Source organism: Mesoplodon mirus (genome assembly GCF_964341445.2).
Source record: "Mesoplodon mirus genome assembly, chromosome: 12".
NCBI lineage: Eukaryota > Metazoa > Chordata > Mammalia > Artiodactyla > Ziphiidae > Mesoplodon > Mesoplodon mirus.
This window is the reverse complement of record NC_138988.1, coordinates 38,755,546-38,897,662: the sequence shown is the minus strand read 5'-3', so window position 1 is coordinate 38,897,662 and position 142,117 is coordinate 38,755,546. Positions and strand designations below refer to the sequence as shown.

The window sequence follows — 142,117 nt, the reverse complement described above, 5'->3', positions numbered from 1 at the left end:
GATGAAGTTGTTTCACTGAATTTCCTGATAACTAGTAGTATTTGATTTTTTTGTCACTATTAAAAACAATTGAAGCAAAATTTACATGTAGCAAAATGCGTAAATCATAAATGTACAGCTTGACAGTTTTAGATATTGTATATATCACTCAGATCAAGACACAGAACATTTCCAGTAGGTTCTATTGTGCCTTTACCCAATCAGCATCTCCCTAAAGGTAACCACTTTTCTGACCTCTGTTCTTGAGCTTAGTTTTGCTACTCTTGACCTTTATGTAAGTGGATGATAGAGAGTATGATATGTACTTTCATGTGCCTGTCTTTTCTTGCTGAATGTTAGGTCTGTGACATCTTTTTGGTTCTGTACAGCAGTTTGTTCTCTTTTGTTGTATAGTATTTCACATATGAATATACCAGAATTTACTGCTTTTCCTCTTGGTGGACATTTGAGTTGTTTTTAATTTTTGACTATCATGAATAATACTGATATGAGCCATTCTTGTCCATGGCTTCTGAGGATATATCTAAGAGTGAATTGCTGGATATACTTGATGTTTTAATTACTGGGAATTTTGTTTGTATGCCTCTTTTGTATTTTATTTTATTTTATTTTATTTATTTATTTTTTTTGCCGTACGCGGGCCTCTCACTGTTGTGGCCTCTCCCGTTGCGGAGCACAGGCTCCGGACGCACAGGCTCAGTGGCCATGGCTCATGGGCCCAGCCGCTCCGTGGCATGTGGGATCCTCCCGGACCGGGGCATGAACATGTGTCCCCTGCATTGGCAGGCGGACTCTTAACCACTGCGCCACCAGGGAAGCCTCTGTATTTTATTTTTAATCTTCTCGTTGTGGAGAATTTCAAGTACACTCAAAGACAGAATAATACAACGAATCCCATGTACTTATCACCAGCCCCAGCATCCATCACCTACTGGCCAGTCTTGCCCATTCACACTCCCAACTATTGTCCCTACCCCACCCCTCCGTTATCTTGAAGCAAATCTCAGACATCCTGTCATTTCATCCATCAATAGTTTAGTGTGTATCTATAGAAGGTAATGTAACCACAGCAGCTGCTGAAGGGCTTCATGCTCCTATCTGGTCCTGGCGTTCTTCACTAGGGGTTTGTATCATGGTCCTCATGGTAGGATGTGGTTCCCAGTTCCTGTTACTCCTCATCTTGCTGGAGTTGCCCTATGTCGCTGGTTTTTCCAGGAAGTTTTTGAACCAGGAACCAGCATGGTATAGAGTTGGAGGGTCATCTTAGGACTTTGGGATGTCAGTCACTGTTGTGGGCACCACTTTCTGTTGGGTTCATCGTTCATGTGTACAAGTTAGGCTGATCTGAGTGAAAGATGAGAGTGGACTGGTGAGTACCTTTGTGCTCAGACACACAACTGCCTGTCCCAGATGGCTGCACTGGCCTGGGGCAGATGGTTCTTTCCCCAGTGCCCCTAAGAGTCTGGAGGGTGTGACCTCCAGGATAGCTGGGCTCCAGTGTTCCTCTCAGACCCTGCCCCTCAGTTGAAAAACAAAAGGTCTCAAACTTAGATTTGGCAATATGATTTAGGAAAGGGTAATGTTTTTCAGAACAGTGAAGCTACAGTATGAAGATTAGACTTGGGAGCCCCAAAATACTCTCTAGCTTCCCTCTCCTGTTCTCCTTGGGCTCAGCACTTGTTTTTGTGTTCCCACTGCCCTGAGCCCAGAGTTGTTTAGGGTGGGCCCAGAATGTACCCTGGTCCACAGGGCTGGTCCACAATAGGAGCAAAGAGCACCACAGATAACTTATTATTTGTAGTAATTATCCCATAAATTTTCCATAGCAATTTTCCTCTGAGGCAGTCAAGTTTGACTAGAAAAATATAGTGCCATGTTTTGATTCATTAGTCATCTGGATGCTCACCCTCCCATATTTTCATGCTGGCTAACTATGAAGTACCATTACTCCCAGCTTGAATTTATGATACCTGCTGCCCACTATGCCCATTAATCCAACAATATGAGAGGGACAAACTGTCTCATGCTCTTTCAACCTGTCCCATACTCCTTTCTCTTCCATCTCATGTTATTAATGAAGGAGTTTAACAATAACAGTCACTCAATTTTAGTGAAAGTAAGAGAAAAGTCACTCATATCTTTAGGTCGGAATGTAAATTGATGGGTATTTTGCCAATATCTAGCAATTCTAATATACGTAACCTTTGACCCAGCAATTCCACATCTAGGATTTTATCCTCAGATTTCTTACCAGAAGAATGCAAGGCTGAGAGGGAGAGAGTACCCCTTCAGAGCAAAATATGCAGGATATTTAGACAGGTATGTGCCACAAGCAGCAGGGGGTAGGGTCCACCTACTGGGGCTGAGGTCTTCCAGTTCTAGTAAACTTTAAAAAGTAACAGTTATAAAGTATGTGATACCATTTAAACTTTGAGTGAAATAAAAAGAGATGTACTAGTTTATGTGTTTAGAGATACATTAAATGTGTCATTTGTGGAGAACTACTGAAGAAACCCAGCCTGCTTACCTGAAGGCCTGGGAGGGAAACCACCTTTTCACTTATGGCCTAGTGTATTATTGAAATTTGTTTTACCTCCATGTGAATTATTTTTATTGCATTAAGTTCAAAGGAGCAGACAGCTGATGGCATCATTGTGAGGCTTACTGTGTATCTTCTGAATCGTGCCCGGGGATTGTTAATGGGGAATCTGATACTGGAAAACACTGATTTCAGCCTGCCCATATTTTGTGTTTAGCTCTGGGACCTCTGAACTTGGTGATGGTCTGGTTGGGGTTTTTTTCCTCCAGGAGGGAAGGCTCCTGGGAAGGAAAGATGAAACTATTTTTAATCTTGAGCAAACATAGCCCAATGTAGTAATTTCAGGCCCCAGTGTGACATTTTCTTCCATTATAATCCGAGTCACTTTTAAAGCAAAGTCCTTTTTTGTACATTTTGTGCTTGTAGTGTTTCTAGAGGGAAAAGCTTTTAAGATACTCGCTCCTTATAAAGGAGGGCTTGGGGACCTGGTGGGCTGTGTTTTGAATCATGAAGTCAGGGGCCTTTTGTGCCTGGAATCTGGAACAGTAGTGGACAGAGTGTGAGGGTGTGAGGTAAGTGGTAGGATTAGAGTTACTTAGGCCATCACCGTTTTACAGAACTCATCTGCTGACTTTGCCTCACAGCTGTTGATGAATATTGCTGCTTCGTCAGGAAAGAACTCAGGTTCTGAGGCGAGAGGCTGACCATACCCCACGTTCCTTTTTCTTAACACTTCTTTTCATTTCACACAGTTTAGATTTTTGTAACTTAAAACTTTGTTATAACTTCAAACTTGCAGAAAAATTGCAAAAGTAGTACAAGAAACTCCTAAATACACTTTACCTTGAATTACCATTTGTTTACATTTTGCCTTGTTTTTGCTTTGTCATTCTGTTTCTTTTCACTCTGTACATTTTTTCCCTGAACCATCTCTGAGTGATTGGCAAACATCATGCCCCTTTACTCCTAAATACCTAATTGTGTATTTCCTAAGAATAAGAATATTCTCTTACATAATGACAATACATCTGTCAGTATGAGGGAAATTTATTATTGGTTTAATATCTAATCTACATTCCATGCTCAGATTCCTCAGTTGTCCTAATAACATCTTTGATAGCCCCATGTGAGTAGGCACAAGTTGCTGGTTTGTCTTGATGATCAGTCCTGGTTGAGGAGGTACCTGACAGTTTTTTCCTCCTTAAAGTTGCTGTTTTTCCCTTCGCAATTAATAACTAATTTATGGTAGGACACTATATAAATATCCTGTTCCTTGTCAAACTTTGACCCTCTACTTTCAGCATGCAGTGATGCTTCTAAGACCATCATTCCTTCTGAATTAGTTGTCATCTTACTCAAAGAAGAGGTTTCTCACCTCCTTCACTTGTTTATTCAGTTTTGTTTATATTAGTTCACATTGATAACTTATTCAGTGAGATATAGCCCATTCTTGTCATTATTCATTTTGATGCCCAGATTGTCTCAGGTTTGGCCAGTGGGAGCCCCTTTAGGCTGGCTCCTGTGTTCTTTTGACATGTCTCCATCATTGTTTGAGCACTTCCTGACTTTCTAGTGCAAAAAGATGTTCCAGGTTCCTTTCCCCAGCCTGGCATCAGCCCTTTCCACAAGGAGCCTTGGTTTCTTTTAGTTGAAGTGGCATTTAGAAACCAGGATATGGATGCATGGTACATATTTTTATTTACTAAAGTCTTTTAAAATAAATCTAATTTTGTATTCAGTTACTTAATCATGTTGCAGTTGAATAAAGGAGTTTCATGACTTGAATAAAGGAGATCCAGTTCTTGACTTTTGTTATAAGTAGAACAAGTGAACACACGATATTAGCAGACTAAGATGGACTTTAGCAACAAAATAAAAGAAGGTCTTGCCTGCTCAAAAAGAATTTATTTCTGCTTAACTGTTACAGAAATTACCAAAACCACTGAGCTAATTTCTGAAGAGGAAGGATATGCCTGAATATTGATGCCAGGGACCCTTATTCCAGGCTGTGGACTGCCTGAAGTCCAACTCCATGAGGCAGTGCCCTTGACTCTGTTTTCAGAGCTTTGGAGTAATGGCAGTGTCTTTTGAGGCAATGAAGCAGAGCTGCTCTGGTGTTTCAGGTGGTCTTTGACATAGTTCTTCCCTAGGTGGGTTCCAGTGTCATGGGAAGACCTGGGTCTGACCTGTGTTCTCCCTGTGCCATCGTTAGACTATGTGAGCAAATCAGATATGGCCCCTGCTCTCACTATTCTGAGAATTTAATGAAGAAGGAAAGGTATGGTGGGGGGTTAATTGGATAATGGAGGACTGAGTTGGGCGGGTTTCCCAAGGAAGCAGCATTTAGCAGGCTGGGAGCTGAAGGGCGAGAGGGAGTTGGAAAAAACTCTACTTAAATGCTTATGAGTACTTTTTTTGTGTGTGCCAGGCAGAGAGGGTGGACCTGATTCATGGGCAGCTGTCATGAGCTGCCTAGAACACAAGAGCCATGTGATGGCAGTTGTGGCTCAGGCAAGTTAATCTAGTGAACCAGGCTTCAAGTCCTGGCTCTGCCCCTTACTTGGTATGGACTTCAGTTTTTGCATGTCGTAAAGGGGACATTAGCTATTCAGCAGGGTTGCTGTGACGTAGGATCACTTACCATCCTTAAGGTGTTGCAGCATCCAGAACACGATTACTCCTTGTTATGGCAGTTGAGTGTAGGGTAAACCATAATAACTGAAGGGCAGTCTTTGTGGAATGCTTAGTCTGTGCATACATTGGGCTGAGTGGCTGATGCATCACTGTTCATCCTGACAGTAGCCCTTTGAGATCAGTGACACATGATCCCCATTTCATTGATGAGAAAACAAGCTTAGGCAGCACCTGGAGGCCACCTTGAGCTCATGTCACAGAATCAGAGTAGAGCCAGCGACTGCCACAGCCACTACGACTCTGAGAAGGACTGGGGCTTGGAAGGCAGGAGGGAGAACAACTCCAGTATCACTCCTGGGTATTCCATGTGGTGCCAGTGCTGCTGAGTAGCATTGATGTGTTTTGTGAGGGGGCCAGGACATGTGGGAGAAACTTTCTAGAGGATCCAGAATTGTGGGTCTGGGGCTCTGATGAGAATTTCAATACAGGAGTCCTTGCCCTGGTGAGGACTGATGAGATATACTGGGTTGAGGGTAAATTTCTGCATTTCCAAGCCCTTTTTCTCAGCTGTGCACCAGTTTTTAATTCCTTCAGCACCTGCTGTCCGTGTGGTCTGGGCCCCAAACTATACTGTCTACCTCCTGTTCTGTTTCAGAGCTGCTGTATCTTTAGAGCAGGGTTTACTGTTGGTTGAAATCTGCACCCCAGTCAATGACATCAGAATTTTGGGGGTGGGACTCAGGCATCAGCTCCATTCCCTGCCCAGGTGATTCCAGTGTGCAGCCAGGGTCTAGAGCCACCGCTCCAGAGCTTAGGAGAGCTTGTATCCTTGGTTGAAGTAAGAAACTTAGCCTGCTCACGAAGGCAGAACTGGGTATTCAAAAGGTGCTGATGTCAAAAAGAGTCATGTATCACAATGTTCATTGTAGCTCTGTTTACAATAGCCAGGACACGGAAGCAACCTAAGTGTCCATTGACAGATGAATGGCACATATATACAATGGAATATTACTCAGCCATAAAAAGAAACGAAATTGAGTTATTTATAGTGAGGTGGATGGACCTAGAGACTGTCATACAGAGTGAAGTAAGTCAGAAAGAGAAAAATACCATATGCTAACACATATATATGGAATCTAAAAAAAAATGGTTCTGAAGAACCTAGGGGCAGGACAGGAATAAAGATGCAGACCTACTAGAGAATAGACTTGAGGACACGGGGAGGGGGAAGGGTAAGCTGGGACGAAGTGAGAGAGTGGCATGGACATCTATACACTACCAAATGTAAAATAGATAACTAGTGGGAAGCAGCCACATAGCACAGGGAAATCAGCTCGCTGCTTTGTGACCACCTAGAGGGGTGGGGTAGGGAGGGTGGGAGGGAGACGCAAGAGGGAGGAGATATGGGGATATATGTATATGTATAGCTGATTCACTTTATTATGAAGCAGAAACTAACACACCATTGTAAAGCAATTATACTCCAATAAAGATGTTAAAAAAAAACAACAAAAGGTGCTGATGAACCTGCCCATTAGATCAAAGCCCATCTGAGGAAGATGGTCACACAGGAAACAAGCTTTAGGTGGCCTTGATGGCCGGTGCATCAGAAAGGGGGTGCCTTCTGTATCCCTCTTCCTGGGAATTCTCATGCCTGATGCTGTAAATGTCTAGCTGTTTTTGAAGTGGAAAGGAATGGACCTTGGTATAGTGCCATATTGCGGAAAAACAGTGATTTGTGTTTAACTCTCCAACTAAATGTTTGTTGAGCACCTGTTCCATTGAGGGGCTGGGCCGGATGTGGGAGTAAGCATTCCAAGTTAAGTGGAGCATGATCGCGCTGTAGGAACACCTGCGGCTCTGTGTTGAGGAGAACGTGCTGTGCGCATAACTCGTTAAATGAGTGGCAGGGATTAGGCATGCTTGGATAGAAGGGAAAGCACTCTTGGAGTGGTAAAGGAAGGGCAGTCTCTCAGGAGAGGAGGACTTGGAGCTTAGTTCTGAAGATAAGCAGAGAACCTGAGGGTTCAGTAGACATCTCTGCTCTGGGCAGTGATGCAATGTCCTAGCTTATGGAGTAGTAGAGCCCTCCTATCCCTTCCTATCTCAGTGGTCTTGGATGAACAGACCGGTCTGGAAAGTAGAGGTCACACTCTGAGGACTCAGCTTTCCCTGATGGTGCTTCACTCTTCTCCACCCTGGCCAGGCCCTGCTGTCTAGCCCCCACTGCATCAGCCTGAGCTCAGGACCTAGGTGAATTAGACCCTATTCCAGCTCTCAGGGGACACCCAGTCTAGTGGGGAAAATTTTTATTGAGAAACAAGAGAAGCTCCTATTATTATTATTTTTGGCTATGCTGTGAGGCATGTGGGATCTTAGTTCCCTGACCAGGGATTGAACCTGGGCCACAGCAGTGAAAGCACCAATTCCTAACCACTGGACTGCCAGGGAATTCCCACATATCATTTTTCTTGAGACTAGTCCTCTTAAATAAGAGGAAGCATTTTCATTTTTATGGTGTTCTTCATTTGTGAAGAGATTGAAACACAAATGGAATGGAGTTGGAGTTAAAGAGCAGATGGTGGAAGGTAGGATGATATGTGATATTGAGTAGATGGCCAAAAAGATTTTTTTAATTTTTATTTATTTATTTTTGGCTGCGTTGGGTCTTCGTTGTCGCGCGCGGGCTTTCTCTAGCTGCGGCGAGCGGGGGCTACTCTTTGTTGTGGTGCGCAGGCTTCTCATTGCAGTGGCTTCTCTTGTGGAGCACGGGCTCTAGGCGCATGGGCTTCAGTAGTTGTGGCTCTTGGGCTGTAGAGCGCAGGCTCAGTAGTTGTGGTGCACAGGCTTAGTTGCTCCGCGGCATGTGGGATCTTCCTGGCCCAGGGCTCGAACCCGTGTCCCCTGCATTGGCAGGCAGATTCTTAACCACTGCGCCACCAGGGAAGCCCTAGATGGTCAAAATTTGTTGAATACAAATCATCAAGGAAATATAATTCCTATTGTATGTTTCTTTGTTAGAGCAAGGTGCTTATGGAAAAAGAAAAGGAATAATTGCAGAAGTATTATTTAATTTGCCATTTGCCTAAGTTATCTCTGTCCATGCTGTTGATTATAATTGTAGCTGGTGTTATTTCATTCCATATTTGCCTAGAAAACAAGGTTTCTAAGAACAGACATAGATTTATAAAATTATTTTTTAAAAATCCTGTCGGCCAAAAAATTGCTGTTGGTCCATTGCAGCCGGTGTTGCTCTGCTCTCTCGAGTGCTGTGACCTCTGATAGTCACTGACCTCTTTCCTGTTCCATCCCCAGAGGACAGCCACACCTGAAGTTCTGTTGGGCAGGACCACTCCTTTCCTATTGAGGTGTAGATAAAGTTAGAACATGTTCATTCTCCTGGAGAATGATTTGGACGTGGGACTTCCCTGGTGGTCCAATGGTTAAGACTCTGCACTCCCAATGCAGGGGCCTGTGGTTCTATCCCTGGTCAGGGAACTAGATCCTACATGGTGCAACTAAGAGCCTGCATGCTGCAACTGAAAGAGCCAGCGTGCCACAACTAAAGGTCCTGAATGCTGCAGTGAAGATCCCATGTGCCACAACTAAGACCCAGCACAGCCAAATAAATAAATAAATATTTTTTTAAAAAAGAGAGAATGTTTTGGACACGATTCCTTTAAAGCCTGTTGTGTCACGGCCCATAATAAGTGCTGTGCACTAACCATGTACAGGCCTTGGTGCCTAGGTGCTACACTCGTTGCTGTGGGTCATCCAGCAGGATATGAGCTACAAAGAAGTAACCAGTACCAGACAGGTGCACACCGGTCCTGTTTGAGGTGCTCACTGAAGCTTAGATTCCTGTTGAGGTTGAGGCCTTGTCACTTTCTTGCTCCGTGGTCAGTGTCAAATTCAAGTACTTAATAGTTAGTCTGTAAAAGCAAAAGATAGCTGAGATCCCTGGATGCATTGCACGTAATCCAAAAAACATATGCAAGCTTTAAATTAGTCTTCTTTGAACTAACTGCAGTTGTTTACAGGGTGGACTCTCTCAGAAACTGCTGCTCAAGTTTGCAGCTGCACTAATGCTTGGGGTACAAGAGGTGGAAACTCTGGTGTCAAGAGCCTGCTGGGTGACTTCCTGCTTCTTAGCCTTTCTGCAAGTGGAGAGCTGGAGTGACTTTTTGAGGCATCTGTAGATCATGAGTTTATAAAGAGAGCTTGACTTGAAAACAAAACAAAAAACTCCAGCTCTCTAGATAAATGCTACTGGTAATTTACTTATTTTTAGTTCTTTGTCACAGAGAATTCTGGTTTTTCTTCTAATCATTTGCTGAATATAGCAGGTAATGATCTAAGGCTGGCAAAGGACTGGAGGGCTGCTCTCTCCCTTGGGATGAGAAGCATCTGCGAGGAGCTCATGTCTCCATTTGCTCCCCCTCCAGTTCTGAGTCAGGTTGATGGGTGAGACATCTACTTGGGTAGTAATAGTCAGCGAAATCCCGAAAAGGATCTGACTGCTGTTTTTGTGGCCATTTCCTTAATCCAGTAAGAAATATCTCTAGCCTAGCATGTCTTGCTGCCTTAGGATGAACAGCTTGGCAAGAGTGTGGAGGGCACTCTCTCCAGTCCCTGTTGGTTGTTGCCCTGACTGTGTTGTCTCTGCGTCTCCCACTCCCCCATACAGAAATCTGTGTAGGGACAAATGTAGGGACAGAGACCAAATCCTGTTTTATCAGTCAGGCTTTACAGGGCAGCTTGGTCTGAGGAGATAGAATCAGAGCTCCATCTAGTTTACTCACACTTTCTCTTTTGCCTGTGACCTTTCTGCCTTCCTGTCCCTTTACTGACCAAGGAAGCTCTGAGAGGTAAACAGCGCTATCGCTATGGTTCTGTGAGGGGCCAGCCTGTTAGGAGGACTGTTGCCATGAATCCCTCACAGTGTCATCTTTATCTCTGTGTGAGATAAATGCAGAGGTTCCTGACTCTTGATTAGATCTGTTCTTAAGACCACAGAACTTAACAAGATTCATTGGATTGGTATACAGTGAGAAGACATAACATAAACTTGTCATTTACAAGAGAGGTCTTTTAAGTAGTTAGCTCCCAGCACAAATGATTTACCTAGAGCCTGGGAAGCGCAGGGTGCCTCTGTGCTCGCATTAGAAGCCAGTTGAAGATTCCTGTGAAAAGAAGATAGAGTATCTGAAGAATTAAGCTGTGGGCTGGTGGGAATCTTTGTTCATTTGGGCTATGGGAGTCTATTTGTGCCTGACAGTGGCCCAGCTTGGAAATTCAGATGATCTTGGCTCTGTTAGGAAGAAGAAAACAATACCTTTGTGCATCAGGAGATGCTGGCCACTACTGAAAAGTACTTGGTAGCTGCTACTTTCTCCCCAGTACTTGGGAGTATGTAAATTGTAGCTGTACCCATTTGATAAGACAGACGATCCTCTGCATTTGTCCTTCCCTTATCTGTATTTGCTTTTAATTTTTAATCCTTGGGTTCTAAAAGTCAGGAACTAATTTCCAAATAATTACTACTGAGTGGAAACACACTTTTTCCTTTGTGCTAAGGGAGTGATCAAAGCCTGCAGGAAGAGGAGGTAGAAGCAGTGGGAGGTGAGGACAAGGGCATCTTCAAGGATTTCTTCAGTTGTGTTATACCTGGGTGTAAATCTGTTGTGGCAGACAGTGACTGGGGATCTCCTGGAGCTTTGAGGAGGGGGAAAGCACTTGGGAGTAATACATTTCCTTCATCTTACTTGGTGTAGAGGTACCTGAACTGGATATATTGTATTTCTCTGAATCAGTGCTGTGATCCTTGAAGAGCAGCCCCATATCCTCTACGGGGGGAATGCCAGCAATGCAGAAGTTGCTGGGATTGGCCCAGGAGCTTTGCCTTCACCAGTTCACTGGGAGCTGGTACTTTCAGGTGCCACTCTAGGCCTGATTCTGAGGTCACGCATGGCATGACCTTCTTCTGCTCAGCATTGGCCTTGTTCACTGCTTCACTGCCTGGTCACAGAGTGGCTGTGGCTTTGCAGAGCAGGGGTTCCAAGAGTCTGCAAAGGCCATCTTTTGGCACTTTTGCTCCAGCCTTTGGAAACACAACCCTAAAACCTACCAGAGAAGTTTACGATTATTTAGATTTTGCAGCTGTAGCAAGGCTGAGGTAGGTAGAAGGGCAAATCAGAGCCATATGTGGGAGGGAAGGAATTCTGCTAGCAAGAAAGTCTGAGCAAAGGGAGTGGGTGCTAGTTGTGTCTTGTCCTTCTATAAACAAGGTTTGTTGATCTGGCAATTTCTGGCATGGTTGAAATATTCTTGATGGTCGAGCCTTAAGAATGTGGCCCCAAAAAAGAATGTGGCCAAAAGCAGCTCACAGCTTTAAACACTGAAGGCTAGTATTTGCCTAGATAAACACTCAGAACAGTGGCACCTTACAGTGAAAGTGCAAGAGCTCCCAGTCACCATGGGCCAGGATACCCCTGTCTGGCTCCTGAGGCCTGTATTGTGAGGTTGCTGGCAGGATCAAGGGCTGCAGTAATGGGGCACCTGAGTAGGGAGCTGGGAGTGGCTGTGGCCACCCCAGTATTTCATCTCATTCCTCTGTTCTGGAGTCTGATTAGCCAGTTAGGTCAGGAAGGGCAGCAGTCAACAATCTTTTTCTAACCTTAATTCATTCAAGTCAGATTAGCATATTAGTTTTGAGCTGTGGTACTTAGTTTTAGTCTTTTGTAGTATAATGGAAAAAATATCAGAAAGCTCAGCTTTTAACTTCAAACTGTGAAATCAGATGATTATTTGCTTTGTGCTTGGTGAATCATTTTGGGGATTTAGGGGAAACTCTGTTGCTATTCCCTGATATCTGAGTGCCTGCTTGGTGGTAGGCATCAGTTGGGGAAGAGGGCAGCAGAGCATATGTGGCGTCAGACCCCTGCAGTGGACCTCTTCTCTCTCCTTTCCTCTCTGGGCAACCCTTGGCGTTCAGCCTTGACCCGACAGATAATTGACCATTCTGCCCTCACAGTGTAGTCCCAACTCTACCTTTGTACTGAGATGAGGAAGGGGTTGGATAGCCAGAGGAAGTTTGGGGAGTCAGAATGCAACTTTTATTTTGTAGTAAGCACCTACTTGGAAAACACTTATATAAGTATTTAGTTTATTACCTCTTGTGTTTTATGATTTACTAATGTATGTAAATCTTAATTGACTATTTTTGTATGAAATTTGGGAAGACTACATGCATAACAAATGAAGCTTCACACCTTGTACAGGGTAGGTAGTCAGTAAATATATACCGAAGTGTTAACTATTGTTGGGCTCTCTTGAGATAATTGTAATTTACTTTAATTGGGTTCTTGGATGCCACAAGGGTATGCAAATGTAGTAACTCATTCCCACTTGTATTCTGCTGAGTCTGGCCACCCACCTCTCACACTTACTCCCCTACTTCCACCCCACCTCCAAGTCCAGCTGCTGCAGCCAAATGGACAGTTAGGCCTGGTCCTTGTCTTTGGGCTCAGTTTATCCTTTTCCAGCCTCAGTGCCCTACCTGGGCATCGATGATTAGAAGACTGGACCTAAGCCTTATAAGTTTTTTCCAAAGTCTAATTGGTGTGACACTTGAGTAATGTGGGTTTTAAAAAAAATATTTATAATTGTAGTAAAATATACATAACGTAAAATATGCCTCCTTAACCATTACATTTTTAAATAATTGTGGTAAACAAAACAACATAAAGCGTAACCATCTTAACTGTTTTAAGTGTGCAGTTGAGTACTAAGTAATGTTTAACAGCAGCATATGGAATTCAGTGGAGTGTAGAAGGAACTGTTTTTCAGTGAGCTTTATCACATAAGATGTTAAAAATCTACTCAGGCTAAAAACCACAGTCCAGTGGAGAATGGCCTTTCAGCCCTGGCTTCTGAACCTTGTCTTTCTTCCCTTCCTCTAGGATGTGTTTGCACCTGAGTGAGTTTGTACCCAGGTAGAAAGCCTTTACTTCCTTTCTGCCTTTGTTGAGAAAACCAAACCACCATCAGCAGAAATCACTGTTCTTCTGGGACCTCTGCTTTTTGTATATGTGATAACTGATAGTTTCCAAGAGTTTTCCAAGTGAGAAAAGCATTCAAATAGCTTTTGTGTTTGATAGACTGTTGAGTAGTGCTTGTTTCTCACAGGTGGTAATTTTTTTCTTCCACATATTTTTACTTTTAAATCTCTTGCTGTGTTATGTGGCCCTGGACTCTTGGTGGGTTCCCAAGCTCCCTGATGGTGTCTTCGCCAGGCTGCCCCACACCTCTGATGATACTCCCACGGGACACAGGCCAGAGAGGAACTTGCTTTGTGTCAGGGAAACCTCATCTGCCTCCTGAGCAGTGAACGATTTTAGGGTGACACCTTGCATCTTCACCAGTGACTTGGCTCAACACCTTCCTCATCTGACCCCAAGGTGTGAAAAAGTCCTGTTTTAAACTCAAAGCAGAGCAATCTGCCTGTCTTTTTGGTGTTTGAAGCCCACGTAAACAATGACTTCACACTATTGTTTTCCATTGTGTTGAGTACATCCTGTTGGCCGTCAGATTGAGCAGTTTTAAACTGGTTAACCGTCTAGAATTTTTAGATTAATATTAGACTGACATTTAACATTTACTTTTAACTTCTGAGTGTCTGGACAAAAGCCTTTTTGCTAGATGGAACCTAAAGTGGTTGTTTCAGTTAAGATTATTCCTTTTGACCATTTAAAAACAAGGTCATGGAATTTTATTATTTTAGTTTTGTTTTAAGAGGAAAATCCCATTTTCCTTAAGTGTTTTAATTACATCGTGAATGGTAGCAATTTGACAGTTTAAGTACTATTTTTAGGTAATATAGCTATTAGAGATTTAGGGGTTCCTGCGAGTGGTGGGCTGGGCTGCCTCTGCTTCGTTTTGTATGGTTAATAATGGGTTGAATCCCACAACTTTTCCTCCATTCTTAGAAAATAAAAACTAGTAGGGAGCCATTCTTTCAGAGTCTTTAGTTAAGATACTTTAAAGTTTCAGTCTGTAGGTTTTTCTGCACGTGAGGAAGTGTTAAGTTTACTATAAATTGAGTTAGTGTCATGTATGCATTTGTTCCACGCGTTTTTTTGTTTTTTGTTTTTTGTTTTTGCGGTACGCGGGCCTCTCACTCTTGTGGCCTCTCCCGTTGCGGAGCACAGGCTCCAGACGCGCAGGCTCAGCGGCCATGGCTCACGGGCCTAGCCACTCCTCGGCATGTGGGATCTTCCTGGACCGGGGCACGAACCCGTGTCCCCTGCATCGGCAGGCAGACTCTCAACCAGTGCGCCACCAGGGAAGCCCTCCACACGTTTTTTGAGTGGAAAGTTTTTACTGACTGAGCCTCCTCCATGCATGCGGCACTCATTAGCTCTGGGAGGTAGCCAGTGCTGGAACAGAGCTACTTCTCTCCTGGGGCTGGAATTCCAGAGGGAATCTTCTAGTTCCCAGGGATCTAAGTCTGTCTGGACAGGGTAGAGTCACAAGGTGCTCGCACGCGCTTGATCTCCTCTCCCCCCCACAACCCCAAACGTGCTTCATTTGCATATAGATAGGGATTAGTGACAGGAAGGAGCCTGGAAGGATTCTTTCCTCAGATATCTGGGGTCCTCGCCTACCACTGTATAATGCTTTTGAGTCTCTGGTTGCGTCCCTGCCGATTGATCTGGTAAACTTTATTTATTTATTTTTTATAAACTTATTTATTTTGTTTATTTTTGGCTGCGTTGGGTCTTCGTTCAAGCGGGCGCTACTCTTTGTTGCAGTGCGCGGGCTTCCCATTGTGGGCTTCTCTTGTTGCAGAGCACGGACTGCAGGGGCTTGGGCTTCAGTAGTTGTGGCTCGTGGGCTCTGGAACGCAGGCTCAGTAGTTGTGGCGCATGGGCTTAGGTGCTCTGCGGCATGTGGGATCTTCCCGGACCAGGGCTTGAACCCAAGTCCCTTGCATTGGCAGGTGGCTTCTCAACCACTGCGCCACCAGGGAAGCCCTGATCTGGTAAACTTTAAATACACCTGCCTCCAGGGCAGATTTTATGTATTTTGTTTTACAAAGAACACCACCTTTTAGGCACTGCTGAAAACTTGGCTTTTTATTTCTGCCCATCACTGGAGAGTCCCCAGTATCACAGTTGGAGAAAGGAAGTATGCCCATTTTTCACATTGTATGCCATGGCTTGTTGAGCAGGTGTTCAGAATGCCAGGGGCTTCACCACGGCTCTGGGAAGGTCCCTCTTTACAGAGTTGGATTTTGCTGGGGTCTGGAGCAGTGCCGAGCTCCGACTTAGTGGTGGACATTGCACTGGGGACTGGCACAGAGGAATGAGTTACCCATTCCCACTACCCATTTCTCAGCAGGAGAGCTTCAGCAGTGTCAATCAGCCAAACAGTGGTGAGTTCAGCTGAGACATATTCTTGGGCTACCCTTAGCACTTGCAGGTATTCCAGAGGGTCTAATGTGAGTGTGCATGTGCAGTGTTGAAATGAATGGCTGTGTCAGGAAGACTGGGTGACTCATATAGTCTTTTCTCTGGTTCCTCAGCACCTTCTCCTCCCACCATCTTCTGGCCACAGGCTCTGTGTGACCATGGTTGAGTGTTACCTCTCTTTAGGCCTTGGTTCTGAAAACTGAGGAGGAGGATCTCTGTAGTGCCTCCATCGCTGGATGACCAAGTGTGTGAGTATGAGACTATGTGGAAAGCCTTCCAGAGGGATGTCCTAATAGTGGTGTTTGGATGCAGCCTGACAAAGTTCCTAGCACAGGGAGATGTGACCATTGTTTATAGGAAGCCAGTATCAGAAAGACACAAGGCTGCTTTTTGCCAGTTTTCAAAAAGATCTTTTCTTCCCAGAGCATGGAAAACCAACACATAGCAGCAGTTGGAGTTGTGCCCTGGACAGTGCCTGCTTGCTAAGTGCAGAGCACTTAGTCATGCCCATGAAACAGATACCCCGTGTCGTCATATGTCCACAGATAGCATACTGAGCTTACGTTCCTGGTAGGACAGGGTGTGTCTCATACTGTTGCTGTTTTCAAATAAGCTGAGAATTTTTAAATGGAGAATCAGATTAGAAAAGCAAAAGATCAACTGGATCTAATAAGTAGAAAAGTAAGTACACAAAAGAGTAAGGGCATCAGAAGAAGATTTAAAAAAAAAGATGTCCTGTATCCTCTCCATTCATTTATTACGTGTGTGCTTGGCATACATCAGTGATTGCAACAGGTGCGTTCCTGCCCTTCCCTTCTACAATTTACAGTCTTGTGGAGTGTTGGTTGAGCTGAGCTATTTACTAAATAATAGTTAATATGTATAAGAAAGGAAAAGTTATAGAAAGCACTATGCAACAGTAAAGAAAACACTAAAGTTACAATTTAGGATAGTATAAAACAAAAGACCTAGAATATTTAAAAAATTAAGTTATAAACTATAAAAGGGGTACAAAAGCACAGACAATTAAAAAATTGGGAGATATTTAAAAAAAAACAAAACAGAAAAGAGCTTGAAGAAAAGCCTTAAATTTGGGGGCAGTTTATAAGGATCTGAGGAGAAGACCTCCACCCAGGATATGGAGAACACCAGGTGTTGAAAAGCTGGGTGTTTCCTCCCTTGCCTTTCCTGGTAGAGGACCTCACGAAGGTCACTGGGAGTTAAGTGGTTCTTGGAACTGGTACCTGCAGGACCTCAGCTTCTAAGTCCGTGATCATTTGGTGTCCCGCTCGAGAAGTGTGGCACTTAACACTGCTGGCAAGTCTGGTGGGCAAAAGTGTTTTTAATGTTGCTTTAATTTTCTTTCCTTGATTACTAGTGAGGTTGAGCATCTTTTTGTATGTTTATATTGCCTTCAGGTTTTCTTTTCTGTGAATTACTTGTTTGTTATCTCTTCAACCCATTTTTATTGTTTTAGGGCACTTGATATATTTTGATAGGGATCCTTTAGCTATCATATGCACTGAAAAAGCTCTCTGCCAGGCTGTGGTTGGTCCTTTTTATTTTCTTTATGGTATCCTTTATTGTACAGAAATTTAAAATTCTAATTCAAATTTATCTTTTTTTTTTTTTTAGGTTAAAACATTTTTTTGGAAATAATTGTGGATTCACATGCAGTTGTTAAAAATAATACTGAGAGATCCTGTATGCCCTTTACCCAGTTTCCCCCCATGATAACATCTTAAATAATAGTACAATATCACAACCAGGATATTGACATTGATGCTATCAAAATACAGAACATTTTCATCACCACAAGGATCTGTCACGTTGCCCTTTCATAGCCACATCTTCCCCTCATGTCCTAACACCCTCTTTAATTCCCCCTCATGTCCTAACTCCCTCTTTAATTCCTGGCAACCACTAATCTGTTCTCTGTTTCTATAATTTTGTCACTTCAAGAGTGTTATATAAATGGGGACTTCCCTGGTGTTCCAGTGGTTAAGGATCTGAGCTTCCACTGCAGGGGACACGAGTTCAGTCCCTGGTCAGGGAAGTAAGATCCTGCATGCTGCACAGTGTGGCCAAAAAATTTTTTTATTTTAATAAATTTATTTATTTATTTATTTATGGCTGTGTTGCATCTTTGTTGCTGTGCATGGGCTTTCTCTAGTTGAGGCGAGTGAGGGCTACTCTTCGTTGCGGTGCGCGGGCTTCTCATTGCGGTGGCTTCTCTTGTTGCAGAGCACGGGCTCCAGGCGTGTGGGCTTCAGTAGTTGTGGTGCGTGGGCTCAGCAGTTTTGGCTTGCAGGCTCTAGAGTGCAGGCTCAGTAGTTGCGGCACACAGGCTTAGTTGCTCCATGGCATGTGGGATCTTCCTGGACCAGGGCTCGAACCCGAGACCCCTGCATTGGCAGGCGGATTCTTAACCACTGTGCCAGCAGGGAAGCCCTGCGGCCAAAATTTTTAATTAATTAATTAATTAATTAAAAAATTAATGTTATATCAGTGAAATCATATACTGTGTAACCATTTGGGATTAACATTTTTCACACCACATAATTCCCTTGAGGTTCGTCCAAATTGTTGAGTGTGTCAATTCAAAAGTTCATTCCTTTTTATTGCTCACTAGTATTCCATGGTATGGATGTACCACAGTTTAACCATTCATCTGTTGAAGGGACATCTGGGTTGTACCATTTGTTCAAAATGGTTGAACCATTTGTTGTACCGTTTGTTTCTCCCCCATTTAATTGCTTTGTACCTTTGTCAAAAATCAGTTGAGCAAGGCTTCCCTGGTGGCGCAGTGGTTGAGAGTCCGCCTGCCAATGCAGGGGACACAGGTTTGTGCCCCGGTCCGGGAAGATCCCACATGCCGCGGAGCGGCTGGACCTGTGATCCATGGCCGCTGGGCCTGCGCGTCTGGGGCCTTTGTTCCGCAATGGGAGAGGCCACAGCAGCGAGAGGCCCACGTACCACAAAAAAAAAAAAATCAGTTGAGCATTCTTGTTGAGGTCTATTTCTTTTTTTTTTTTTTTTTTTTTTTTTTTCCTTTTCTTTTTGCGGTATGCGGGCCTCTCACTGTTGTGGCCTCTCCCGTTGCGGAGCACAGGCTCCGGACGCGCAGGCCCAGCGGCCATGGCTCACGGGCCCAGCCGCTCCGCGGCATATGGGATCCTCCCAGACCGGGGCACGAACCCGTATCCCCTGCATCGGCAGGCGGACTCTCAACCACTGCGCCACCAGGGAGGCCCTTGTGGTATGCGGGCCTCTCACTGTTGTGGCCTCTCCCATTGCGGAGCAGAGGCTTCGGACACGCAGGGTCAGCGGCCATGGCTCACGGGCCCAGCCGCTCCGTGGCATGTGGGATCCTCCCGGACTGGGGCATGAACCCGTGTCCCCTACATCGGCAGGCGGACTCTCAACCACTGCGCCACCAGGGAAGCCCGAGGTCTATTTCTGGATTCCGTATTCTGTGCCATTGATTTATGTGTTTGTCCCTCCACCAATACAGTTTCTTTTAAAAATATATTTATTTATTTTCCTTTTTTTTGGCTGCGTCGGGTCTTAGTTGCAGCACACGGGGTCTTTGTTGAGGCATGCAGGATCTTTTTGTTACAGCACGTGGTCTGTTCAGGTTTCTCTAGTTGCGGCACTTGGGCTTCTCTCTAGTTGTGGCATGGGGGCTCCAGGGCACATGGGCTCCAGAGCACGTGGGCTTTGTAGTTTGCGGCATGTGGGCTCTCCCGTTGAGGCGCGAGTGCTCAATAGTTGTGGCACGTGGGCTTAGTTGCCCCACGGCATGTGGGATCTTAGTTCCCAAACCAGGGATTGAACAAATATCCCCCGCATTGGAAGGTGGATTCTTTAGCACTGGACCACCAGGGAAGTCCCCACCAATACAGTCTTGATTACTTAGCTCTCTAAGTTGATATTAGATAGAGTAATTCCTCTTTATTCTTCTTTTATTTTTTAAAATGTATTTATTTGGTTGTGCCAGGTCTTAGTTGTGGCAGGCGGGCTCCTTAGTTGTGGTTCGTGGGCTCCTTAGTTGCGGCTTGCCAGCTCCTTAGTTGTGGCATGCAAACTCTTAGTTGGGGCATGCACGTGGGATCTAGTTCCCTGACCAGGGCTCGAACCCAGGCCCCCTGCACTGGGAGCATGGAGTCTTAACCACCGTGCCACCAGGGAAGTCCCTAATTCCTCTTTATTCTTCTTGTTCAAAATTGTTATTGTGTTGAGAAGCTGGAGCTGGTGTATTAAATTTAAGAATATGCAGATTATGACCTGCCGAATGAGGGGGCACAAGCCATCCACATGAGGTCAGCAGGTAGCTCCCTCAACATCTGAGCTCCCAGTTCGGGGAAGTGAAAACCATAGGGTCATTTTGATTGAAGGTGCAGCTCCAATCCACCCACACAAAGGAAGTAAAGTCACAAGGTCTAATACTTACAGATCCCAGAAATAGGGGAGTGGACAGTGAGCCAGGGGAAGGGCAGTCATCTGTCTCAGGTCACAAGCGAGCAGGAGATAGAGAGCACCTATTACTTACATGGTGGTCGGGGCAGAGGTCCCTTATTTTTCAGGGGCTCAACTCTAAGTGGATATTTTAAAAGATGCCCCAGGAAAAGCAAAGTGGGAATTTATGGTGGGAATCTTAAGCTCAGATCCTTACTGCAATGTCCAGACTCTGGGAAATGCCTAGGCAGTAAATCAAAATAGCTGTTTTCTCATCGCAGCTATTTTATTTTATTTTATTTTTAACATCTTTATTGGAGCATAATTGCTTCACCATGCTGCGTTAGCCTCTGCAGCACAACAAAGTGAATCAGCTACATGCATACACACATCCCCATATCCCCTCCCTCTTGCGCCTCCCTCCTACCCTCCCTATCCCACCCCTCTACGTGGTCACAAAGTACTGAGCTGATCTCCCTGTGCTATGCAGCTGCTTCCCACTAGCTAGCTATTTTATATTTGGTAGTCATCACAGCTATTTTAGTTCCTTTGCCTTTCCATATAAATTTTTCTAAATTAATTAGTTAATTATTTTGGTTACATTAGGTCTTCATTGCTGCACGCGGGCTTTCTTTAGTTGCGGCGAGTGGGGGCTACTCTTTGTTGTGGTGTGAGGGCTTCTCATTGTGGTGGCTTCTTTTGTTGCAGAGCACGGGCTCTAGGCGTGTGGGCTTCAGTAGTTGTGGCATGCAGGCTCAGTAGTTGTGGCTCATGGGCTTAGTTCCGCGGCATGTGGGATCTTCCCGGACCAGGGCTTGAACCCGTGTCCTCTGCATTGTCAGGAGGATTCTTAACCACTGCGCCACCAGGGAAGTCCTACGACTGATTTTTGTATGTTTGTTTTATATCCTGTGGCCTTGCCAAACTTACTTATTAGTTCTAGGAGTTTGTTTTGTGGATTCCTTGGGATTTTCTACATAGACAATTATGTTATCTGCAAGTAGGGAGAGTTTTATTTTTAAACTCTATTTATTTTTGGCTGTGTTGGGTCTTCGTTGCTGTGTGCGGGCTTTTTCTAGTTGCGGAGAGCAGGGGCTACTCTTTGTTGCGGTACAGGGGCTTCTCATTGCGGTGGCTTCTCTTGTCGCAGAGCATGGGCTGTAGACCCGTGGGCTTTAGTAGTTGCAGCACACAGGCTCAGTAGTTGTGTCATGAGGGCCCCAGAGCACATGGGCTTCAGTAGTTGCGGCATGTGGGCCCAGTAGTTGCGGTTCGCGGGCTCTGGAGCGTGGGCCCAGTAGTTGTGACACACAGTTTTATTTTTAAGTCCCTACAGTTTTATTTTTTCCTTTACCATCTACATGCCTTTTGTTTCCTTTTCTTGCCTTATTACACTGGCTAGAACTTCCAGCACGATGTCAAATAAGAGTGGTAGGGGACTTCCCTGGTGGTGCACTGGTTGAGAGTCCACCTGCCAATGCAGGGGACACGGGTTAGATCCCTGGTCCAGGAAGATCCCACATGCTGTGGAGCAGCTAAGCCTGTGTCAAAACTACTGAGCCCACTCTCTAGAGCCCGCAAGCCACAACTGTGCTGCAGTTACTGAGCTTGCATGCTGCAATTACTGAAGCCTATAGCCAGCTCTCCACAGCAAGAGAAGCCACCGCAGTGAGAAGCCTGTGCACTGCAACAAAGAGTAGCCCCCCCTCACCGCAACTAGAGAAAGCCCATGGACAGCAACGAAGACACAACGCAGCCAAAAAAAAAAACCAGTGGTGAGAGCAGACATCCTTGCCTTGTTTCTGATCTTAAGGAGAAAGCATTCAGTCTGTCACCATTAGATGCTCTTTATCAAACTGAGAAAGTTGTCCTCTGTTCCTGTGTTTCTGAGAGTGTTTATCATGACTGGGTGTTGAATTTTGTTAGGTACTTTTTCTGCATTAATTAATATGATCATGTGATTTTTGTTCTTTAGTCTGTTAATGTGGATTATGTTGATTGATTTTCAAATATTGAACTGGCCTTGCACCCTGAAATAAGTGCTACGTGGTTGTGGTATATAATTCTTTTTATAATTGCTAAATTCTGTTTCTTAATGTTTTGTTAAAAATTTTGTGTCTGTTCATCTGCATTTTCTTTTCTGTTTTTTTTTTTTTTTGGTATTGTCTTTGATGTTGGTGTCAGGGTAATGTTAGCTTCATAAAATGAATTAGGCAAGTGTTTCTTCCTTCTACTTTCTGGAAAAGACTGTGTAGAATTGGTGTTAATTCTTTAAATATTTGGTAGAATTTATTAGTGAAGCCATCTGGGCCTAGAGATTTCTTTTTGTGGGAGTTTTTAAATTAAATTTTTTAAATTACAAATTTTGAGGAATTGGTCTGTTTCATTTGAATTATCAAAATCTGTGAGTTATTTGGTAGTATTTCCTTATTATCCTTTTTGACGTCTGCAGGATCTGTAGTGATATCCCCTGTCTCAGTCCTGATATTGGTAATTTGTTTATAGAGATTTGTCAATTTTATTAATCTTTTCAAAGAACCAGTTTTTTGTTTTATTGATTTTTTCTGTTGTTTTCAATTTTATTGATTTCTGTGCTTTACTCTTTCCTTCCTTCTGCTTGCTTTTGGTTTATTTTGTTCTTTTTTTTTTTTTTTGAGATTCTTGATGTGGGAGCATAGATTATTGGTTTGAGACTTTTCTTTCTTTTTCTAGTGGTTTCAGTGCTATAAATTCACCCCTAAGAGCTGCTTTAGTTGTGTTCCACAAATTTTACTATAACCCCACAAATGTATATTTAGTTCAGTGTAACATTTTATTTCCCTTGAGACTTCCTAACACAGGAATTATTTAGAAGTACATTGTATAGTTTTCAAGCATTTGGAGATTTTCTTACTATCTTTGTGTTACTGATTTCTAATTTGATTCCATTGGGGTTGGAGAACATTTCAGTATTATTTCAGTTCCTTTAAATTTGTTTAGATTTTTTTCATGGCCCTAGATGTGATCTCTCAGGGTGTATGTTCTGTGGACATTTGAAAAGAATATATGTTCTGTTGTCAGGTGGAGTGCTCCATAAATGTTGATTAAAATCATATTGATTGATAGCATGTTTTAGTTCTTTCGTACCCTTGGTGATTTTCTTTCTAGTTGTTCTATCATTTGTTGAGAGAGTGATGTTGACATTTCCAACTAGAATTGTTGATTTGTTTATTTTTCCTTTCAGTTCTATCAGTTTTTGCTCCTCATGGTTCTGCAACTCTGTTGTTTGGTGCATATACATTTAGGATTAGTATTCTTCTTGATGGATTGACCCTTTTATCATTATATAATGTACCTCTCTGTCTTCGATAATTTTCTTTGTTCTGAAATCTACTTTATCTGATACAAATACAGCTCCTCTTGCTTTCTTTTAATTATTGTTTGCATGATATATCTTTTCCCATCCTTTTACTTTCTGCCTATCTTTTTCATCTTGTTGTCATCTGTTGATTGTCTTTTTTTCATTCAGTTTGGGATCTTCTTGGTTCTTGGCATGATGAGTGATTTTTCAGCTTTTTTTTGGGGGGGGTTCTGCTGTACCACATGGCTTGCAGGATCTTAATTCCCTGACCCAGGGATTGAACCCGGGCCTATGGCAGTGAAAGCACCAAGTCCTAACCACTGGACTGCCAGGGAATTCCCATGATGAGTGATTTTTGATTGAAACTTGAACAATTTTGTATTTTGTTCTGAAACTCTAGATTCTGTTTTAGCTGGCTTTTGTTTGACACTTGTCTGGCAGAGGAAGGGTAGAGGAGGCACTGCCTGATTACTGAGAAGTTTAGGTAGAAGCCCAGTTTCCCCTCTCAGCCTTTGTTGACACCTGAAGGCAGGTGAAGTCCTTGTTACTGCTGGTTGAGGGTGGGAGTTCTAGTTCCCTAGGCCTCGCGACTCCTGAGCAATGGTTAAGGTTCTGATTCTCCACCAGTCTTCCTCTGACACCATCCCAGCAGGGATGGGGAGAGGCTCCTTCTTATTGCTTGGGTGGGAATATAGAAATCCAGGTTCCCCATGTGGTTTCCACTGACACCAAGGGGCTGGAGGTAGAGGGTGGTACATTGTTACTAGCCAGTGAGGATGAAAGTCCCAGCTCCCTCCCCAGTGGAGATATTAGGGTGCCTTGTTACAGCCTCATGAGGGTGGAAGTCTTGGCTCCCTACTTGGCCTTTGTCGGCATGGGTGGGAGTGGGGCCACAGTTTTTTCTGTGGTGTTTTGCTAGAATAGAGCTGTTACTGTCTAAATATTTTATGTCTTGCTAGGTTACCCGCTTCTTGCTCCTTTGGATAAAGAGAGCATACTTTTGTTAGGACGTTTTTTGTTTCATCTGTTGGCATTTCTGGGTTGCCACCTTCTTCAGCTCCCAATTCTGGTATACATGAGGCAAAAGAAAACCCAAGGAACTCACTGCTGTGTCATTCCTTGAATCCTGGTGTCCCTAGCTGCTCTGCCTTCTTCTCTTGACTGTTTAAGAGTCTCATGTTTATTTTATATATATAATATCTAGGATTTTCCCTTGTATTTAGTGGGAAACTAAGGAGAAGTACATCTATTTCATCTTCCTAGAAGTGAAAGTCCAATGGTCTTTTTCTTTTATGTTTTGTGTTTTTTGATATCTTTTAAAAATGAAATCCTTCCTGGGCTTCCCTGGTGGCGCAGTGGTTGAGAGTCCGCCTGCCGATGCAGGGGACACGGGTTCGTGCCCTGGTCCAGGAAGATCCCACATGCCGCAGAGCGGCTATGACCCGTGAGCCATGGCCACTGAGCCTGCGCGTCCGGAGCCTGTGCTCTGCAACGGGAGAGGCCACAACAGTGAGAGGCCCGCGTACCGCAAAAAAAAAAAAAAGAAAGAAAAAAAAAAGAAATCCTTCCTTATTCTGACATTCTTCTGCTATATTCTAAACATTTTAAAATTCTGCTTTTTACATTTATGTATCTAATCCACCTGGGATTTATCTTGTTTTTGATGGAGAAGTGACAGAAGAACCTAATTGTGTTTTTTTTCTACATAGATAGCCACTTGTCCTGGTGCCTTTGAACAGCTTCTTTGCAAGCAGGTTTTGGGCTCTCCCTCTGGTTCCACAGTCCAGTGTCTACTCTGCCCCATGTGACACTGCCTTAAATACAGTAGCTTTGTGATAAGTCTTGGTTTGGTAGGATAGGACTCCCAGGCCTCAAAATTGTTTTACTTTCTTGGGTTTTGTCTCTGTCTCATGACTTTTAGTTCAAAAACAAAATAAGAACAGGAATAACGAAGTCAATAGCAAAAAAAACCTTTTGGCATTGGCTTGGATTTGCATTGACTTTAGAGTACGCTGCCTGTTTCAGTGGCCTTGTTTTCTTCAGCAATTTTATTTACTTTGCATTACCCAGGTCAAAAAATATCACGTGGCTCCTCAACAGCTTGGCTCAGGGCAGGGCTTCATCGTTTTCCAGAATGGGAAATTGCTTGCGATGGCTGTGGCCACCTGTGGGCACCCAGAAAGTCCCACAGTGCATCTGTGTGGCTGCCAGCCTTAGAGCAGGGTCATGAGCTGCTTGAAGCTGGTGTGGGGGAAAGGGGAAAATGTGCAGGGTTTTAGTCACTGTTGGGGGTGGGGGGCAAGAGAGTTCAAATAAGTTTCGTTCACTAGCCCTGAGTTTGCAAATATATGCAATATGTGGGGGTGTGAGAAGTGGGTGGTTGCCACACTTCTCTGTGCAAATACTTGGCTTTTCAATTTTTTTTCAAAAGTATTTTTTAAGACTTAATAATTGTAATACTTGGCACATTGTTTTATCTCTATATATGCATGCATACGTTTTTTTTTTCCCCCTTGGACCATTTCAAAGTGAGTTGCAGAGATTTTTGATACTTCATCCCTAAATACTTCAGAATTGAGGACAGTCTATTATCGAGCCATACCACCATCATCTCACCTAAGAAAATTAACAATAAATCTAATCTCCAGCCCACATGCACAATTCCTCAGTTATCCCTTTGGGAGCTGGTCTTGTGTGTTTTTTGTTTTTTTTAGAAGTAAATCCAGGGCTTCCCTGGTGGCGCAGTGGTTGAGAGTCCGCCTGCCGATGCAGGGGACATCGGTTCGTGCCCCGGTCCGGGAAGATCCCACATGCCACGGAGCAGCTAGGCCTGTGAACCATGGCCGCTGAGCCTGTGCGTCCGGAGCCTGTGCTCCACAACGGGAGAGGCCACAACAGTGAGAGGCCCGCGTACCACAAAAAAAAAAAAAAAAAAAGTAAATCCAACACAAATGAACCTATATATGAAACAGAAATAGAATCAGGGACATAGAGAATAGACTGGTGGTTACCAAGGGGAGGTTGGGGGTAAGAGAGGGTTGGATTAGGAGTTTGGAATTAGCAGATGCAAACTGGTATATATAGAATGGATAAACAAGGCCCTATTGTATAGCACCGATAAATATGTTCAATATCCTGTGATAAACCATAATGGAAAAGAATATGAAAAAGAATGTACATATACGTATAACTGAGTCACTTTGCTGTACAACAGTAATTAGCACAACATTGTAATTCACCTGTACTTTAATAAAAAATAAATTAAAAAAAAAAGTAAATCCAGGGTCCAGTCAAGATGTACACACTGCATCTGGTTGCAGTCTTTAAATCTAGAATAGTCCCCTTGTATTTAGAGGCGTCAGATTTGGAAAGACCAGACCAGTTATCTTGTAGAAGGTCCCACATTCTAGATTTGTCTGATTGTGTCTTCATGGCCCTGTGCTTCCTAAGAACTGGAAGTTAGTTCTAGAGCAGCACTACCCAACAGAAATATAATGTGATCCACATATGTCATTTAATATTTTCCGGTAGTCACATGAAAAAAAAATAAGCAGGTGGAATTAATTTTAATAATATATTTAATATTTTTATTATGTACTATTTATTAATATTTATTTACTTAACTATACTTAATATTTTCATATCCAAAATATTATTTCAATATGTAATCAATATTTTTAAAGTATTAATAAGAGATTTTACATTCTTTTCTTTTTTTAAAAAATTTATTTATTGAGGCTGTGCCAGGTCTTAGTTGCAGCATACAGACTTCTTAGTTGCGGCATGAGGACTTTTAGTTATGGCATGCATGCAGGATCTAGTTCCCCGACCAGGGATCGAACCCTGGCCCCCTGCATTGGGAGCGCAGAGTCTTACCCACTGGACCACTAGGGAAGTCCCCAACATTCCTTTTTTATACTTAGTTTTCAGAATCCACGGTGTGCTTTATACTTAATGGACCAGCCACATTTCCAGTGTTCAGTAGCCACATGTAGCTGGTGGCTCTGTACTGGACAGTGCAGAGTGAGACTTGATCCAACTCAGAGTAGATATTTTTGGCAGGAACACTTAGGGGGTAGTAACTGCCTGTGCTCAACTTTGAAACCATGGAAGTTGCTGAAGTCTGAGTCTACTCTTCTTCTTTTTCAGGCTTTGGGTGCTCTGGGATGGAGCAGGTGTGGAGAGGCTGAGGACCCAGTTCTGGGACCACGTCACTTGCTTCCTTTCTTAGACTATCTGCTTGAGCAGACTTGAGCCCGGGATGAGGATGTCTGTGGCCCTCTCGCTGCTGCTCCCCCTCTGGGGGAGGACCTTTCTCCTTCTGCTATCTGTGGCTGTGACTCAGTCCCGCTGGCCCAGTGAGCCTTCGGAGGCCGTCAGGGACTGGGAGAACCAGCTCGAGGCGTCCATGCACTCAGTACTCTCAGACCTCCATGAGGCTGTTCCCACGGTGGTTGGCATTCCTGATGGCACCGCTGTCGTCGGACGCTCATTTCGAGTGACCATTCCTACAGATTTAATTGCCTCCAATGGAGAAGTCATCAAGGTGAGACTGGATATAAACTGTAAATGAGGAATAATTCTCATCTTCCATTTTAGTTTTGATTTTAGTGTTAATTTTAGGTTATTTTAGTTTTTTAGTTTAGGTTTAGTTTTTCAGTTTTCCAGGAATTCTGAGCTCAGTTCTTCCAGGACCTGCTAAGTGTTCCTTAAGAGAGGGACAGCCGCTGATGTTCACTAGAGGGTCCCCATATATCTCAGAATAGCATCCTAAACCTTTATGCTTGCTCCCATTTTGAGGGTGTCACCATTAAAAAGCTTTTACATATGTACTCTGGAAGATCTTTTGGTCATCAAGTTAGGGATTTGATGGAAGGGCCTGTGTATAGGAAATGGTCTGCTTTCATTAACCATGGGATTAAACCCAAGAAATATGGAACTTTTAAATGCTTTGAACCTATTTTTTAAAAATAAGGTATAAGTAAATTTTGGAGTTTTGCTTTGCTTTGGTGTTCTGTGTTTACTAATGTATTTGGTCACTTAAGAACCAAAATTAGTACTTAAATTTCAGCCTCGCCTCATCTCCTTTTGGGGAGGCAACCCAGAAAACAAGGGGATCTGAGATCTTTGTAACTGAAGAGTGTCTTGTCCAACCCAGGGTGGAAATTAGTTGAAACAGGAAGCTTTTGTGTGAAGAAGTACCATCCCTTTGTCTGGGGTTGTGGGACCTTGGAATTTCCCCTACTTCCTGATTGAGTTTGCATGGGAGCCATGTGGGTGGGTGGGGTGTACTCCTCAAGCTATGAACATCTCCTAGAGCAGATGTCAGCACACTTTTTCTTTAAAAAAGCCAGATAGTAAGTATTTTTTTGGCTTTGCTGGCCATATGGTTTCTGTTGCAACTCCTCAACTTTGCCAGTGTAGTATGAAAGTAGCCATAGACAATATGCAAGCGAATGGACATGGCTCTGTTCCAATAAAACTTTTTTTTTTAATAAATTTATTTATTTTATTTATTTTTGGCTGCATTGGGTCTTTGTTTCTGCACACGGGCTTTTCTCTGTTTGCGGTGAGGGGGGCTACTCTTCGTTGTGGTGCATGGGCTTATTGCTGTGGCTTCTCTTATTGCGGAGCATGAGCTCTAGGCACATGGGCTTCAGTAGTTGTGGCACGCGGGCTCAGTAGTTGTGGCTTGGGGGCTCTAGAGCGCAGTAGCACGGGCTTAGTTGTTCCATAGCATGTCGGATCTTCCCGGGCCAGGGCTGGAACCTGTGTCTCCTGCATTGGTAGGTGGATTCTTAACTACTGTGCCACCAGGGAAGCCCCCAATAAAACTTTACTTTTAAAAACTTTACTGAAACTGAAATTTTAATTTCATGTGATTTTCACGTGTCAAGAAATACTATATCTTCTTTTGATTTTTTTCCCCTCATTTAAAAATTGCAAAAAACATGTTTATCTCATGGGCTGTACAAAGACAGGTGGCAGCCCAGATCGAACCCGCGTCCCCTGCATTGGAAGACAGATTCTTTACCACTGGACCACTGGGGAAGTCCCATGGCCACAGTTTTCTTTTTTTTTAAATAAATTTATTTATTTTATTTTATTTATTTATTTTTGGCTGCATTGGGTCTTCGTTGCTGAGCGCAGGCTTTCTCTAGTTGCAGTGAGCGGGGGCTACTCGTTGTTGTGGTGCGCGGGCTTCTTGTTGCAGAGCACGGGCTCTAGGTGCTCAGGCTTCAGTAGTTGTGGCTTGTGGGCTGTAGAGCACAGGCTCAGTAGTTGTGGTACACGGGCTTAGTTGCTCTACAGCATGTGGGATCTTCCCGGACCAGGGCTCGAACCCGTGTCCCCTGCATTGGCAGGCAGATTCTTAACCACTGTGCCACCAGGGAAGTCCTCATGGCCATAGTTTTCTAACCCTTGGCCTACAGCATTCTTTCCCCAGAGGTGTGGCTTGAATATGAATTAAAAATATTCCAAGGTATATACTTTGTTATGGTAGTTTTTTGGGTTTTTTTTTTTTTTTTTTTTTTTTTTTGTGGTACGCGGGCCTCTCACTGCTGTGGCCTCTCCCGTTGTGGAGCACAGGCTCCAGACACGCAGGCTCAGCGTCCATGGCTCACGGGCCTAGCCGCTCCGCGGCATGTGGGATCCTCCCGGACCGGGGCACGAACCCATGTCCCCTGTATTGGCAGGCGGACTCTCAACCACTGTGCCACCAGGGAAGCCCTGTTATGGTAGTTTTTAATATCTGTTTTGCACTTAGATTTCTACATACACATAGTGTTCTGGCTATTTATTGGTATGTTTAAAGCATAAGAACATAGTGGTTTGAAACAGCCAATTTGTTTTGCTCACAATTTTGTGGCCAAGAATTCAGAGATTTAGAGCTCATCTGGGAATCTCATCTCTGCTGCACATGGCACTAGCTAGAGTGGCTCACCTGGGCCTGGAGGATCTACTTGCAAGATGGCTCATTCATGGCTAGCAAGATGGTTCTGCCTGTTGACAGGGAGCTCACCTGAGGCTGCTGATCAAGGTCCTTAGTTTCTCTCCATGTAGACCTTTCCACAGATACCTGGATTTCCTCACAGTACAATAGCTGGGTTCCAAGACTGAGTATTCCAAGATACAGGAAGGGGAAGCTGCCAGTCTCTTAAGGCCTGGGCTTGGAAACTTGCACAGTGACACTTCCTTTGTACTCCATTGGTCAAAGCACACCCAGGCTCTAATGAGTCTTTACCAACTTGCCTCTCTCTGACCCACAAGCCCCAGGCATCTAGATTAGAAATGGTCACAAATTCCATGCCACTCTTCTCATTGAGAGGTGTGTCTATGCCCCTTTCCCTTGAATCTGGGCAGACCCACTCCTCACCTGACCCTCCTTGTGTTCTCTTCCTTTTCCTTTTTGATCCCCTCTCTTTAGCTCATGGCTTGTTCTTAGGGTGGCCTTGTGTTCTCAGAGGTGGTCATACTTCCGAAGATCCTGGCTCAGTTCCATGGAGCTCTCTCTAGTTTGTGGAGTCTTTGAGAAAGATTTCCATGTAATCTTCATAACACCCCAGTAAGCCAGTTTCTAGTTTATTAGATGAAAAATGGTGTTTTTGGAGGTATATTTCTTACCCAGCATCAAATTTCATCTTCTGAATATCCAAACCCTGTAGTGATTACCCTTGTTCCAGTGGCCACTGGAATGTTGTACATGGATTAGTCTTGACCAAAGGTGCCTTGAGTCGATACAGTGAGCTGAGTATTTGCTGTATCTGGCAGAGGGACATTTAACAGGCTTATACACTGGGGGAGCAAAGAGATTTTACTAGGAAAACAGGATTTTATCTGAGCATATCTGTCTGTGGAAAGCACACCATTTAGTAGATGATTAACCTGTAGAAAAACAGGTGAAAATGTGTGACTCTTCATCCCGAACAGTCTTGACATCAGGGTTGTGTGGGGTGGGAATCAGATCAGAAAGCCTGACTTCCTTCCTGGAGCTTTGGTTTCCCTATGTGTAAAACAGGATTGAAAAGTCTTTACATTAAAGGAGTTGGTTCCCCCCCCATTATAATAATGATGTATAAATGTACATTGTAGAAAAAGGGAGAAAGAAAATCTCCTGTGGTTCCTACCACTAGCATACTCCTCCATCATTTTCTGCGTTCATCAAGAGGTGTCCGTGTCACATACACACACAGACATTTTAGACAGACCTGAAATCATGCTGAATCTATTTTTTAACCTTTTTTTCATTCACTGTAGTTTGAGTTTTTTTCCTTGGTTATTAAGTATTATTTGGGAATGTAACTTTTAATGGCTGCCCAGTATTCTTGTGTATGTGAGGAATATTTCAGATCTTGGTCCCAAGGAGCCTTGTTGGGGTGACCTCCAAATCATATCCATCACTATTACTGTCATCCAAACTACCACTCACTCACCTCTTCCCAGGCGCCCTGCCTCTGTTCTTAACCCCTTAGTCTGTTCTCCATACTGAGGCAAGAGACATCTTTATCTTTGTAAAGCTTACATCTGCTAAAAACAGGCCTCCCCTAGCCCCCTTCCCTTAGGATTAAGCTCTGTTTGATCTGGCCTCTGGCCTCTTCTCTCTCCCCTTTCCCTTTGCATACCTTGTCCCAGCCACACCAGCCTCTTTCTGCCCCACAGATATGCCAAGCTCAGGGCCCACCCCAGGCTGCTGGCTCTTTTTTTCTTCTGTCAGCATGGGTACAGCCACCTCTTTCAGGCTTAATTTCAGCATTGGAGCCCTTTCCCTCCACCCTGATAAAGGCAGATTTCTCACAAAACCCTGTGTTATCTTCTTAGCAAATCTTTGCACTTGAAATTCTTGTTAGTCTGCATGTTTAATTCCAGTCCCATAGTAGGCCTTCAAATGTTTTGGGGCTGGCAGAGGGAAGGAGAACCCCCTCAGTACCTGCAAACCTGCTTTGGATTGTCAAAGCCTACCTGCCAGGGACTTCCCTGGTGGTGCAGTGCTTAAGAAACCACCTGCCAATGCAGGGGACACGGGTTTGATCCCTGGTTCGGGAAGATCCCACATGCCGTGGAGCAACTAAGTCCATGTGCCGCAACTACTGAGCCTGTGCTCTAGAGCCCACGAGCCACAACTACTGAGCCCTCATGCCATAACTACTGAAGCCTGTGCACCTAGAGCCTGTGCTCTGCAACAAGAGAAGCCACCTCGATGAGAAGCCCGTGCACCGCAAAGAAGAGTAGCCCCCACTCCCCACAACTACAGAAAGCCCACGCACAGCAATGAAGACCCAACACAGCCAAAAATAAATAAATAAAATAAATGTATTTTTAAAAAAAAAGCCTACCTGCCTGTTTGTAGGAAGAAATGCCAGCCTATGTCAGGGCAGTAAGAGACTAAGCTTGCCTAAGCCTCACGTGGGGTTCCCAGGTAAGGATTGGCCTTCCAATCAATTAGCCGAATTGCCTAATGAGGACTCATAGGCAGAGCATGGTCTGTCCTGAGACCTGATGAGATTAGATGGTGTGGTTGTCATACTTGCTGACTGGTCAGGAGATGTGCATGGGGGTTGGTGATAGAATAATTCAGTGTTTGTAACAGACCATGTAACAGTCTATAGAAGGGGTAGAAAATTAAGTCTCATGCTAAGTGAGCTGCACTGGCTACCTGCCAAGCCTTGTTGGACCTGTGTGGGCTGATGGTTGTGGTATTTCAGGAGATTGTGGCAACTTTGGGAATCACAGTGACAGAGGAAGTGCTGCTTGGCATCAGCCAGGTATACCCATCAGGTAATATCAACTCCTAAAACAAGCACTTCCCTATATTTTATACACCAGGCTTCAAGGAAGCAGGTCAGGAGAAAGACGAAGGGGACATGCCTGCCTGGAGGATTAACCCTGAGGTCCTGGATCCTTTGCTCTGCCCCACATCTGAGACTCTTTCATGTCCAAACAGCCCTTGCCCAGTCTCATCCCAGCCAGCACCTATTACTTCCGTGCTGTTCTCTAGCTCTACCTCAAGAATCAATTTGCTATTACTGACCCCATTTTAACTCCCAAATGGATTCCATTGATCTGATGATGTAAGAAGGGGCTACGGGCTACCTCCAGACCTTGTGGCCAGCATGACCTTCCTGAAAGACCTGTGCCTTGGGTCTCTCTTCTTTTCTCCTGTGGCCTCAGGACACCCTAAAGGAGATGGTCCTGGTGTGTGCTCCCTTGGACCAGACTAGATGTCTGTATGCAAAGCTCATCCCAGGTCTCCACTGTTCTTTGCTCTCACAGCAGTCTTAGGTCTTAGAACACCCTCTCTCTTCATCAGGGTCTGTGGGTATAGGTCCCACAGGAGCCAGCTTTGCCTTTGCTGGGCAGATCCTAAGCTGTCCCAAATTGGCCATAGTATAAGTTACCCCCCTGGCTTCCCTCAGGATTGGCACCGACTCCCTAAGGGTGCCTCTCCTCTGACTTGAGTTGAGTGTAGGACTGGCTGAGGAAGGTGATTATATGGCTGGAGATGTTCTAACTCCTCCTCTCTGGGGTGGTCAGGAGAGAAGTCTTTGCATCTCATGAAATGATTGGGCTGCCCCTCTAGAGCCCCCTCAGATGTCTCATTTTGGTAGTGCCCATGAGGATGGCTTTTCATCCCTGCTTCCCTTTAGCCTCCTTGTCTGGAGACAATGTGGAATTTCTTTCAGCCCAAGATGTCGGCAGACTGGGAGCAGCCCTTCCTGGGACTGTGCTCTCATCTGCTGGCATAGGCCCCCAATTGTTCCCATGAGAACAATGGGTACTCTTTTTGGCCAGGAAGGGGAGCTCATGAAAGGAGTATTTCTTTGGATGCTTGCGAGCTTTGTGGCAACCCCGCCTGCGTGAGATGAACTGCAGTTTCTTCCTGCCTCAAGTGGGTGTTCCCTGGCTCTGAATTGATCCCTTGTGAACAGAGCACACTGGGAAATGTGGGTTGGCAAAGGAAGGCATCCTCGGGGGTGGGTTGTCAGAATGGCATTTGCCCAGACATATCAGCTCAAATACTTATTATTGAATATATAGGCTTCTATGTTTTAGAAAAAAAATTACTGACAAGGACTGAAAACATGACAAAGTAAAAATAGTTGATGTCAGGGCTTTGGATTGAGGGACTGATTCTGAGAATTTTATTAATGGCTATAACTATGCTAAGCTGTCCCTTACTTTAGGGGGAAAATGATTAATTTTTGTTTTCAGATGAGAACAGTTAACATCAGATAAAATGCTTCATAATTCAGACCAGAGGGGCACTGATTGGGCTGGACAAGTTGTGTTCAACATGTGATCCTGTGGCCTTGGCCTTTGTGGCAACAGCCATATTCTGGTTTGAGGTTTGAATGTCAAGCAGCAGAACCAATGATTGTCTCTCATGGGTGTGGCTCTGCTCTACTTGGTAAAGCAAAGTATGTCTATCCTGGTTCTACCCTGGTTCCTCACCTTCTGTGGGGGCAAAGTCTTGGCCTTTGACCTCAAGCCAGAGGCTCTTCCTGTTGACATGTGCCATCTCCCCACAGCCCAGCCATGTGACTGCTCATGTGCATCATTTGCAGAAGGTGAGCTTGGCCACAGAGCAGATTAGTCTCATTGTCATAGTCCATGGCACAGACACAGGATCACCCTGAATGTGAGTCAGCACCATGGGGGCATCTGAAACGTGACTGGAAGCTGACTCCATCAGAGGGACTATTTCCTGCCCCCCTGAGCAAAGGAGCCCACCACACAGTCAGCCTACCCCAAGGAGGCCTTGATCACCTCATGTGTGAGTGCCTCCAGGGTGTTGCCTATGGTACCCAGCCATAGACGGCTGCGGGTTGGCTCAGCTCAGCAGCTTGGGTGAGGGGTGAGGGGCTGAAGGGTCCAGGAGCCAGTGACCAGGTCTGAGGGAAGGCAGGGACTTTGCCAGGGCAGACTGCTAAGAGGCCCAAGCAGTGGGGTGTCACAGGGCAGCAGTTTGTGCCACTGTGAAATGGACCAGTGAGAAGACCCTCTGGCACATCTGTTGGGGATTCAGGGAAGGGCCCAGCCTGAACCCCTGGGGCTGTCCTGTCTTGAGGTGTTGGTTGGAAGGTGCCACCACTGAGGCTCAAAGGACCCTCCAAAAGGTTTTTAGTGTGGGGGAATTCTCACCAAATACATTTTTTTTTTTTCGGTACGCGGGCCTCTCACTGTTGTGGCCTCTCCCGCCGCGGAGCACAGGCTCCGGACGTGCAGGCTCAGTGTCCATGGCTCACGGGCCCAGCTGCTCCGCGGCATGTGGGATCCCCCTGGACTGGGGCACGAATCCATGTCCCCTGCATCAGCAGGCGGACTCCCAACCACTGTACCACCAGGGAAGCCCCAAATGCAGTTTCTTGATTATACTTTATTCCTAAGATCCCTCTTTGTTGGCCAGCATCAGCTCACCCAAGTGACAAGGATATGAAAGTGCTCATCCATCTTTCTGGAACTTTTGCTTGCCATTTCTAAGTCCCATAACTCCTGCATGGGTAAGATACCACCTTGTGGTTTCTGAGTGATAAAGCTTAGGTTTTCTTGGTTTTAGAAACCAGTGGTCATATAGTTAATTAAGCCCTAGTGAGAGTCCAGCTCCTCAGTTTTGATGGGCAGAAATCTGTTCTTTGATGAGGGACTAAGTAATATAAGCTCCTCTGCCGATTTGTTCTTTCTCCAGGTATGTTATGTTGATTTGGGGTGAGGGACTCTACTTGCGTGGCATGGTGTTTAGCACAGGTGCTGTATCTTTATCAGACCAAGTGTTTGACAGTCTACTGTGCAAGAGAAGGCTCCAGCGGAGAAGTTGAAGAGAATGTCTGAGAACTGAATAGGAAGTCAGTTACTAGTCATCTGCTAGTATAGACTGAGGAGTGACCAAAACCTTCACGTTTGGCAGTTCCCCAATCATTGGTCATGGTGATTATTTGTGGTCATCGCTGGGCAGTTATGTGTCTGCCCAGGTTTTGTGGTTTTGATTCTTAATGTTTTTGGATGTACTTTATGGATCAATATTTCTAAAATTGGGTGTGTGGCTGTTCAAGATCTTGTTTTCCTCAGTGCTGGGCTTGCCTTCCATCTCAGAAGCATGTTCTCTCTGAGGGTTGCTGAAACTGGAAAGATTTCTGGCTCTTTGTGAGTGGCCTGTGATCTAGAGCCCATGATCTCAAATCAGGCTTCCTCCTGCAGTTTCTGCCTCCTGCAGGAGGAAGCCTGATTCCTCCTGTGGCCTCTCCCGCCGCGGAGCACAGGCTCCGGACGCGCAGGCTCAGCGGCCATGGCTCACGGGCCCAGCCTCTCCGTGGCATGTGGGATCACACCTCCAGACAGGACAGCCCCAGGGGTTCAGGCTGGGCCCTTTCCTGAATCCCCAACAGATGTGCCAGAGGGTCTTCTCACTGGTCCATTTCACAGGGGGGGAACACCCTCCTGTTCCCATTGCCTGAAGTCTCCTTTCCAAGATGGCTGCTTTATAAGGTCAGCAAGGGAGTGTTGGTATTTAATGATGGAGGGTGACTTGAAAACCTGGGGGTGACTTGAAACCCTGGGGGAGTTCCATGGCCAGGGACAGCCTGTCACCCCAATTACATGTGCTGGTGTTATGAGCACTTTACAGAGAGCTCTGATGCCTGCTTTTTGTCTGCCATTCCTAGCCTGGCAGCCCTTAGAGAGTCAGTTGTGGGTGGTTACAGTACAGCTAGGACAGAAATTTCTATATGAGTAAACTAAGGATTCCAAGGATAGTCGGAATCTCATGTACAAATGTGCCAGGATCAAGCACATCTCTTTTAGACTTAGAGGATGTGAGTGCTGACTTTGGGCTGTCACCTGCAGCAAGTTCTCCCTGCCCTCTATGCCCCTCAACGTTTTCATCCACTCTTAGCAAACAGGTCTTAACGGGTAAGCAAGTCCCTGAGAGTCCCCAGCCTTGGCCATGTTCCCCTATAGGGTCCTGGCTTCCTCTTCCTGTGGCCTCTCCACTTCCCTTTGATGCTTTGAGTTTCTGCTTTGGGGTATGAACAGGGAGACAAAGCCTCAGTGTGTGCTGGGTCCAGGGCCATTTGGGAAAGAGGATGAGGGAGTGGAGCCTGGACACGCCCTGGATCCATTCCTGCAGCAGCCTCACAATGTGTACTGTGTCCTCTCTCAGCCCATAGGGGCGGGTGAGGAACCAGCACTGACAGAGTCCAGCGTGTGCCTGGCCCTGTGATCATACAAGGCTGGCATCTTTTCCCCCTTCTTACATGTGAGAAAACTGAGGCTGAGGTTGGATGAAGCCTCAGACTGCCTGGAGATGGGGCTTTCCTTCAGGTACGGTGTTTTTATAGAGATGAGTCCTGGCTTGTCAAGGGGGCTGTGTCTCTGAGAAGGAACTTTCATATCCCACTTCACCCTTAGGCCCTGAGAGGAAAAGTGGTCTAGATCCTGGAAGTTTTGCAAGCTGGGGAGGATGTCCAGAGTTCCCATGGACTGAGGGGCTCCTGCTTTGTCACGGTAGAGCAGGTGTTGCATCCCAGAGTGTTCCCTCAACTGAGTGCCCTTGAGAGGGAGGAGGGCTGCTAGTGGAATCCTTTGGGGACTGTGGACACTGCCAGACCTTCAGGCATGTTCAGACTTCCCAGTTCAGGGGCTTTCCCTAAATGGCCTTGAAAATGCAGAGATGTCAGCTTCCCTGTGACTTGGATAGGTTCCTTGTGGAACTCAGATTTGTTTTGCTTCCTGTGGCCTTTCTATTAAAATGAATCATTGCCAACCAACGTGCTGCCTGGATCTGATGTTTGCAGTACCAAGATGTTCAGAGATGCATGGATTTTAGAACGTTCAGGTTAGAATCTCTCCTTGTCTGAGGAGTACCCAAGACACCGGGGACTGTTTGCTTCCGGATGTTGATCCAGGTTTAATACCTATCCTGTGGCCAGGGCTCTAGTACCTTGAGGAGCCAGAATTTGCAGAAGGGAGGGCAGGTGCAGGGTGGAGTGGCTTGGCTCTGTTTTTCTGACATGGCTTATCCCAAATGTTGTCTCTAAAGCTGTGGGTAGACCATAGTGAAAGAATTTGTTTCAGTAACCAAAATGAAGCTACACAGTTCTGCTCTTCCATCACCCAGTTTGAGATTGAGCATTATAACTTGCTTTGGTGAAACCTGGGGTTTTCTTTTTTCTTTTTTTTTTTTTTTTTGCGGTATGCGGGCCTCTCACTGTTGTGGCCTCTCCCGTTGCGGAGCACAGGCTCCGGACGCGCAGGCTCAGCGGCCATGGCTCATAGGCCCAGCCGCTCCGCGGCATGTGGAATCCTCCCGGACCGGGGCACGAACCCGTATCCCCTGCATCGGCAGGCGGACTCTCAACCACTGCGCCACCAGGGAGGCCCTGGGGTTTTCTTTAATGTTTGTTATTTATGTTACACATTATTAACATGTTAAAATGTTACTTGGCATAGTTCAAATAAGTGTATATTTTCTAAGTCTGGCTGTGTGGGAGCCTTGACCAACCTGGGTTTATGCCTTAGGGCATGTCTGACAACAGAACTGTGGCTGTTGGGGGTCAGCAGAATGGGAAGCCAAGCCAGCCAGGGAAGCTTGAGGAGGCGAGGGCCCTTCTCTGTTCTCTCTGTTATAAAGTGCCCTTACGTAATTGAGACAGACTTGAAAAAGCACTGGCGCTGCTTACTCATCTGTGCTGATGGAACACACGGTGCTGGGCACAGGCCTAACTGCCTGGCCACTGAGGCATATCCCATGGGCCTGGCCAGCCACTTGGCACCCATCTGGAGCCTCTCCTGGTCTCTCTTGGCCCTGTTCAGTCTTCTCAACAAGTGGCTTCTCCATGGCTGGCTTCATCCAGAGCTCCATTCTTGGCCCTCCCTTTCTCCTTTCTCTGCCCCATCTCTTGCAGGTGTGCTTTCATTCCAGTGGTAGTCATTGGGATGGAGTGGGCTTAGGAGAAATACCCTTGGGTGGCCAGAAACCTGGGTCCACGCCCTGGCTCACCTACTCTCTTCCTCTCAGGAAGTTCTTACCCCACCCCTGTAAAACATCTCATGGTTCCCTTGACTACTACATTTGGCCTTAACATCTTTGCTTCACATTTTTTGCAAAACTAGATCATTCAACCTTTGCTTTATATGTTTGTATGTGGATGTGGCAGTTTTTGTATTTAAGATAATTGAACTGAAAAAATTTAAAGCATAGGTTTTTCAGTCAAAGAAGTTGTAATAAATATTTTTGTAGCTAAAAAAGATTGTAGGGCCTCCCTGGTGGCGCAGTGGTTGAGAGTCCGCCTGCCGATGCAGGGGATACGGGTTCGTGCCCCGGTCTGGGAGGATCCCATATGCCGCGGAGCGGCTGGGCCCGTGAGCCATGGCCGCTGGGCCTGCGCATCCGGAGCCTGTGCTCCGCAACGGGGGAGGCCACAACAGTGAGAGGCCCGCATACCGCAAAAAACAAAAAACAAAACAAAACAAAACAAAACAAAACAAAAAAAAGATTGTAAAGGAAGAATATATTTAGTGTTTTTCATGGATTTGAAGACACCCATGTTTACAGTTATTTTACCATTTCTGATGTTGGCTCTGTTTGCAGTGGATGGTGAGTGATGGGATGGGAGATTCTTAGTGGTTCATTAATTAGATGATTGTGCACCCTAGAGTTGATGGAATGTGGTGTCACAAAAGAAACTCTGTGAACTCAGTGGTTCAGAGAGCAGTCAGTAAAGGACAACCCCTAATAATGTCATATGTCTTCTCATGGCTTTTTGCTGGAGGTAGGAAATCTCTTTATAGGCAGGGTAAATATCTGGTCTCTGATAAGGTTGATGGAATGGCATGCACATGGACACCCGGGTCCTGGCTGGGAAGAGCAAGTATGAGTTCAGGGTCTCTTCCCCAATCACTCAGGCACCCGGCTCTTGGAAGGAGGAAGCCTGACGAACCAGAGCCCCTGGGGGGCCCAGCAGCCATAGCTGTGGCCTTCCTGCCACAGGGAGGGAAGCGTTTTAGTTTCCCTCTCCTGACAAGCAGTGACCATGAAGGGCAATCCCTGGGCCGAGGCTGGCAGTAAGACATGCCATCTGTTGGTCATTGTGTTTCTGGACTTGATGGACAGGGCAGTGGAGCTGACTGAGAGTGCCTTTAGGCAGACCAGAGAGTGGGTCCCACCTTTCTTGCATTGGGGGCAGGAGTAGGTGTTTCCCGAAGGTGAGAGAAGTCATAGATGGAGCCTGGGCAAGAGGCGAGTCTTGTTTCCCTCTTGTCAGCTGATGGTGGAAGTTTTTATGGTGGCATTCCCTTGGGGGCTTTACGTATTACCAGTCATGTTGCTGTGGAGAAGGACTTCCACCCTGAAATAGGTCTGGGAGGTGCTGTTGGGTGGAAAAGGGGATGAGCTCCTGAGGCCTGCTCTGTGCTTCGGCTTTCCAAGGACAGAGGTGAGCTCTGTCCATTTCCCAAACTTAGTTGACTACAGAATTCTCTTTTAGAGAGACTGGAGGTCCTTGGAATGCCTTTGATAAACACTCTTCTTAGAATAATTGTTTACATTCCCCTACCCTGGGCATTGCCGTTCTTCTTGAGATTTGAAAAGCAGTGTTAAGACATTACATACAGCTAACCAGATGTGCCCCACTACACTTGAATGTAACATGGTGGTTGTAAAATGAGGCATTTGGGGGTATTGAGTTGTCCCTGCACCCAGACCTGTGTGCATTTCCACTTCTGGGCAGGAGAGGCACTCTAGGCCAGGCATATACCTTGAGCAAAGTTGTGGTGTCTGTGGAGGGTAGGGTAGAAGTCTGAGGCAAGGCTGGAAAGTAGTGCTGAGGGATGAGACACCCGGGCTTGATTCTGCAGGCAGAGTGGACGAGTAGGTGGCAGGGCACTTCACTGGTATAAAAACCTGCAACATTCTTGAGCTCCATGGCATCAGTTCTCTGGGATGAGACATGTGTTTTGAGTGCCAGAACTGCTATCTCCCCACCGTGTGGCCTTGGGCGAATCATTTGCCTTCCATACTAGCCCATCTGGCAGCCCCAGTCTTTCGTGACAGGTAAATGAGCTCGAGGAGGGAGGCGTTGGTTCCTCCACCAGGAATTCTGAATTGTACCTCAGGCCTGTCACACAGGCTAGGCCAGTGGTTAATTGTTGTGATCATTTTTGGGTTATGCAGTGATGGTGGCAATTAACTCATGCTGACATCTCTTCTAGGTATCAGCAGCAGGGAAGGAGGCCTTACCGTCCTGGCTGCAGTGGGACCCACAGAGCCACACCCTGGAGGGTCTCCCCCTTGACACTGATAAGGGCGTGCATTACATTTCAGTGAGCGCTGCACGTCTGGGGGCCAATGGAAGCCACGTCCCACAGACTTCCAGTGTGTTCTCTATCGAGGTCTACCCTGAAGACCACAGTGAGCTACAGTCTGTGCGGGCGGTGTCACCAGACCCTGGTGAGGTGGTATCATCTATCTGTGCTGCTGATGAGCCTGTGACTGTCCTGACGGTAATTCTGGATGCTGACCTCACCAAGATGACCCCAAAGCAAAGGATTGACCTTCTGCACAGGATGCGGAGCTTCTCAGAAGTGGAGCTTCACAACATGAAGTTGGTGCCAGTGGTGAATAACAGACTGTTTGACATGTCGGCTTTCATGGCTGGCCCAGGAAATGCAAAAAAGGTGGTAGAGAATGGGGCCCTGCTCTCCTGGAAGCTGGGCTGCTCCCTGAACCAGAACAGTGTGCCTGACATTCGTGGTGTGGAGGTCCCCGCCAGGGAAGGTGCTATGTCTGCCCAGCTTGGCTACCCTGTGGTGGGTTGGCACATTGCCAACAAGAAACCCCCTCTCCCCAAACGCATCCGGAGGCAGATCCATGCCACACCCACACCTGTCACTGCCATTGGGCCCCCAACCACGGCCATCCAGGAGCCACCATCCAGAATTGTGCCCACCCCCACATCTCCAGCCATTGCTCCTCCAACCGAGACCATGACTCCTCCAGTCAGGGATCCTGTTCCTGGGAAGCCCACAGTCACCATTCGGACTCGAGGTGCCATTATTCAGACCCCAACCCTCGGCCCCATCCAACCCACTCGGGTGTCAGAAGCTGGCACCACAGTTCCTGGCCAGATCCGCCCAACAATGACCATTCCTGGCTATGTGGAGCCCACGGCAGTTGCTACCCCTCCCACAATTACCACCAAGAAGCCACGAGTATCCACGCCAAAACCAGCCACACCTTCTACTGATTCCTCAACCACCACAACTAGAAGGCCGACCAAGAAGCCACGGACACCCCGACCGGTGCCCCGGGTCACCACCAAAGCTCCTGTCACTAGATTGGAAACCGCCTCCCCGCCTACTCGCATCCGCACCACCACCAGTGGGATGCCCCGCGGAGGAGAACCCAACCAGCGCCCAGAGCTCAAGAACCATATCGACAGGGTGGATGCCTGGGTTGGCACCTATTTTGAGGTGAAGATCCCGTCAGACACCTTCTATGACAACGAGGACACCACCACTGATAAGCTTAAGCTGACCCTGAAGCTTCGGGAGCAGCAGTTGGTAGGCGAGAAGTCTTGGGTGCAGTTCAACAGCAACAGCCAGCTCATGTATGGCCTGCCTGACAGCAGCCACGTGGGCAAGCACGAATATTTCATGCACGCCACAGACAAAGGGGGCCTATCAGCTGTGGATGCCTTCGAGATCCATGTCCACAGGCGCCCTCAAGGGGATAGGGCTCCTGCTAGGTTCAAGGCCAAGTTTGTGGGTGACCCAGCAACTGTGGTGAATGACATTCACAAGAAGATTGCCCTGGTGAAGAAGCTGGCCTTCGCCTTTGGGGACCGCAACTGCAGCACCATCACTCTGCAGAATATCACCCGGGGCTCCATTGTGGTGGAATGGACCAACAATACACTGCCCCTGGAGCCCTGCCCCAAGGAGCAGATCACGGGGCTGAGCCGGAGGATCGCTGAGGATGATGGCAGACCTCGAGCTGCCTTCGTCAACGCCTTGGAGCCCGACTTCAAGGCCATGAGCATTTCTGTGACAGGCTCTGGCAGCTGTCGGCATCTACAGTTTGTCCCAGTGGCGCCACCCAGGAGGGTGCCCTCAGAGGCACCACCTACGGAGGTGCCAGATAGGGACCCTGAGAAGAGCAGTGAGGATGATGTCTACCTGCACACGGTCATTCCGGCTGTGGTGGTTGCAGCGATCCTGCTTATCGCTGGCATCATTGCCATGATCTGCTATCGCAAGAAGAGGAAGGGCAAGCTCACCCTCGAGGACCAGGCCACCTTCATCAAGAAGGGGGTGCCTATCATCTTTGCAGACGAACTGGACGACTCCAAGCCCCCACCCTCCTCCAGCATGCCGCTTATCCTGCAGGAGGAAAAAGCCCCCCTCCCCCCTCCTGAGTACCCCAACCAGAATGTGCCCGAAACCACTCCTCTGAACCAGGACACCGTGGGAGAGTACACACCCCTGCGGGATGAGGATCCCAATGCGCCTCCCTACCAGCCCCCGCCGCCCTTCACAGCCCCCATGGAAGGCAAGGGCTCCCGTCCCAAGAACATGACCCCATACCGGTCGCCCCCTCCCTATGTCCCCCCTTAACCCACAAGCGCCTGGGTGGAGGCAGGGGTAGGGCAGGGCCCTGGAGACAACACGTTGTTGTCTGTGGAGACCAGTGGCCTGCAGACCATCACCCACTGGGAGCCGACACCTGACCTAGCACACGCTGACACACACGGGGCCTGGACAAGCCCGCCCACTTGGTCCTCCTAAACCCCAAAGCAGCTGGAGAGACTTTGGGGACATTTTTACTTTTACTTTTTGCCTAACAGCTTTTTGTTTGTTCATAGAAAATTCTTCGCTGCGTTTTTGAAGGCTGGCTCTGAAAGCACCGTTTGGAGTAGAGGTAGATGGAGGGAGCGAGGAACCGTGAATGAACTCGCAGGCAGTGCTGGGCGCCCTCCCGGCTCTCTGCGTTTTGCCTTTAACACTAACTGTACTGTTTTTTCTATTCACGTGTGTCTAGCTGCAGGATGTAACATGGAAAACAGTAGCTAAAGATTAAATTCAAAGGACTTTCAGAAGTTAAGGTTAAGTTTTTACATTTAATCTGCTGTTTACCTAAACTTGTATGTGTAATTTTTGGGTGGGTATGGGAAATTGCTTTGCTAAAAATAAGCTCCCAGGGTGTTTCAAAGTTAGAGAAGACCAAGGGACAGTATTTTTTATCAAAGGAATCCTATTTTTTCACACTACGTAAACTTCGTTGCTCTGATACCCCAGAGAGCCTGACTGGGGGCCTCCTGGCCCTGGCTCAGGGGCCAGGGCCCTGGTGCTGGGTTTGCTGTCCCACTGTTGCCAGGGGCTGGAAGCTGGAGGGGCCTCTTAGGCCATGGACATCCACACCCCCACCCCATGCACGCTAGCGGCCCACAACCAAGGGGTCTTCGTTTCCATGGAAAGGGGACTCCAAGAGGCAGTGGTGGCCGTGGCCCCCAACCTAGGTGCTCCAGGTGGGCCAGCTGCTCGTGGGGATGCCTGGGGAGGTCGAGAGACTCGACCACATCAACCTGTTTTCTTTTACCCTTTTTCTGTGTGTTTTTTTTTCCCCTCCTAAAAGGAATATCATGGATTTTTGAAACACTCAGTGGGGGACATTTTGGTGAAGATGCAATATTTTTATGTCATGTGATGCTCTTTCCTCACTTGACCTTGGCCACTTTGTCCCAACAGTCCACAGCCCAACCCTGACCCACCCCACCCCTTTTCTCTGGCGCTCCAGTCCCAGGCCTTGGGCTTGAACAGCTGGGAAAGGTCTGGTGGCTGGGGAGGAGTGCCAGCAATAGTTCATAGTAAAAATTTGGGGGCTCTCAAAGCTAATTTTTTACTAAAGTTTTTATACAGCCTCAAATTGTTTTATTAAAAAAATAATTAAAAATGGTGATGCTTACAGCAGTTTGTACAAGCTCTTAGTGTTGATTCCATGGGACTGACGGCTTTGCTCATTTTGATTTTTTTTCCCCCCTTCTTTTCCTAATGGTTTAAATTCTGGAATTACACTGGGGCTTCTTTTGCCTTTTTTAGCAGAACATCCGTCCATCCATCTGCATCTCTGTCCCGTGACTCAGGGGCACCCACTCAGCTTTGATTCTCCTCCTTTGGAAGAAACCATTTTGAGCATGATTTCTTGATGTCTGAGAGTTATTTTGGGTACCTTTTAGGGAGGAATGCCTTTTGCAATAATGTATTCCTTCCGTGATCGAGGGCGGGTGGGTGGACCCAGGCTCCCTTTGCACACCAAGCAGCCACTTCTAAGCCATATTGACCATTTTGCAGAGGATTCATGTGTGCTGCCTCAGGAGGGGAGGGACGGTCAGAGTGGAGGGGTCTCCACCCTGCCCTTCTCTGGAGGGTATTCCTGGTTGCGCCTTCTCCCACAGGGCCTAGCCTCTCTCTCCTGCCTGGTCCCCGGGTGGGGTGAGCAGTGCCACTGTGGGGGAAGCCTGTAGATGAGGGCTCAGTGGACCTGTGATGACTGGGCCTTGTGCCTCCAAGCCCTGATCCAAGCCGGAGTTTCCCCAGTGCCCCAGAGTCAGGAGCGCAAGCTGAGTCTGACCTGGTGAGATTATTTTTGATGACCTTGCCAAAAGATAAACAATTTTCAGTGTTTCAGGTGAGGGCTTTGAAAGGCCTTCCAAATAGCTCCGTTGCCCCTAGCAACCCCACCATCGGGCATTGCCACGCAGAGACGTGGCTGGCCCAGAGTGGCCTGTTACCATAGCAACAGGAGGCGATGGGGCAGTGAACAGAATAACAACAGCAACAATGCCCTTGCAGGCCGCCTCCTCCCCTGAGTGCCCGGCTGGCAGTGGTCTTTGGACTCTGTGAGACAGAGAGCCAATCTCACATTCAAGTGTTCACCAACCACTGACGTGTTTTTATTTCCTTCTATATGATTTTAAGATGTGTTTTCTGCATTCTGTATAGAAACATATCGAACTAAATAAAACTGTCTTTATTACAATGCCATTGCCTCCAAGCATCTCTTTCCCTGGCCCCTACACAACATGAGTATAGGGTGGAACTGGAGTCCATGCGACAGAGGGAAGAGGGGACCCAGCTAGGCCCACTCGGAGGTGGCCTTTGAGCAGCTGACCAAATAGCCTTCACATCCTTACCATTTCTGTGCCTCTGGGAGGGGTGGGTGTATGCACCAGAAGCTCTGCCAACCAATGAGCCCTCCTTAGCACCTCTTCTGCCTGAGCCAGCTGAGATAAATCTCCTTGAGCCTCAGTTTCCTCATCTGTAGTGCGGGGTGGGGAGAGGAACGGGCAAAAAACCCAATGAGACTGGGCGGGAGGGGAGGATGGTGGGAGAGGTCTTGCTACAGGCGGTCTGCCCCAGAGTGGGTCAGCTTCTGCAGGTCCCAGACAGGGGTCCCTCAGGCTGGGCCCCCTGCCCACTACCTTGTGGGGTTGAGGCTGGCCAGTCTCCCAGGTAGTCTCAAGGCAGGTTTGGCCTTGGCATTGGCCTTGGAGTGGAGAGAAGGGGAGAATGGTTTCTGGCCAGGCTGTTCTGCCCTCATTGGGCCTATAGTTTCTGGGAGCCTGCCCCTAAGTGCCCTGCCTGGGATGGACAGGCCAGCTGGGTAGCCTTAGCATGACTTAGTGCCCAGGAAGGGGCAGGTTGTCCTGGGACACTGCCAGGGCGTGGGAGGCAGGGGATGCAGCAGCTGTGTCTTCAGAGGCAGGATCATGGCCATTGGTCACAGAACAACTGGTGCCTCTTTTGGGCTCACTCCCACCACCACAGGGTCCTCACCGTCTCCACCTACAGCCCCCAGGCTGCTTCTCTGCTCACAACTTTCAAGACCCAGAGCTGAGACTGGTCCTGTATTGCAGATAGAACTGAGTCCCAGAGTGGGGAGTTGGGGGTCAATTACTTGTAGGATACCGCACTGATAAATACCAGGAAAAGCTGTCCCCAGTGCAGAGTTCAGGGACACATACCTCACCCCAAGACCTAGCAGCAGGAGCTCAGGAAATGACCCTGCCCTTGCTCTCTTGGCCTCAGGAAGTTCTGCTTAATATCTAACCTGAAGCCACTGATGGAGGTGACCCTAGAGTCTCAGCTGGGGTGGGGCTAAGTTGGTCTGTTTGTGTCCCTGTGAAGGCTCCGTGTGTCCAGGAGGTGCCCCTGGGTGGTTTCCGGGCGGTAGCAGGGGCAGCTCTCAACCTTGGTAGTAGTTCAGGGGCGCCCCATGTCAGCCCGGTGCAGAGCCAATTGCCAGGGGCTCTGGGCCAAAGCGGGAGGACAGTGTCCATGGGCTCCCAGGAGGTGGCGCCACAGGCTGGAGTAAGCCTGACAGCAATGGGCAAGTCAGGCTCTGGGCGGGGTTAAGTAACAGCGGAGGCTGGCTGTGGGAGGGTGGAACCCGGCCTAGAGCAGAGCTGAGACGGCCGGGCACTGGACCAAGCCTGGGGGGGGGCGGGGCCGAGCGGGGCTGTAGGCAGGGCTAAGGCGGTAGGGCCTGCTGCCGAGAGCCGCTCTGAGTTAGGCCGCGGACTGGCGCTTTAACTGGGCGGGTCTTTTCTCGCTCAGACACCGAGGCACAGACCCTGAGGGCGTTAGGGTGCGAGTTGCTGGGGTTTGGAGCCTGCCTTTCGCCGCGGCCGTTCTCCTTCAGAAAGGGAAGCTAGCAGAGAATAAATGGGAGGGGCGAGTCTGGGGCCCAGGCTTCCAGATGGCTTCTGTTACTGGGGCCCTGCTGGCAAACCTTGAATTCTGATGTACTTAGGCAGGAAGGAATAAAGACCTTTCCTTTGCACCTTAGCTTTTGTAAACCTCCAGGATTCCTGCGGTGGAGGCCAGCATGGGGCCTGCACACAGTAGGGCTCAGCGCTTGTTGGATGCTCCCTGAGTCTCCTCTTCCTCCAGCCTGAGAGCTCCTGAGGACACGGCCTGAAGTGCTGCGGATCTGGGAGGGTCCTGAAAGGAAGCCAGGCGGCTGCAGTTGCTGTGCCCCTAGGGGAAGACACTTCGCAGTAGAAACAGACAGGGATGGGGTAGCAGATGACACTTTCTCTGAGTTGACCCTGGAGTGGGGGCACCCTGAAGCCCCAGGGAACACCCTGCCCAAAGCTGTCTCCACAGCCCTGGGCACTCACTAGGACAGCAGGGAACATCCATTTGGCAGCTGGCTAGAGTTCCCAAAGGCAGGGCTGAATGTACTCTTGCCTTGTGTCCTCGTGGTGTTGCAGCCTCAGGCTGCAGAGGGCAAAGCCCAGGTTTGGGACTTGCTAAAATGGCTGGGAGTTCAGGTTAGGCCAGCTCCTTTTCCAGGGGTCATGCCCCATTTCCCTCAGCATCTCTGTTGCAAAAGGTCTTGGGAGAGAAAGGTGAAGAAAGGGGCTAGCTTCAGCCCACGATGGCAGGGGATGGGGAGGTCCTGATGGGAGGTGGCAGCGGCTTGCCTCTGGGTGTGCCTGTGGGAGAGGACCAGCTTTGTCCTGGATGAACTCACCCTCAGGGAACATGTGCCTAGTTGGGCTGGACAAGGAGCGGGGCTTGGGGGATGCTGAAGGGGATGGAGTCCTCCTCTTGTTTGAGGAGCACATGGTGCATATGTGTGTAGGGGGGAGGCCAGCGTTCCTGTGTCCAGTACAGTGATTAGAGGACAAATGAGAGGCTAAGGAGGCATCCAGTGTGACTCCAATGGCTCTGACTCAGCAGCCACTGTGCCTCCCAAGGCTCACCCTGGATCCCAGGCAGTACAATCAGCTTACTCCTCTCCTCAGAGAGGCCCTAGGCCAGGCAGGGCTAGGAGAGGGACACAGCCACCCTCTGAGCCCCAAGAAGATCCCTGGAGCAGATCCTGGGATGAGGGAGGGCTTGGTTGAAATGAGCAAAGACTGGGGGAGGGAGGGCTCAGGGGAACACATGACCTTTCTGTTCTCTGAAGGCAAGAGGAAGATGTACTTGGTTCAGCCTTACTAGGAATTCCTCAGTCTGTACTGTTAGCTTATGGTCAGAAAGGCCACCTTCTCGGAAAGCTGATGCCCATGCCAGGCGTGCCAGCGGGGGGAGTTATTAATACATAACTAGCAGTGCTAACCCAGATGCTGCTGTGCAACTGATACCTGCTGCTACCCACCCCAGAACCCCGGGGAAACCTGAGTGTGACTTCAGCCCTTACAGCCTGGTCTGGCCTGGTGGTGCTTTGGCCACACCCATGGCTGCAGGGGATGGTAGTGGTCCTGCATGGAGGGCTAGCAGTCAAGCCCTACAGATTCAGGGCCCGGTTTGAGCAGCAGGCAGACAAAGGCCAGACTTGGAGATTGCAAGTTCAGCGAGGGTGGAGTAAGCTCAACAGTCTTGATTTCTGCTGCATCCTTGAGGCCTAGCATGATGCTGTCTTTATTCTAGGGCTCAAAAGTGCCAAATTGAACTGAAATTTAAGTTTAACTAAATTGAATTTAACTGAATTGAAATCATCCATCCTAGAAGAGGCCTAAGGGACTGTGGACCTTTCTACTTGCCATAAGGGTTTTGTTTCACCAACCTGTCCTATTCTGTCCATCTTTCCTGGAAAGCAGGAATTCTTCCAGTGGCTCCTGGAAGCTCCCTGGACAAACAAACCTTATTATAATCCACTCTGAACAGGACAAAGATAAAGCTCAGTGCAGAGAGTAGCTATGTCCCATGGCCTGAAATCCCTGGTGGTAAAGGTTAATTCTCAGTAATGGGCTTGGGTTTGCAGCAGTGGAGCCACAGAGGGTCAGGAGGTAGGGTTCCCTTTAATAGACTTCCCTGAAGACATGTGGAACTGAGTCTGATGAAGGGGTTGAACTAGCTTTCCCTTCCCGTGAAGTGTCCAAGTCATGTCTGATCCTCTGTTGCCTGGAGTAGGATACATGGGCTGGTTAGGAGAGGGCATAGGGGCATGACCTGCCACCTGACCTGTTCCCCGTGCTCCCCATCCAGAGCTAGGTGGAAGCAACTCCATGGAAACTGGGATCCTAGTGGGAAGGACTGCAATAGTAACTGAGGTAGCATATTCTTTTTTTTTTTTTCCCCATTATTTATTTATTTTATTTTTGGCTGTGTTGGGTCTTCGTTGCAGCACGTGGGATTTTTGTTGTGGTGTGCAGGCTTTTCATTGCGGCAGGCAGGTTTTCTCTCTCTATTTGTGGTGCGTGGGCTCAGTAGTTGTGGCGCAGGCTTAGTTGCCCCGCGGCATGTGGGATCTTAGTTCCCTGACCAGGGATCCAACCTGCGTCCCCTCCATTGGAGGGCAGATTCTTTACCACTGGACCACCAGGGAAGTCCCGAGGTAGCATTTTCTATAGTTTACAGGAAACCATTTATGTGCTTGTCTCTCCCCTTCTGCAAACTGAACTCACTGAGGGAAGTTCCCACAGTCTTCACTGCGCCTGGCACCGAGTAAGAGTTAGGTATGCACTGGCTGAAGGAGGATGAGTGTGCGTGCACGCATGAATGAGATCTGCAAAGCCAGCCTGGAGGCCTGTTTGGGAGAAGGCAGAGGGGCAAGGAAAGCAGCATGTTTTGACTTGGACACTTACAACTTGGAGGAACCATGTCTTCATTATGTCACAACAAGCCTTTGGAAGCACATAACTCTAATAGCAATGGGCCTTAATTAGCTTTCTTGGGAGCAATGCATGGGCGGTGGGACTAGGCTGGTGATAAACATTTCCGATGATTTTTTTACTGGCTTTTTTCACATAATTCAAGTAAAGATTTGCACATTGCAACAGTAAAGGAAGTATGCAGACAAGGCATCAAGCAAATTCTATACCTTTCAGTTTTGCTCCCTTTTCCTACTCTCCAAAGGGCATGGGTCATCTGAAGACCCTAGTACACAAGCAAAATTGTCCTAGCCAGCCCAGATGGGCTGCTGAGCAGGACAAAGATCGATCAGGTTTCTTGTTTGTAGCCTCATACCAGCCTTAGGCTTGCTTGAGAGCTGCCTTATTCCCCATGTTAGTGGGTAGTGCTGATAAACCTCAGCCAGGAGGGAAACCTTCTGTTTCTTTGGGCTTCCTTCCTTCCTCTTCAGTCCTGTTTTTCCATCCCAGAGGAGGAATGCACACCGGGATCCAATTTCCCAAGTTGCTTCTCACTGGGAGGTGAGATAAGCCTCAGCATCACTACAACAAAAAGAAGAGTGCAGAGGTCAGGGGGCCCTGTAGATGGAAGCCAGCTCTCCCAGCCTCTCTGGAATAGTCCAAAGCCCGTAGCAACACGTCATCCAGAACTGTCCTCAGTCATCCTTTGTCATTCTCTCTCATCTCCACACTCTCTACCTCCTCTTCTTGCCTGCAGAGTTAGTCATTCCTCTTCACCACCGTCGGCATCTTCATCTTTGGCTCTTGAACCTCCCTGTGGAGGTCACCATGCTGAAAGTAGCAGCCCAGGGTAAACTGGATTGTGTGGGGAAGCAAGACAGCCTCAGAGTCTGCACTCTGACCCCCTGTGCATGGGCTTGCATGCCTGTTGCCTTGCCCATGGCCCAGCTGGCATCCAAGTGCAGCTCCTGAGGCCCTGCATCTCTTCATTCTTCCAAGATTTGCCTTCCAGTGACTAATCATTTCTACAAATCCCAGCAGCAAGCTGGCTCTGACTAGGCCTTTTCCTACCTGGATAGATTTTTTCCCCCTGATTTCATTTTCCCTCTGGTCTTCTATAAGTGTTTGAGAGCACAGACTGGAGAAGTAAGTGGACATGTGTCCATCCATCAGTTCTGTTTTGGCATGTGGACTGATTCTCCTCCCATCTGGTCTTTCTCCAAAATGACTGCTATGTGTCACGTGTCACACTGAAGTGGGAAGAAAATGCGTTTGGCAAGTGAAGTTTAGGGGGCTGGGAAGCTTCTGTAGGGTCTCCAGGTCCACCCCATCCCTGGCCAGGTAGCAGCTGGATGAAGGAGGGAGTGGTACCAGACATACCACACAGCTGATTTGCACAAACCGACAGATTTGTGCATTCACTTGTCATGAAGTCAAGCCTAGTGAATTCTCCTAGGTCAGTATAGGCAGCTTGTCTATGACCCCTCCACCAGGAGACACTCTGGACACAATCTCAGTGCCCTCCTTTTACTCATTAAGTCAACAACCCAAATGCAGTGTTGCAGGAGCTACAGCCAAAGGTTCCTCTGGTGTGCTTTTAGCCTGGTGGTTGGTGAAGCCCTTGGAAGTGCAAGTGAGGGAAATGCTCAGAGCTGCAAAGAGAACTCAGCCCAATCATTAGCCCCTGAGGTCCTGCTGAAAGCCAGCCCAGGGGATAGGAAAAGCCAGACAATGTCCTGCTCTTGAGGAATGCCCACTGTAGGTCAAGAGGAAGGAAACAACCCCTGGAACAATGAGTAAAAACTGGAGACTGAATCAGAGCCCCAGACAACCAGAGGCCAGCACCATCCCATGGTTGGCAGGAGTCCCTGGGCTGAATGCCAGGGGTGGATGTGGACAGGGCAGGCATGTTCCTGGCGATGTTTCTCAGAGGAAGTGGGACTGAGAGTTTGAAAGGAAGGTAGGGGAACCACTAACCCACACTTCCAGGTCTCTACTGTACTGTGTCCTTTGTCACCAAGGCAGCAAAGACCGTGGAGTTCTGCTAACAGCCAGCAATCCACTCTGAGGCAGGCAACTCCCCAGGCCTGCTGCCTGGGTAGGGCTAATTACCCCCATTGGTACCAGGGACATGTTGATTTAAATCTGTGGAAAGCCACAGCTCCTATGGCTTCTACAAAAACAGAAAACAAACATCCTTCTCTCCCCCGCTATCAAGTGGCCCAGCCCACACTGACTGGTGTCTGTGAAACCAGAAGGGCCTGGGTCGGGCCAAGGTCAGGTCATTGGCCTGCCCATAGTGCCTTTGTACACGTTCTTCCGCAGGAGAACAGGTGTGGCACAAAACCCCCAAATCCCAGACCACCCACCAGAGGGACAACTAATAATAAAGTTGGTCATGTGTATGCTGGGCACTTGTTGTTTTATTTGTATCAGCCACTCCACTCTTATAATCCCCCATGTTAGAAGGGCCAGTATTATTATAACTTTGCAGGCTAGGAAATGGAGGCTTGGTGAGCCTAAGTCAGTTGCCAAGGCCCCATTTGGAAAGTGGCAGGAGTGAGGTGTGGATCCTTGTGGAGCCTAGATGTGCACACGTAGTCACCAGACACAAAGATGATTGAAACATAGTGAAGACCATCATAACATAGGCAGAGAGGCTCTCATCATCCCATGCAGTCAGAGTCAGGTAGTCAAGTCAGCGATCCAGGCTTCATGGAAACTCCATCCCAGAGGTTGGGGGGGAGCAGATCAGAGTGTATGGGAAGGCCCAGCCAAGATCTGTCCATCAGCCTGGTTATCAGTGTTCATTGGGATCCCTGGATTAGTCCAGGTCAGGTTAGAACTGCTGACATCCCTTTTGATATATTCATCATCAGGAGAATTAAATGGGTTTGTAAAATGGGTCCAAATTTACTCAAGTTCTTCTACACAGCCATGATTTATGAATCCAGGAATAGTTTGGAATATAGTCTGGATCTTCTAAGAAATATTGTCCCTCAGGAAAGCACAGGTTTGTGTGAGAAGCCAGGAGGCAGAGTAGTATGCAAACACTTAAGTCTGTGAAAGTGAGGTAATGGTTAATGCAGAGGCAGCCTGCAGCCCCTCATCTGGGAACAGTCCCTGGGAACCGCAGCTCAAAGCCTCTAAGAAATATCAATTCCTCTTCCCAATCTCCAAGGTCACTGTCCCAGGGCCTGCTGAGGCATCCTTCCATCTGGCTTCAGGGCAGCCCTGACACACCCTCTACCTTTCCCAGGGACACTTCCTGAGACTCCTGTCCCGCGGGACCAGGCCTCAGAGTGAATCCCAGATGGTTCCCATTGCACCATCTGGATAAAGTCTTCACCCCACAGCTAGCCTTTGAGACCCTCATAACCAGCCCCATCACCCAGCATCCTTTATCTCCGTCCTTCCATGACATTGTGCCTCTTAACACTCTTGTTTATTTGCGTTTCCAACTCCTAAACATCCTTTAATGACACACTCGGTGTCCCCTCTCTGAGGCCTGTTCCCACAAAGTCTGCCAGGTGGGACACTGAAGTTACCCAAATGAGGGCTCCCACTCCCAAGTTCTCCGAGTCAGAAAGCGCCACTGACTCCAGGGCAGGGCACGGCGCGACGCCCCCACGGCCCCTTCTCGTGATCTGTGTCCCTCCAATCCTGGTTGGGTGGGAAGCTGCCACCAACCGCCCTTAGGCTCCTGGTAGCACTCGCTGTTCGCGTCGGCCTCAGACGGCGCATGCGCTGGCGCCGGCGGCTGTTTCCCTGCGACCCCGCTTCTGGCTCGTGTACTAGAGGCCTCACGGGCTGGCGGGAGCGCGCGCACGCGTGGGGGGCGTCGTGCGCAGGGAAGGGGCACCCGGGCCGCGCATGCGCAGCGGCAGGCGGCGGCGCGAGCAGAGCTGGGAGATGATGGCGGCGGCGGCGGCGGCGGCGGCGGCGGCGGCGGGGGCACGGAGTGTGTGAGCAGCAGCCCGGGAACCGCCGGCCCGGGCCCAGTGCGACCCCGACCCCGCCCGCCCGCCATGGGCAACGAGGCCAGCCTGGAGGGCGGCGCTGGCGACGGGCCGCTGCCGCCCGGGGGCTCCGGCCCCGGCCCCGGCGCAGGGAAGCCGCCTTCAGCACCGGCTGGTGGAGGACAGCTCCCGGCGTCAGGCGGGGCGCGGGCAACCGCCGGACCACCCGGTCCAAGCCCCGGGCCCGGTGCCGGCCCGGGCACGTAAGTGCGGGACACGGCGGCGCCCGGGGGGCGGGGATCTGTAGCCTGAGGCCGAGGCCGGGGCCGGGGCCCACGACCCTGCGGTCTAGTCTGGACAGCGAGGTCGGACGTCCGGCCACACTTAGAACCCAGCTGGTTTGGCATGAGCGGGTGGTCGCGGGAAGCGACCCTCCCTTTACAGCCGCCCTGCCTTAATAAAGCAGAATGGTGAACGGAGGGTCAGTCCGGGCCTGCAGACCGTGACTCCATCACGAACCCCAAATTCGCTTCCTCCCCAATGCCGGGCTAAGGAGGGGCTTATGTAACCTCTGCCAGGTCCCTCTGCACTGGGGAGCAATGGGACGGAAAGCGTCCTCCCTGTCTGCTGGAGTCTGCATGTGTCCATTGTGTTGGGCCAAGGAAAGAGCACAATGGGAGTGGCTGTCAGGGAAGATAAGTGTCACTGCGAGGAACAGAAAGATGTGGAAATAGTTGAACCATGAACTTGGTCATGCACTTTCCTCAGGCATTTAGTGGCTAAAATCATCTTTGGAGGAAGGGAAAATGCCGCTGGACACCAAAAGGTACTTATTTAGGCTCATAAATACTAACAGGGTCATGTGCTTTCACAATGGTTTAGTGAAACACTTTGGGGTGAAGCAAAAATGCAGTTGAATCATCTAGAACCAAATATGTTCTCTCGTCTTATGATTTAGATTACCACCTCAAATCAGTGGAATGTTTTAAACAGAACATATCTGATCAAATACTGTGAAACCAGCTTGTTTAAAATGCATCCCGAGGTCCTATAAACAATCAAGTGGCAGTAAATGCAGTGGAAGGAAATGCCAATATATAATAAATCAGTAGACTGAAAACTCAGGAAAGCTACCAAGAGACAACAAGGTAAAATGAAAGGCATTATCTTTACACCAAATAGACCTGGGGAGTAGCAAAACTGGGGAGTGCTTCTGGATCCATGTGAGTCTGCTGATACTGTTGCCTTGGCTTCTCTGTGTGGGAGCACATAAACTGTGAGGGAGCATAATTTTTGATTCTTTAGCTGCCCAACTGTGCCTCTCATGTGCTTATTTTCTCAGAAGTTGTTTCTTAGACAATTAACAATAATGAAAGGCTCTTAGTAGCCTGAAACCTGCCACAGACAGGCCAGCCTGTGACCATCCCTTTTAGAGGAGGGATTTGCCCATTTTACATTAGCTATTATGGTAATGCAGTTGGATAGCACACAGTTCTTAGCACTGCAAATACTGTCCATTTTGCTGCGTGTTGAGCTGCTGTTTGAGTTTTAGCTTGGCGGAAGGCTCACTCAGGCTTTAGAGCTCTCCTTCCAAAGGAAAGCATCTACGGCTGAGTGGAAAAACACATTGTTGTTAGGAGTTCTCTATATGGAAAATTTGACATTTCTCTTCTGATAACCAAACAGGCTACTCTGCTTGTAGTTTATCTAATGTTGCAGAGCCAAGCATATGAAAATTTGGAAGGACTTGGGTAGCTTAAAGACACAGGAAGAGGCTAGTGTCTATTCATATTCCTTTTCAGTATTTCATTTCTACCCTGTCTATGTGTTCTGCTACAGGGCAGACCCATGAACTACTGTGGGTTAGGGAACCATGGGCTCCTGCTGGATTTAGCAGTCACATATCTCACTCCTGGCTGTGGGCAAGGCACACATATGGACCTGTGGAGCTAAGGTCCTACAGCTGTCAGGCTCAGGGGGTGAGCTGGCTATTTGTCACCAAAGCTCTGAATTGGGGCCCCTTAGGAGATGGCATTTACTCTTCCAGCTGATATTTGCTTGTCAGAGCATCTCAGCTGAGCTGCATCTCCATGATACGTCTCTCCTTCAGCATCAGAATGGCTTCTACTTCCTCTTACCAGAGCGTCTCAGGTACCTGATGCCAAATTTAGCATGTTCTGTTCTGAGATGCTGCTGAACAGATTGGCCCATTGATGGAGAAAAAGCACTGTGGCATGTGCTTCTGGGCATTCAGGAAAGGCATTGGCATAGTTTCAAGCCAGCTTGTGAATTTGGGGGAATTATATTGTGAATAGAGGTAGGTGGAGGGTCAGGTAAGGGGGAGATCATTTTACTAATCCCAAAAGGGAATGGAACTGAGGTCCTGGGGGAGTTGATTCCTGTCTCTTTCCTGTTGCTGTATTACCCCTTGTCACCCCAGGTTGAATTAGTCTTTCCATCCTCATACTGAGCTGACTTGGGTTCTGCGAGGGGGCGGCTCCAGCATCTGTGGCTGAAGAGCTTGACTAGAATCCTGTGAGTAGCAGTGCCACCACACCCATAGTGCTGCTTCTTAACCTGTTTGGATGATATGGCACTTTGGGCATCAGAGAGTCTCTCAAGGCAGGGCTCTCTGCTTCTGGTCTCAGGGTCACATGTGCAGTTATATACGTTGTGCCGTTCCCAAGGAGTGCCAGGTCAGGGAAGGCTGAACTCTATCTCAGGCTCCAAGCTATATGCTGTGGTATGGGCTACATCTTCCTACAGGAAGGGGCACCTTTCACTTATTCATTCATTCACTTATTTTTATGGTGGAATGCCTGATGTACAGTGAAGGTCCCAAGTTGATGGGATTTTACTTGTACACACATCACCAGTTCAAGAGAAATTTTATGAGTACTCCAGAAAGCACCTTTTAAAAAAATTGCACAAAGAAGCCACGTAGACCAGTGGTGGCCTGTTTAATCTACACCAGCTCTGTGGACTTGCAGAACTTTGACATTTGCAAATTGATCTTTAGTCAATCAACCAAGGTATATTTACTGGTATCAAGAGCAAGCACTGTGCTGGACTTTGTGGAGGTCTGGAAGAATATATGATGCTCCCCTGTCCTATAGCACCTCACAGTCTGGTTGGTCAAATAGCTCTTGAAGAGCTCTCAGAGAACAAAGTCACGGAAGGTTCCTAGGAGTGACACTGTAGGCAGCTCAGTGTCTGAGAAGTGTCAAATAGGTAGTGCTTATAGAAGGGTTGTCAAGTGAGAAGAGTGGAGAGACAGAGCCAGGCTTCAAAAGAAGGAGAATCCCAAGGCTCCTTGGGAGAATGATGGGGATCTGAGAGGTGGAGAGAGAGAGAAATGACATGAGGAGCGTGGTTTACACAGGCAGGGACAGTGAGCAGAGATTGGGGCCGAGTGCAGGGGTGTGGAAAGCTGGGGCAAACCAGGTAAGGCGCCTCCCGCTCGTTACCCCATTGAAATTGGTGATCAGTGCTGAGCTCTCACTCACTTCCAGTCCAGGGAGACATCTTGAGCCAAAGGCAGCTGGGCACAGAGAGCCTGGGCATTTGCTGGAAGGTGGTTGAAGCTGCTCTGAGAACCATACCCAGAGTTCCTTTCTCAAGATGGGTTTGCCATAATTATATCTCAAAAATGAATGAATGGGGCTTCCCTGGTGGCGCAGTGGTTGGGAGTCCGCCTGCCGATGCAGGGGACGCGGGTTCGTGCCCCGGTCTGGGACGATCCCACATGTCGCGGAGCGGCTGGGCCCGTGAGCCATGGCCACTGAGCCTGCGCGTCTGGAGCCTGTGCTCCACGGCGGGAGAGGCCACAACAGTGAGAGGCCCATGTACCACAAAAAACAAAAAAATGAATGAATGAATGGATTTGTCAGGCATAGTATCGCTGGTTTGGGATTAGCCAGACTTGTTATACTATGTCATCTATCAGTCAGGCTCTAGAAAAATCTGGGATTAATTTGTAAGGCTAAAATGAAAGGATACAATTGTTAGGTTTGGAAATAATGATCCTTTATTATTTAGAGATCATGTGAGGCCATTGGATTCTCATGGAGGGCATGTCATGGAGTTTGCGCTTAAGTGACCTAACATCTGAATGGTGATGATGTCAAAAGCTCACCCAAAGGGGGCAACCATTTTTGCATTTCTTGCCAGGGAGAGAGGGACAGTTTTGATAATATAGCTGTTCCTAGCATTAGTAAGACTGATAAGATGCTGCAGATACAAAAAAAAAAGTTATGGGTGCATTAAGGGGAGGAAGTCTATTTTATTTAAAAAAAACTTTTTATTATGGAAAATTTCAAACATACATACATAAAAGTAGAGAGAATAAGTTAATGAGCTCCCATGTTCCCATTGCCCAGCCACCACCATCATCAGCTCATGGCTGGTTAAGTTTATCTGTCTCCCTCACTTCCACCCCCATCTTCGAGATATCCCAACGTTTCATCATCAATATTTTAGTGTCTATTTCTAAGAAATAAGGGATTTGTAAAAACATTACCACAGCACCATGATCACATCTAAACAGCTAACATTCTCTTCTTAATCTCAGCAAATATCCTGTCAGGGTTCAATTTTTTTGATTATCTTATTAATTTATTTTTACAATTGGTTTGTTTGAACTGTGAACTAAACAGGGTCTACATATTGCATTTGTCTGATACATCTCTTCAGTTTCTTTAAATCTATATGTTCCTTCTCCTTTTTTCCCCGTTGCAATTTACGATTGGCTGTGTTATTTGTCCTGTGGTTTCTCATATTCTGGATTATGCTGATTGTATCCTTGTGGTGTCATTTAAGATGTTCTTCTCTCCCTTTTTTTTCCTGAAAACTGGGAATTACATCTAGAAGCCATTCAGAATCACATTTCTCTTTTTGGCCAAGAAATTCTAGCTTTTTAAGAAAGAGTTCGTTGAGGGCTTCAGATGTGAAGGGACCGAGAGTTTGTTGAAAGTAGATCTAGACTTTGGACTAGTTTGGGAACCAAAGAACAACACAGTGGGCCACTTTTCTGTTCTTTTTCTAAAGTTCTCCTTCCACTGAGTAGGTTTGGCTCTGAGTTTAAGAAGTCAAAGCTTTCAGAGTCCTGGATCACACCTTTTCACTCCAGCATAACAGGGGGAGCCTTCCCTGTATATGTAAGTAGCAGGCTGCTAGGAGAGAGGATTTGGGGCTTCAGTAAATCCTCCCCCTTTTCATAGGTCCTGCACATTTGAATGGGGCCCCTTCCCCTAGTCTGTGATGGATGTGGGGAGGGACAGACCTTGCTATGTGTGGGCTACTTGGGGAGAATCTGTACCTGGAGCCTGTGGACCATACGCAATCAGTTGGTGCTGACTGTGGAGACAGGTTGGCAAAGCTGTCGTAATAGTTATCACTACCATTGCTGGGTGCCTGTTCCACCATAGTCATTCCTCTAGGTGTTTTACACACATTTATTCCTCACTCCACCTGCCTGGCCATACAGCTCCTGCAGGCCCCATCTGTCCTGGCCTTATTCATCCTTCCTTCCCAGGGACTCACTTTTTAAAATGGTGAAATGGTGGCTGAGACCTACCTGCCAGCAGCAAGGGCCAAGTGTCACTTTAGGACTTGAGGCCCTCCTAGTAAGCTGGGACTTGGTGGACAATCCAGCTGTGGGGACTCCTATCTCAGTTGGTGCCAGGGGCATGTTATGCTGGTCTTGGTACTGCATTCGTAGGACTTGCGCAGGTTCCTTTCCTGTAGGGCCTTCTGCCATCTCCATTCACCAGTGTAGTGGTGGAAGCTGATTGTAGCTGGGGAATGAATTAGGACCCAGGCCTATGGTAAGGGAGATGAATTCTGGTGTCCCACCCCCACCGTGGATTGGACCTCTGGTGGGGACCTGTGCCTTTCTGGCATTCTCTCAGTGCATGTGTCTTATACTTCAGGTTCTGGTCAGCTGTGCCTGTAGGATGGAGAAGCGAGCATGCTCCCTGATTGATCTGTGCTAAACCTTGGGTGCCCAGGCTGGTCTCAGGGCTGCTTTGATCTCTCCTTCCTGTACTTTGCTCTTCGGGGCATCTAGGGTTAAGAGAGCCTTGCTCTAGCAGAGACCTCTTACGTGGTATCTCCACTTCTTTCTAACAGGAGAGTCACATGGAGGCATATTGGGAGCCTCCAGAGAACTTTAGGTCACCCTTGAGATCAAATCCAGATTTCTTTGGAGAGGCCTGGCTGCTTCTGAAGTGGTGGGACTGCTGTCAGGGCTAAAGGTGAGGAAGAGATTTTCCCTAAGGAGTAGTGGAAGGACTTGGTCCCAACCACTGAGGAGATCAAAGAGCCTCAGCAGCTTGTCTAGGAGCTCACACAAGGATCACCCAACCTGGTCCCATCTGGGACTGCCCCTGTACCCAGAGGAGCCCAAGCTCTCCAGTGCCCCAGGCCCAGGGAGGGGGATGAGCCTGCCCCCCCGCCAGGGATGCTGGAAGAACCAGTAAGACACTTGGGTGCTTAGGAGGAAAGGAGAGGTAAGGAAATTTCCTGGTAGTCGCATCCATACATTGGATACGTTCGTGTGTGCTGGTAGGTAATAAGGATCGTCTGCACTTTTTGTATATGGGAGCAGTTATGAGGGATTTCTACAGTTAAATTCTACTTAGAAGTGGGAGGACTTTAAAGTGATGTTCAGCCACGTATTCAGGAAACCCTTTGCTGAGCAGCTACTGGATGCCTGTCCCCGGGTGAAATGTGAGGAACAAAGGAAGGCGCAGGATATGGGCTCTGCCCTCAAAAGGGCTCACAGCGTGATAGGAGAGAAAGAGAGACTTTAGTTCAGATCTTTACCCTCAACTTCCTTAAATTAGAGTTTGCTCCTACCTTCTCTTTGTCTCACAGAGGTAAGAGAAATGAGCACACGATTAAAAGGGTTTGTATTATTTCATCTTCTAAAATAGTAGAGCACATATTTGTATGGTGTTCAACAGCTTACAAAACACATTCACAGCACTAACTTACTCTGTTGGGAGCTCCAAAGGTCTAACATGAGAGATTCAGAAGAACAGCCAGCTAGCTGACTTTAGCAAACCCAAATGCCATACACTGAGCACAGCTGGAGCACCACGTCACTTCCCTGCCTCCTGCTCTCAGAAGATGGAAAATTTAGCAAGAGGATGGGAGGGCCTTGAGGACAGGAAAAGGATCTGGAAGTAGGACATTTGAGCAAAGGACAGGGTAGGGTGGGGTGGGGGATGAAGAATGGTAGAAGCATCCTGGGTGGGGGTCAGAAACTCAGGTTTTAATCAGTCCCGATGTTGCCTGAAACTGGCTGTACGTGTTGGGTAGGTCCTCAGTTTTTTTCCATCTGTAAAATGAGAAATTTAACTAAATAATCTCCAAAGTCCCCTCCACCTCTGACAGCTTATTTCTGTGAGATGATTGAAAAGGAAGGGGGATGCTTCCCACTGTTCAGCTTCACAGAGGAGAGAAAACAAGTACAACGTGCAGCCTTTAGGTTAATTAGAAGAGCTTTAAATGAAGAGGATTGCTCTTCCATTGTGCCCCAGAGATCTTCCGGAGTGGACAAAATGACCTCACAATCAAGCCTGGAGCCAGGAGAGGGACTGGCTGCTGCCTTGCCAATTGGTTGCTCCTGGTAAACACGGGCTCTTGAAAAGATCTTGGCATCCTTCTACTGGGTTGGCTGGCCAGCCAGCAAGGCTCCCACCTGGACCTGCAGAGCCTGCTGCAGGATCCGTTTTCCCAGCCGTGCTCGACTGCTTATCTCCTGAGTGTTGTCCCATCCGTATCCCACAGGTGCTCTGGCAGCAGCCAGTGTGCTCACGATTTCTAGGGGAGCCAGAGTTGGCAAACACTTCGTGGTGGGGGAGGTGGGGCATGGAAAGGGCTGGCCTGAAAGAGACTTGAGTTCTGCCCCCTCCAGTTGGCAGTTGTACAGCTTCCTTCACTTGTAGAGTGAGGAGATGGATGTGGTACTCGCTGCAGTTTCTCCTGTAGCTCCGTGGGTTCTGTGGGCTCAGGCCAGGTCTCCTCCAATGTCAAGGTCTGGCACGTGAGGCCATGTCCTTCAGGAGCGTGGTTTAGCTTCAGCACGTGATATGTTTGCTCTGTCCTCCTTTTATTTTGAGCATCTAATCCAACACCAAATGGATATCGGAATGGCTGCTTCCATATTCCTTGAAGGCAGGAGCTCTGCCTTGGTGTGAATACCCCAGTGGTCCGTGGCCTCTGGTCCCTCCCAGGCAGATGATTCCACTGTTGGAAAGTTCTTCTTTCCCTTTGTGTGTCTCCTTATACCTCCTGTCTCTGGGTCCTGGCTCTGCCCTCTGGGCCGGCTGACTTATCCGCTCACAGGTTTGGCAGGAGCTCACTGTGCTCTCACCTCCTCAACCCCGGTCTTCTCTCTAGGCTTCTCCAGCTCCTGTGGCTGGAATGTGACTCTGGGACCCTTGCTGACCTGGGCTGTCCTGCCCAAGACTGTCAGATCCTGAGGACAGGAAGGCTCAGAGAACAGGGCTCAGGGCTCAGCATGTCACATGGACTGTGAGTGACACAGTCTGAAGGATGAGGGGCCTTGGCTCATGTAGCCTGAGAACACCATCCTACACCTTTCTGAGCACTGTCTGGCACTGCACCCCACAGTTGTCCAGCCTCATGCTGGGCATCTCAGCATGAAGGCTGGGTTCCCTCCATCCTGGGCTTGTGTGACCTGAGTGTGAATCTTTGGGGGTTCTGCATGGGTCCCTGCCATGACATCTCTGATTGTACTTAGAGATCCCTTCCAACCTAGTGAGACCCTTTTGGATCCTGACTCTGTCCATTGAACTGGGGTAATAACTAAGGCAGTGTGATTGTTTCAGTAATCATGCTATGTGAACTTGTCCCTTTCCTATGGCCCTGTGAGCCCACTTTCCAAACCCCTTTATCTGATCTTGAGTGGCCAGTGTTGGGTTTTAGAGGCCACAGCCTTGCTAGCTTGGGTTTGGAGTGGTGCCAGCTGAGGACAGTGGCAGAGACAGGGCTGGATTGGAGAGTCAGCCACTGCTTGCATCTTAGCCGTGGCAGCCCCTGTGCAGGCTTGTCCTTCCCTGGTTGGCCAGGTCATGCTGGCCTCTCTGGGGTGCGCTGGCCTTTGGCTCTGTAGGTTAGATGTCCCTAGGGGCAGCAAGTGCTCTGCAGATGAAAGTTTCAAACACACATAAAAGGAGAGAAGATGGTATGGTGAACTCCCTCCTGTGACCCCATCACCCAGCTTCAACAACGATCAGTGTTTTGCCAACTTGTTTCATCTATACTCCTCCAATTTTTTTTTTTTGGCTGGATTATTTTCAGTCAAAATCCTAACATATCATTTCACTCATAAATACTTTAGGATGTACCTCTCATAGTTAAAAGATATTTTAACTTTAATCCAATGACATTATCACAGCCAACAAAGTTAACTGTAATTTTTTTTCAACTTTATTTATTTATGTATTTATGTATTTATTTATTTATTTATGGCTGTGTTGGATCTTTGTTGCTGCGTGCGGGCTTTCTCTAGTTGCGGCGAGCGGGGCCTACTCGTTGTTGCAGTGTGTGGGCTTCTCATTGCAGTGGCTTCTCTTGTGGAGCACAGGCTCCGGGTGCATGGGCTTCAGTAGTTGTGACTCGCGGGCTCTAGAGCGCAGGCTCAGTAGTTGTGGCGCACGGGCTTAGTTGCTCCACGGCATGTGGGATCTTCCCTGTAATTTCTTAATATAACCTAATACCTAGTCCATGTTCAATTTTCCTTGATTATCTCAAAAATGACTTCTTATTTAAAATTTTTTTTAATTAAAAAAATTCTTTTAGCAAGAGAAAACACAGATTTTTATTTATGTATGTATGGAGGAGTTCAGAGAAAAATGTGATTTCCAAAAATGACTTTTGAGAGTTCAAATCAGAATCCATACAAACCTTGCATATATATAGACTATTATATATATGTAATGTATATACGTGTACTTATTTCAAAATAATGATAGCTATTTTTACTACTAATACTAATGAATGTAGTTTAAAATTTGCTTGTAGTTTCTTTTGTCCTTAGTTTATATATTTTCAGGAATGTGTAGTCAAAGTTCTGTGTTTTATTTATTTATTTTAAAATATTTATTTGGCTGCATCAGGTCTTAGTTGCAGCACGCGGGATCTTCGTTTCTGAGTGTGGTATCTTTTAGTTGCAGCATGCGGGATCTAGTTCCCTGACCAGGGATCGAACCCGGACTCCCTGCATTGGGAGCGTGGAGTCTCAACCACTGGACCACCAGGGAAGTCCCAAAGTTCTGTGTTTTAGAGTTATTAGAAATGATTCTTCTCTGTGTGGTTATGCTACTAAGAGGCTGTACAATTAAGGTTTGTTTTTTTTTCCAGTTTGTGTTCAGTTTGTAAGGATTACTTTTTGATCACTTACCTGTTGCCACTGTCATACTGCACAGTAAGTCAACCAAAACTCAGTGGCTTCAAACAGCAATTTTTAATTCTCACTCATGCATCTGCATGCTGGCTAGAATTCATTGATCTAGGCTGGGCTTCAAGCTGCAGGTGAGTCCAGGTCTGCTCCACGTGTCTCTCATCCTCCTCAGACAGCAGGCTAGCCAGGGCATGTTCTTCCCATGGTGGTGACAGATGCACAAGAGGGCATACCTAACCACACACAATTTCAAGCCTCTGCTTGAAATGACACATCTTCTAACATTTCTTTAGTCAAAGCAATTTTTAGTTAAGCCCAAAATCAAGGTGTGGTACTGTAGTTACTATGGCTACAAATTACCCCAAAACTCAGTGGTATAAAACATCCATTACTTTGCTTATTAGATTCTGTAGGTCAGGAATTCAGGCAGGGCACAGTGGGATGGCTTATTTTTGCTTCACAATGTCTGGAGCTTCAGCTGGAAGACTTGAAGGCTGGGGACTGGAATCATTTGACATGTCGTCGTCATTTACATGTCTTACAGCTGATGCTGGCTATTAGCTGGGAGGGCCTCAGTGCTTCTCCATGTGGACTAGATTGAGCTTCCTCACAACATGGTTACTGGGTTCCAAGGGTGTCCTGAGAAAGGAAGTCAGGTGGAGACTGTGCTGCCTTTATTACCTAATCTCAAAAGATGTGAATTGTTACTTCCGCCACACTCCATTCATTGGGGCAGTCACAAAGTCCTGCCCAGGTTTGAGAGGAGGAGGCAGACTCCATCTCTTGATTGGGAGTGTCCAGGTTCTATAAGAGCATATGAGGGCTTCCGTGGTGGCACGGTGGTTAAGAATCCGCCTGCCAATGCAGGGGACGTGGGTTTGAGCCCTGGTCCGGGAAGATTCCACATGCTGTGGAGCAACTAAGCCCGTGCGCCCCAACTACTGAGCCTGCGCTCTGCAGCCTACAAGCCACAACTACTGAGTCTACATGCCGCAACTACTGAAGCCCATGTGCCTAGAGCCCGTGCTCCACAACAAGAGAAGCCACTGCAATGAGAAGTCTGCACACTGCAACGAAGAGTAGCCCCCCCTTGCCTCAACTAGAGGAAGCCTGTGCGCAGCAACGAAGACCCAACACAGCCAAAATATAAAAATAAATGAATTTTTTAAAAAAGATCATACGAGGGAATTAGCTGGTGGTCCAGTGGTTAGAACTGCAGGGGGCGTGGGTTTGATCCCTGGTTGGGGAACTAAGATCCCGCGTGCTGTGTAGCTTGGCCAAAAAAAAAAGAGCATATGAGACTGGAAATTTCGCTGAGATTATTTTCAAAAATAGAGTCTACTGCAGCTGGGAAAATATACTGCACCTCTAGTGGGAGGAATTGCAAAGTCACATGGTAAAGGGCAGAAATCCACGGAAGGTAAAGAATGGAGAACAATGCCATCTACCATATTTTTTCTTTACCATTTAATTTTCTTAAAATTATGTAAAACTTTCATGTGATTCCAAATAAAACAAGGTGTATTGAGAGAAGGCTAGTTCCATCTTGTTGCCTTCCACTTTGTTCTCTGCCTTCCCTGATAAGAAACCATTTTTATCAGATTTTTCCATTGTTTCTTTTTGAAAATATGAGGAAAAATATACATTTATTTACCTTTCTTTTTATATAAAAGGTAACAGATTCTAAACACTATTCTATACTTTGCCTTTTTTTCACTTAATATATCCTGAAGATCTCCTCATAGCAGAATATAGAAATTCTCCTGATTCCTTTTTGCATCTGGGCACTGCTCTATCATGTGCACATGCTATGGTTTTCCCTTGGACATCAACCTGTGTCCAGTCTTTTGCTCTTACAAATAGCACCACAGTGAGGAACCTAGTATCTGTGTCATTTTGTATTTTTACCAGTGTATCTATGGGATATTTTGTGTTTTTTCCACTGTATCTGTAGGATAGTTTCCTGTTGGATGCGGAAACAAAATGGTGAATGCACATTTTGCTATGTGTTGCCAAGCCTGAGGGGCAAGGGCAGAAGCTGGGAGCTAGTGAGGGGCTTGAACAGTATTCAGGTGTGAGAGGATGGTCACTGGACGAGAATGAGGAGGGGGTGATGGGGAGTGGGGAGGGGTGAGAGTGCTGAAAAGTGCTCAACTTCTGAATATATTCTGGATGTAGAGTCAGCAGGATGGCTGAAGGGTTGGCTGTGAAAGGTTAGAAAAAGAAAGGAGTCAGGAGGACTCCTGAGTTTTGACCTGAGCATCTGGTGCACACTGGGGGCAACAAGGATGGGGTCTAAGATCAGGAGTTTTTTCCTGGACAACTTGTGTTTTAGAGGCATCCAAGTGAGATGTTAGGTTGGCAACTGGGTATTCTAGTCCCGGCTAAAAACATAAAGTAGCACTTCACCTGCAAATGCTTTAATTTTTTTTTTTTTTTTTCTTTTTGCGGTATGCGGGCCTCTCACTGTTGTGGCCTCTCCCGTTGCGGAGCACAGGCTCCGGATGCGCAGGCCCAGCGGCCATGGCTCACGGGCCCAGCCGCTCCGCGGCACATGGGATCCTCCCAGACCGGGGCATGAACCCGTATCCCCTGCATCGGCAGGCGGACTCTCAACCACTGCGCCACCAGGGAGGCCCGCAAATGCTTTAATATTGATGCCACCTGGTTCCTACAAGCACTCTGAGAAAGAAATAAGGAAGAGGAATAACTTGAGGCCATACTGGAGTTCTAAGAGGGCAAGTCAAGTATGTTCAACTCAACAAGCATTTATTTTATCAAATGAAGTGCCAGAAATGAAAGCATTCACAAGAGGCCTGGCATTAAATGCCAACTGGTGCCTGGTTCCTGCCCAGGGCTGAGGATATAAAGGTGAACAGGTAGATTAGCATCCCTGTTTCCTACTACAGAGAATCTTTGAGTTAAACTTGATTGAAGGTATGGTCTCTGCCCGCTGGGAGCTCTGACTCACTCATTGGGAGATGCTCAGAAAGCCCACTGTGGTCCATCCTTCTCATCTTCACACACAACTGCTAAAATAGATACAGAATTTGAGCCTCAGACCAGAGAGTTTACTTGAAAGTTCCGGCCCATCCCACAGGCTCTCAGAATTCATTGCTGGTTGGGTCTGAAGCCCAAACCACCAGAGCCACAGAGAACACCCTCTCACTGTACGAAGAGTATCACTGTTTCTTCTTAACCCTGACTTATGTTCATGAAACTCCAGGAAGGCTGGACTGTGGTGTGGGAGAGGGTTCCCTTGGCAGATTTTGGGGATTGGGAAGAGGGCAGGAGGGAGGGAGCTCCAGGTCTGTGGTTGCTGCTCTGGGGTAGTGATCTGCTCATAGGCATCTGGGGTAGAGATAACATAATTTGACTCTGTGATGTACATTTCTCTGGGCCCTGGGGCCCGGGTGCAGGCTGTGGTACACGGAGCTGGCTCCAAAGCCAGTGGACTGGAGTAGGTCTTTCCCAGTGGCCAAGCATTCTTCTCTGCTCCCCTCCTGTACTGAAGCACTTTTGCAAATGATAGTGCTTAGTGCTAACTGCCAGGATGAGAGGGGCTTCCTGCCAGGGTGCTTTCAGGGAGCTGTGGTGCAGGCTGAACCTGTGGAAGAAAGGAAGGAAGGGAAGAGACAGAACAGGGCAGCTTGCTCTAGATTCTCCCAACAGACCAGGTCTGCCCCCACCCTACCCTTTACTCCCCAGCCTTGTCAGGGTGTATGGTGGAGCCCCTCCAAGGATCCCTGCTCTCATTGGTACTTGGCATCTCCCTGGCCAGCATGGTGTACCCCTTAGATTGCCTGAGCTGAAACACAGACTGAGGGGCAGCAGGTACATGGCCTCTGTGCTGTCCCTGCCCAGGTTCCCAGTCAGGTATGAGGAACCCTGGGGAACACATCCAGGGCTCCAGGGACAGTTGTCACACTAGCAGCTCCTTTTATTTTTTAAAAATATTTTAAAAATATATTCTTTTTCATATTCTTTTCCATTATGGTTTGTCACAGAATATTGAATATAGTTCCCTGGGCTATACAGTAGGACCTTGTTGTTTATCCATCCTATATCTAATAATTTGCCTCTGCTAATCCCAAACTCCCAATCCTTCCCTCCCTTACCCTCCCTCCCCCTTGACCAGGTCCTTTTCTAAATGGTAAGAACCTCCACACCCCTGAGTGTGGTGTAAGAAAGAAAAATGTCCTCCCTGTCCTCAATTCATAGAGCCCGGTGGGGACCCTTGGGGGCAACACTGCCCCTTTCAGTTGCCAAGACCTTGACTGCTGCTCAAGGAATACCACTCCCGGTGGTACTGAAAACCTGTTTTAAGTGGCATGAAAAAAAGAGGAAACTAGAAGCTTTGCCTTTTTGGAAACCAGCCTGTGTTCCCTGTACTCACGTATGAGCCCTTATTCTGGGACTCTCAGGCTGGTGTGATGCAGGGGCAGTGACCCCAGGAGTAATTAAGGCTGAGTCTCCTGGCAAGGTTTTCAGGGAACATGGGCCTTGGTCAGGCTCCCTCAGCTTCCTTTTCCTTAGTCCCTACTGGTGGCTCAGGAGAAACAAGACATTCAGATAAAGATGGACATAGCTTTTGAAAAGATAGTAACAATACTTAGTAATAATTGAGTGATTTTGCTTATACAGTATTTTTTCCTCTGTGTAGCTCTGGCCAATAGAGGGTCAGAATCACTGTTGATGGATGGAAAGACTGAAGCCAGAGAGGTAATGGGCGTTTCCAAGAACCCCATAGCAAGGTGGGGCAGGACCAGGAGGAGGAGCCTGGACTGCCCACCCTGGCCTCTGTTCAGTGAATCTCCCTCGCTGCTTTAGGATGAGGAAACTTCCATGTGTCCAGTAAAGGGATCAGACATCCGGTGTGCAGGACTGGCCTGCTTGGTACACTCTCTGCCCCTGGGTAGAGTGGGCTAGGGGTGGGGAGCAGATGACAATCTCAGGGTGGCCTTGGGGGTATAAGGCTCCAGGGCCAGAAGAGAAGAGCCCAGTCCGCACTAGATGGAGTTTAGGGGCAAGGCCTCTGCTGCAGTCTCTTCCAAACAACTCACTCTTGTAGAGCACCCACTCTGTGTCAGGCCCCAGAGGCCTCAGGGTTCAGTTGGGAACAAGGACAGAAATCATTCAGTCCTTTTTTATGTGCTGGCATGGATGCAGGGAGTACCTTCTGAACAAGCCCACAAGCTCCAGGACCTTGTGGAGTGTACAGCCTTCAGGAATAAGACCCATGGCCACTTTATCAGAATCGGTATAAGTGATTCTGATAAAGGGTGCTGGTGGTTATTCCATGACCTGCCTTGGGGGGTGGGTTTAGACACCTAGGATCTATACAGCACCACCGACACCCTCCCCCGAAAAATTAATTTCTCCAGAGGCCCTGCTTTATCCCCAGGAAAGGCTTTGCTCTCAAACGGTTCTCATTCTGAGAATGCTGTTTCTTTGTCCAACATTTTTGTTCATTATTTATTTTTGTTCAGTGTTTGTTCATTCAACAAGCATTTATTAATCCTGCTGTGTATCTGGGTCTGTGCAGGCTCTGAGTTCACAGAGGAAGTGCAATAGTCAGCCTACTTGGATCCCACAGTCTGGGTCAGCATGAGGGACTCAGCCAAAGCCACACAGTTCAGAGAAAGGAGCAGCAAAACTTCTTAGGTGCCCCCATGTGGGTCTCAGTGTGCTGGTGTCCTGCCAGACTTTTTGTAGTTGGACAGGCCTGAGCCTCAGATGATGGCTGCTCGTACACACGCACACACACACACTCTGTCTCTCTCTCTCTCTCTGTCTGTCTCTCTCTCTCTCTCTCTGACCCTGTTACCTCCCGGTGCTCCAGGGACAGCCTAATGGCCAGGTTCTTGTCCTTACCTGCTTAGACCTCACTGTGGGCTCAGACCTTCCTGACCATGCTTCCTTCTTGGTTATGTAACATGTCCTTGTTTACTTGTCGGTCTCCTTTGTGGCACTGCTTGCCCTGTCTGATGAGGTCCCCAGGACTCAGCCCTCAGCCAAATCTCTTCTTCTCACTAGGCCTGCCCAAGGCTTCTATGCAAAAGGTGCTGCGTGCTGACGGCTCCCCAAACTCTCCAGCTCTGGTCCTCCCACTCCCAGCAGACATCTCCATATGGGCCATCACTTGCCCTCTCACCTCTCCCCTTTGGCTGAAATAGTGTTTAATGTTGGGTTAGCAGGACCCCTTTTCTTGGGAAAACTTGAGTCTGTACCACAATGGACTTAATGACATAAGACTTTTTTGAGGACAGGAATGTCGATGATTTTGTTTGGTATCCATAAGAGATCTTAAACAGTCTTTTTAAAAATATATATTTATTTATTTGGCTGTGCCGGGTCTTAGTTGTGGCATGCGGGATCTTTAGTTGTGGCATGTGGGATCTTTTTTTAGTTGCAGCATGGGAACTCTTAGTTGTGGCTTGTGAGATCTAGTTCCCTGACCAGGGATCAAACCCGGGGCCCCTGCATTGTGAGCGTGGAGTCTTAGCCACTGGACCACCAGGGAAGTCCCTTAAACAGTCTTTTGTTTGGGGATGGAACCTCTTCTCAGGCCCAGGCCTGGGCTCCCCAGGTCAGTAGGAGCAAGTGAGCAGAGTGCGGATGGTCAAAGAACACTTCTGGTGAGAAATATCATAATCCAACTTGAACAGCCTTAAGTCAGAATGAGGGGGCCATATTATAAGATCAGAGCTGTGTCTTTCAGAACTCAAACGTAGTTTACAGTCAGCTCTCAGATAGGGATGAGGACCAGGGAGACCATCTTCTCCTCCCAAATCTGCTTCTCTTCTTCTCCTCCCTGCTGCTTCTTTCTGCAGCCTGGTGAGTCTGGCTTCTCACCAGACAGGCTGGTGGGAATCTTGGCACCTCACAGCTCACCCATCCCTCTCCCTGTTTTCCTTTCCCTCCCCTATTTCAGTTCTCCAGGGGAGAGACTCAGAGAGGCTCAGTGTGGGCCAGGGGCCAGCATCAGCTCTGATCCACAGTGCAGGTGGAGCCACATTGTACAATCTGCACAGGACTCTTCTGTAGGGTCATTCCACCAGATTCCTCCACTAAGTGGAAAGCTTATGGTCCACCCACAGGGTCATCTGTAGGATCCCTGCTGCTGGCCAGTGTGTCAGAGTGCCCCTTTAAAACCTCTTCCATGTGCAGCCCTTTTGACTCTATCTTACACCCTGGAGAACCTGGTATCCAGGTGAGACAGAAGGCTAGGTGGACCAGAGTGATTGCCAGGGCATGCGCCCCAAAGAATGGTGGATGGCTCCTGGACCTGATTCTTTGCTTGTCCAGGAAGAGGAGAACATATTCCAGCAGCCTTGGGCTGACTCCACCCCATCCCTGCAGACTCCAATGGGCAGCTGCCTTTCACAGCAGCAGGCTTTCCTCCCAGAAGCCTGCTTCTGGGGTCCCCTTTTTTGCTTTGGGACCATAAATGTGCTTCCTCTTTTCTACCCAACTGCTTCTGCTCTCCAGCTGGGTCCTGGCCTCTGGTCCCATTCTCTCTTCCATGAGCGTACCATCACCATGGCACTGGAGCCTTTCCTGTGACTGTTGCCTTAGTCTAAAGGCTTGGTACTGGGGGTCGGAGCAGAAAGGGGCTTGCTCCCTCCTTTTCTCATGGTATAACAGTGCTGAGCAGCTGTGAACAGCTACTGGGGCTCACCCACCAGGCTTCCCAAGGACAGGAACTCTGTCTAACCCTTTGAGAAACATTAGGGAGGGATGGGGCTCAGGGTCAGCCATGGTGAATTGCGGCCTCCCTGTGGAGAAGCCTTGCTTCTGGGTGGGCCCAGGTCGGTGGGCCCAGGTGTTTCTCCTGGAGTTGGAAGTTTGGTCTATCCTATTGGGATCTCCTGTAAGGATGCAGCCAATTTCCCTTTTCTAAGCAGGTGTACAGCAAGGGCACCCTGGAACAAGACCAGTAGCTCTCGTCAGCATATCAGCTTGTGACAGGGCTCATAGGGAGTTCTTCCTTGCAACTTTGGCTTCAAGGTGAACCTCTTAAAACCCTAGCAGCACAAGCCACACCTTTGGAAGCCAAGGCCAGGCCTCCAGACAGATGTAACAGAGACCTGCTTCCCCCTCGCCCCCCACCCCTCCCCAGGACTGACCCCATTGTCCCGCTGATCTGGCTACATTCCCTAAGGGAGGAGAGACGTAGAGAGGAGTGGGCGGGGGCAGGAAAGCCTGCATGGGGTGGCTTCCCTCCGGTGACCGTGATACCACTGATCAAGGTGCTAACTGTGTGGTTGCTTAGCATGACTGGGACAGGGGGAGCAAGTTTACTATATTTTCATCCCTGAATAGTGCACAGGTGGGCCCTGGGCTTGTGAGTACTCAGTAGGGTGGGGCATAGTGGGGGCTCCAAGAATAGGATGGACACTCAGCAGGGATTTCAGGAAGGGATCTTGCTGAGAGGTAGCTCTCAGCCCTCTTGGGGTCCTGCTACCCCCATGCTTCTCAGAGATCTTGCCTGAGCAGCAGTCTTGTTGCCAGTGAGGCTTGTTCTTTGTATTTGTTCCCATGCTCTTTTCTTGGCTTCCCTTTTTTATGTTACTCTCCCGACTCCTGATATATCCAGGTAATTTGAGTTTTAACTTTGCTGATGAGACTGTTCTGGAATTAATAAAAATTATATAAGTAAGACATGAATATATTCTTGATGTAAATATTCAAACAATTCAATCATATATTGAGTAAAACTTCTATTTTCCTTTCCTTTTCTAGCATTATTACTTTTCTGTGTATATTTCTAAGATCTTTCTCCAAGCATTTATATTCATGAATCTGTTGTGTACATATACACACACTTTTTAAAAATAGATCATTTTCTGTAGTAGCAAACATTTAATCACCAAACAAAACTTGTGGACCTTGAGCACCCAAGGGCCATCACAGGCAAAATGTTAGGCTGCAATAATAAAGTAGCACCTACTCCAGAAATCAATGCCCTAGGGAAGGATGCACTGCCTAGGAGGGGCACAGAGTTAGACTTAGCCCCCTTTTCCCTGCTAAGGGTTAACAAGAAATGGGGCACAAAGCTCTGCAGGGTCTGCACCACCAGAGAAAGCTGGTCGAGACAGGAGGGGATGGAAATTTGGAGTTGGCCAGGGTCTTCACCCATTCACATTGAGCTACTTCTGAACTGTCCCTGAGAGTTCAGCATTTGGGATCAGGAATTGGTGGGCGATCTCCACCTCCATAGGTGACAGCAAAGGCAAGGGAAGGTGAACTGGAGCAGTGGGTTCCCTGGACCTCTAGCCACCAGGCCCTGGTGCATGGGGTGCCCGCTGTGTATGGGGAATGCCACCGGCTGTGGCATCTTCCTCTCCTGTGATGCCAGGGCCTTAGGATTGCCTCGGCTGCCCAGGGCCACCTGAGCCACCAGGGCTTCCAGGACTACCTGGCCTGCCTTGGCTGTCGGTGCTATACCTGCTGCACCCACTGCACTGGCCACGGCTTCCGCACCTTCCTCCACTGTGCCTGTGGTTCCTTCACCACCTGACATCTTGAATCCGCCCACCCTCTCCACTGGCTGCTAAAAGATCAACACACACACTCTCTTAAAGAAATGGGATCACACTGAATATGTTGCTTTGCAGCCAGCTTTTTTTCACAGAACAGTATGGGGAGACATTTCTCCCTATCCCCCTCACTTCTCAAAGAATCAGCAGTTTGGGCCCTAGATAACTTTTTGTCACCTTGTCCCTTCCTGAATTGGAGCAATGCTTGTGCCAATTGGAGTCTCTTGGCCACTCCCGTGTCCCAGGCATATCTCCAAGCAAGCTACCAGACCTTTGTGTAGCTGGACACCTACTTGCTCAGCCTTTGAGGGTAACATGAGCTTGAGCAGCTCTGTGCAGGGGTAGGACAGTGCCCTTGTTCCTGAGGCTCTGCCTGTGAACTTCAGAGGGTTTCCAAGTTCTAATTTGTTTTTCCAGCTAGGGCTGTCTCCTGGATGCAGGGGTCCCTGCAAAATTCCTTTTTCTTCCCTGACATGTGGTGTGAATTCCCTTTCTCTGTTCATACCTTCTGCAGGTTGCATTGCTCAGATTCACAATCATCTGAGTAGAAGACTGCTCGCAGGGCAGGGCCACTTACAGCATAAGGAATCATCTGTGCCGGCATCTTGCCTTTCTTTTTGGTCCCCATGGTGACCTGTATTAGTACACACTGCCTATGCCCTTTCAGAGACCCAACCCTGAATCTGAAGGAGGGTGGACCCCAATTCTCTAACCTCTTCCCACTAAAGGTTTCGGTGTTTGAAATTTGAAGATTTTTTTTAGTGCAGCCTAGCTCCATGTTGGATCAGGCCTCTACTCCAGGGAAGAATAGTGCTTGGGATCATTTATTCATTTAATAAATATTTATTGAGCACATACTACATGCTAAGCACTGTTCTAGGCCGTCCTTACTGTTGCCTATTAATCATGTCCTCCTGCCAAATTTCTTTGTTTTGCTGGTTTCCTCGCTGCTTGTGGGAGGCTTTTGCCTCAGGAACATGAATTTCAAGTTTCCAACCAAATAAATCACAAGAATTTTTCCCTGAGTTTTACTCAAATTCTATCCTACCAGGAGCATTTTATTCTCCTATGAAATGCCGAAGGAACAGGAGGCGTGTTTCCTTGAAACTGGCCTTGGTGTGTTTCTTACGAGGCACTTAGTTTTAAGGAGTTGGGAGTGTTAGAGTAGGGTCGGGGGGACCTAAGTTCCCAGGCCAGGCCCCAGTCTCGCTGCCTGTTTTTCTGGTGCCCTTAAGCTGCTTAGTTTCTTTAATCTTTAGTCTTCTCATTGGAAAAAAATGGAAATGATAAGAGTACCCACCCTGCGTGGTTGTTAGGAGGCTGATTATGTAAAGAGTGAGTCTGGCGCATGGAGTGAGCTGGGAGCCTGATGGTGCTAGGGGTGATGGTGTTAGTGGTCTGACTCCCACGAACGAAAGACATTGAAACCATTATGTATTTCATCAGTCAAGATTTTTTTTTAAATATCACTTTTTATTTTCTAACTTTGTGAATGCTTAATACATTAGCACCATAGCACATGCTTACAGTTTAGAAATGAATATTGCATATTTGGGAGTATAGGCTCAGGTAGCATTTTTTTTTAATTGATTTATTTATTTTGGCTGTGCCTGGTCTTAGATGCGATGCGGCATGCGGGCTCTTAATTGCAGTATGCATGTGGGAGGGCTCCCTGACCAGGGATTGAATGCGGGCTGCCTGCATTAGAAGCGTGGAGTCTTACCCACTGGACCACCAGGGAAGTCCCTCAGGTAGTATTTTGAAATTCTTTTTTGAGATATAATTCACATAACATAAAATTCACCCAATTTTAAGTGTACCATTCAATGTTTTTTAGAACAGAATTGTACAACAAAAACTACAATCTAAATTTAAAACATTTTCATCAACCCCAAAAGAAACCTTATATCCATTAACAGTCATTTCTTATTCTTCCCCACCCCTAGGCTTAGGCAGCCACTGATCTACTATCTGTCTCTATAGATTTGCCTATTCTGGACATTTCATGATTAAATAGAATCATGCAGTATGTGGTTTTTTGTGTCTGACTTCTTTCACTTAGCATGCGTTCAAGGCTCATCCGTGATGTGGCATGTGTCAGTACTTCATTCCTTTTTATTGCTCAATAATATTCCACTGTATGGATATACCAAATTTTATTCCCTCGTAGGCTCATGAACATTTGGGTTGTTTCCACTTTTTGGCTTTGACTATTATGAGTAATTCTGTTATGAACACTTAAGTACAAGTTTTTCTGTAGACATATGTTTTAAATTCTTTTGGATGTATTCCTAGGAGTAAAATTGCTGGGTCATTTGGTATCTCTACATTTAACATTTGGAGAACTATTGGACTTTTTTCTAAAGTGACTATACCATTTTACATTCCAAACAGCAGTGAGTGATGGTTCCTTTTTTTTCCACATCCTTGTGAACATTTGTCATTATCTTTCTTTTTGATTTTAGCCATTCTAATGGGTGTGAAGTGGTATACATTGTGGTTTTGATTTACATTCGCCTAATGACTAATGATTTGAACATATTTCATGTTACTGTTGTCTATATCTTCTTTAGAGAAATATCTATTCAAATCCTTTGCCTATTTTTAAATTGGGTTGTCTCTTTATTGTTGAGTTGTAGAAGTTATTTGTATGTTCTGGATAATAGACTCTTGTCAGAGATTTGATTTGCAAGTATTTTCTCCCATTTTGTGATTTGTCTTTTTACTCTCTCTTTTTTTTTTTTTGCGGTATGTGGGCCTCCCACCGTTGTGGCCCCTCCCACCGCGGAGCACAGGCCCCAGACGAGCAGGCCCAGCGGCCACGGCTCACAGGCCCAGCCACTCCGCGGCACGTGGGATCCTCCTGGACCAGGGCACGAACCCGCGTCCCCTGCATTGGCAGGCGGACTCCCAACCACTGCGCCACCAGGGAAGCCCTCTTTTTACTCTCTTAACGATACATTTACAGTAAAAAAAAAAGTTTTTAATTTTGATATAGTCCTATTTACCTATTTTTTGGTCACTTGTGCTTTTGGTTTTGTATCTAAGAAACTATTGCCCAACCTAAGGTCATGAAGATTTTCTCCTATGTTTTCTTCTGAGTTTCACTTACATTTAGGTCTATGATCCATCAGCGTTAATTTCTATGTATGGTGTGAGGTACGAGTCCAGCTCCATTCTTTTGCATGTGGCTATCCCAGCACCATTTGTTGAAAAAACTGTTTTTTCTCTATTGTACTTTCTTGGCATCCTTATCAAAGATCAATTGACCATACATGTATAAGTTTATTTCTGGACTCTCAGTTCTATTCCATTAATCTATATGCTTATCCTTATGCCACTACCACACTGTCTTGATTACTGTTGTGTTGTAGTAAGTTTTGAAATTGGGAAGTGTGAGTCCTCCAACTTTGTTTTTTCTCAAGACTCTTTTGACTATTCTGGACCCCTTACATTTCCATATGAATTTTGGAAATTCCATATGAATTTTGGAAAGGAGAGGCTTGTCAATTTCTGCAAAGGAGCCAGCTAGGATTTTGACACATTGTGTTGAATCTGTAGATCAATTGGGGAATATCGTCATGTTTACAATATTAAGTTTGGTGCATAAACATGGATGTCTTTCTATTTATTTAGATCTTTAATCAATTTCAACATTTTGCAGTTTTCAGTGTATAAGTCACATTTTTTTGTTTGTGTAGCTTATTCCTAAGTATTTTATTCTTTTTGATGGTATTGTAAATGGAATTGTTTTCTTAATTTCAGTTTTGTATTGTTCATTGCTAGTCTATGAAAATAAAATTGACTTTTGTATGTTGATCCTGAATCCTGCAACCTTGCTAAACTAATTTATTGGTTTGAATAGTTTTTTAGTGGATTCCTTAGGACTTTACTATATTCAAGATCATGTCATATGCAAATAGAGATAGTTTACTTCTTTCTTTTTTTTTTTTTTTGGCCGTGCTGTGCAGCATGCGGGATCTTAGTTCCCTGACCAGGGATCGAACCTGTGCCCCCTGCATTGGGAGCACGGAATCTTAACCACTAGACGGCTAGGGAAGTCCCTACTTCTTTCTTTATAATATGACTGCCTTTTATTTATTTTCCTTGCCTAATTGCTCTGGTTAAGACTTCCAGTACTATGTTAAATAAAAGTGGTGAGGGGCTTCCCTGGGGGTGCAGTGGTTGAGAGTCCGCCTGCCGATGCAGGGGACATGGGTTCATGCCCCGGTCCGGGAAGATCCCACATGCTGCAGAGCGGCTGGGCCCGTGAGCCATGGCCGCTGAGCCTGCGCGTCCGGAGCCTGTGCTCCACAACGGGAGAGGCCACAACAGTGAGAGGCCCGTGTACTGTAAAAAAAAAAAAAAAAAAAAAAAAAAAGAGAAAAGATCAAATGACTAAAACCAGAAATGAAAGAGGGACACCACTACTGATCTTAAATAAATAAACAGAATTACAAGAGAATACTATGAACATAATATGCCCTTGGTAATTTATTTTATTACTTAAAATTTTTTTTAATTAATTAATTTTTTAAATTAGTTAATTTATTTTTGGCTGTGTTGTGACTTCATTGCTGCATGCAGGCTCTCTCTAGTTGTAGCTAGCGGGGGCTACTTTCACTGCAGTGTGCGGGCTTCTCATCGCGATGGCTTCTTTACCAAAAGAATGGTTTTTTTGGTTTTGTTGATCTTTTCAAAGAAAGAGAATTTTATTTCCTTGATTTTCTCTATTGTTTTTCTATTTTCTGTTAATTTACTTATCTTCTAATTTGTATTGTTTCTTTCATTGTACTTGTGTTTACTTTGCTCTTTTTCTACCTATTAAGGTGGAAGTTTAGGTTACTGATTTGAGGTCTTCTTCTTTTGAATATAGGTGTTTACAGCTATAAATTTCTCTCTGACCATTGCTTTTGCTGCATCCTATATATTTTGACATGCTGTGTTTTCATTTTCATTTCTCTCAAAGTATTTTCTAATTTCCCTTGTGATTTCTTCTTTGACCCATTGGCTATTTAGGAGTGTGTTGTTTAATTTACACTTACTTGTGAATTCCCTAAATGTCTTTCTGTTATTGATTTCTCTGTTTTTTTGGCTGTGTTGGGTCTTTGTTGCTGCACGTGGGCTTTCTCTGGTTGCGGTGAGTGGGGGCTACTCTTCGTTGAGGTGCACTGGCTTCTCATTGCAGTGGCTTCTCTTGTTGAGGAGCCAAAAAAAAAAAAAAAAAAAGGTATTGAAGTCTCCAGTTATTGTTGTTGAATTTTCTGTTTCTCCGTTTAATTCTGTTAGTTTTTGCTTCATGTATTTTGGCACTCTGTTTCTAGGTATATTTATGTTTATGTATATATGTTTATAACTGTATATAATTAGATATTGTGTATTGATTGTATATAATTATAATAATTGTATATAATTTAAATCTTTCTAATGAATTGAGTTTTAGAAATCTATCTTTATCTTCAGTAACATTTTTCTGTTCTACAGTCTCTCTTGTCTAATATCAGTATAGCCACTCCAGCTCTCTTATGGTTGCTGTTTGTGTAATAATATTTTCCCATTAAAAAAATTTAAGCTATTTATGTCTTTGACTCTAAAATGTGTCTCTTATAGATAGCATATAGTTGGATTTTAAAAATCAAGTCTAATAGTCTGTCTTTGATTCGATTGTTTAATTGATTTTTATTTAAATGATGTTATTGGTATAGTTTGATTTACATCTGCCAATTTGCTTTTTGTTTTCTATATGTCTCACTGCTTTTTTATTCCTCTTTTCCTCCTTTACTGCCTTCTTTTGTATTAAGTGGACACTTTGGGTTTAACATTTTAGTTCCTCCGATGGTTTTTAAATTATATAGGTTTAGATTATTTGTCTAGTAGTTGCTGTAAGACTTAAACAGTATACATCTTTGTGAGAATCTGCTTCAGATTTATGCTTACTTAATTCCATTGAAATACAGAAACGTTACTCCTATATAGTCCTAGTACTTTCCCCCTGTTTGTGCTATTAGTGTTATACATACTATATCTATATACATTACAAACCTAACAGTACGTCATTATAATTATTACTTTCTATAACACTATGTAATATTATATACAATCTTATGTAGACCTTTTAAAGAAGCTGAGAGAAAAAGGGGAGAAAGTATATATTTGTGGAATCTGTTATATTAACTTTCTTATTTACTACTTCTTATTCTCCTCATTCTTTCCTGTGGATTCTAGTTACTAGGTGATGTCATTTCCCTACTTCAATACAGCTTTGTTCCCACCCACCTCTTTTGTGCTCTTTTTGTCAGACGTATTACATTTCTATACATTATAAGCTCAACAACACATACAGTTTTATGCAATTGCCTTTTTATCAGTTAAGAGAAGAAATATGCAATTATACTTTCTTTTATGCTTACTTACGTAATTACCTTCACCAGCACTCTGCTTTTTTGTGTGTGTGAATTTGAATTACTGTGTGGTATCACTTGTTATCTGCCTGAGGAATTTATTTTTTCTTTATCCCCTTAGTTTTACTGAGGTATAATTGACCTTTATTATTTCTTGTAAGGTAATTTGCTATCAACAGTTTTTTTCTGCTTTTGTTTATCTGAGAATGCTTTATTTTGCCTTCATTTTAAAAATATCTATTTTTCCAGAGATTTTTAAGCTCACTTTATATTTGTTATTAAAGATTGTTGACTCTGATAAGGTTGAGAACCAAAGGCACAGAGTAATATTATGAAATGATGAAATATCAACATATTTCTTATTCACAGTTTTTAAAAACTGTGAAAAATGTTTAAAAATTTTTTTAAATAGCAAGCCAGTGGAGTAGGGTAATTTGAGACATATTTTTTTTAATTGAAATTATTGTAGATTCACATGTGGTTTTAAGAAACAATACAGAGACATTCCTCTTGCATTTTGCCCAGTTTCTCCCAGTGGTGAAACTGTAGTGTATCACAACCAAGATATTGACATTCATACAATCCACCAATCTTATTCAGATTTCCCCAGTTTTACTTGTACTCACTTTATGTGTGCTTATTAATTAAGGTATACAGTTTTATCACCTGAACAAATTTGTGTACCCACTACCACAGTCAAGATTCTGATCAGTTCCAACCACAAGGATCTCTTGTGTTGTCCTTTTATAACTACATCCAGCCTCCCTCCCGCCCCTTCCCTCTATTCCATCCCTAATCCCTGGCAACACCAATCTGTCCTCCATTTTAAATGTTTTGTCATTTCAAAAATGTTGCACAAGTAGAATCATACATAACCTTTTGGGGTTGGCTTTTTTCACTTTTTTTCACCTATAATTCCATAGAGATTTGTCCAAGTTGATGTGTCAACCAGTAACTCATTCCTTTTCATTGCTGCATAGTACTTCATGCTATGTATGTACCACAGTGTGTTCAGCCATTCATTGTTGAAGGACATCTGAGCTGACTCCAGTTTTGGTCTATTAAAATAAAGCTTTTATGAACATTCATGCACAGTTTTTTTAAAAAAATTAATTATTTGTTTATTTTTGGCTGTGTTGGGTCTTCGTTGCTGTGAACGGGCTTTCTACAGTTGTGGCGAGCGGGGGCTCCTTTTCGTTGCGGTACGCAGGCTTCTCATTGCAGTGACTTCTCTTGTTGCAGAGCATGAGCTCTAGGCACGTGGGCTTCAATAGTTGTGGCTCATGGGCTCCAGAGTGCAGGCCCAGTAGTTGTGGTGCACGGACTTAGTTGCTCTGCTGCATGTGGGATCCTCCCGGACCAGGGATCAAACCCGTGTCCCGTGTATTGGCAGGTGGATTCTTAACCACTGCGCCACCAGGGGAGCCCCCATGCACAGGTTTTTATGTGAACATAAGTTTTCATTTCTCAGGGATATAATGCCAGGAATGCAGTGGCTGGGTCCTTTGACAGTTGCATGCTTACTTTTTAAAGAAACTGCCAAACTGTTTTCCAGAGTGGCCGTACCATTTACATTTCTACCAGCAGTATGTGAGTGATCCAGTTTCTTTGCATCTTTTCCAGCCTATGGTATTGTCATCATTTGTTCGTTTAGTTATTCTGATCGTCATTGTGGTTTCAATTTGCATTTCCCTAATGGCTAATGATGTTGAACATCTTTTCATATGCTTATTTGCCATTTGGTCTGTTTGTGTCTTTTGCCCACTTTCTAATTAATTTTTTTTCTATTGAGTTTTGAGGGTTCTTTATATGTTCTGGATACTAGTCCTTTATTGGATATGTATTTTCAAATACTTTCTCTTACTCTGAAGCTTTTCTTTTCATTCTCTTTACATAGGCTTTTACAAAGCAAAACTTTTAAAATTTGATGAAGTCCAGTTTATCAATTTTTCTGTAATGGATCATACTTAAAGTATCAAATTTAAGAACTCTTTGCCTAGCTAGATCTTGAAAATTTTCCTGACATTTAAGTTTATTGTCCATTGTGAATTAGTTTTATATGAAGTCTGAGGCTTAGGCCAAGGTGGTGGTGGTGGTGTTGTTTTCCTGTCTTTGGATGTCTAACTGCTTCAATACCATTTGTTGAAAAGGCTATCCTTCCTCAATTGGTTGGTTTTGCACCTTTGTAAAAAGTCAGTTGAGCATATTTGTGTGGATCTATTTCTGAATCCTTTATTCTTTCCATTAATTTATGTGTCCATCCTTCTACTAATACCACAGTCTTAATTAATATAGTTATATAGTAAGCCTTAATATTGGATAGAGTAATTCCTCCCACTTTACTCTCCTTTGACAAGATTATTTTCGTGTTCTAGGTCCCATGCTTTTCCATATAAATTTTAGAGTAAGTTTGTCTATGTCTATAAAAACTATTGGAATTTTGATAGGAATTGCATTAAACCTATAGATCAATTTGGGGAGAATTGACATCTTTTCTATGTTGAGTATTCTAGTTCATGAGCATAGTATGCTCTTCCGTTTATTTAGGTCTTCTTTGATTTCCTTCCTCAGCATTGTGATATTTTCAGCTACAGATTCTATAAATGTTTTTAAGTGTATACCTAAGTGTGTTATTTTCTTTGGAGTGATTGTACGTGGTATTGTGTTTTTACTTTTGATTTCTTCATGTTTATTGTTAGTATATAGAAATGGAATTGATTTTTATATATTTATTTAGTGTCTTTCACCCTTGCTGAACTTATTTAATAGTTCTATGATTTTTTTGTAGATTCCTTGGGATTTTTAATGTAGATAATCATGTCATCTGCAAACACATACAGTTTTATTTCCTCTTTTCCAATCTGTATGTTTTTTATTCCTTTTACTTGCCTTATTACAGCGGCTAGAACTTGCAGTACTATGTTAACTAAGAGTGATGAGGGAGTGGCTGGAAGGGAGGGCTGGACTGAGGGACGTCCAGACATCAGGTTGAGTGGGGTGGTGAGACCAGAGGTCAGAGGGCTTGGAATGGCAGGCAGGATTTGGACTTGAGTTTGTTAGGAAAATTCTTCTGGCTACTGTATGTGGCATTCGTGGAGGAGGGGAGCCTGGAGCCCAGGAATGAGTGGAGGCTATAGTCACTGCCCAGAGCCCCATCTTGGAGCCAGTGACAGAGATTGATGAACATGGGTTTGAGACAGAATAATGGCCCACGGGGAGTGAGGAAAGAGTAGGTGAGGAGCCATCTTTAAGTCTAGGTCAAGGCAGGACAAGAAGCCCCAGTTCATTTTCCTCACCTCTATGATGTAGTCAGTGACCAATGGCAGAAACCAACTCTGTATCAGAAAAGCTCCTCTGGGAGAGCAGAGAGGAGAGTAAGTTCTCCAAGAGGAAGGAAAGTAGGGAGGTTCCTGGGCTCCAAAAAAAGGAAGCCATGGTTGGGGGGTAGCCTGGAAGTATGGCCAGGAAAATTGGAGGGACCGAGGAAGTGGTCTGCAGTGCAGGTGGCAACCATCCGAGCCGCCTGAACATCACACATGAGACCTTCTCCCTGAAGGTTCTGCAGAAGTTAAGGAGGTCCTTACTTGTACTCCTGGGCATGGCAGTGTCCAATGGGCTCAGTTCTGCTTTCCTTTCTGAGGCCTCGTGAGATATGTGAGTGACCAGAAACCTAGAAAGATCTTAGTAAGAGCATGGTTTCTTGGAGGTTGGTCTTCTGAGTGTAACACCTGTTCCAGTGCTATCTTGTGGCTCTGTGTCTTGGCCAAAAAATTTGAGGGTGAAGCTAAGTCCAGAGCTGCAAACAGAGGCCAAGACTCTGATGGTAGTCCCTGGGGCAGAGTCTCCTGGATGCCATTTTCCTCACTGAAGTTGCTCCATGATGTCTCAGAGTGAAGGCTGAGTCTCAGTCTAGCCTGGTTTATATCCAGTCTCAGAAAGATACCAGACAGTTTTCCAATTTTTTGTGTATATCAATCACTAGCATTGTTTGTTTCTGAAGAATTTATACTTTTATTTCTCAATAGGAGGTAATTATTAGATTTCTGAAAAATGTGGGATTTGTTTAAATGAGTCACAGCATTTGGCTGAAATAGAGAGGACTCCATCTGTTGCTTTTGCGTGGTCTCCAGTTCTGTTCTCTGTGACTAAGCTATAAGGGAAGCAGGAGAACTTGGTGTTCTGTGAGCTAACCATGACTGACTGTCAGACATAAGCCTCACCAAGTAAAGATATGGGAAAGAGGACCCTGTTTCCTGAGAGCTTCTCAACTTGAGATCTCTGCAATTAGTCACTGTGTTTGGGTGAGATGGGGTTGGGGGCAGGAGCCAAGGGCTCTTTGTCCACTGACCTCTGGCTCTTTCATTAGTGCAGATCTTTCTCATGTGCAGAGTGAAAGAAGAGGTATGCTGTGAGTCAGGGGCACAGCACATGAGATTCTCACACCCCTGCAGCTCCTGTGAAGGGTAGCTGCTCTGTGGGTGGGGCGAGTTGCTCCCAGAGCTTTGTGCTCAATCAGCAGATTGGCCTGCCCTGCTTAGCTGCTCACATACGTGCCTCTCACTGGGCAGCTGGGGCCTGGCCTTCCGCACCCACTGCAGGGGCTGGGCCCATACAGTCGTGCCCCGCCTCTGCTGGCTCCTCCAGAACCAGCAGCCTGGGAACTCTTGAGCAGCACAGGTGCTACTCCACTGCTCTCTTCTTCTGCTCTAGCCCTGGAGACCTTGTTCTGAGCTGTCACAGGAAGTACCCTTTCCTCTGTGACTCAGCCTCATCTCTGCCTCTAGGTGGTGTGCTGCCTGGCTAGTGTGTAACCTCAGTGGATTCCTCCTCCTGTGGGGCCAGTTGTAGTGGCTGTGTGGTCCTGTAAGCAGATGCCACCAGCTTTGCCTGATTCCTTCTTCCCAACTACACAGGGTGTATCACAGGAGTTGCCTGTCTGTCTGTTTGTTTGTTTGTTTGTTTATTGGCTGGATTGGGTCTTAGTTGCGGCACGTGGGATGTTTCGCTGTGGCATGCGGGCTCTTCGTCACGGTGTGCAGGCTCTTCATTGCGGTATGCAGGCTTCTCTTTATTTGCGGCACGCGGGCTCAGTAGTTGCGGTGCACGGGCTCTCTTGTTGTGGTACGTGGGCTCCAGAACATGTGGGCTCTGTAGTTGTGGCGCGCAGGCTTAATTGCCCCGCGGCATGTGGGATCTTAGTTCCCTGACCAGGGATCGGACCAGCATCCCCTGCATTGCACAACGGATTCCTCACCACTGGACCACCAGGGAAGTCCCAGGAGTTACCTGTCTAGATTGGCACCCTAGGCAACACAGGCCTGCCAGGATGCATCGTGATTACCGAATTAGCAAGTGACCAGAGCCTTTTCCAGGAGTGAGCCTTGTGTGAGGAGTGCTGAGTGGACCCGGCTCCACTGCTGGAGACAGCCCAGAAGCCATTCCCTACAGTGATACCAGTAGCTCTGAAGGCCCAGGGAGATAGATTTCTGTTGGCCATTCTTCTAGCAGGTTTTTGGTGAGCCATGCTGTCACTCTGTGCTGAAACTCAAGATCTGACTCAGCCCAAAAAAGTGCTCAGCTGACCTTGCCAGCTCCCAGCGAGTGCAGAGGCCCCTACCCCAAAAACCCCTTCATTTTGGGTTAGGTGTTTCCCTTTCCTGGTACATCCATGAAGCAGCTTCTCCTTCCCAGCAACGAGCACCAGTTTGCTTTGACCCTGTGAGGGGTCTGTGCAACACCCTGTGGCTGGTGTTCAGACCACTAGCCTCTGACTGGGCCTACACCGGCCTCCCTGGTTTGCTCTAGCTTCCTTAACTGTAGCACAATAAGATATCCTAGGCTTAACAATTCTGCCCCTGACTTTGTGCCCCTGACAGTGATCCTGAGGATCATCCTACAGCAGTCCTCAGAGACTTTCCTCATCCCTTTTCACAGCTGTGGATAATTCCATTATGTTGTTGGACCACAGTGTTATTCAGCCAACTCCTACTTAGGACTTTGGGTTGTTTCCTGAGCTTTGCTGTCACAAATCGTCCCAAGATGAATTTCCAAGTGCATGTGTCTATTTTATTTATGTGTGTAACCATCACCTCCATCTAGTTCTAAAACATTCTCTTCACCCCAAAAGAAAACGCCATACCCATGAAGCAGTTGCTCCCCATTTCTTCCTCCCCCAGCCTCTAGCAACTAGTAGTCTGCTTTCCCTCTCTATTGATTTACTTATTCTAGATATTTCATGCAAATGAAATCATAAAATATGTAGCCTTTTGTGTCTGGCTTCTTTTTTTTCTTTTATAAATTTATTTATTTATTTTTGGCTGCGTTGGATCTTTGCTGCTGCGCGCAGGCTTTCTCTAGTTGTGGTGAGCGGGGGCTACTCTTCCTTGCGGTGTGCGGGCTTCTCATTGCGGTGGCTTCTCTTATTGCGGAACACGGGCTCTAGGCACGTGGGCTTCAGTAGCTGTGGCATGCGGGCTCAGTAGTTGTGGCTCACAGGCTCTAGAGCACAGGCTCAGTAGCTGTGGCACACAGGCTTAGTTGCTCCGTGGCACGTGGGATCTTCCTGGACCAGGGCTCAAACCTGTGTCCCCTGCATTGGCAGGCGGATTCTTAGCCACCGAGCCACCAGGGAAGTCCCTCCATTCCTTTTTAAGTCTGAATAACATTTCATTTTATGTATATTCCACATTTTATGTATCCATTTACCCATCCATGGGCTTTTGAGTTGTTTCCACCTTTTGGCTGTTATGAACGCAGGGATCCTTGAGTCTCAGCAGCCTGGTGGACAGGTAGAGCAAAGACATGTAGACAGGCACTGGGATGAGGTGTGGAGGCTCGGGAAGGAGTCCAGAAGCAGGGTCTGCTCCCATGCCCCAGGGTGTTTGCGTGGCTTTGTTCAGGTGTCCCCTCTTCTGAGGGTCGTCCCCCTCCTTCCTCATTTGTATTGTTCTGAATGAGTCAGGCTTATCCATTTGTCTTCTTGGTCTTTGCCTGTCTCTGCACCATAAGGCAAGTTCCATGAGACAAGTGGCTTTGTTTGCCTTGCTCACTGCTAGGTAACCAACATCTGCAGTGCAGCCCAGTGCCAGGCACCCTGGAGCTCTTGATAAAAAGGATCTAATGTTCGGTGAAGCCTCACACTTGTGCTGCCATGGCTGCCATTGTGGCCTTAACCCCTTTCGTTTCCCCAGCTTGCATTTGGATCTGCACTCACCACGTCCTCTGTCCAAGTCATCCCAAACTATCCTGGGTCCCCAGCACCTTCTCAGACATCCCCCCCACCTTCTGCCAGGTGAGAGCCTGGCTATGCCTGAGGTTGCAGCATTCCCCTCAGCCCCTCGGCAGGGCTCTGCAGACTCACACTCACTCGCATGTCCCTCCTGGCCAGGGGGCCTTTGGGGCTGCATGAGCCTGGCCCTCAGACCCTGGTCCTTCCTCTCTTGTCAGCCACAGGCCATATGGTTCTACCACTTTCTCTCCCTCGGCCTTGCTGGCTGTACCTCTCATTACTTCCCACTTCCCTGAAGATTTTGGCATCAGAATCCTAGGCTTCCTGCCCACTCCCCTTGCTGTAAGCCAGGGAAGGAAGGAAGGGAGGAAGGAAAGAGCTAATGTTTTTCTCAGTGCCTACTGTGCACCTGGCATTGCTCTTCCTCAGACAGGGGTGATCCTCGCCGCTCTGTTGGCTTAGGCTGGCTTGGGCACTCCTGGTGGGGACGCAGGGCTGGGCTAGTCCCTCAGGGCATTTGCCCTTCCCCTTGGGAGCAGACCTCCTGGACAGGGTCTTACTCATTACTCAGGGCTGTAATTCCATGCGCCATGAAAAGTGTGGTCATACATGTGCTGATGTGCTCACACACCTGTGCGTGCAATGCACTGCACACACAGGAGCACACACTAGTGCTCACACACATAACCTCGCACACACGTGTGAGCACACGCACGTGCCCCACACTCACACATGCGCACGTACAGTCACACAGCATCTCATCAGGCTTTTTTCTCGGGTCTTAATCACCACCCTCAGACTCACATTCTCCTTTTGAGTACATCTGTCTTAATGGATTTTAAGCACAGATAGCTGAGTTTAACACTCTGGACATGTGAACACGTTTCAGGTAGGAACATGGGCATCCCTGAGCCTCTGCTGGTCAGATGCTGAGCCCTGGGAAGGGGAAGAGAGTAGGGAACGGAGCTCCTGGTGGTCAGCCCGAGGGAGGACCTCTCCTGGTTAAGGGTCCCGCCTGAAAGGGACTTTTGCTCCTTGGATGGAAGGTTCTGGCCTTAGGCCAGGCCCAGGGGGCCTTGCAAGAAAGTTAGCTCCCCCATGGCAGTCTGGGCACTGGGGTGTGTGAGGGTCAGCTCCTCAAGTAGGAGGAAAGAATAGGCACATGGGGTGAGGAGGGGTGGGGTGAGGGAGCATTTCCTGCAGGAGGCCTCCCTAGCCTTTCATGTTATTGGGAAATCTCTACCAGTGGCAGACAAAGCTCCCTGAGGGACTCATAGGTGAAACTTCAACAGGAGGGATCTAGAAAGGAACCCACAGCACATTCATGGCCCTCACAGTCTAAGGGCGAGGGAGGCTCAGGAACCAAAGTGCCACAGGTGGATATTAGTTTCTCGTTCTGAGTTAGATCCCTCAGAAGTGAAGGGCAAGAGAACCACAGAGGAAACACTGCGGAGTTGGCAAAAAAGGAAAAAGAGCCTCCATCCATGTACATTTTAGGCTGACAGGGAAGGTGGAACAGTGGGCACAGTGCTGTTGAAGGCTGGAAGGGTGGTGGGTGGCTTTCCTTTTACAGTTTCCTTTAATGAAGAGGGCATGTTTTTCCTGCTGGAATCTTGAGTCTCATTGACAATCTTGAGATGTTATTTTTTGTCATTCTGATTTTTTTCACAAGCCCTGTAAAGAATTGCATTCACTAGATCAACACTTCCTTAGCACCGACCCCATTTGGGCCTGGGTGTTTAGTCCTGTGCTGCATGCAGGTAGGGCAGGGAGAGAGGCCAAAGAGCTGCCCTCAGGCACTTCTGGGAGCTGCCCTGTGTGAGGCCGTGGGAGTCTGCAGGAAGGTCTACAGCAGATTTCTGGGGACTGGGGACTCTGGGGAAGGTCCCATAGAGGGCAGGATGCTTGAGCTGGGTTTTGAAGTTGACTTGGAGTTTAAGGAAAGGGCCTTCTAGAAAGAGAGCAGAGCATAAGCTGGGAGGAGTGAGGGTCAGCTGAGGAGCCTCAGGACTCCCTGCCTGAAGGCAGTGCAAGAAGAGGAGACTGGGGGTGGGAGGACCCCATTGTAGAGTGCTTTGAAGGCAGAGGCCAAGTGCATCCAGGGTGGGGTGGCAACATGGGTGGGGCTGGTGGCATTTCCCTTCCACCTGTTTCGGAGGTGGGAAGAGTGAGCACTTGGCGCAGTGTGGCTTGTGCGATTGTGGCAGCTGCCTCATGGGCTTTCTTTTTTCTTTTTTTTTTGGCTGCACCGCAGGCGGCATCCTAGTTCCTGGGATTGAACCCGTGCACCCTGCAGTGGAAACACGGAGTCTTAACACTGGGACCACCAAGGAAGTCCCCAAATGGGCTTTCTGAGGAAACTCCTGAACAGGGCCTACCCTGGTATCTCTGTCCTGGACTTCAGAGTCCTTTCTGCCCCCAGACTGTCTCTCATCAGCCTCAGAAGTCTTGTGGCCCCAGGATTGTTGCAACACATTTACTATCTTCCAAGCCTGGTGTGTCCGTCACCACCACACAGGACCGCTGATTGCCTAATCATTCACCCCAGGCCATCGGCCATTCAGTCCACAATTACTGAGTCCCCCTGTATGCCAGGCCCTGTGCCAGGCTCTGAGGACCGAGTGGTGACTCAGTGTGGAGGAAAAGCAGACTGCCCCCACTGCTCTCTGGAAGCCTGTCCCCTTCCCCCCATCTTCCTCCAGATTTTTCTCTACCTGTGCCAGCCCGCATCCATTTCTCCTTCTGGGAGCCCCCGAATCCCCCACCCCTCCCCACCGCACAAACGTGTCTGCACATTTAAGTTCTAATTATTTTGTGTATGGTAAAGTTTTGTGTGTGAGAACACTTGCTTTGAGTTCTCTTGATTATAATAAATTTGAAATTGCAAGGCAGAGGTATTGTTCAGCAGCTTTCCTCCTCATTTCATTACCTGTTATTTCTGGTGCTGCAGGCCCTTTGTCCAAAGGCAGGATTCTTTAGCGGTTGGAATAGCCCTGCGCAAGAACCAGCACTGTGCCGTGGGCTGTGGGAGCAAGTGACAGAAGGGCAAGCACCGACAGGGTGACTTTGGGAGATGAGTAGAGATGGAACCTCTTCTATTTTTTCACTCAGAGCTGAAACCAAGGACCATGGATGATCCTCAGTCACAATTTTCTTTTACCATTTTTGGGTCACAGATAAGTTTTTCCTTATTGTATAGAAACATAAAAAGCAAACAAGCTCTTACTAGTTAAAAAAAGTTTAAAAAATTTTAAATTAAAAAAAAGAGCAGGGCTGATTTCTGGACAGAGAGGTTTTTAACATGGAGTGGGCAGACGTTACTTTCGTGTTTCTTTCTCCCCCCAAATACACAATAGACATAGTTTTTGGATCCCCCTGGCTTTCCATGAAAAGAGAGTTAAGGGGCCCTCAGGCTAGGTGGGGTTGGGGTTTCCCTGCAAGTCTGGAAGGGCAAGCTCTGGGAAGCCTCATACACTTGAGGTGTTTCCAGGTCCAGCCCAGTACCCTGCGCACGGCAGGTGTTCAGCCAGTTCACATATTAATGATGCAGGCACTGCCTTATCTTACTAACTGCATTGTTGGCCCCCGTCTTCCTTCCAGTGCTTGGATTGGGGCGGGCATGGAGCAGGTCCTCAGCCATCTTTGTGGCTGAGGGTGTGTCCCGGCAGTCCCCGAGGACAGGCTGACGGCTGAATCCACTGCGCTGGGTCTGAAGACAGGGCAGAAGCTTGTCAGGCTTTCTGAGCCAGAGTCCTGGCTTCTGCCGTGTTGGGGTTGGAGCGGGGAGAGCGGGGCCTGCTGCCTCCAGTGTTACAAAGACTTGCATGTTTCTCGTATCTCCTGGTTTCAGCAGAATTTGGAAGAGAGCTGACAAGCATAGTGCTGTCCCCTTGGTAAAAGGCTGTAGTAGTAGAATTTGCTGGAGCGAGAAGCAGGGGAAAAGCTGGCTCAGCTTTATGTAATGACTCCTGACTCCTGATTAGAGCTTCCTAGCTTTCAGAGTCCTCTTCCCTGAGCCAGAAAACTGGGACGCTTTGCAGCTCAAAGTTGTCCCTATGTGGGGTCCCCATGCAGATGTCTGCAAGCCTGGGGCTGGGTGGGGGCAGGAACCTCAGTGGCTTGGGCTGAATTCCTGGGCCACACCTGGGGACCATGGCACTCCTGGAAGACAGGGTTGGTAAATGAGAATCAAGGGCCGGCCTGGGGCCAAAGGTCTTGAGAAGGCTGTAGAGAGGGGGCTAAGAATTTGCCTGTCTGCCATGTGTGCCCTCAGAAAGCTGAGCCTGGGAGGGGAGTTCATGGGGGTATGTGGCTGGCCTGGAGGTGCCATTGAAGGGTACCCTGGTCACCACAGGCTGGAAAAGCCAGGGAGTGCCTTAAAATTCAAATGCTGTACATGCTGTAGGTCTTAGTACAGGGATGTGTTGGGATTTGCCCAGACGAATGTCAGCATCCTGGGTTCAGTCCTTATGGAGCCCAAAGGGAAGAAGAGTCCCTAAGGTTGGGGCCTTGTTTCCTCTGGTGTCCCAGGTCAGGCCACCTGGAAAGCCTAGGAGGTGATGGGGAGAGCCTTTGAGGAGCTGCTGACCTGGGTCTCATCTCTGGGTGGTGACTCTGGTCTTGCCACCTGCCTGCCTCTTCCCTCCTTTGGCCCTCTTGGCTCCCAGCATGGGCCCTCACCTCTCCTGGCTCCCTCAGGAATCTCCTACTGTTGAGCTTTACCCAAGTCTGATGAATAAGTGGGAAAAAGGCATTAGGGCACTAAAAGCGGTAATGCTCCTCTCCTACTAAGTTCTAGGTAAAGAAGCCAGCTCCTCTATGCACTATAGTAAAATCCAGTCTTTGGATCCTTTCCCCTTGGAATTTGTGGTAATTGGCTGAACCAGACCTTTGTAAAAGATGATTGATATAGATATGACTGTTTAATTCACCTAAAATAAGAAGTTGCTTTCAAGCCCTACCAGAGTCATTTCCTATAAATCTTGCCTAATTACAAATTATCTTTCGTCAGTTGATTATAACAACCTGTGTGAACTTCTGCTTCCTTTGACTGGCAAACAGGGATTGCACCCACATTAGATTCTGGGAATCCCTGCCCTTATGGCGTGCTCAGTCTGACCTAAGGGACACTATAAACAGATAGTGCCTTGCAGGGGCAGCACTGGGACCAGGCCGGTGGGGGATGCATAGGGAGGGAGACCCCAGGAGCCTCCACACCAGAAGTCAGGTTGGAATGGTGCTGTGGAAGTGTTCAGCCAGCCCTCTGGAGAGCCTGTGGGCATGGATGCAGGAAAGCCCCTGGCCTGTTGGGGAGCTCCCAGGCCTCAGGCAGGGCTTGTGTTAGGGGACGTGTGGGTGATGCTTGAGAGACAGGCTGGTGTGGTAGGCCCAGACCAGCCATTGAGGAGTTTGGACTCCATGGGCTTCAGGAGGTCCAGTGCCTTCTGAGAGCAAACAAAAATGTTTATGAATGTGTACTTTTCTTCTTCTTAAGGATAAGATCTAAAGTTTTAAATCAGATTTATAAAGGAACCATGCTTTAGAAAACTTAGAACTTGCACAGGTGAAAAGCCAGAAAATGGCATTTGTTTTGTGTTGTAAAATGTCTTTCTGGTTAAATACGATAAATTAAAAGCATCTCTTTGCTCAGTCTCCTTACTGAACTAACCAAAAATTGCAAGAAGAATAAGAAACAGAAAACTCTTTTCAACAAAACTAAGAAACACCTATATGTAGGAATGCAGTGAACAAAGAATGGTTTCCAAGCACAGGGATAATTAGTTCTGATGAGGGAGGGCTCCAGAAGGGGAAATTTGCCTCTGCGGAGCTAGGGCAGGGAGGTCAGAGTCCAGAGGGACAAACCCAAGAACCACCTTCTTGGACTGGTTAGCAAAGCCACCATATGTGGGGACGTTTAGGAGTGTCCCTGAACCCTGTGTGGTGCCAAGAAGTTACTAGGGAGGTGGAGTTGCTCAAGGAGTTGAGCAGATTGGGGGTGGGGAGTGGAGTGGGGGGGAACCATAGGCTGCCAGCAGCCTGAACAATGGAAAGACAAAGGAAAGTTAAAGTAGGTGTAATTGGTATCTCTGGAGAGGAGAGCAAAACAAATGGAACAGAGAAACAGTCAAAGGTATAATTAATAGAAAACGTTCCCCCCCTGCAGTAAAGGAACACATAAATCTTTAGTTTGAAAGGACATACTGAATTTCAGGAAAAATAGATATGGAATATTAAGTTACTAAACTTCAAAGAGAAAAAAAAAAGAGTTCTAGAGCACCTAGAGGAAAATGTTAGTATAACTATAAGGGGAACTGATTGGGCTGGCCCAGAGCTCTCCACAGTAATAGTTAGAAAATAGGGGAATTTTCCCTCAGGGGAAGGAACTGTCAACTGAGAATTTTACATCCAGCCAAGCTGTTGTTCAGATTTAATGACCACAAAGGTATGTTCGGACTTTCAAGAACTAGGGAACATGGTTTCTATGAGCTCTTTTAACATGAATGAATGAATAAAAATTTCTAGAGATACACTCCATAAGACATGAATGGGCAAGCTATGACTAGAGGACTAGTAACCCCTCAACAGAGTCCTAAGGGGGATGGCATCTACCACTCGCTTGCCCTCAGGTGAGCCATGGTTCACACAAGCACCACAGTGCAAGAGACATTCAGCCTTCAGAGTTACACCGAGCTTATGGCATTTGATGGTTCAGCTGACTGATGCCCACACACAGCTCTTGTGACTCTGGGAAGACTACAGATTGGAGGTGAAAATGGGACCAACGGAAAGGTCAGAAGTAAACACTACATGCATCCTCTGGTCTCTTTCGGGGGATGAATTTGACCCGAGGTGGGTCTGGCCCAGTTCTGAGTGAGACACTCCCGGAAGCTGGGTATCACTTGAGGCAGATCTGAGGGTCTGGTTTGGTTCTGCATCATGGATGACAAGTTCATGGCCTTTGTGCTTAGGTGCCCTACTCCTGGGTTCATGACAGACCTATCTAATTGGTGGCAACAATCTTTCCCACTGATCTTTCTCAAACCCAGCCCTCCGGGCAGTCTCTACCAATTAATGGGGTTAGAGGAAAGTTACCTTTATTTCCCATCCTTGTTCTGGATTCTGGAGACTGACTGGGCCTAAAGGGAACCAAGGCCAAATCAGATTGTCCTGAGAAATGCTCTCAACCTAGTGGACCCAGATAGGCCTCAAGGCTGGGGAATGAGGTACCCAGGGCTTGCTTTCCTTGCAGTTACGGCCTGGGTCCCATCTTGCTCTCAGCCTCCTGCTGATGTCTCCCCTTATGCTTCCAGCTTCCCTGGGGCTGTGTCTGATGGCAGCAACTCTTATCCCTACCAGGAACCCATGATCAAAAAGGCAGGAGGCCACTGGCCTGAAAGCTGGGCAGGTCAAGAAATGTTTTCTTGTGTGAAAACTGGCATTTTTTTAAAACTCAAACTTTCTGAATTCTCCCATCCATTCCTGAGAGAGTTGCTCCAGGACCCAGGACCTAGATCCTGGTGCCCACCATTCTGCAGCCCCTGCTTCTCTGCCTGGATACACCAGGGCCGCTGGGCTGGCCTAGAGGTCCTTCCTGGCCTGGACCTTAAAGGAGAAATCCTCCCATAGCATCTTCCTGGCCATAATTGCCTGTTATAGAAAGGTCAGCCAAGAATTTATCAAAACCTTGTTTGAAGCTGTGGGAACTCTTCCGGCTGCTCTTAGAAAAACAGTTTCTTTAAATTCACTCCCCTCCTGGTGAGCAAAGGCAGCCATTTATTTGTGTGAAATATTTCTTTTTCAAATATTCAACTGGAGGTGGCGGGGGCATGCTCTAGAATGCTGCCATGTGGACCCCGGCCTAGTTTTCCCTTGGGAGCTTGCATGGTCTCTTCCTGCTTTTCCTGCCAGTCTGCCCAGCCCTCCCTGACTACAGCCGCCAGAGGGCCTCCAGGCTCCTTCCCACATGGGCTAGGGCAGCCACGGCTCTCCCTGGTGGCCCTGCCCTTATGGACATACCTGGTGTCTGAGCATCTTTGGTCACTGGAGCTTGTCGGCCTCATGCCTCTCTTGGGAGTTTCTGAGAGAGGGGAGTCCAGCTCTTGACTGGATTATTCCTCCCAGCAGTGGTCATGGTATGGGACAGAAGGCCACAGGGGTACTGAGCAGAGCTGGTGGGGAGGCTGACGGGATTGGCCTTATGGCGGGGGCTCCTTCCTGCCCTGCTAGCTAGCTTTAAGACTTGTTTCTGATTAGTCAGTAGCCTTAAATGCTGAAAGGGAGGAAACCTGGTAGAAATACAGCAATTTTTACACTCTCTACCTTTCTTGGCCATCTTTTTAAAATAACTATCCTGGATAAGGCATTTTTAGTCTTCCCCTGCTTGTCTTCCAGCCACTCCTTCATATCTCTGCCCTCTCCCTCCTTCTTCACCTGCCTGTCCTCCTGTGTCTTTTCCACTTTATGGCAGTGTCCCTCTCCCCTCCTGCTCACCTGTCCTCATCCCAGCCCTCTTCAAGGAGCAGGACTCCTGGAGGCTGCTGGGAGGAGCACTGGCCTCCCATATCCATGAAGCCAGGTCTTCCCTGGGGCTGGGCTGGCTCCCGATTGTGGACACCTCCCTCCCTCCCTCCCTTCTGCGCCCAGTGGAGACCTTTGTTAAGGAGGGCCTCCTGGGGAGGGCATTCCTCTGCCCTCCCCAGGAGGCCCTAGGCTACTCCAACCCTGGCCCCCTTGGGACTTGTGTCCAGTAGAGTGTCACAGACAAATCTGGATCTCTGGCCATGGATGGGCCCTAGTGGTCAGAAGGATAGAGAACTGTCCTGTCCTGAGGATAGGGGACTGAGTGGCAGAGGGCTCATGGCCCTCGTGGGTGAAGCCTTTTCCTTCAGAGCTTCTGAGGCTTCTCAGCCCTCAGGGACGTAGACTCAGGAGCATGTTGTTGAATGCTCCTCCTTATGGGAACTTCTCTGACCCTGGGGGTTGTGTTCTTGTTGTTCTCCTTTCTCTGACCTCTGTTTCTGATACCCCTTCTGCTCCCATTAATGTTGATGCTCCCCACAAATCTTTTCTGGACCACTGCTCTCCATGTGATCTTTATCCCCTGAGGCTCGCCTGTGAACTGAACCCTTAACTCTCTCAGATAAAAATATCTAGACTTGTCTGAATTGAACCCAAGCTCCGACCCATTTCCTGATGTTCCTTGGATGCCCCCCGAAGACCACCAGCTCAGCAAAACCAAACTCAACCTAGTGATTTTGCCATTTCACTCCCCAACCTCCACCCACCAATTGGCTTCTCCCCCTGGATCCTCTGTGTCAATCAAAAGAATCACTCCTCCCTAGACCCCAGGTCAGAATACCCCTGCTGAGCCTGCCCTCCCTCTTGGTCCCTGGACTATCTTTTGGGCTGTTGCCTTATTCTCACTGTCTCCCTACCTCCACCATCTCCCTGACGCAGAGCTGGAGCACTCCCTTGTTTGAAAAGCTTGGAGGCCCTCCTCTCCTGGCCCTTCCTATTTTAGCTCTGAGCTTCCCATGTAGTTCTGGTAGTTGGGTGCACACTGTTGCCAGGAGCTGTTCGAGGTGCTGAGAATAGCACTGACTTACACCTTGTCAGGCCTCTGGGCCGTTGCAAGTGCTTTCCTCTCTGCTTCGATTGCCCTTTACCTTGGGGAGAACAGCCCATCCATTAAGACCTGGCTTAGATGTCTCCTAGTCCTCAAAGCCTTGTCAGACTTCTGCCTTCCCTGGACTGTGTGGAGGTGTCTTACAGTGATTTGTTTGCACATCTGTCTCCTCTCTGGACTGGAGGATCCCAGAAGACTGGATCCCTGTCTGATTCACTTTTTAAAATCTATTTTAGTTAAATATTGAATAGGTGTTTATAGAGAATATAAGAACACTGATAAAATATGTGTAAGATGTAAAGGATAGCAATACAATGAACACCTGTGGGCCCACCTTCCTTTGTAAGAGACGTAATCCATTCTTACCGTCAGTACCTATCACAGGGCCTGGAACTATCATTCCAGGGATCAGTGAATCTTTGCTAATGACTGAATGCTCGATGAATGAGTGAATGAATGTGGTTTTCTCTATGAGTCTCTCAGCGTTGCTGGCCAAACTCCAGGGGAAGTGGTCATAACTAAGTAACACCACTGCCCTAGCTCAGCCCCGCTCCGTGAGCTCACTGCATTGCCATATGACTTCCTGTGTACTTTGCATCTACACTTATTGAGTGTCCACTCAGTGCCCAGCATGGTGCTGGGGCCTTGGCTACAGGGAGAAGCAAAATGTCAGACCGCTTCTGAGGGAGTTTCCACTTAAACAGCTCTTCAGAAGAAAGAAAAAAGAATCCAAAGAATCCAAATTGCAGTGCCTCCCACCCCTCCATAGCCTCACTGTGCTCCCCCAGAGGTGGCGTGGGACATGGTTAGGGACATGGACTGGTGGCCTTGATATTGGAATCCCAGTGCCACCACTTACAGGTCATTATAGCTTTGCAAGTTCCATAACTTCTATGTGTGGCAGTTTCCTTGTCCATAAAATAGGCAAATTGGATCCTACCGCACGGATTTGCTATGAGGCTTAAAGGAGTTAATATGTGACAGGTGCTTGGCACATGTGGCGCCCATGGTGAGGGCCCGATTAGTATCACCATCGCCGTGGCCAAGCGGAGTGTCCTATGTGGTGGGACTGGGGGTGCAGCCCCTGGCCAGAGAGGACTCCGGGTGCTGTTTCTGTCATTCTGTCCTGTGTGAGGTCAGATCCAGTGGAGGGCCGAGTGCATACCTGTCACATGCCATATCTCCTCAGCTCGAACACATTTTGGGGCCACGTTTTAATGTTCTGAGTCGTGATGTGACTGCAGTCCGTCCATCCAGGAAACATGTATTGAGCATCCAGCACGTGCTCGGCACTGTGCTAGGCTTTGGGATGCAGCTGTGGAGAAAGCACAGAGGCCCTGCCCGCATAGCCCTGGCAGGCTAATGCAGGGACCACAGAGGGTGCACAGAAGCAACATACATAGTATATGATGAGTTGGAAGGCGCTCAGTGCCATGGAGAACAAAGAGGCAGGAGGGATGGAAGCTGCATTTTAAATAGGGTGGTCCAGGAAGGTGTCTCCGAAACGATGGCACCAGAGCAAAGACTCGAGAGAGCACAAGTGCCAGCAGATGTAAATGCCCAGAGGCAGGAGTGGGCCTGGCGTAAGGGAAGTGGACACAGGGAGAGAGAGATAGTAGGAGATGAGGCTGGAGGGAAAGGGCCCAAATCTCATGGGGCCTCATGGACCATTGTAAAGCCTTTGGCTTTTCCTGTGGGAGGGAAAGGAAGGTTTAAGCAGACAAGGGAAGTGGTTTGATTTATGTACGTAAAGGATTATCCCAGCTGCCGCATGGTGAAGACTGCCACATAGAGGGGCAAGTGGGAGCACCCCAGCTTGTGCAAAAAAAAAAAGAGGGCACAGTGACTTGACAGGTGGAGCGAGGAGGCAGAGGAAGTGGCCAGATGCTGAAGCCCACAAGATTTACTGATGATTGACATGGGCTGAGAGAAGGGAGTCAGAGACTCCAAGGGGAAGATGGGGAGGGGCACATTTGTGGGAATATCAGGGGCTCAGCTTGGAGACAGCAAGTTTGAGGTGCCTGTAAGACATCTCAGTGAAGATGTAGAGTTGGCAGTGAGCCAAGGGAGGAGCTCAGGGGAGGGGTCTGGGCCAGACACACATTTGTAGTTATCAGTGGGGAGTGGGAGTTAAAGCCTTGAGTCTGCGTGGGTCTTGAGCCTCAGGGCTTTGTGTACATTTGTGAAATGCTTGTGTGGACAAAAGCTAAGTCCCTGCATTGTAGGAAGTGGGGTCCCTGGTTTGGGACATGAGGAAGAACTTGCAGAAGAGCTTGGAAAGGTATGGCCAGGAGGGAGGAGGTCGCCCAGGAGAGGGTGGTGTTCTGGGAGGCCAGTGGAGAGCTTATTTCAGGAAGGATGGAATGCTCAGCGCTGTCAAGTTCCGCTGCTGGTCAGGGGATGATCAGGTGGGAGGAAGAACTGAGAAGCGACTGTCAGATTTGATGATGTGGAGGCCACCGGTGACTGTCACCTGAGTGATTTCTGTGGAAGGATGGGCAAAAGCCAGGCTGTATTGGTTGAGAGGAAGGGAGGAGAGGGGCTGGAGGCCGTGAGCGGAGACCATTCTTTCAAGCAGTTTTGCTGTAAAGAGCAGCAGAGAAATGAGGCAGTAGCTGAGGGGGAAAGTGGGCCAAAGTTCTTTTTTCTTTTTCAAGATGGGAGACACATGTTTGTATGGCCATTGAAATCATCCAAATAGAGAGGTAAACATGGACGGTGAAGGAGAGGGGAGAATTTGTGAAGGTGAGAAGTGGGCCTTGGGAACAGGAGACAGGCAAACACAGCGGAACAGACGCCGAGAGGCCTTAGATGTACAGATTCCCCTCCAGTGGCTCCCGCTTTCCCTGCGAGATGGTGAGCAAGTCGCCAGTGACAACGAGGAGAGGGAGGGGACATGCTGGCGGCTTGCAGATCAAGGAGAGGTGTGAGGAATCATCCAGGAGACAGGAGAGTGAAGGGCTCATGGGCGTGTATTGTGATTGCCAGGTGTCAGCTACAGTCGCCGTGTGATGTGTGAACACACATCAGGCCTCTGTGCAGGGAGCGTTGCCCTTCCAGTGCAGACTTTGCTGGGTGCAGTGGGCATTGTTTGTGTATTCACTGTCACCACAGCTGAGTTGAAAGTTAACTTGAATTTGGATCCCTAAGTATCACATAAAATGTCCCCAGGAAGACTACATTGTGATGCAACACTGAATTAAAAAGTCACTGTGTACACGGAAGATTGCCTGTCACACCTCATGCAAAACAAACACAGTAGAAATTGCTAAGTTTCTCAGGAGAAACCACTGACCTTGCACAGCCTGAGAAGGGGCTACAGTCTCTTCACATATTATAAAGGGCTCTTCATAGCTTCTGATTAGCTTTAAAAAAAAATTTTTTTTTTATTTATTTGGCTGTGCCAGGTCTTAGTTGCGGCACACTGGATCTTCGTTGCTACATGCGGGATCTAGTTCCCTGACCAGGGATCGAACCCAGGCTCCCTGCATTGGGAGTGCGGAGTCTTAACCACTGGACCACCAGGGAAGCCCGTTTCTGATTGGCTTTCAAGGGCTGCTTTTAAATTCTAGCCCCAAATAATTTAAGTAAAAAATGAAATTATGAATTTAACCAAGCGGGATTATTTCTTTACAATACCTAGAAATTTAGTCTACTGAAAGGCCCTAGAGCCCAGGTTCCAAGTGTGGGCCAGAGATGGCTGCAGCCACCACCACACTGGGCCTCACAGCTGGTGGCAAAGGTGACTCAGAGGGGCTAGACTCAGACTCTGGTTATCCCACTGAAGAAGAAAGTGGCAGGTCTGTGAGACTGGATGGATGGGTGTATTCTGTTGTTGGTTGATGGACATTCAACAGTGTTTCCTTTTCCTGGAAGAGTCTTTATTAGACCAAGGATGTGTCTCTTCCCCAGCAGTTCCTCGGAAGGGAAGAAGGACTGCAGAGTGTCTTGAAGTGGGCCTCGCCAGGGAGGCTCCTCATCTCCCCTCTGAAATAGCTTGTCCTAAGGCATCCTACAGTTGGCTCCTGAATTTTTTTGGCAAGCAGATGGTCTTCATATAAAGGCAGCAAACTTAGAATCCCCTCCTATTAGTCAGACGCTACAAGGACCAGGAACACTGGGGCTGAAGGGGCCAGGCCAGGATGCTCCACAGGCGGCTGTGGCTGGGCCTCTGCAGTGGCTCTCAGCCAGGCTGCCCTGTCGCCTGGGTGCCAGTATCCACCCAGATGAATACAGACTGAAGCAAGTATCGAATTTCAGGGAAGCAATATGAAGCATTGCTTTTGGCTTTTTGTGCTTGGCTTTTTTCAAATTGGAAAACTGGCAGAAATGAACTGAAATTGGGTCAAATGAGAAGGAATATAGGGTATTGAGTTTAGCCTGATGGTTTGCCTTCTACCTCATTGAACTACTCAACTCTGCTGGCTCTGCTGCAGCAGGGCCATGTTGGATGGAGGTTGGGGTCAGGCACATTGACCCCAACCCCCCTCGATGGTTCCTCAAGGCCTGGATCCTAGAACTCCGGTCCCACCCTGCCTTGCACTGGCAGAAAGGTAACACTTCACCCATCTTGATGGACTTGGTCTGGCATTAGACCTGCTGGAAGATTGCCAGAAGGAAGGCTCCATTGTCCCTGCTGGAGATGGCATTAACTGGGCATTGGAGTGCTTCCCCACCCTCACCTCCAACTGCCTGGGGTTGGCCTCTGAAGTGGACAAGCCAGAATGTAACAGACCTGCCAGGGGAGTAGCTCTAAACTAGCTGCATGTTGAAATCACTTAGGGAGGAAAAAAATAGTAATGCCAGGGTCCTGTCCCCACAGATTTTGATGTAATTTGTCTGGGGTGCAGTCTGAGAGTCAGAAATTTTTAAATCAGCCTAGGTATTACTAATGTGTAGGTTTAGAGCCTTGGTTTTCTTTTTTTTTTGCTGTACGTGGGCCTCTCACTGTTGTGGCCTCTCCCGTTGCGGAGCACAGGCTCCGGACGCTCAGGCCCAGCGGCCATGGCTCACGGGCCCAGCCGCTCCGCCGCACGTGGGATCTTCCCGGACCGGGGCACAAACCCGCGTCCCCTGCATCGGCAGGCGTACTCCCAACCACTGCACCACCAGGGAAGCACCTGAGAGCCTTGGTTTTCAAAGTGTAGTCTGCAGACTATAGTAAAGGCATCACCTTAGAGTTTCTTTTTTTTTTTTTTTTTAACAGCTTTATTGGAGTGCCTTAGAGATTCTTAAAAGTGCAAACTCCACCCCAGACCTACTGAATCAGACTCTGCACTTTAGTGGGATGTAAGAGGGGCCACTCATGAGCCGATCACATGGCCTGGTGCTGAGGGTTCAAGTCGGGGGACACTTGTCAGTCAGCACTTGGCCAGTGGGGGCTGTGATGATGCCACTGGGCAGCAGAGGAGGGTGGCGACGGGGCTTGGCAGAGTCACCTAGGTTGGTGGAGACCTCTGCAGGGGACTTCTCTAAGGTATATCTCTAACATCGTCGTTTTCAATGTCATTTCAGCGTTTCCAGGAGACTGGACCCCAAGGAGCCCCTGGGTAGCCAGAGAGCAGCTTCCCCAACCCCGAAGCAGCCTTCTGCTCCTGCTCCCAGCCGTGAGAGCCCCCAGGAGACAAGGGCACAGGGCCCAGCAGGCCAGGAGGCTGATGGCCCCCGCAGGACGCTGCAGGTAGACAGCAGGACGCAGAGATCAGGGCGGTCCCCCTCTGTGTCACCGGACAGAGGCAGCACCCCCACATCACCCTACTCCGTCCCCCAGATCGCCCCCCTTCCCAGCAGCACGCTGTGTCCCATATGTAAGACCTCGGATCTCACGTCAACCCCCAGCCAGCCAAACTTCAACACCTGCACCCAGTGTCACAACAAGGTCTGCAACCAGTGTGGGTTCAACCCCAACCCTCACCTCACCCAGGTAATCAGCTGTGCGCCGGCTTCCTCCATCCCACCTGCCTTCCCAGGCCTCCCCGGTTCCCCTTTTCACCAGCTCTCTTTTCCTGGTCATCTCCCTTGGCCATCAGCTTCTTTGTCTTCCCAGGGCTTGTATTCTGGCTCCCAGATGTGGTAGCAGAGAAAAAGTCTCTGTGGGGGATTGTCCTGAGGGATTCCTGCACCTACTGAAAGCTTAGGCTCAGTCTTGAGTAGAAGACGCTTTCTTACCTGGTCCAAGTTTGACCTGGAAAAATGGCCTTAGGGAGGGCCAACGACAGTCTTACAGACAACTTTTCCCAGTGGATGCTCATTTGGAGAGGGCCATGAGCAGCTGCAGGGCCCAAAGGGAGGCAAGTCTCCCTGGCCGTTGGCCAGCCTCTCTCCCTGACAGTGGGTCTTGGAGAGGGATGCCAGTGAGGGGAGCAAGGTGTTAAGGGAGACAGGAAACTGCCTCCCACCTGGGCTTCAGGAAGCGCCTCCCCTGGGCTTCCGTTCCAGTAAGCTGGGGCCTGATGGCGCAGAGCAGCTACCCATCCCAAGAAACAACCTCGGGGTAAAGTAGAGACCCAGACTGGGGGCCAAGCATCCACATGGAGACGGTGTCCTACACTCACCAAGAGGCCACTGCAAGGCCATTTCCATGAGATTGGCCTGCATTCTCCCCCAGAGGACCCTGGGTTCCCAGCCCCACCCTTGCTGTGTTCGGATGCCTTGAGTTGCTGTGGGATGCTCAGCCAAGCCCCTGAGCCTCTCTTTGGTGCCATGGAGGCTGGGTGCCCCAATATACTAGCTGGGCTGGGGCCATACCTTTGAAATGAGTGGGTTTGTCAGCTTCCTCCCTCTCCTCCGCGGTAACCCACAGAAGTCTCTGGTAGTCTCCCCAGGGCTCTGCCCCTGGGCCGGATGGAGAGTGGTGACTGCAGGCCCGCAGCTGGGATTATCAGCAGCAGGAGCCGTTTGGACCACATGGGTGGGGGGATGAGTGAGAATAATTGTTCACAGGTCGGGGTCTATTTGTGATATGAGGTGCTGTGGGTGTGGGACGTGTGCTTTGCGAGAGGTAAGTGTGAGATTCCAAGGAAGGAGCTGCCGGTGTGGGGAGATGATTCAGTGCGTTTGCAGTGGCTCCTGGAGTGTGGGGGCTTTCTGAGGAGGCGTGTACACTCGTGATTATTACATCCGTGATTAGAAACAGCCCATCCCTGCACTGATCAGTTAGGTAAGTGTTGCTCCTCAGTATTTAGAACAGCGTGGTTAAGACCAGGGAAGCTCACCTGGGTGTTTCTGCTAGCGAGAAGCCAGAAGCACCCAGCCTCACAGGAGCAGGGAGGCTTGGCAGGCAGGGATGAGAGAGGCTGCTGTGGGGATCCCCTCTTGTGCTGGCCCTGCCCCCCAGGTTCCAGCCTCCAGAGATGCTCACTAGAGCGGCAGGACCCGAACGACTCTGGGTGGGGTAGGCGGAGATCAAGGGAGAGCCGCACATGGTGGCACCAGTTTCCTGGTGGGCATCTCAGTCCTTCCCACACAACAAACTCCCCCAGCCTAGGACCTTTGGTGAGGTGGGAGGGGAACCAGCCTTTGGCTGTGCCTGGAAAAACAGCAGAGTGGGAGGACCTTGGCTACACTCGGTCCATCTGCCTCATTGTGCTGGGAGGAAGCCGGGGCTCAGGGCCAGGAGGAAAGGGGCCTCCAGCTTACTGCAGATTCACAGTGTTTGGTGAAGAGCGGGCCTCCGGACCAGGTCCTTCAAGGCATATACACGCAGGAGCTCCAAGACAGGGCTGTTGCTCGTGGCCTTTCCCAGACTTGCTTTCACTGAACATTAGGGGCTGCAGTTCCATGGCATTCAGTTTGGGAAATGCTGACCATTCTCCAGGTTCTCGCCTGGTGGATGCCCTTTTCTGCCATGGTCTCCAAGCAGAACCTTTTCTTCTTCACGGTTGGCTTTCAGTGGTGTTCCTGTCAAGGAAGAGAACCCTTGGCCCATTTTCCTGAGGGGCTGGCAGAGCCTAGTTCTTGAGTCAGAGCAGTTGCCCTTTGTCACTTCACTAAAAGCAGGTTCACTTCCCTGGTCATGCTTCCACGTAACGAGAAAGCACATTTGCAAGTTTTGCCCGCGTACCTGCTGATAGATCCACCTTGATCAAACCACATCTGTTCTGGCCCTTCTAACATGATGTTCATCAGCCAACAAGGCTCTCTGTGGGGTTGCCCTGGTGTCCTGGGCTGGGCTCCTGCCTGGCCTGAGGTTCTGGGCAGCGCAAGGGGCGGGTTCTGAAGTCAGGCTGGTGTAGGTGGCAGGGGCTCAGGCGGAGTGACCTTTTCCAGGAACTTCAGCTCCAGCACTCACTTCCTTTTTTGATTACTCACTTCCTTTTTTGATTTCTCACTTCCTAGGAGGAGCCCAGCTAGAGTGGAAAGGGGTGGGGGGACTGCCAGTCCCAGCACAGATGCACTACAGACACTGGCCACTGGGCAGCTTAATTGGGGTCCTGTCTGGGGGTGCGAGCTTGTGCCTGAAACTGCTAGTGTGGTAATGCCGAGGTAGCCTGGGTCCTGCATCCTGCCTTGAAGGTCACCGAAGCCTCGTCAGGGCATGTGAGCAGGATGCATTGCTCCTCAGCTTTCCACCACACAAATGACTTGGAGGGTTTCATGCCTCTCAGACCACTAATGAATCTGCTCTTGGATCTTTGGAAATGAGACCATGGAAAATGAACCTTTTATCGTGTGTGTCACAAGGAGAGAATCAGGGGCTGGTTGGTAACTCAAGTTGCAGCACAGATTAGGAATGTGATAGAACTGTTGTGCTGAATGGCTATGTGAGGACAAAGGAATAGGAGGGAAAAGACTGGCACTGCTGGGCCAATGGTCACTGGAACTCAGAGTTTTGGTTTTTCTGTGTCATGGCATCTGTCAGGGTCTTATTACTTTAGCTGGGTCCTGTGGAAACAGCACACCAGGTGTGGAGATGAGAATCACATACAGGTCAGCCCCATGTGGCCAGAATAGTGTCTGAGATCTGGAACCACTGCTTTCTGGCCAGTGGACCCAGGGGCTGCTGGATGGGTACCACACTCAAACAGATGTGGCACTTGCTGTCCTGCCTGTGCCCAGGTTGGCTGACTCTCAAGGCTGTGATGCCTTGAGAGGAAGATGCCTGCCCATGCACTTTGCTGGGGGTCTGAGTGCCTGGAGCACATTAAGACTTCATGGAAGTCAGGGAGCAGCTCAGAGCACCCTCTGTTTACAGATGAGGAGACCAAGTCTTCGTTTATTCTGATTCATTCTGGAGCAAGGGAGCTGGGGACCCAGAACCAGTAGCTAGGTCTCCAGTTTTACCCCAAGGACTCCCATCCCCATTCTCCTTATTCATAATCCATTTTTGCTTGGGCTGAGGATGGTTCGTAGCAAGCAGGGCTATCCTGGCCACTCTTCGTGGTGGAGGCTGTTTTTTCCTGGAGATCTCCAGCCCTGGTTGCTCAGGGCAGGTAAATAATTTAACCTGTTTGAAACCATGGCAAAAGACTGGGGTTTTTCTTGTGGGGTCAGAACATTTCTCACCACCCACAAAAGACCCTCCCTGTGACGACGCACTGACCAGGAAGCCAGAGGTGTTAGCATTTAAGCCAAGTCACTGCCCAGTGATGGGGAAAAGACAGGAAGACTGTTCTCTTCTCTCCCTGGATGTAGGTTCTTGCACAAGTACCTTAAACCTCCGGAATGTTTAAGGAGAAGCAGGGTCCAGGGACCAGTGTCAGTGGCTTTGCCGATGCCCCAAGCCTGCTCCGTGCCACATTAGCCCACCTGTCTGCTCTTCGGTAACTCAGCATTCAGGCCTGCCACCCCTTTCTCCTCTGGGACAGAGCCACCTGTTCTGATAGCTGTGGGAAGGAGCCAGCTGGGTGGAGGGGGAAGGTAAGGTCGGGGAGGACAGCGGGGTGGGAGTGAGCTCCTGGAGAGGACAAGCCGTGGCTGGGGGCAGGCATGGCCTGTCTCTGTCAGCCCCCTCAGGGGCCTCCTTGCCCTGCTCAGAGCAGCCCCAGCAGCATATCCTGGCCTGGAACTCCTTCAGTGGAGTCTGTCCTCGCACTAGCAACAGCTTCACAGGAATGAGTGCTGTGCAGAGGCAGGGCTGACTGCACGCCTGGGCTTCCTGGTCGGATCAGCAGAATCCTCTCAGAGCAGCACCTAAAGTCAGGCTGTAGCCTGCACGTGGGAGGCCCACGCTCTACCCTGTGGGTAGCAGCAGAGCTTCCGCCTTATCCCCAGCCTTCCAGGTCCAGGCAGCCCATGTGCCTTCAACCTCCCTTGCTCTAGTCAGAATTGCTTATAAGCCCCTCTAAGAAAACTACAGAAGAGTGATCATGGTCTTTCTTCACCCGTTCCAAGGTCTAGACTTTGCTGAGACGAAGCCAAGACCAAGCTACTGTGCCCTCCCCCATTCCCACCCCATTGGCAAGCCTTGGGCTTAGGCACTTGCCAGGGTGGGTGGTGTGGAGAAGGGAGGGAGAGACGCAGTGGCCACAAGCCTCTTCCTCTCCTGCCTGCATCCCACTCTTTTCCGGCGAGGGCTGGGCCACCAGCTGGCCCGGGGGTGGTGCTGTGAGTGCAGCACAGATTCCTCTGCTGCAGCCACCAGCCTTGCCCCCTTCCCTCTGCTCCCTCCTGGCCACACTGCCGCCTGGGCCACTGAGGAAAGAGGAGCGGGTGTTAGAAGGACATGGATCAGCGGTGAGCTGAGGAGAGGCAGAGGTGTCCTCCTCCTTCCTGGGCCCAGCCTTCCCCTCTCCACCTCCAAACAAAGAGGAAATGGATCTCCAGGTGGCGGGCCCTTTGGGAAGCCTTTCTCCCCTCTGTACGTCTAGTCCTTGGGTGGTTTGCCAGGCAGTAGCCACTTTGACCCACACAATCTCTTGAGTCGGTAGGGAAATGCCCCCCAAGCTTCAGCCAGCCCTGGGCAGCCGGCCTTGCTGTCAGTCCCTGCTCCCAGGAACTAGGCCCCTTGGCCATCTTGCTTGGGCCACTACAGGGTGGAGGCCAGAGCCACTGGGGGCAGGCAGAAGAGGTGGCTGTTCAGGAGTGGGAGTTTTTTATAGCTGTGGCCGTCAGGCATGGCACTTAACTTTTAGCTGTGAAAGGGGGCTGTAAAGTTATCTAAGAATGAATGTAAAATTAAATCAGAACAGAAAATACGAAATTTTATTCCTAAAACACCTGATTTTGTATGTGAGGGCAAAAGAAAACAGCATGAAAAAGAATGGAGTGAAAAGGGTAGAAAGAGAGAAATAAAGTAGAAGCAGGGAGAAGGGACAAGAGGGGGAGAGGCAGGAAGAGGCAGAGGAGGAAAGCTCCATAAAGTAGCCAGTTGCTGGCTGGTCACCTGTTGGTTCTGCCATTTCTACTGTCTGTTAGCTCACACTTTGGCCTGAGCAGGCCCGCTTGTATCTACTCAGTCAGAAGGTGGCCCTCTCCCTTCCTCTCATCCTTTCTTCCCTCCACAACTGCTTTTTGAGTCCATATATAAGCCAGGAACTGTCTTCAACACTGGAGATTCAGGCAGGGCTGCAGCAGATGTGTTGCTCAGCCTTGGGGAGCCTCCGGGCCAGAGGGAGAGGCAGCTGGTTCACCAGCAACCACGCCCGCAAACACACAGTCGCACCTGGGGGTCAGGGTTGTGGAGGACCAGGAGGAGGGCTGGTGGGACTTGCTGTGATGCTGTGACAAGACTCTTGGGGACTTCTACAAGGAGGGGAGGTTAGACTGCAGATGTTAGACTGATGCTGGACCAGAGACAGGTGGAGGCAGGGGAGGCCTGAGGGGAAGTACGTGGCCCATGTGAGGGCCAGGGAGCAAGCCAGGTCCAGAGGGCAGGCAGATCCTGCTGGGGGCTCCAGATGTGATGTCAAGGGTTTTGGATGATGGCAGTGGGAAGGTAAGGTATGCATTTAAAAACATCTTTTTGGAAATAGATAATGGTGGTGGTTGCACAACATCATATATGTAATTAATGCCACTGAATCTACACTTAAAAATGACTAAAATGGCACATTTTATGTTATGTTTGTTTTACTCCCCTTCATAGATGTATATGTATACAACAGTAGCACACAGACACACACCCCACACTCTGGCCGCTGTGTGGAGAATAGCCTATAGGGGCAGGCTGGGGCTGGGCTAGAGATGGTCATAGGGTTGGGGGGAACCGTGACAGATTCCCGGTGTATTTTGGAGGCTAAACAGACAGGTTGTGGAAATGTAGTGGACATGGGGGTAGGAGATGGAGATGGAGAATTCTTCTGTTTGGGTCGTGTCGAGTTGGAGTTGTCTGTGAGCACCCAAGTGAGTGCAATAGGGTGACAAATCTAAGACCCTGGCGTGCAGGCAGGTCAGGACTGGAGGCCTTGGAGATTCACAGCCATATACTGACATCAGTATACTTCCCACTGAACACTTCAGTAAGCCTCTCATTAGTTAGAGATCAGTATTTAAGGGTTTTTTTTTTAAGGTAAAATTTATATAGAATGAAATGTACAAAGCTTAAATGTACCATTCAGTGAGCTTTGACAAAAGCATGCACCTGTGTCACCCAAAGCCCTCCAGTCAAGACAAACAACATCCCCATCACCACAGAAAGTCCCTTCAGGCCCCATCTATGTCCATCCTCATCCCTCCTCCAGGGACAACTGCTGCTTTGATTTTTTATCTACCATAGATGAGTTTTGCCTATTCCAGAGCTTCATATAAATGGAATCATACAGAATGCACTCTTTTGTGTAAGTACTTTCTCACTCAGCACAGTGTTTTTTGAGCTTCATCCATGTGGTCAACTCTCGAGAAGCTTGGCTGAGAAGGAGAGGAGAGAGCCCGGACAGTAACTAGAGAAGGTGTGCAGGCAGAAGAGGGTTTCTGAAAAGCAGGAGACAGTGGTACTGTCTGAGCTCCGAGAGGAAAGCGAGGCCTAGGCATGTGGGAGATGGGGCATAATTGAAAGAGTGGGGACCCCGAAAAGGCAGGTCTAGATCCTGAGTGTGGAGGAGGCATCCTATTATGTGGCTCCTTTTTGAGACACTGGAAGCAGGGCCATCATTTGATCCAGAAGGCAGGGGAAGATGACAGGCAGGGATGGGGATGGAGAAATTGAACCAGCCTTTGTGGAGAAGAGCTAACTGGAGAGATGGAGTGAGTTAACCAGGCAGCTGGGGGGCCCGGGAGAAGCTAGGACATAAGTTAATTTACAGTGGAGCCCCTTTGCCTGGTACCCATTCAGCTGTTCAGGTGTAGGCCCGGAGAAAAAGGTATGCAGTTGGATCTAATTCTGGAGCAGACACAGGTCAAGAGAGCACAGACATTGAGCAGAGTGTGACAGGATCAGCAGACCATAGATTCAGCTGGGTAGGAAGGGATGTGAAAGCAGAGGGCCCATGGACGAACAGAAAGCAGAGGCTTGGTGGGGGAGGTCTCCACAAGGCCCCAGGCCCGCTGCAGTGGGGAGGCCTAAGAGATGACCTGGAGGCTGGAGGAGGACAGGCACAGGGGTAGTTTGGGAGGAGAGACAGTTTTGGGCGAGGGTAAGTTTGAGGGTGAGGCTGAGGGATAGAGGTGTCAGGTGGGTTAGCGGGTGGCTGCCATCTGCAGTGACTGTGGGAGTCAGTGCAGTGGAAGCCTGGGAGGCCAGGGCCAAGGACTTCTGAGACTAGAGTCATGATGAGGGAGCCTGGAAGGCAGCAGGAGCCAGGAGGGGGAACAGGGTGGGTAAGCCAAAGGCTGAGCTCCGAGGGCCCTAGGGAGTTTAAAGAGAAGGTGAGTTATTGCCACATTCTGAAATCCAGGGAGTGCAGCTTCTCCTAGAGAGGTGGTCTGGGGTCCAAGAGGAGTATGGGGATGGGGTGTAGGGGAGTTGGCTCGGTCCTGGACAGGAGATTTTATAGGGCACAGTGGACAGGCCTGGGAGGGAGGGGAGGCCGTCTGTGGTAGGATTTGGGGGGAGTTGAGGGATATCGGGAGGTGGAGGAGGATCAGCAAGGGGATGGATTCTTTCCCTTTCACGGAGCTCCAGGCTAGTGAGGCCTTTCAGCCCCAAGCAGCAATTGGGTTCAGCCTCCACGACCCAAATCCTGGCCTCAGATGCTGGGCAGATTCCCAGGGTTCCCCTCAGGGTCCTGACCTGATGAGATTGGCACAGGCCTGGCTGATCCAGCTCTGGATCAATGTGCCCTGCTCTATGGGACCCTGTGGTACCCACCCCTAAGCCTGAGGTCAACCAGTTGACAGGCAAAGCAGATTGATGGCAGACTTGGGGCAGCTAGATGCTGGATGAGGCAGGTGATATGTCCAATGCTAGGGGCAGTGCGAGGGCACAGGCCCACCCTTCTTCCCAGCCCACAGTGGGCTATGTGCCGCCTCCTATCGAGGCCTGGCAGGTGACTCACAGCCCGGAAGAGCATGAGGTCACACTGGCCGGTGGGGCCCTCCCAGGAATCTCTAGACTTGGCATCAGCAGGGAAGACTCATTTATAAGCTGCTCCTGTGATGTTTCAACGTGTACCAAAATGGAAAAATGAATGAATGCAGCATCAGGCATGATGTCAGTGCAGTGATCTGACACCCTGCATGCCCGCTCTCCCAGGCGGGGCTGGGCTCGGAGGCAAGCCGCTGCTCTCTGCAGGAAGGCAGGCTAAGTGACGTCTGCCACCCTCCTTCCTTGCTGGTGGGGACGTGGGAGGGGATGGTGGAAAGAGAACCTGTTACTGCTGGGGGCCCTCAGAGCTTCCTGGTAGCCACGGAGGTGACAGTGCGGCAGGCCCCACCCAGGAGCAGAAGCAGGTTCCCTGGGCAGCATCCTTTGGGGCCAAATGTGACATGCAAGTCTGGATCCCACCCTTTGGGGCTGAGACGCAGGGTGGCAGGTGCAGTGCCACCAGTGCCCCTGTGGGAAAGATGTAGAAACCCCTCCCCCAAAGTTTCCCCACTCCCCTTCCTGCCCCAGAGCCCAGTGGAGGGAGCTGCAGGGAGAGGCCACGCAGACGTGTGGTTCACAGAGCCCCTAGCCTGGTCCCAGGCCTCTGGATCCTTGGTGGGCTGCACTGCCTTACTGCCCTTCTGTGATTGACCAGTGCAAGTAAGGGAGCAGCTGAGAAAGGCTCTTCTCGGGGAGAAAGTCCCTTCAGAGCCAGGAACCAACAAGGCCTGCTTTTTTGAATCTCTGGCCGGCTCCTGGCAGAGCAGGCACTGGCTCCCTATGGGAAACCATGTTCCTGTAGCTTCTCCTTCCCCCATCTGCGGACCAGCTCTTGGCTGCACACCATACTGAGCCTTCCCATCCCCACTGCTGCTCAGACCCCCACTGGGCTGGGTGCAGGGGCATCTGTGCCTCTGAGATGGCACAATGGGTCCCCTTGCTGGCAAGAAGGATCAGCTTGACCAAAGCTGATGTCAGGCAGAACCATCTACCTCAGAGTAGCCCTGGGAAGTCCCCTTAGCTCCATCTCTGGGTCTTGGGACATGAAGTCTGTGACCTGCCTACCTCCTGGCCATGGGCCAAGGGCTTATGGAGATATTTGATAACAAGACTCTAAGAGAGGTTCCCTGTCGCACTGGTAGAAGACCATGCCCTCTGATGATGGTGGGCAGCCAGCTAGGAGGGTACCCAGGAGCCACAGACACTGTGTCCAGCTGAGGAAGACTCTCGCCGTTGTTGGTTCCAGAGCCAGGGGAGCTGCCCCAGGCCTGGTCATGTATACCCAGCCTAGGTGGGCAGGTGGGCTGGTGGTGCACAGCCATCTCCCTCCCTACCCAGTGGACAGCCTCCGTCCCCCTAACACAGGGTAAGGACCTTGGAGTAGGAAGAGGCTGAGGATGAGCCCCTCCCAGCAAGCTTCTGAAGTTCCACGGGGAGGCAGAGAGGAAAGTCTTGCTGGGTTCAGAGAGATCCCCCAGCCAGCTTTCTCCTTGGGTGGCCTTGTGTGCTGGCCCTATCTGCCTGGGCCTGAGCCTGGGAGGGGTTGGGGGAGGGCACAGTCAAGGCTCCTGCAGTCTGGAAGAGGCTGGATAGAAATAGCTACGCCCATCTGGGAGATGAGTCACTGAGGGGCGTTTTAGCTGTTTCTTGGAGAGGTTCTATTTTAGGTGAGACGCCTGTGACAGCCTGGGTGATGGGGGCTGGGTAAGGGAAGGTTCTGGTGGTGAGTGCAGGAGTTTTAGCACAGGCGCTTGTTCAACCCTGTCCAGAACCCAAAGGAAGGTCACCCTGAAGTCCCAGGAGAAAGAGCCTTACCTCTCAGGTTCCTCTTCTTGGGAAGTCCCACCTCAGGGCGTGCTTCAGAGATGGGGCCTCCAGTGTGGGCTGCGCACCCACCACAGGAACTGAGTTTGTGGCTGCCGTCCTGGGCCAGGACCTAGGCCTCCCCTCAAGAGGGTAATCATCTCCCAGGGTCCCTGTGAGGGTGAGCCAAAACAGCTTGCCCCTGGGAGCTCCCGCTTTTGATGGGAGTGAATCCCCATCACCCTCGCCAAAAATGACTTTTCTAAAGGAGTCTTTGGGCTGAGTCCCAGGGACACAGATTGTTTCCTCTGTAGCTTTCTTTGTCCAAAGGTAGACAAAACTGCCTTGGGTCTTCAGAGCATCTAGATGAGTTAACAGTTCCCGGCTTGGGGGATGGCTTCACTCCCCAGTGCGGCAGCATCACTGTTCTTATGGTTTCTAGAGCCAGGCTTGGTCTTTGAGTTTCGCAGGGGCAACTTCTAGACCCATGACTTGACGTGCGTGAGGCTAAGCGGTCTGCAGAAGAGGCAGACGTGCAAAAGGCCGCAGGCTGCAGCCTGCAACTCAGGAGCTGGGCAGGGCTGGCAGGGCCAGTCTTGCCAGTAGTGCCACTTGCAAGCTGGGTTACTGTGAGAGCTGGTGGCTAAATCATACTAGACCTTGGTTTTCTCTACTGTGAAGGTAAAATGCAAGAATGCCTGCGAACATGCCCTGTGTGGTGCAGGGTGCCAGGGGGTGCTCATTAAAGTGCAGTCTTCTCCCCACTCCTTGGATGCTGCTCTTGGGCTGCTGGGCAAGACAGCCAAGCCTAGGCTCCCAAACTGTGGCAAGTCAGCCACAGCGGCAGCAGCACAGCCCTGTGACCTCAAGGCAGAGAGCAGGGCTGGAGGCACCCCTGAGGGTGGGCAGAAGGAGCTTTCTGCCCCGGGGACCAGACTGGACCTTTCCCTGGCAACTGGGCCACTGTGGTGCTTTCAGAGACTCTCACTGCTCGACCCTAGATGAGCAGACTTGGCCTCTGCCTTTCTGGTTGAGAAGGAGAAGCCTCCTCATGGGATGCTGAATCTCCATTCTCATGGCTGCGGCCTTGCAAGAGCTATGCCCCTATTAATAGGTTGTCAGGATTAATCCCACAGCAAGCATTTCTGGAGTGATCCCTGCTCTGTGCCACACACTGCACTTTCCCAAGACCACCTAAACAAGAGCTCATGGGTGGGGCAAGGATACAGGAGACACCCAAAGGGACAAAGTAGCAGAAGCTTTGGGAAAGAATAAGTACTGTGAAGAGGATAAACTAGGTGATTACCTACAGAGTGCTTCAGAGGTATTTTCTTTCTTTCTTTTTTAAAAAATATTTATTTATGTATTTATTTATTTGGCTGTGTCGGGTCTTAGTTGCAGCATGCGGGATCCTCGTTGCCACTTGCGGGATCTTTAGTTGCGGCATGTGGGCTCTTTAGTTGCAGCATGCAGGATCTAGTTCTCTGACCGGGGATCGAACCTGGGCGTCCTGCACTGGGAGCATGGAATCTTAACCACTGGACCACTAGAGAAGTCCCAGGTATTTTCGATTGTGTGGCCAGGGAGGGCCCTGTTGGTGAGGTGATACTCAGTTGAGACCTGCATAGCTAGCAGCACCCGGGGGCAGAGGGAAGAGTGAGCGCAAAGGCCCTGGTTACAGAAGAGAGCTCAGAGGACCGCTTGGCAGAACAGGAGGTCCGGCGTGTCTGCGGTGAGACAGCAAAGGGGAGAAGGCAGGAAAGGAGGCCAGAGAGAGGCATAGGCTGGGGTAGATCGGGGGCCTCATGGGTCACAGTAAAGAGTTTCCATGGTTAAGTGTGGTGGGAATCCACTAGAGGGGTTTGAGCCTGTAAATGACATTCTCTGATTTGTATGTGGATTTTTGGAGGAAGATGATATTGGCTCATGTAACTGGAAGTCCGAGGGTAAACTTAAGGTAGAGCTGGATCCAGGGAATTGAATAAAGTTATCAGTTCTGCTCGTTCCTCTTTGTCTTGGCTCTGCTTCCGACTGTCTCTTGACTTCATCCTTAGTGCCTCTCTGCATGCTGGGCAAGAAGGCTACTGACCACTCCAAGCCTATGTCCTTCTGATGAGTGAGCCTATCTCCTGTTGTTCACTCACGCAGTAACATGGAAGGGCTCTGATTGGCCCTGTTTGCAAGGTCACATGCCCATCCCTGCACCCCTAGCTGCAGCCAGTGATTGGCCCAACCTGAGTCATAAGCCTGCTGTCCTAAGGAGTAGTTAATGACAGAGAGAAACTACACGTCCATCATGGGAACAGCAACACATGCCTTGTTTATTCTGGAGGCACAAATTATCCCATTTTCTTTAAAAAAATTTCTCTTAAGAAAGCAAAAGGCTTTTTTATTCTACTTACGTCACTTACATTGCATTACTTTGCCCTCACTTACTTTGCTCTCAGGATTGCTCATTTATATCTTGTCTCCTCAGCTAGATTCTAAGCTCCTCTAGGACAGGAATCATGGTTTCTTTTTATTTTGTATGCCTCCCTCTCGCACCTGTTACTCTTCACTTCTTTATTCATTCTGCAAGTTTTTATTGAGTAACCATTGCATACCAGGCACTGTTCTAGGGTCATGCTTTCCCACCTGGTTTATATTTCAAAAGATCACTCTGGCTGCTGTGTGGAAACAGCCTGAAGGGGGCAGCAGGGGAGAGAAAGTGACCAGTTGGAGACTTCTGGGGTCATCCAGCCAGGAGGATGGGAGCATGGATTGGTGAGGCAGGATGTGGACATGGATGATGTATGCAGGTCTGAGGTACAGCCAGTGGCATGGGGAGGACCCTGGAAGGCAGTCTGGCAGGCAGTGTGTTGGTAGTTGGGGGTGGGGAGTGTGTGACTGCCTCTGCTTGGCTCCACGCACCTGGCAGCTCCTAGAGGGCAGGGCAGTGCTATCTGTCCCTCAGCCCACCTCCTGGCAGCCCAGAAACACCGGAGCCAGGCTTGGTGCCCTTGCCTGTGCTAGGAGCTGGCCCTGGCTGCTGTGGGCTGCAATGACCTGGACCATGGACACCCCCAGTCCTGACCACCCTGATGACCATGATGCTTCCTCCTCAGGTGAAGGAATGGCTCTGTCTGAACTGCCAGATGCAGAGGGCTCTAGGGATGGACATGACCACTGCGCCTCGCTCCAAGAGCCAGCAGCAGCTGCACTCCCCAGCCCTGTCTCCGGTCCACTCCCCAGCCAAACAGCCCCTGGGGAAGCCGGAGCAAGAGAGATCACGGGGCCCAGGGGGACCACAGCCTGGCCCCCGCCAGGCTGAGACAGCCAGGGCCACCTCAGTGCCGGGGCCTGCCCAAGCAGCTGCCCCTCCGGAGGTGGGGAGGGTGTCTCCTCAGCCCCCTCTCCCCATCAAGCCTTCCACAGCTGAGCCCAGGCCACCAGCAGGAGAGGCCCCGGCCAGAAGTGCCACCACAGCGCCCTCTGGGCCTGGTGCTGCTGAGCCGACCCAGGAGGGCCTCACTGGGAAGCTCTTTGGCCTTGGTGCATCGCTGCTGACCCAGGCGAGCACCCTCATGTCTGTGCAGCCTGAGGCCGACCCCCAGGGCCAGCCTGCCCCCAGCAAGGGGCCGCCCAAGATTGTCTTCAGCGACGCCAGCAAGCAGGTTGGCCCGAGACCTCCAGGCTCAGGGCCCGGGTCTGGGCCAGCACCTGGAGCCAAAACTGAGCCGGGAGCTAAAACAGGTCCTGGATCAGGGCCTGGAGCCCTGGCAAGAACTGGGGGAACAACCAGTCCAAAGCATGGCAGAGCAGAACACCAGGCAGTGGCCAAGGCTGCTGCCAAGCCAAAGACCACGCCGAAGGAAAGGGCCACCTGCCCACTGTGCCAAGCTGAGCTCAACGTGGGCAGCAAGGGCCCCGCCAACTATAACACCTGCACCACCTGCAAACTCCAGGTGTGCAACCTGTGTGGCTTCAACCCGACGCCCCACCTGGTGGAGGTAAGAGAGTTGGACCAAGCATGTTCCCTTGGGCCTTGGTGAGGGGCCAAGGCCTGGGGTGATGGGGGGCATGGGAACCAGAAAGGACTGTAGAAATCTGGGTCTGTAGCAGTCACAGGGCTGCCCCTACACAGCTGCAGAGGGTCTATGCTTCCTTACCTGTCCCTGCCCCCGGCCTGTCCTTCCACTCAGAGAATTAACTGGCACAGTGGACAGAATAATGGTGCCCGCTGCCTCCGACCGGCTGACCAGTGCCCTGAGGATGGTCCCAGAGGTAGCCAGGTTCAGGAGGCCCTGAACCGGCCTCCCCATTCCTGGCTATCATGGGCATGGCCCTCATGGATGATGCCAAGCCCCGCTGCGCATGCAGGAAGAACCTGAAGCCGTACCCTGCCCTCAGTCTGTGACCCTCACAGGGCCTGAAAGGCTGTTAGGCAGAGGGCTGTGCCCCCATGCCCAGGGCAGGGCAGAAGGCTTTCTTACAGCGGGGCAGCCCAGCCAGGCAGTGTCCTCCCTTCATCTCCTTGTCTGAGGTCGTGGGTATTGATATCTCCTTGTCAAAGCCACAGTCTTTGGTCCACATACTTTCCTGTGGTAGGGCCTAGCCCTCCTTGGGGCTGTTTGTGGGGATGCTCAGAGATGCTCTTCTTACCCAGAGGGAAGTTTGAGGGAGCGCTGGGGTTGGGGCCTGTCTCTCTGCAGTCCCTCTTCCACAGGAGGGTTCTGGGCCCCGTGCAGAGCTGGGTGGAAGGGAGCAGGAGGCCTGGTGCTCTCTTGAAGCTTGGAGCCCAGCCTGGGAGGTTGAGAAGGTGTGGAGGTACCCTGGCCAGAAGGCTGCTACTGCCCCTGCCCTCACCTACTCCACCCTGCCCAGGGCCATCCATGTGAACCCTACCTTGGCTGCCTTGCCCATAGCTGGGTGTGTCCCCTTCCGTGTGTGCCTTTGCGGTCTGTGATTGGCTCATCTTGGCAGGTGGATGTGTCTCCAGCTGTGTCATATCAGGAGTTGTAAAGCCAAGCCCACTCCTCCTGCACACGGTAGCCACCTGAGTCTTGGGGCCCCTGGGCTAAGCCATATGTGACTGATGGTTGGGCAGAGTGTGGAGTGCAGGCCACCGCTGGCCCAGAGACAACAGAGGAGTGTGTGGTGTAGTCATGGTCTCTGTGGCGCCTTGTTGTGACTTGCCTTGGGCCAAGCCTCCATGGGAGCAGCCCACGGTGATAAGGAAGACTACTTTGGCCGCCACAGGCCATATTTTCCAACATACAGGGAGGGGCGGCCTAAGCAAGACGAGTGACCTCCTCATGTGATACCTCATGTGATGCCCTCCAGGTCCTCACTGCCACCTCCCCAAACCCTAGATCCATTGGCTCACTGGAGGATGGCTGGCCTGGCTGCCCAGAGAGGTGAGGGGGCACCAAGGGGTCACCGCAGGGCCAGAGGAGCTCCAGTCCAGAGCCAGGCACACACCCACTGCTGGGTGGGACAGCCTGACACTGAGCCCTGTTGGACTGTTGAGCTGGCCCAGCCTGGAGGACCCTTGTCCCTGAGGGACCTCTGGGCCCACATTTCCTCATTAAGCAGGATGTACAGAGAGGAGGGGAAAACTGTCTCTGTCCAGGGGTATAAATGTTCCTGACAGTTCCTTTCAGCTCCCTCTGGGCCAGGCCAGGGGAAATGCTGATTCTGCCCAAACAGGAGTGTCTCAGTCGCATGCTGACTCTGGGTGAGCGGTCTGGATTCTGATCTCAGCCCCTCATTAGAGGCTTGATTGTTGCCTCCCTGGCCCCTGGAGCTTCTGCCCCTCGGTAGCTAGCGTTGCCCCTTGCCCCAGTCCCTCCATGTCCCGCTGTCTCCATGTCCTGCCCCACTGCCACCTCCTTGGCCAGGGCCACCCTTGCCTCCACAGGATCTGTGGGTTCCATGGGCCTGATGGCAAAGCTGCTGGGCGTCCTGGTCCTAGATCTTCCCTACCCGCACCTCCTGCTCCTAACAGTAGTCAGAAGATGGCCCAGCTTCTCTGACTCCTTTCTCCTCATGGCTCTGCTTGTTAATTAATGCTGCTATCCCCAGAGGGCCTGTGGCTGCTCCTGGGGAAAGTGTGGATGGGCAGCCATCATGCCCCCTCCCATGGTTCCCACCATGAGACTGTGCCACCATCATCCATCAGAGGTGCAAGCTGGCAGCCTGGGGTCATCCTCAGCTCCCCCTCTCTCACCTCAGCATCCATTCCATGAACAAAGCCCTGCTGGCTCTGCCTTCCCACTGGCACTAGACCCTGGCCTCTTCTTTCCATCCCTGAAGCCACGGCCCTACTCCAAGCCCTTGTCCTCCCTCACCCAGACAATGATCAGAACTTTCTCCCGGCTCTGCCTGCCTTGGGTCTTGCAAGAGGCTGGTGGGGAAGGGCTGGTGCTTGGTGTGTCCCCCTCCCCTGCCCTTCCCAGCTAAGGCTCTTAACCAGGCCATGGGCCATCTTTGGTCCCATCTCAGTGAATGGCCACTTGGCATTTAGAGCAATTTTGTGTTTCCCTGTGTGTTCTTGGTAAGAGGCTCCTGATTTTTCAGCAGGTGGCCCAGACACATCCTGCTTTGGGAGGGTGGTGGAGGGGTAGGTCTGCCTTGGCTGTCTCTCTCCATCTGGCTGTCTCTGTGCACAGCATGAGGCATGTCTGCATGCAGGCTGGGGGCCTGAGGGAGGGCCAGCTCCCCCCCAGGCCTGTTAGACCTGCTGTGGCTCCACCTGTGGCTGGAGCCACCTGTCTGGGCTGCCAGGGTGGGAATTACCCCAACTCTCTGAGCTGTAAAAACCTTTTTACCTTCTTTCTCAAGAGGGAGTCCAGAGCATACGATGGAGGAGGCAATAAGACTAGATCCCTTTTCCCTTTGAAATTTTCTCTGAAAAATTAACCATAGTGCTGTAAAATGTGAGTCATTTCATGATTAACAGTTGTTGATTCCAATTTTTTTATCTATTTATCTTTTTGAAAGATTATAGTACCCTCTGGCTTAATTTTTAATTGGCTTTCGGTTCAAAATAGAGTTTGTGAAGAAATTAGTGGAGTTGGAGTTGTTACAGTAACACTGCCTGTTTCTTATCTTATTATAATTGCCAAAATACCAGCCGTGGCCTTGAGAAGTCAGGCCTCCCTGGGCAAAGGAACTGGCACCTGTGATGTGTGGGACGGGCTGGGCCTATTTGGGGTGGGGGCTGCCTCTGCTCTAGACCTGCCTCAGTCTGCCTGTTGGGTAGTGATCTCAGGGAGACCTGTTTCCTCCCTTGTGGAATTGGGGGCCATAGTTCTCCCTCTTAGGTTTCTGTGAGAACCAGGTGAGATGCCATACTTCAGATACTTGTGCGAGGTCCAACACACAGTCAGCCCTTGAGCCAGGAGATTGGAACCAGAGTGTCCTAAAAGAGGGTCTCTGTACAAGAAAGAAAGAGTCCCCACCAGCCCCTACTACCTGGGTATGAATTGACCCCGTGGCCAGTGCAAGATCCTCGTCTCATGAGGGATGGCCACAGGGAATGGACACATTCGGTGCTGGAGCATGAGGAGAGCACAGCCCAACCATAAAGGCAAATGTTGGGGATATCAGGGAGGATTCCTCTTATCGGAGGCAGAGGTCCCAAAAAGGGGAGCCTACGCATGTCTGGGGACAGGGAAGAGCAGGGCAAGAGTCCAGAGAGGGACAGAAGCACCAGCGATGGCCATGCCTGGGGTCCAGTGTGCAAGTCTTGGGCTCTTTTATTTTTAACCTCTGGGCATCCTTTTCTCAGGAGTTCTCATCCACTGCCCCTGGTCCGGCAGTGGGGCTGGGGGTATGTTGGGCTAGGCAGCCAGTCCGGTGTCGCTGTAACCAGATGGACACCTAGGTCAGCTCCACGTGCAGAGAGACTGTGTTCTGCACGGTCATTCAGGCTGTGTCAGACAGTGCAGGGAGGATGCCCAGCTTCCAAGGCAGCCTCACTGGGCTCTCTTGGCCCATGAGGTACAGCAGCCAGTGATTCCGGAAAGTAGCAGGTCTCACCTGCCTGTGGGGTACCCTACCAACTCTCTCAGATAACTCATTTCCCCTGCCTCACCCTGAACCCACCTAGCTCCATCTGAAGGTATGCACATCTACACCTCCCACCGTTATTAGGTGGCGATAGCCTTTGGAGGATTCCTACCTTCCTGCCCCCAGAAAGGAACTGGACAGAGGGAGGCAAGGCAGAAGTGGTCATCAGAGCCTCCCATGTCCATCCCCAGGTCCCAGATCGTCCCCTGCCCACTTGTCAAAGGGGATAGGAAAAGGGGCAAGTGAGCAGCAGCTCCCCAAGGGCTGGGGCTGGATGAGGGAGAGTATGAGAGAGAACGTGCAAGTGAATGATTGAATGAGGGGGGTAAACACTAAACGGGGAGAGGGAATGCATGAACAGGGAATGAAGGAGCGGGGTGGGGGTGGGGGCATGAAGTGAGGGGCAGAGATGAGGGCAACGTGAATAAAGGAGTCAGGGCCTCAGTTTGCAGCTGCATTCCAGCCCCCAGGCACAGCCTGCCTCCCATCCCATCCCCATCCTTGGCCAGGTCTCCCCTGGCTCCACCTCTAGTGGCCCCAATGCCCTGTACCCTTCTCCCACCACCCCCAGAGGGCTGGGGAAGGGCCTCCAGCAGCCAGTTCAGCTGTTTATTTTTAGCTCTTACCTCACATGCCTCCTCCTGCCTGCCCTCCCTTCCTCCCTCCTTCCCTCACTGCCTGCTATAGCAGAGCCAGGAGCAAGAGGGCCAGCTGGGCAGCCCCTTCTGCAGCCTGGCTGCCTCTATGAGTAAGCGTGGGAAGGAACGAAACCCCGGGGAGCATGTGACCACAGTTGACATGCTCTGCTGAGGGTTGGGCCTCTGGGCTCAGGTAAGCAGGCCACTGCAGGGGCTGCCTCTGAGCTCTTGGCATTAGGTCTGTCACCTCCATCCAGGCCACCCTTCCAAGGTGCCCTTGCTTCATTTGGACTGTTACTTCTGGGGTGGGGTCTACAGGCCAGAGGTGGAGGTCAGAGGTTTGCCAAGCCAGCAAGGTGAGCCAAAGTAGATGACAGAACCTTCAGAGGCCTAACCTGGATGGCTGTGTGCATGGACCCAAGGTGGAGTCAGGGCAGTGTTGCCTTGGGCCAGCTCCCTGTCTAGGCCCAGATCCTAACCCCCATCATGTTGATCCGGGGGCTAGGGAAGGGACTGTTCGCTCATTTCCAGAACTCTCTCTGGGCCTTTGCTAACACCCCTCCCACTTCTCTAGGATCATTTTGCCACCTTACAGTCCTCTCTGACATGGAGGGAATTGCACTGTGACCTCAGGTGGTGCTGGGGGAACGTGGATGGGATTCGTGGCTCAGCCCATCCAGCACTCTCCCTAGGCACCAAGTGAGCCCAAGGCCCAGCAAGTGGCCAGCACCCATTGCTTCATAGGAGTTTGTATGGGGGATACACAGAGCATCAGATAAGGTCCAGGGGAGTCAGCAGTGGTGCTAGAGCCAGGCCCTACAAGGAACAGGGTGAGTACCTGCAGGATCTCTGAAGGGTCCCGCTCCATAGCTGAGCCCCTCCGCTCAGGACCTGTGTGGAATTGGACCTCGAGGCAGAGTTGGAGCTCCAGTCTCAGGGAAGCGGTCTCAAGGCCCTGAGTAACAAGCTTGTGGAGCAGACCTATCCCTCAATCAACACCAAGGCCCTGCCACCCACCTGACCTGATCTCTGCTGGGGCCCAGGACAGAGATGTGGTGTGTAGCTTTGTGGGCAGGAAATCAGGGCAGAATCATTGATACGGTACTTGTCATGGTGGCCTGTGGATGCCAGGCTGAGGGCAGGCATCCTGGAGGTACCATGCTTCCAAGGCTCTGCCAGGTGAGCTAGGGTCTGACCTGGGCCCAGGGGCAGTGTGTGTGGTAAGGGTGCTGAGGATGCTGGCCCACTTTGTGCTGGTGAGGGCCAAGGGCCACGTCTTTGCCCTGTCCCTGGCTCTTTGACCTTGTAGTTCTGTGTCCTCTGGTTCCCCTGATACCCCATCCTAGTGGTCAAGCTGCTGGTGGGAGCCTGAGTGTCTTGGCACCCCGATGTGCAACAGTAGGACAGTAGGGGTGCCGAGGCTCTGCATCCCTGGGACGAGAGCAGGCACAGGTGTGTGCTGTTACTCTTATTCCCCTCCCAACCCTCCCTCGTGGGCCAGGACAGGGCCTCAAGTCTTGCCAAGGAGGAGCCCTGACCCTGGAGGAGGCTCCTGGGAGACATGCTCCTGCCAGCTTCTGACCTGCTACAGAAATCACCCACTCAGGGCTTGGGATGCTCGACCCTCTCCCTGTGCAGACAGTGGGACCTGGGGGGTTAGACTTGGTTTCTGGTGTTCTGGGAAATTCACCACTGATGCCCATGTCATACTCAGAATGACCTCTTTGGGGCTCTGGGTTCCAAGAAGGCTGCATGCCAGCCTGTGTGTCCATCTTAGTCATGGCTGTGTCTCCAGTCCCCAGCACTTAGACTGACACAGAGAGGGTAATCCTGAAACTGGTGGGCTGATGGTTGAGAATTTGATCCCAGCCCAACTCTGGAGGAAGCAGGGCCCCTGGCCCAAGGGCTGGCACACACAGGTCCCGTCGGAAGAACAGCCCAGAGGCCGGGGGAGCAGGAGGAGGCTTTCGCCCAGGCATCTTTGCTGGCCTAAGACAAGGTGACTTGGGCTGGGGGGTGTGAACAGAGGGGACTGCTCAGCTCCATCCCCCACCCCCAAGCAGGGCTTCCCCCAGACAGCCTCCCCTGGCCCCACGAGCCTGCACCCTCCCAGCACAGCCCTTACTTGGGGGTGGAGAAGGATGGTATCTGAGGCCTGAGACCTAGGAGGCTGGGGCGGGGCAGTGCCTCTGGGAGATGGTCCTTGCCTGATGCTGTTCCTGGTCTGCGGGGGCTCTCACCCCTCCCAGAAGCTGTTTACTGTTCACACCCTGGGGGTGAGTCCCCAGCGCCCCCTCTTCTCCAGACACTGTGCTACTTTTGTAGTCTCCCCTCTCATACAGGTTCTCCTCCTTTTCAGGCCAAGTGAAAAGCTCTCTATGGGGTAAGGAAGCGACCCTTCCTTTGGGTTTGTCTTTTTAACTCTACATATGCATCTAAAGGATGGGGCGTCTGTCATTTGGGGGCAACAAGCCTATCAGTCTTTTTCTCCTCATGCCTTTAGTGTCAGGCTTTGGGAGATTTTCTCCTCCTTAAGTTTACAGAGATAGTCACAGGAATAATCTTTGAGTACTTCAGTGTCTTTGATTTTCATCAAACCCCTCCTCTCTCGTTTCCTTACAGAAAACCGAGTGGCTCTGTCTGAACTGCCAAACTAAGCGGCTGCTGGAGGGCAGCCTGGGAGAGCCGACCCCACTGACCCTGCCCACCTCACAGCAGCCCCCTGTAGGGGCCCCTCAGCATGCAGCTGGAACAGCCCCTCCGAAGCAGAAAGGGCCACCGGGGCTGGGCCAGCCATCAGGCCCCCCGCCTGCCAAGGCCAGTCCCCTGCCCACCAAGGCCAGTCCCCTTCCTACCAAGGCCAGTCCCCAAGCCAAGCCCCTCAGGGCTTCTGAACCCATCAGGACCCCGAGCAGTGCCCAGGAAAAGAAGACAGGAGTCCCAGCTAAAGCTGAGCTGGTGCCGAAGCCACCTCCAGAGACTACCCTGCCCCCTGGGACTTCTAAAGCAAAGGCTGGGGTGTGGAGGACTGAACCTGCCGCCCCCGTCGTCAAGGCGGGGGTTCCAGAAGCCCCCAAGGGTGGGGAGGCGGAGGTCAGTCTCATTTACTTCCCAGGGATCCTAGCTTTCAGGCAGGGCAATCTAGAGAAGGGCTTAGCTCCCTGCGGGACTGGGATGTAGACCTGGGACAGGCCCTTTGGGGCCACAGAGGACAGCAGGGATGCCTAGATGAGGCCCTAGAGGGCCTAGAGCCTGTGAGTTCTGGGCCGATCCTGTGTCTGACACCTTATTGGATGCTTTGCTGGGTTCTGCTACCAGTAGATTTAGTAAAATTTCTCTTGGAGAACCTAGGGCTGCTTGGGGTTTGACATGAAACCTGCAAGTTATTCAAGACCAGAGCAATGGAGTGGGTGGTGGGCCCTGATCCCCCGGGAGGTGGAGGTACCCTTCCCCAGGGCCCTGGGTTGATGGAGAGGGCTGGACTCCCCCCACGAGCCATCTGCCATGGGGAGTCAGTGTCTGCTTCTCACCCTGCTGCAGGAGCCGGTGGGCAAGCCTTACTCTCAGGACCTGTCTCGGAGCCCGCAGAGCCTCAGCGACACAGGCTATTCCTCCGATGGTGTCTCCAGCTCCCAGAGTGAGATCACAGGCATTGTGCAGCAGGAGGTGGAACAGCTGGACAGTGCAGGGGCGACAGGGCCACGCCCGCGCAGCCCCTCTGAGCTCCACAAGGTGGGGAGCAGCATGAGACCTTCGCTGGAGGCCCAGGGCCCGGCCCCCAGTGGTGAGGGGAGCAAGCCACCCTACGGCAGTGGTGAGGAGCAGAAGCGGCGGCCCCACTCCTTGTCCATCATGCCCGAGGCCTTCAACTCGGATGAGGAGCTGGAGGATATCCTGGAGGAAGAAGACTCTCTGGAGTGGGGGCGCCGGAGGGAGCAGCAGGACACGGCTGAGTCCTCAGACGACTTCGGCAGCCAGCTGAGGCACGACTACGTGGAGGACAGCAGCGAGGGTGGCCTGTCCCCTCTTCCGCCCCAGCCCCCATCCCGGGCAGCAGAACTGACTGATGAGGAGTTCATGAGGCGGCAGATCCTGGAGATGAGTGCCGAAGAAGACAACCTGGAGGAGGATGACGCTGCCCCCACCGGGCACGGCCCGGTCAAACATGGCTCCCAGAAGGGCAGCCCCCGGCCCAGGCCCGAGCCTAGCCAAGAGCCAGGAGCGCTGCCCAAGAGGCGCCTGCCCCACAACGCCACCACGGGCTATGAGGAGCTGCTTTCCGAGGGAGGCCCAGCAGAGGCCGCAGACGGCACTGGGGCTCTGCAGGGCGGGCTCCGCCGCTTCAAGACCATCGAGCTCAATAGCACGGGCAGCTACAGCCATGAGCTGGACCTGGGCCAAGGCCCCGACCCCAGCCTGGACCGGGAGCCCGAGCTGGAGATGGAGAGCCTGACGGGCTCGCCTGAGGACCGCTCCCGCGGGGAGCACTCCTCCACACTGCCGGCCTCCACGCCCAGCTACACCTCGGGCACCTCGCCCACCTCCCTGTCCTCACTGGAGGAGGACAGCGACAGCAGCCCCAGCCGCCGGCAGCGGCTGGAAGAAGCCAAGCAGCAGCGCAAGGCCCGGCACCGCTCGCATGGGCCTCTGCTGCCCACCATCGAGGACTCCTCAGAGGAGGAGGAGCTGCGGGAAGAGGAGGAGCTGCTGCGTGAGCAGGAGAAGATGCGGGAGGTGGAGCAGCAGCGCATCCGCAGCACGGCCCGCAAGACGCGGCGTGACAAGGAGGAGCTGCGGGCCCAGCGGCGGCGTGAGCGCTCCAAGACCCCCCCCAGCAACCTGTCACCCATTGAGGATGCCTCCCCCACAGAGGAGCTGAGGCAGGCGGCCGAGATGGAGGAGCTACATCGTTCCTCCTGCTCCGAATACTCGCCCTCACCCTCCCTTGACTCGGAGGCTGAAGCCCTGGATGGTGGCCCCCCTCGGCTCTACAAGTCAGGCAGTGAGTACAACCTGCCCACCTTCATGTCTCTCTACTCTCCAACCGAGACACCCTTGGGCAGCACCACCACTCCCAGTTCCGGCCGGCCCCTCAAGAGTGCTGAGGAGGCCTATGAGGAGATGATGCGGAAGGCCGAGCTGCTCCAGCGGCAACAAGGCCAGGCAGCAGGGTGCCGTGGGCCCCATGGTGGCCCCTCTCAGCCCGTAGGCCCCCGGGGCCAGGGTTCCTTTGAATACCAGGACACCCCAGACCATGACTATGGTGGGGCTGCTCAGCCGGCCTCAGAGGGCACACCAGCCAGCCTGGGAGCAGCCGTGTACCAGGAGATCCTTCAGACGTCACAAAGCATTGCCCGCATGCATCAGGCCTCCTCACGGGACCTGGCCTTTGCTGAGGACAAGAAGAAGGAGAAGCAGTTTCTGAATGCCGAGAGTGCATACATGGACCCAATGAAACAAAATGGCGGCCCACTTACCCCTGGTACCAGTCCTACCCAGCTCGCCGCCCCTGTGTCCTTCTCCACCTCCACCTCCTCTGACAGCAGTGCGGGCCGAGTCATTCCCGATGTCCGTGTTACTCAGCATTTTGCAAAGGAGCCTCAGGACCCCCTCAAGCTGCATAGCTCTCCTGCCTCCCCCAGCTCTGCCTCCAAGGAAGTAGGCATAACCTTTGCCCAGGGCCCTGGGACCCCAGCCTCCACAGCTGCGGCTCCTTGTCTGGCTGGCCTACCACGAGGGTACATGACTCCGACTTCCCCAACAGGCTCTGAGCGCAGCCCTTTGCTCTCTTCCACTGGCCACAGCTATGGACAGAGCCCAACCACTGCAAACTATGGGTCTCAAACTGAGGAGCTACCCCAGGCCCCCCGTGGCCCTGCTGTCAGTGGACGGGCTGCCAGAGAGAAGCCCCTGAGTGTGAGTGATGGCGAGAGTGGCACCCCGCAGACGTCCCGGGGATATTCCTACTTTGCAGGCTCCAGCCCCCCTCTCTCTCCATCTTCTCCCTCAGAGAGTCCCACATTCTCCCCTGGCAAGCTGGGCCCAAGGGCCACAGCAGAGTTCTCTACACAGACGCCAAGCCCGACCCCTGCCTCGGACATGCCACGGAGCCCTGGTGCCCCCACCCCGACACCCACGGTGGCTCAGGGCACACAGACGCCACACCGACCCAGCACGCCTCGCCTGGTACGGCAGCAGTCCCCTCAGGATGCCCCCTTTATGGTCATCACACTGGCGTCAGATGCCTCCAGTCAGACCAAGATGGTCCATGCCAGTGCCTCCACCTCCCCAGTGTGCTCACCCATTGACACCCAGCCCACCACCCACAGCTACAGCCAGATAACACCTCAGCTGCCCCCAGAGCCACCTGGGCCACCTGGCTTCCCGCGGGCAGCCAGTGCTGGTGCAGATGGGCCCCTGGCACTATACGGCTGGGCCACCCTCCCTGCTGAGAACATCTCCCTGTGCCGGATCTCCTCTGTCCCTGGAACGTCTAGGGTTGAGCCCGGCCCCAGGCCCCCTGGCAGTGCCGTGGTAGACCTTCGCACAGCCATCAAGCCCACGCCCATCATCCTCACTGACCAGGGCATGGACCTGACCTCTCTTGCTGTGGAAGCAAGGAAGTACGGCCTTGCTCTGGATCCAATCCCAGGACGGCAGTCGACCGCTGTACAGCCTTTGGTTATCAACCTCAATGCCCAGGAGCAGACCCATGCCTTCCTCAGCACCGCCACCACCGTGAGCATCACCATGGCCTCATCTGTGCTCATGGCTCAGCAGAAGCAGCCTGTGGTCTATGGAGACCCCTTCCAGAGCCGGCTGGACTTTGGCCAGGGTGCGGGTAGCCCCGTGTGCCTGGCCCAGGTCAAGCAGGTAGAGCAGGCAGTCCAGACAGCCCCGTACCGTGGTGGGCCCCGAGGAAGACCCAGGGAGGCCAAGTTTGCCAGGTATAACCTGCCCAACCAGGTGGCACCTCTGGCCAGAAGGGATGTTTTGATCACTAAGGTGGGCACTGCCCAGAGTGTTGGCCTCAAGTCAGGCCCAGTGCCGGAGCCTGGTTCTGAACCCCATCGGGCCACCCCCGCAGAGCTGCAGTCACACGCCTTGCCAGGTGCCAGGAAGCCACATACAGTGGTGGTGCAGATGGGAGAAGGCACAGCAGGCACTGTGACCACACTGCTCCCAGAGGAGCCGGCAGGTGCCCTGGACCTCACTGGGATGAGGCCTGAGAGCCAGCTGGCGTGCTGTGATATGGTCTACAAGTTCCCCTTTGGCAGTAGCTGCACAGGTACCTTTCACCCCGCCCCCAGCGCACCTGAGAAGAGTGTGGCAGATGTTGCCCCACCCGGCCAAAGCAACGGCCCCTTCTACAGTCCCCGGGACACTGAGCCTCCCGAGGCCCCCACCTACCGGGCACAGGTGGTCGGGGAGCCTGGGCCCCATGAGGAGCAGAGGCCCTACCCACAGGGCCCCCCTGGCAGGCTGTACTCCTCTATGTCCGACACCAATTTGGCTGAGGCTGGCCTCAACTACCACACCCACAGGATTGGTCACTTCTTCCAGGGCCCTGGACGAGACTCGGCCATGGACCTCAGCTCACTGAAGCACTCCTACAGCCTGGGCTTTGCAGATGGACGCTACCTTGGGCAGGGCTTGCAGTATGGTTCATTCACGGACCTACGTCATCCCACAGACCTTTTGACTCACCCGCTTCCCATGCGGCGCTACAGCTCAGTGTCAAACATCTACTCAGACCACAGATACGGCCCACGGGGAGATGTAGCTGGATTCCAGGAGGCCAGCCTGGCCCAGTACAGCGCCACCACGGCCCGTGAGATCAGCCGTATGTGTGCTGCCCTCAACTCCATGGACCAGTACGGAGGGCGGCGTGGCAGCAGTGGTGGTGGCCCCGACCTCATGCAGTATCAGCCCCAGCCGGGGCTCAGTGCCCCGCAAGGTCTGGCTCCCCTCAGACCTGGCCTCCTTGGGAACCCCACCTTTCCGGAGGGCCACCCGAGTCCTGGGAACCTGGCCCAGTACAGACCTACAGCAGGCCAGGGAACAGCAATCAGACAGCTGCTGCCATCCACAGCCACTGTGCGTGCAGCCGACGGCATGATCTACTCGACTATCAACACTCCAATTGCTGCAACACTGCCCATCACCACCCAGCCTGCCTCAGTACTGCGGCCCATGGTGCGTGGTGGCATGTACAGGCCTTATGCATCCGGAGGAGTCACAGCCGTGCCACTCGCCAGCCTGACACGCATGCCCATGATTGCCCCCCGGGTACCTCTTGGGCCCACAGGGCTGTACCGATATCCTGTACCAAGTAGATTCCCCACTGCTCCCAGCGTTCCACCTGCTGAGGGTCCTGTCTACCTGGGGAAGCCTGCTGCTGCCAAGGCCCCAGGGGCTGGGGGCCCACCAAGGCCAGAGCTGCCAGCAGGGGCTGCTCGGGAAGAACCTCTTTCCACAGCCACCCCTGCTGCTGTCAAGGAGGCTGTAGCAGCCCCAGCCCCAGCCCCAGCCCCAGCCCCAGCACCAGCCCCAGCGGCTGGCCAGAAGCCGCCGGTAGATGCTGCTCCTGGGGGCAGCAGTGGGGCCCTCAGCCGGCCAGGGCTCGAGAAGGAGGAAGCGTCACAGGAGGAGAGGCAGCGGAAGCAGCAGGAGCAGCTGCTACAGCTGGAGCGAGAGCGGGTGGAGTTAGAAAAGCTGCGGCAGCTGCGGCTGCAGGAGGAGCTGGAGCGGGAGCGTGTGGAGCTGCAGAGGCACCGCGAGGAAGAGCAGCTGCTGGTGCAGCGGGAGTTGCAGGAGCTGCAGACCATCAAGCACCATGTGCTGCAGCAGCAGCAGGAGGAAAGGCAGGCCCAGTTCGCCCTGCAGCGGGAGCAGCTAGCACAGCAGCGTTTGCAACTGGAGCAGATCCAGCAGCTGCAGCAACAGCTGCAGCAGCAACTGGAGGAACAGAAGCAGCGACAGAAGGCTCCCTTCCCTGTGGCCTGTGAGGCACCCGGCCGAGGGCCTCCCCCAGCTGCCACAGAGCTGGCTCAGAATGGCCAGTACTGGCCACCCCTGACCCACGCGGCCTTCATTGCCGTGCCTGGGCCTGAGGGTCCTGGGCAGCCTCGTGAGCCCATGCTGCACCGGGGTCTCCCCAGCTCCGCCTCGGACATGTCACTGCAGACTGAGGAGCAGTGGGAGGCAGGCCGCAGTGGCATCAAGAAGCGGCACTCCATGCCACGCCTGCGGGACGTGTGTGAGCCAGAGTCAGGGCCTGAGCCCTACGTGGTCAGGAGGATTGCAGACAGCAGCGTGCAGACGGATGATGAGGATGGAGAGGGCCGCTACCTCCTGACCCGGCGGCGCCGGGCACGGCGGAGTGCTGACTGCAGCGTGCAGACGGACGACGAGGACAGCGCCGAGTGGGAGCAGCCAGTGCGCCGCCGCAGGTCCCGTCTTTCCCGCCACTCAGACTCTGGCTCCGACAGCAAGCACGATGCTGCTGCCTCCTCATCCACTGCCGCCCCCACCGTGAGGGCCATGAGCAGCGTGGGCATCCAGACCATCAGCGACTGCTCCGTGCAGACAGAGCCTGACCAGCTGCCCAGAGTCTCTCCAGCCATCCACATCACAGCCGCCACCGACCCCAAGGTGGAGATCGTCAGGTATATATCGGCGCCAGAGAAGACTGGGCGTGGGGAGAGCCTGGCCTGCCAGACGGAGCCGGATGGGCAGGCCCAGGGTGTGGCCGGGCCGCAGCTTGTCGGGCCAACTGCCATCAGCCCCTACCTGCCTGGCATCCAGATCGTCACCCCAGGGCCCCTGGGCAGATTCGAAAAAAAGAAGCCGGATCCCTTGGAGATTGGATACCAGGCCCACCTGCCCCCGGAGTCTCTCTCACAGCTTGTGAGCCGCCAGCCTCCCAAGTCCCCCCAGGTCCTCTACTCACCAGTCTCACCCCTGTCCCCACACCGGCTCCTGGACACCTCCTTTGCTTCCAGTGAGAGGCTGAACAAGGCTCACGTGAGTCCCCAGAAGCACTTCACGGCTGACAGCGCTCTCCGCCAGCAGACGCTGCCGCGCCCCATGAAGACCCTGCAGCGGTCCCTGTCTGACCCTAAGCCCCTCAGCCCCACCGCCGAGGAGTCTGCCAAAGAGAGGTTCTCCCTCTACCAGCACCAGGGGGGACTGGGTAGCCAGGTATGGGCATGGGCTGGTCCAGGGTGGGACAGGGGTCTCTGCCTAGCCTGGGGGGCCCCACAGGGAGGGGCGTCTCCTGGGGTGGGGGTGAAGTCACCTCCAGCTCCAGAGGCCCAGAGCTAGGAGTTGAGGAATGGATGCACATCTCGATGCACATCTGGTGGAGCCCGCAGCCCAGCAAGGACATCCTGGGCAAAACACACTCACACTTGGGCCCCCACGGCCATCCAGACCCTGCTAGAAACTTCAACCTCACCCTAGCACTGCCTCTTCACAGCCCGTATCTAGTCCAGTCCCTGCCACCTCCCCCTTCAGGCCTCCTCAGCTCTCCCCTCCAGCCTGGGCCCCTCCTACTCCAAATCTCTTTGGATGTTTCCTGAGAAAACCATAGCACCGACCTGGCTGGGCTGCTCCCCACTCCCCAGCCCCGGCCTGGCTCCCTTACCCCACAGGAAGCCAAAGCCCTTTGGACTACCATTCAAGGCCCATTCCAGTGGGCTGCAGCGTACTCTCTGCCTCACCTTGTCCCATGCCCCTATCTGGCCCTCAGCAAATCTGTTTACACACCTGTCTGCTGCCCTAGATAGGGGCTCCTGGAGTCTAAACTTACCCTCGTCTGTGGCTTTAGTTGCCAGTGATGTCCCAGGACTGTGAGAGGTGGCCGGCATGTTAGGAAGATGGGGGTTGCAAGGGACTGACACCAAGGACTTTGAGTGCCAGGCCAAGAGGGGGTTGGGATTTTCTCAAAGGCCCTTGGAGCATCTGGATGTTTCAGGCAGGTGAGACAAGATAAGATGGGTATCTTAGAAAGTTTCTTAGGCAGAATATGGGCAGATGGACTGAAGGAAGTGACTGCACAGTGGCCCTGGGGAGAGCGCCTAGGAGCCAGAGGCATTGGGAGGTATATTTATCCGTTTTCTGAGTGTGATGCAGAGAGGAGAGACGTGAGGCCTCAGGGGGTGGGGTTGTGGAGGTGAGTCTGGGTTGTGGAGAACCCTGGGGTATGCAGGCCAGAGGGGTGGGGGTGGGATCAGGAGTCTGGGCTGGCAGGGAAGGCACGTCAGAGAGGCAGGTGGTCTTGGCTCCATGCTAGGGTCGGCACAGAGGTCCCATGGGCTGGTCATGGGGGGGCCACGCCACGATGGGCACTCATGGTGTGAGACCAAATGACAAAAGACAGACAACAAAGTGAGGAGTTCAAGGAGGGAAATTTATTCCATTCCATCAAAGGCCACCCTTCGTCCTGAGGTTTGGGGACACATTATCATTTCCTTTACGACATATGGTGAAAGTAGGTGGGAGGCTTTTATGTAGTTTCTTGGCAAGGTAAAAGGTAAGAAGCCTGATGTCAGTCCCCAGTGTGTTTAGGGGATTTGGGTGGTCCATAAAACCCAGAGGCCTGGGAGCTAGAGACAATGGGAGGACCCAGGACAAAGCTTCTGGCAATGTGGACCTTGAGGCAATGTGGAGCCTCGGGCAGGTGAGGAGGACCCCATGGAGAACATGTTAGGGAGCCCTGACTGGGAAACCAGGTAGCCAGAGATAGGGCTGGAGAGGCCCTAGAGGAGTCTGGCAGCCTCAGAGAGCGGTGGGCTGACAGGGATGTGGAGGGAGCTGGGGCCAGCCCGAGGGCACAGTTTGACAGAGGGTGGTACAGGGCCACGGGAGGAGGAGAGCGGACAGGTGGCTGAATTGCATTTTACTTTAGAGAGGAGGAGGGCAGGAGGCAGAAAAGACTCGGAGCCTGCAGCACCTGACATCCAGTCGGCATGCGCCCCCTGCCATGATCCTCTAGGGAACCTGGTGGCCCCAGGACCCACTCCACTCCTGTCCATGGCCCTCTACCGCCCTTGGCCCCTGCCAGCTGCTAGGACCCAAACCCAGAGCCAGACCTGTACTCTCCTCATCTCAGTACCCTCAGTGGGAGGCGGAGGGTGGCAAGCCCGTTGGAGACATGCTGTGTGCCAGGCCAGTATTAGACACCAGCACAGAGGGGCATCTGCTGCTTCCTCCCGTCCCACTGCCCCGAGGTCTGGGAAGGAGAAGACCTGTAAGATGATCACAGGCCCGCCCTCCAAGGCCAGTGGGTGGGCAGGGCAGGCCTCAAGGCTGCCTGGTGAATCGGGGCACTGACAGTGTGGAGCCCAGCCCCTACCCCAGCCCAGGCCAGGGCTCTTCTACCCTGTGCCCTGCCAGGCCACCCACACCTTGGGTCTCAGTGCTGCCCGCCCTTCCCTCTGTCTCAGGTGTCGGCGCTGCCACCCAACGGCCTGGTCCGCAAGGTGAAGCGGACACTGCCTAGCCCCCCTCCAGAGGAGGCTCACCTGCCCCTGGCTGGCCAGGCTCCCCCACAGCTGTATGCGGCCAGCCTGCAGCAGCGTGGGCTGGTGGGGCCCACTGCTGTCCCTGCCACCAAGGCCAGCCTGCTCCGGGAGCTGGACCGGGACCTGCGGCTGGTGGAGCACGAGTCCACCAAGCTGCGCAAGAAGCAGGCAGAGCTGGATGAGGAGGAGAAGGAGATCGACGCCAAGCTCAAGTACCTGGAGCTGGGCATCACCCAGCGCAAAGAGTCTTTGGCCAGAGACCGAGGTGGCCGTGACTACCCGCCCTTGCGTGGTCTCAGTGAGCATCGCGACTACCTGTCAGACAGTGAGCTCAACCAGCTGCGGCTCCAGGGCTGTGCCACTCCGGCTGGCCAGTATGCAGACTTCCCTGTCACTGCCGCTGCTCCTGCCACTCCCTCCGGCCCCACTGCTTTCCGGCAACCCCGGTTCCCACCTCCGGCGCCACAGTACGCTGCAGGCAGCGGTGGGCCAACACAGAATGGATTCCCAGCCCACCAGGCACCCACCTACCCTGGCCCCAGCACGTACCCAGCACCTGCCTTTCCTCCCGGCACCAGTTACCCTGCTGAGCCTGGCCTGCCAAGCCAGCAGGCTTTCCGTCCCACAGGCCATTATGCAGCCCAAACACCCATGCCAACCACACAGAGCACCCTTTACCCAGTCCCGACTGACAGCCGTACCCCCCACCAGAAGCCACGCCAGACATCACTAGCCGACTTGGAGCAGAAGGTGCCCACCAACTATGAGGTGATCGCCAGCCCTGTCGTGACCATGTCTGCAGCCTCGTCTGAAACCAGCTATAGTGGCCCAGCAGTAAGCAGCAGCTATGAACAAGGAAAGGCCCCTGAGCTGCCGCGGGCCAGTGACCGTAGTGGTGTGTGCCCGAGCCCAGCCCCCACCCACCCCTCTGACTCACACTACACCAGCCTGGAGCAGAATGTACCTCGGAACTATGTGATGATTGACGACATCAGTGAGCTGACCAAGGACAGTGCTTCCACTGCCCCTGACAGCCAGAGGCTGGAGCCCCTGGGGCCGAGCAGCAGTGGGCGTCCAGGGAAAGAGCCAGGAGAACCAGGTGTCCTTGAGGGGCCCACACTGCCCTGCTGCTATACCAGAGGGGAGGAAGAATCCGAGGAGGACTCCTACGACCCCCGTGGGAAGAGCGGCCATCACAGGAGCGTGGAGAGCAATGGCCGACTAGCCAGCACCCACTATTACAGTGACAGTGACTACAGACACGGGGCTCGAGCAGAGAAGTATAGCCCAGGCCCCGTGGGGCCCAAGCATCCCTCCAAGAGCCTGGCCCCGGCTGCCGTCTCCTCAAAGCGCAGCAAGCACCGTAAGCAGGGCATGGAGCAAAAGATCTCCAAGTTCTCACCTATCGAAGAGGCCAAGGATGTAGAGTCAGACCTGGCCTCCTACCCCTCCCCTGCAGTCAGCAGCAGCCTGGCCTGTCGGGGCAGGAAGTTCCAGGACGAAATCACCTATGGGCTCAAGAAGAATGTGTATGAGCAGCAGAGGTACTATGGGGTGTCCAGCCGGGACCCAGTGGAGGAGGATGACCGCGTGTACAGTGGGAGCAGCCGGTCCCGGGTGGCATCTGCATACAGCGGGGAGAAGCTCTCCAGCCATGACGTCAGTGGCCGGGCCAAGGGATACGAGCGGGAACGGGAGGCTGTGGAGCGACTTCAAAAAGCGGGCCCCAAGCCCTCATCTCTGAGCATGGCCCATGGCCGGCCCCGGCCCCCCATGCGGAGCCAGGCCTCTGAAGAGGAGAGCCCCGTCAGCCCTTTGGGGCGGCCCCGCCCTGCTGGGGGCACCCTCCCCCCGGGGGACACCTGCCCACAGTTCTGCTCCAGCCACTCCATGCCTGACGTCCAGGAGCATGTCAAGGATGGACCGCGGGCCCACGCGCATAAGTGTGAGGAGGACTACATCCTGGATGATTCCCACTGCGTAGTTTCCGACAGCGAAGGTAATGGCAGCTGGGGGTGATTTCTGCAGATGGTCAGCACCTGGGGGGCCTGCCCGCCCATGGGGCCCTGAGCCCTGAGATGTCTCAGTGGGGCTGGCCTGGCGCCTCACCCAGTGGGCCTGGCCTGGCGCCTCACCCAGTGGGCCCTGCTGCAGGCTGCCCTTCCTGCCTGCTGCACCCGCGCCCTGGCCCGGTTGTGGGAGGGGGCTGGGGCCTGGCATTACGCTTGTGGCTGTGGCGCCCACCCTCTGTTTTCCTTGCATGGCTTCAGCTGGGCCTCCCACTGCGGCCAGCCCGGGGGTTGATGGTGTTCTGTTTTTGGTCCCTGAAGCGTATCACCTGGGCCAGGAGGAGACAGACTGGTTTGATAAGCCCCGGGATGCCCGCTCTGACCGGTTCAGGCACCACGGGGGCCACGCAGTCTCCTCCTCCTCCCAGAAGCGAGGCCCTGCCAGGCACGGCTACCACGACTACGATGAGCCCCCCGAGGAGGGCCTGTGGCCACACGATGAGGGTGGCCCAGGCCGCCATGCCTCAGCCAAGGAACACCGGCACCATGGTGACCACGGGCGGCACTCAGGCCGCCACACTGGCGAGGAACTGGGCCGCCGTGCTGCCAAACCACACGTTCGAGACCTGAGTCGCCATGAGGCCCGGCCTCACCCTCAGCCCAGCCCTGTCCCGACCGTGCAGAAGAAGGGTCAGCCTGGGTACCCCAGCTCTGGTGAATATTCGCAGCCATCCCGTGTTCCATCAGCGTACCATCATGCCTCTGAGAGCAAGAAGGGCTCCCGGCAGGCCCACTCAGGGCCCGCTGCACTGCAGCCAAAGCCAGAACCCCAGCTGCAGCCGCAAGGTCGGCAGGCAGCTCCAGGTCCACAGCAGTCACAGCCGCCTCCATCCAGGCAGACGCCCTCAGCAACAGCATCGCGCCAGCCGCAGACGCAGCAGCAGCAGCAGCAGCAGCAGCAGGGTCTCGGGCTACAGCCTCTGCAGCAGGCCCCTTCGCAGGCCCGCCTGCAGCAGCAGGGCCAGCCAGCTGCCCGGGGTCCGGCCCCCGCTGCCAGCCAGCCAGCAGGGAAGCCCCAGCCAGGGCCCTTGACAGCCACAGGCCCCCAGCCATCAGGACCAGTAAGTAGGGCTCCAGTACGTGGATCCTCCCCAGGGTGGATGCTGGGACTGCAGCTTGGACAGCCCCTTGGTTCCAGGCTGGGCAGAGTTGACGCATGGTAGCTCAGCTATGGGTTCTCTGTTGCAGCCGCGGGCAGAGCAGGCGAACGGCTCTAAAGGGACTGCCAAAGCACCCCAGCAGGGGAAACTTCCTCAGGCCCAGCCATCACCAGGACCTGGACCTGCAGGTGAGCCTGCCTTTGGACGCCCTTGGCTATGACCAAGAGTACCTGGGCTGCCCTCTCCCTGTGCTGACTGGCACCCTGAGCTCCCCTGCACTGCGTGCCTTCACTGCTCTCTGAGAAGGTGCCCAGTGCACTGCAGGCCTCCCCAACAGAAAGGAGCCTGGGGTTAGAATGAGCCAGTGGGATCACCAGCACTGGGGCCTTAGGGCCCAGGCAGCTCTGGGCAGGGAGCCTCGAAGGTGCTGGTGATCACAGGGCCAGGACCATGGATTCTTACTGTCCCTTTCCTTCCCCTTCCCTTCTCTCCTCTGCCTTCTCATCTTCCTCTGCCTATTCCTCCCTTTCTCCCTCTTTATCTTCCTCAACCTCCTTTTTGCTGCTTCCTCCCACCCCTTTTCTTCCCACTCTTACCTTCCTCTCTTTATTTCTCTATCCTCCTCACCCTCCACCTCACAGGGTATCTGTGGTCAGATTCCCTCTTAGCTGCTCTCCCACTCAGACCCTGAAGAGCCAGGCCAAGCACAGCTTATGATGGTGGTTTCTTTACCCTTAGGCATGAAGGCTGGAGCCAAGCCTGGAGGGACCCCAGGGGCTCCTGCCAGCCAGCCAGGTGCCGACGGGGAGAGTGTGCTCTCTAAGATTCTCCCTGGTGGGGCAGCAGAGCAGGCCGGCAAGCTGACGGAAGGTACGCACTACCTACAGCCAGGTCCAGGGTGGATGGCTGCTCCAGGGCCCTACTCTGGCAGAGGTCGGGTCTGGGGAATGGTTCCAGGCTCAGTCACCCAGGCACAGGCCAGCCCGAGGGCCCACCTGCTGCGGCCTAGTGGTTCTCGGGGTAGTCCCTGCCCCTTAGGCTGAGCTAGGCTTCACTGTGCCAAACGGCCTTGACTAGGAGGGAGCCTAGCCCGACTTCCTGACACCTCTCTCCTTTTTCTGTCACAGCTGTGTCTGCTTTTGGCAAAAAATTCTCCTCCTTCTGGTGACCATGCCCTGCAGGGTGAGTATGAGCTGCCTGTACCCACCCTCCCCTGGTGCTCGAGTCGGGGCTCTTAAGTCCTGTGGGGTCTTCTGGGAGGAATGTGGTCTTCAGTAATGGGTGATGTGGCCAGAGCTGCAGTGTCCTTTCCCTATGAGAGCGGGAGGAGGAAGAGGAAGAGGAAGAGGGACCCTGTGCACAGAGGTCCCAACATGGGGCCAACACAGTAGAGGTCCCCAGCAAAGGGAAGCCAAGACCAACATCCCTTTGTCCTTTTCTACCACCCCTTAGCCCCCAACAGGGTTCCTAAAGCTATGAGTTGACATTAGGTTGTAGGTGGGTCCCCCTGGGATACAGCTCCTCCCAGCCCTCCTCTGTAAATGCTCCACAGGCTCTTGAAGAAATGAAGGGAGATGATATCATTGCTGTGGAAAAATCTCTGGAGTCAGAGGCCTGGGCGCAGCTCTGGACTCTGCGTATAACAGTGAGTATCAGGACTAGGGTTGGGTGGGGCAGAGGAGGGAGTGAAGGGCCAAGGCCTGGCTGACCAGACTGACCCAGTTCCTATAAGTGTGAGCTAGGAGGGACCTGGTGGGCTTCCTTCAGCTAGGATGGGCCCAGCTGCTATCTGGGAGGCAGAGACAACTGAGCTGGCTGAGGTGACTCAGGTAAGTAACCTTGGGAAAGGGGCCCGGCAGAGCCAACCGTGCCCCACAACTTGGGGCCTGTACACTGGGCACTGATGCCAAAGCCCAGTCCCTGAGGCCTAGTGCTGGTGCCTTTGCTCCAGACATTCAGATGAGGCTGGAGTCCTCAAACCCTGCAGAGCTTAGCACTCCTTGGTGTGACGTCAAGATACAATTGGCTTCACAGGCTGAGTTCAAGACCTGTGAGGTGGAAAAGCAGAATGAGTGGAGAGGCAGACAGGAAAGGGATGGAGCAGAAAGGGAGGGCACCCAGACAGGAGTCTCAGCTCCAGACCAGGTCAGCCCAGGGAGAGAGTGGAAGGGCCTCAGGATGGGAGCCCTGGCTCTCTCTGGGCTGTAATGGCCAAAGCAGGATCCGAAGCCTCTGCCTAGAGCCTCCTCTGGACCTGGCCTTGCCTCTGGGCGGGAAAGAGGAAGCGGTACATCATGCAGGATGGCGGGGAGGGTAGGCTGGCTGTTGGTGCTGCTCTGCGCACAGCCAGGGACCACCTCCTCCCATTCCATAGTCTTGGGACCCTCTTCCTACCCCGCCTTTGTGAATTCTACTGTTAAGAGTATGGAGGTGTGGGTGCTTCTCGTGGTGAGCAGGCGTGTGTTTGGCAGGGCCAGGCACTCAACAAGCAAATCACGAGGGAGCGCTGGGGCCAGCAAGGGCCTTTGCCCAGGCCTGGCCTGCTTGTGGGAGGGAGCTGGGTATAGTGCCAAAAGGGCCACCTATCTCTGGAGGACTAGGGGGGAAACTGGAAAGGTCCAGTTTCCCATCCATTTATTCATTTATTCAATAAATGTTTGTCAGGCCCTAGGTAGGTGCTGGGCCCTGTTCTGAGTTCTGGGGATCCAGCAGGGAACAAGACCAAGTCCCTCTGAAGCTGACAGCCTGTTAAGAGGGGCAGAGAATAAATAAGTTTTTAAAAATGAGATTAAAAGATAATTTCTGAAGGTTATAAGTGTTCTGAAGCCAGGGACACAGGGTTATGGCACGGAGGGGGCCACTCTAGAGAAAGTGGTCAGTGATGGGTAAGGCTCAAGGAAGAAGAGGCTGCTGTGGGATGTGCCCAGTGAGGGAACAGCACCCGCAGAGGCTCTGATGAGACAGATAGGCCTCAGGGACAGACAAAAGGCCAGCACAGCTAGAGCCACAGAGGAGGGGAGAGATGGTCTGGGTGACGTCAGAGTGGGCAGGAGCCAGCTGGGGTGGGCTTTGTAGGCGAAAGTAAAGAGCCCGGAATTTATTCTAATTAGAGTAGCCACAGTGCAGCACCTCAGTGTTCTTTCTGCCTTCACCCCACGACAGCGGGCTCCCTGACACTTTCCCACCCAGCTGGATGTTTCCTCTAAGTTGCCCTGAAACAGATATGAAATCAGAAGTTGTGCTGAAGGGAGGGGAAAGAGGGGCAGCCCATGGACCAGGTCTATGGCAGGACCCACCTTGGGTG

The 142,117-nt window shown here is 50.4% G+C and overlaps 2 protein-coding genes across 4 annotated transcripts in view; both read left to right on the top strand.

Moving 5' to 3' along the window:
- The window catches only part of DAG1 (dystroglycan 1), a 64,461-nt gene extending 17,989 nt beyond the window's left edge, over positions 1 to 46,472 (top strand). For all 3 annotated transcript variants that reach the window (XM_082638984.1, XM_082638983.1, XM_082638982.1), the window contains exons 2-3: positions 27,593 to 27,989; positions 41,648 to 46,472. In XM_082638984.1, coding sequence (XP_082495110.1) covers positions 27,705 to 27,989; positions 41,648 to 44,050 — 2,688 coding nt within the window. In that variant the 5' untranslated portion in view covers positions 27,593 to 27,704 and the 3' untranslated portion in view covers positions 44,051 to 46,472. The remainder of the gene's footprint in view (positions 1 to 27,592; positions 27,990 to 41,647) is intronic.
- An 8,592-nt stretch (positions 46,473 to 55,064) lies between these two features.
- BSN (bassoon presynaptic cytomatrix protein) lies at positions 55,065 to 139,981 on the top strand (the record flags this gene model as incomplete). Its single annotated transcript, XM_082639078.1, has 10 exons — positions 55,065 to 55,258; positions 103,738 to 104,146; positions 117,532 to 118,416; positions 125,740 to 126,210; positions 126,658 to 133,320; positions 135,567 to 137,643; positions 137,975 to 138,774; positions 138,902 to 139,001; positions 139,552 to 139,683; positions 139,941 to 139,981. 10 exons carry the CDS (start codon positions 55,065 to 55,067, stop codon positions 139,979 to 139,981), a joined length of 11,772 nt encoding a protein of 3,923 aa, XP_082495204.1.
- Positions 139,982 to 142,117: the final 2,136 nt, after the last annotated feature.